The sequence below is a fragment of the Coregonus clupeaformis genome, unplaced genomic scaffold (genome assembly GCF_020615455.1).
Source record: "Coregonus clupeaformis isolate EN_2021a unplaced genomic scaffold, ASM2061545v1 scaf0846, whole genome shotgun sequence".
NCBI lineage: Eukaryota > Metazoa > Chordata > Actinopteri > Salmoniformes > Salmonidae > Coregonus > Coregonus clupeaformis.
The window spans coordinates 462-144,640 of record NW_025534301.1 but is presented as its reverse complement, the minus strand read 5'-3'; the positions used below and the strand labels follow the sequence as shown (position 1 = coordinate 144,640).

General features: G+C 45.0%; 1 protein-coding gene across 1 annotated transcript; it reads right to left on the bottom strand.

The window, feature by feature from the left end:
- Positions 1 to 29,933: 29,933 nt before the first annotated feature.
- On the bottom strand, positions 29,934 to 109,672 carry tmem45a (transmembrane protein 45a). The gene is made up of 6 exons (XM_041869904.2): positions 109,422 to 109,672; positions 64,737 to 64,956; positions 57,944 to 58,159; positions 57,560 to 57,744; positions 37,518 to 37,660; positions 29,934 to 31,172 (listed from the first exon to the last, which is right to left on the bottom strand). Exons 2-6 carry the CDS (start codon positions 64,936 to 64,938, stop codon positions 31,076 to 31,078), a joined length of 843 nt encoding a protein of 280 aa, XP_041725838.1. The 5' UTR covers positions 64,939 to 64,956; positions 109,422 to 109,672; the 3' UTR covers positions 29,934 to 31,075.
- Between the last annotated feature and the right edge of the window lie 34,507 nt (positions 109,673 to 144,179).

Genomic DNA, 144,179 nt, shown 5'->3' with positions numbered 1-144,179 from the left:
CTACTGTACTCTGGTCTACTGTACTATGGTCTGCTGTACTATGGTCTGCTGTACTCTGGTCTACTGTACTCTGGTCTACTGTACTATGGTCTACTGTACTCTGTTCTACTGTACTCTGGTCTACTGTACTCTGGTCTACTGTACTCTGGTCTACTGTACTCATGGTCTACTGTACTCTGGTCTACTGTACTATGTTCTACTGTACTCTGGTCTACTGTACTCTGTTCTACTGTACTCTGGTCTACTGTACTCTGGTCTACTGTACTATGGTCTACTGTACTCTGGTCTACTGTACTCTGTTCTACTGTACTCTAGTCTACTGTACTCTGGTCTACTGTACTATGGTCTACTGTACTCTGGTCTACTGTACTCTGTTCTACTGTACTCTAGTCTACTGTACTCTGGTCTACTGTACTATGGTCTACTGTACTCTGGTCTACTGTACTATGGTCTACTGTACTCTGGTCTACTGTACTATGGTCTACTGTACTCTGGTCTACTGTACACTGTTCTACTGTACTCTGGTCTACTGTACTCCGGTCTACTGTACTATGGTCTACTGTACTCTGGTCTACTGTACTCTGTTCTACTGTACTCTGGTCTACTGTACTCTGTTCTACTGTACTTTGGTCTACTGTACTCTGGTCTACTGTACTATGGTCTACTGTACTATGGTCTACTGTACTCTAGTCTACTGTACTCTGGTCTACTGTACTCTGGTCTACTGTACTATGGTCTACTGTACTCTGGTCTACTGTACTCTGTTCTACTGTACTCTGGTCTACTGTACTATGGTCTACTGTACTCTGGTCTACTGTACTCTGTTCTACTGTACTATGGTCTACTGTACTATGGTCTACTGTACTCTGGTATACTGTACTCTGGTCTACTGTACTATGGTCTACTGTACTCCGGTATACTGTACTCTGGTCTACTGTACTATGGTCTACTGTACTATGGTCTACTGTACTCTGGTCTACTGTACTCTGTTCTACTGTACTCTGGTCTACTGTACTATGGTCTACTGTACTCCGGTATACTGTACTCTGGTCTACTGTACTATGGTCTACTGTACTCTGGTCTACTGTACTCTGTTCTACTGTACTCTGGTCTACTGTACTATGGTCTACTGTACTCTGTTCTACTGTACTCTGGTCTACTGTACTATGGTCTACTGTACTATGGTCTACTGTACTCTGGTCTACTGTACTCTGTTCTACTGTACTATGGTCTACTGTACTCCGGTATACTGTACTCTGGTCTACTGTACTATGGTCTACTGTACTATGGTCTACTGTACTCTGGTCTACTGTACTCTGTTCTACTGTACTCTGGTCTACTGTGCTCTGGTCTACTGTACTCTGGTCTACTGTACTATGGTCTACTGTACTCTGGTCTACTGTACTCTGGTCTACTGTAACATGGTCTACTGTACTCTGTTCTACTGTACTCTGGTCTACTGTACTCTGGTCTACTGTACTCTGTTCTACTGTACTATGGTATACTGTACTCTGGTCTACTGTACTCCGGTCTACTGTACTCTGGTCTACTGTACTCTGGTCTGCTGTACTCTGGTCTACTGTACTATGGTCTACTGTACTCTGGTCTACTGTACTATGGTCTACTGTACTATGGTCTACTGTACTCTGTTCTACTGTACTCTGGTCTACTGTACTCTGGTCTACTGTACTATGGTCTACTGTACTCTGTTCTACTGTACTATGGTCTACTGTACTCTGGACAGAGAGAGGTAGGGGAAGTGTGTTTACAGTAGTGTGCATTTTGTCATTACTTTGTCTGTCTTAAATTAAGTCAGTTAACTTTGATTATTTAATGTCATACAACATTATTTAATTAGCTTCATCTACATCAACTGGGCTCATGTGAAAGGTGATGCTATTTGATCTGGTGTTTGGTTTGGCATTTCTGCATCGATGACAATCTCATCAGTATCCTTGGTAAGAAAGAAATGAACAATTCATTAAAAAACATGTAATTAATGTTATCATATCAAAGATTGACTCTGCTCTCACTCATGTTGTGAAAAACATACATTATATGTACAGTGCATTCGGAAAGTATTCAGACCCCTTGACTTTTTCCACATTTTGTTACGTTACAGCCTTATTCTAAAATTGATTAAATTGTTTTTTTTCCCCCTCATCAATCTGCACACAATACCCCATAGTGACAAAGCAAAAACAGGTTTTCAGAAATGTTTGCAAATGTATTAAAAATAAAACAAGGAAATATCACATTTATATAAGTATGCTGACCCTTTACTCAGTACTTTGTTATAGGACCTTTGGCAGCGATTACAGCCTCGAGTCTTCTTGGGTATGATGCTACAAGCTTGGCACACCTGTATTTGGGGAGTTTCTCCCATTCTTCTCTGTAGATCCTCTCAAGCTCTGTCAGGTTAGATGGGGAGCGTTGCTGCACAGCTATCTTTAGGTCTCTCCAGAGATGTTCGATCGGATTCAAGTCCGGGATCTGGCTGGGCCACTCAAGGACATTCAGAGACTTGTCCCGAAGCCACTCCTGCGTTGTCTTGGCTGTGTGCTTAGGGTCGTTGTCCTGTTGGAAGGTGAACCTTCGCCCCAGTCTGAGGTCCTGAGCGCTCTGGAGCAGGTTTTCATCAAGGATCTCTCTGTACTTTGCTCCATTCATCTTTACCTCGATCCTGACTAGTCTCCCTGTCCCTGCCGGTGAAAAACATCCCCACAGCATGATGCTGCCACCACCATGCTTCACCGTAGGGATGGTGCCAGGTTTCCTTCAGATGTGACGCTTGGCATTCAGGCCAAAGAGTTCAATCTTGGTTTCATCAGACCAGAGAATCTTGTTTCTCATAGTCTGAGAGTCTTTAGGTGCCTTTTGGCAAACTCCAAGCGGGCTGTCATGTGCCTTTTACTGAGGAGTGGCTTCCGTCTGGCCACTCTACCATAAAGGCCTGATTGTTGGAGTGCTGCAGAGATGGTTGTCCTTCTAGAAGGTTCTCCTATTTCCACAGAAGAACTCTAGAGCTCTGTCAGAGTGACCATTGGGTTCTTGGTCACCTCCCTGACCAAGGCCCTTCTCCCCCGATTGCTCAGTTTGGCTGGGCGGCCAGCTCTAGGAAGAGTCTTGGTGGTTCCAAACCTCTTCCATTTAAGAATAATGGAGGCCACTGTGTTCTTGGGGACCTTCAATGCTGAAGATATTTTTTTGTACCCTTCCCCAGATCTTTTTGCTCTGACATGCATTGTCAACTGTGGGACCTTATATAGACAGGTGTGCCTTTCCAAATCATGTCCAATCAATTGAATTTACCACAGGTGGTCTCCAATCAAGTTGTAGAAACATCTCAAGGATGACCAATGGAAACAGGATGCACCTGAGCTCAATTTCGAGTCTCCTAGCAAAGGGTCTGAACACTTATGTAAATAAGGTATTTCTGTTTTTTATTTTATATAAATCTGCAAAAATGTCAAAAAAACTGTTCTCTTTTTCAGTATGGGGTATTGTGTGTAGATTGCTGAGGATTTTAATGTTTTAGTCCATGTTAGAATACGTCTGTAACGTAACAAAATAATGGAAAAAGGGAAGGGGTCTGAATACTTTCCGAAGGCACTGTATATACTGTATATATATATATATATATATATATATATATATATATATATATATATATATGTATATATATATATATATATATAACGTGTATACTGTATATTATTATTATGTATTTATTTGTACTGTTTTGGGAGGGGAGTGCGAGAGAGAGAGAGAGAGAGAGAGAGAGAGAGAGAGAGAGAGAGAGAGAGGGGGAGAGAGAGAGGGAGAGAGAGAGAGAGAGAGAGGGGAGGGAGAGAGAGAGAGAGAGAGAGAGAGAGAGAGGGAGAGAGAGAGAGAGGGGAGGGAGAGAGAGGGGAGGGAGAGAGAGAGAGAGAGAGAGAGAGAGAGAGAGAGAGAGAGAGAGAGAGAGAGAGAGAGAGAGAGAGAGAGAGAGAGAGAGCGAGAGAGAGAGAGAGAGAGAGAGACACGGAGACAGACAGACTAGTTGATCCCGTGGTAATATCAACATATTTGACTGTTTTGGACAAGCTACAATAATGCCAACCTACCAAGGGGATACATCAGAGACCTTATGTTATCATATCAAGGATTTCCTCTGATATGCTGAGTGAGATGGGGGTGTAGAAAGAGAGAAGGGGCGGGGTGTATACCATTTAAAAGTTTGGGCTCACTTAGAATTTCCTTGTTTTCCATGAAAACATGCATGAAATTAGTTTGAATAGGAAATATAGCAAAATTAATAGGAAATGTAGTCATTGACAAGGTTAGAAATAATGATTTTTAATTAAAATAATAATTGTGTACTTCAAACTTTCGTCAAAAAAATCCTCCATTTGCAGCAATTACAGCCTTGCAGACCTTTGGTATTCTAGTTGTCAATTTGTTGACGTAATCTGAAGAGATTTCACCCCATGCTTCCTGAAGCACCTCCCACAAGTTGGATTGGCTTGATGGTCACTTCTTACGTATCATAATGTCAAGCTGCTCCCACAACAGCTCAATAGGGTTGAGATCCAGTGACTGTGCTGGCCACTCCATTATAGACAGAATACCAGCTGACTGCTTCTTCCCTAAATAGTTCTTGCATAGTTTGGAGCTGTGCTTTGGGTCATTGTCCTGTTGTAGGAGGAAATTGGCTCCAATCAAGCGCCCTCCACAGGGTATGGCATGGCATTGCAAAATAGAGTGATAGCCTTCCTTCTTCAAGATCCCTTTTACCCTGTACAAATCTCCCACTTTACCACCACCAAAGCACCCCCAGACCATCACATTGCCTCCACCATGCTTGACAGATGGCATCAAGCACTCCTCCAGCATCTTTTCATTTGGTCTGCGTCTCACAAATGTTCTTCTTTGTGATCCGAATACCTTAAACTTCGATTAATCTGTCCATAACACTTTCTTCCAATGTTCCTCTGTCCAGTGTCTGTGTTCTTTTGCCCATCTTAATCTTTTCTTTTTATTGGCCAGTCTGAGATATGGCTTTTTCTTTGTAACTCTGCCTAGAAGGTCAGCATCCCGGAGTCGCCTCTTCACTGTTGACGTTGAGACTGGTGTTTTGTGGGTACTATTTAATGAAGCTGCCAGTTGAGGACCTGTGAGGCGCTTGTTTCTCAAACTAGACACTCTAATGTATTTGTCCTCTTGCTCAGTTGTGCACCGGGTCCTCCCACTCCTCTTTCTATTCTGGTTAGAGACAGTTTGCACTGTTCTGTGAAGGGAGTAGTACACAGCATTGTACGAGATCTTCAGTTTCTTGGCAATTTCTCGCATGGAATAGCCTTCATTTCTCAGAACGAGAATAGACTGATGAGTTTCAGAAGAAAGTTATTTGTTTCTGGCCATTTTGAGCCTGTAATTGAACCCACAATTGCTGATGCTCCAGATACTCAACTAGTCTCAAGAAGGCCAGTTTTATGCTTCTTTAATCAGCACAACAGTTTTTAGCTGTGCTAACATAATTGCAAAAGTGTTTTCTAATGATCAATTAGCCTTTTAAAATGATCAACTTGGATTAGCAAACACAACGTGCCATTGGAACACAGGACTGATAGTTGCTGATAATGTGCCTCTGTATGCCTATGTAGATATTCCATTAAAAATCACCCGTTTCCAGCTACAATAGCCATTTACAACATTAACAATGTCTACACCGTATTTTTGATCAATTCAATGTTATTTTAATGGACAAAAAAATTGCTTTTCTTTCAAAAACAAGGACATTTCTAAGTGACCCCTAACTTTTTAATGGTAGTGTATGAAACAGTATAACAGGAGAAACCAGTATTATGGCAAATAAGCTGGGGAACGAAGGCCGATCTATCTGAGGGAAAGACATTAGAATTAGCAATAAAATTGCCAGTAGTCAAGCAAGGGGAAGAAATAAAAGAAGAGTTAAAGGTTGCCCAAAATCCTGAAAGGGTTAGTAGTAGAAGGAGGCAGGCAGCTAAGACAACGACAGTAAGGCTTGTAAAAGCTCCGCATTCGTGTCAGTCCTATACCAGGATTGTTAAGACAGTGAAAAAATCTGGGAAAACAGTTGTAGTATTAAACACGACTGCGGGAGAGTATATATGGAACAACTACATGGGGAGAGATGGGATAATAGTGGAAAGGTTAGATGACAGACGTTCTAGGTGGAAGCTACAATACGATGGATTGGAAAAGGAAATAAAGTAGGAATATGATATATAAAAAATACTGGGAGAAGAGTGAATAGATGGGCAGTATGGACAGAGATTGGGAGAAGAGCTGTCGGAAAAGCATGAACACAGTGGATTGCGAAAGTATTCACCCCCCTTATTTTGTTGCCTTACAACCTGGAATTAAAATGGATTTTTTGGGGGTTTGTATCATTTGATTTACACAACATGCCTACCACTTTGAAGATGCAAAATATTTTTAATATAAGTTTTAGATTCCGTCTCTCACAGTTGAAGTGTACCTATGATAAAAATTACAGACCTCTACATCAGGGGTGTCAAACGTCCGGCCCGCGGGCCGGATCAGGCCCGCAAACGGGTTTAATCCGGCCCGCGAGATGATTTTGTAAAGTATAAAAATGAGCTGCAATTTTTCAATAAAATAAACTGCTGTTCCAATTGTGTCCACTGGATGGCGCAATAGCAATTGTGTTAAGCAAGCAAACTGTTTATACCGGGGCAGAGCAAATAGATCAAGCAAGTGCAGCCAGTCCGGATGAGCTACTTTGTTTTGCCCGCGATATTTATTACGGCTTCTACTTTTAACATTATGTGCTTTGGCACCCTCATTGCCCCAATATGTCTCTGTCAAAAAAGAGAAAAGTGGACGCAGAGTGCAGAGTGTTCCAAGAAAAATTGTCATCCTTCTATTTATTCACGGAATTGAATGGGAAAGCTGTATGTTTGGTGTGTTCACAGCATGTTGCAGTGCTGAAAGAATATAACCTTCAGTCGCCACTATGTGAGTCTTCATGCCGACAAATATGACAACTTTCAAGGACAGCGGAGAAGAGAGAAGGTGAATGAACTGTTGGTGGGTCTGAAGAAACAGCAGTCTGTGTTTACTCACAGCCGAGACATCAGTGACACTGCAGTGAAAGCTAGCTACCTCATTGCTAATGAAATCGCAGTGGCTTCAAAACCATTTAGTGAGGGTGAATTTGTAAAAACATGCATGATGAAGGCAGCAGAGATTGTGTGCCCTGAAAAGCACCAGTCTTTTGCAAATATCAGCCTGACAAGAAACACAGTTGCAGACAGGATTTCCGATCTTTCAGTGGATTTGGACAGCCAGTTGAAGCAAAAAGTAAAGTCATTTATTGCGTTTTCGGTTGCAATTGATGAAAGCACGGACATTACAGATGTTGCACAACTGGCCATTTTCATCCGCGGAGTTGATGACACATTGACCGTCACCGAGGAGTTCGTGGAGTTGGTGCCGATGACAGATACAACGACAGCAGCTGATATTTTCACTGCACTCGTCGGCGCGCTGGACAGGGTCGGAGTGGACTGGTCCCGCTGTCAGCCTGGCTACAAATGGTGCGCCCTCAATTATCGGGAAAAAAAGCAGGCATTGTGACAAAGTTCAGAGAGAAAGTGCAATCTGCAAATGGAGGATGTGATTTTGGACTTTTCACTGTATTTTGCACCAGGAGGCTTTGTGTTGCAAGTCATTAAAGATGGATAACGTCATGAATAAAACAAAGCTGCGCTCAAGGCTCACGCACAAGCACTTGAATCACATCCTGAAGTTGGCTGCCACTCAGGATGTGACGCCTGATATTGATGCGCTGGTGAAAGCTAAAAGATGCCAGGTATCAGGAGTCAAGTAAACTATGCAACCCCACTTAAAGTGCTGCATGAGACACCCTGATATAGTTATGTGATCTGTGATATACTTCTGTGAATCACTGAGGCATTGTGTGTTTGTGTGTTGTTTGTCCTCAGAATTTCAAATAACGTGAGGTGTTTTATGATTAATAGTGATGTTGTGCTTTTGGACACACTGTCCTCAGAATCCAGCTTTATGTTTATATGTTTTTATGTTGATGTGCTATTGTTTTTAATTGATTTTATTTTATTTGTATATTTAACCTATTCTTGACTCTGTGGTTCTTGCACTTGTTTGGGGAACAGGATTTCATTATTTGTATCTACATTTCTGCCTGAGAAATGACACCCTGATATAGTTCTGTGATCTGTGAAACAGTTCTGTTAATCACTGAGGCATTGTGTGTTTGTGTGTTCTTTTTCTTTAGAATTTTCAAATAAACTTCAGGTGTTTTATGATTAATAGTGATGTTGTGCTTGTACTATTTTGGACACACTGTCCTCAGGCTCCAGCTTTATGTTTTATGTTGATAGTATTAAAACAAAGAAAACAATCTGAAGTTGTTGTTTTTAAGTTATATATACCATGATTTTACCGGTCCGGCCCTGAGCTAAAATGAGTTTGACACCCCTGCTCTACATGCTTTCTAAGTAGGAAAACCTGCAAAATCGGCAGTGTATCAAATACTTGTTCTCCCCACTGTATATATACTGAGATCATGTGACACTTAGATTGCACACAGGTGGACTTTATTTAACTAATTATGTGACTTCTGAAGGTAATTGGTTGCACCAGATCTTATTTAGGGGCTTTTTTAGAATTTTTTTAAACAAGTAATTTTTTTAATTTCACTTCACCAATTTGGACTATTTTGTGTATGTCCATTACATGGAATCCATTTCCATTAAGGTTAATGCAACTCCATTACAGGTTGTAACGCAACTGTAGTATCTGAGGAATGATGACTTTCAAATTGAACCTGAGAGGAGGTTTATTTAGTCCAGGGAGCAGTTTTAGAGGGACACCCTAAAGCAGAGGAAGTATGTTAGGTGTCCTCCTGGGATTGGTCTGTAGGGGAACACCCATATCAGATTACATAGCATATATACCACAGTTGGGACAAAGGACGACAGAATAATCATATTTGAGATGGGGCGATTATTCTCCAGATATCTGCAGGTATCTGTAAATCGACGCTGTAACCCTTTGATATGAATAAACCTTTATGATGAAAGTACAGCGTCAGCGGTTCTCCTTGGTCTCACAGCATAATTAGCAACGTTTACTCGACACAACACTACAAAATAGGAAAAATACCAAGGGGGATGAATACTTTTGCAAGGCACTGTATGTGGGGGAAAGGCCGGTGTCCTCATGGCAGTCAATACCAACAGCACGGGCCAAGGATGTTACCAAAGTGGAGAAATGTACAGTGAGAAAATAAAGGAGATTCAGCAAGAGGGAACTACGGTGTATGAAGCCTATAGAGCAATGAACCAGGAAGTGGTGAAGAAGGTCTCAGTAACATTTAAAGAGCCGTTTGAGAATTTGACAATAACCGACATTTTATGGGATGTGGCAGCAATAGAGGATATGGAGTGGAGGGCTTTAGGAAACATTAGACCCCCGATTTGGACATGAGGACTTTGACTAAAATGTGTGAGAAGCATGGAGAAGGATATACGGTAGCCGGTAATATATGGGAAAGAATTATGTGGGATTGGCTGGTCGACTGCTGTAAATTAAAAAGTCAAATCCAGGCCTTAAGCCGAAATTGTAACGATCCCGGCTGTCTGAGTCGGGTCCTGTCTGGTGACTAGTGTTCCGGTTCGTAATCTCCAGTTTCCCGAGGGTTCGGGAACGCTCCGGGGAGCGCTCTTGTTTTCCGCACCTGCATCCCATCAGCAATCGGCACACCTGGTCCTGATCATCACCCTTCTTAAGCTCTGGCCTAACATCCAGTTCCTGCCGGATCGTTAGCTATGAACAGTATGTTTGTCAGCGTATCAGCCTCTGAGCCATTAGTGTTAGTTTTGTTATTTTGCACCTTGTGACTTGCTGTGTACTGACCTCCGTTTTTGTTCTGTCTGCAGTCTCTCACCCGGAACCTTCACCCAACCTCTGCCTGATGGTCGGCGGCTGCCGAGCCAGTACCGGACCAACCACTGCACCCTCAACAACCCATCCACGCCACCCGCTCTGTTCCCTGGATTATTCAGCCTCACTCGGAATCTATTAAATAAACACTCACCTTTCTCTCAACGTACCTTGTCCTGGTCTGCTTCTGGGTTCTGGCATAGTAAACCGTGACAGAACGATCCGGCCAGTAATGAACCCAGCGGACCTGGACTCCGTTCGCCATGCTATTACCCAGCAGGAGAAGATGTTGGGCCATCATAGCACGGTACTACAGGAGATCGCGTTGTCAGTTCGGCACCTTTCTACCGGTCTGACGGAGGTCCAGAACCAACGTAAGTGTCCGGTGGAGGATCCACTACCGGTTTCACCCATCTCGCCTGCCGCTTCTGAAGCTGTGTCCATCCGTGAGCCCAAGGTTCCGGCGCCGGATAAATATGAGGGGGAGCTGGGAAGATGCCGTTCCTTCCTTATGCAGTGTGGATTAGTGTTCGATCTACAGCCCTACTCTTATGCCACAGACAAGGCTAGGATAGCCTTTGTGATTGAGTTGCTGCGTGGTCGAGCGCTGGAGTGGGCTTCAGCCGTTTGGGAACGACAGGATCCCTGCATGGCTTCATACCAGGGGGTTCACGGCCGAGATGAGGAAGCTCTTCGACCATTCCGTCCGAGGGAGGGACGCAGCTAGGCGCCTGTTTTCGCTTCGCCAAGGAACTCGCAGCGTGGCCGACTTCGTGATCGAGTTCAAGACGTTGGCTGTGGAGAGTGGGTGGAACGAGGAGTCTCTGCAAGCGGCCTTTTACCAGGGTCTGTCGGAGCAGCTCAAGGATGAGTTGATCTCCTATCCGGAGCCTAGTGACCTGGACAGCTTGGTAGCCTTGTCTATTCGGGTGGATAATCGAGTCCGAGAGCGAAGGAGGGAGAAGCAATGGGGTCCGTCCAATCGATCAGCTTCTCAGTTCCCAGTCGGGTCGGGTGGTGGACCAGAACACGTCGATCATTCTCCACCACAATGGATTAGTGGAGAGGTCCTCTCTCCCGATTCTGAACCCATGCAAGTGGGGGCGGCACGGGTTAACCAAGGAGGAGCGTCAACATAGACGTAAGACCAACTGCTGCCTCTACTGTGGTAGCTCGGGACATTACATCTCCACTTGTTCCCGGCGGTCGTCAAACTGCCCGGCTCGCTAAAGTTGGGAGGACTTTTAGCGAGCCAGTTTCAACCTCTCAGTACCTCTGTCAGACCCCGTTTCCCGGCTACCCTTGTGAACAGGAATCAGAGCTTAGCGCTTAACGCTTTATCGATTCAGGTGCCGATGGAAGCTTTCTTGATGCCGAGTTGGTGGAACAGCTGGGGCTTTCCAAGGAGCAATTGCCGGAAGCCATTAGGCGACCACTCTGAACGGCAGTAGTCTGGCACGTATCACGATGAGGACTGAACCGGTTAAGATGCGGTTGTCGGGGAATCATTCTGAGATGATTTCATTCTTCATTCTGCCGTCTTCCCATGTTCCTCTGGTCCTTGGATACCCCTGGCTGAAGGAACACAATCCCACGTTCGATTGGGTGACGGGCAAGGTAACGAGTTGGAGCCTTGATTGTCATGCTAACTGTCTCAAGACTGCCTGCCCCCATTCGGTTCCCAGTCAGGTGATTGAGGCTAAACCCCCCAGATTTGTCCCTGGTTCCCGAGACATATCACGATTTGGGGGAAGTTTTCAGTAAGCAGAAGGCTCTGTCACTCCCTCCCCACCGACCATATGATTGTGCCATCAACCTGGTCCCTGGAGCTGTCTACCCCAAGGGAAGGTTATACAGTATCTCCCGACCTGAACGTGAGGCGTTGGAGACCTACATCAAGGAGTCCCTAGCTGCTGGTCTCGTTCGTCCCTCGTCATCACCCCTGGGGGCAGGATTCTTCTTTGTGGGTAAGAAGGATGGCTCTCTTCGACCGTGTATTGATTATCGGGGGTTGAATGACATCACGGTCAAGAACAAGTATCCCCTGCCCTTGATGAGTTCTGCCTTCGACTCCTTACAGGGTGCTACGGTGTTCACCAAGCTAGACCTACGCAATGCGTATCACCTGGTCCGGATCAGAGAGGGGGACGAGTGGTTGACGGGTTTCAATACACCGATGGGTCGCTTCGAGTATCAGGTGATGCCGTTTGGACTGACCAATGCTCCAGCGGTATTCCAGAGTATGGTGAACGACGTCCTGAGAGATATGATCGGTCTCTTTGTGTTTGTTTACCTGGATGACATTCTGATCTTCTCGAAGGAACCTTCCGACCACGTCCAGCATGTCCGGCAGGTTCTGCAGCGATTGTTGGAGAATCGCCTGTTCGTGAAGGCCGAGAAGTGCGAGTTTCACGCCCACACGACATCCTTTCTCGGGTACATCATCTCCAGGGGAGAGATTAGGATGGACCAGGAGAAGGTTAGAGCGGTTCTGGAATGGGCCCAGCCCGGTACGAGATTGCAGCTCCAGAGATTTTTGGGGTTTGCGAATTTCTACCGCAGATTCATCCGGGATTACAGCCGTGTGGCCGCTCCGTTAACTGCCTTGACTTCCAGTATCAGGACCTTCAAGTGGAATCCGGAGGCGGATCGAGCGTTTCTGGATTTGAAGAGGCGATTCACCAACGCACCGATTCTCTCTCAACCGGACACGGCCCGTCAGTTCGTCGTTGAAGTGGACGCGTCTGATGTGGGAGTTGGCGCCATCCTGTCGCAGCGATGCTCCACGGACAGTAAACTCCATCCCTGCGCCTACTACTCCGTCGCCTTTCGCCTGCGGAGAGGAATTACGATGTGGGTAACCGGGAGCTTCTCGCGGTGAAACTTGCCTTGGAGGAGTGGCGCCACTGGTTGGAGGGGCGGAGCAACCGTTTATTGTCTGGACTGACCACAAGAATCTTGCTTACGTGCAATCGGCTAAACGTCTCAACTCCCGTCAGGCCAGGTGGGCGTTGTTTTTCGGACGATTCAAGTTTGCCCTGACGTTCCGACCTGGATCTAAGAACGGCAAGGCGGACGCCTTGTCCCGGATGTTCTCCAAGACGGAGGAGAGTGGGTCCAAGACCGAGACAATCCTCCCCCGGAACTGCGTCGTGGGAGCAGTTATGTGGAAGATTGAGGAGGAGGTGCTGGCGGCCCTTCGGACTCAGCCCGGTCCCGGTAACGGTCCACCCGGTCGGTTGTTTGTGCCTGAGTCGGTTCGTCCTGCTGTCCTCAAATGGTCCCACGCCAGCAAGATGGCTTGTCACCCTGGCGTGGCTCGGACAATGGCGTTTCTTCGCAGACGTTTTTGGTGGCCTGCCATGGCCGAGGATACTCGGGGTTTTGTTGCTGCCTGTCCAGTGTGTGCGCAGAATAAGAGTACCAATCGGCCCAGCTCTGGACTACTTCACCCCCTTCCTATTCCCCGGCGACCATGGTCGCATCTGGCCCTGGACTTCGTCACTGGGTTGCCCGCTTCTGAGGGGAACACGGTCGTTCTGACTATCGTGGACAGATTCAGCAAGTTCGCCCACTTTGTGCCTATTGCCAAGCTTCCCTCTGCCTCGGAGACGTCCGAGATCCTGGTTAGGGAGGTTTTCAGGGTCCACGGTTTGCCCAGTGATATCGTTTCCGACCGTGGCCCTCAGTTTACCTCTGCTGTCTGGAAGTCCTTCTGTTTGGCCATTGGAGCTACAGTCAGTCTCACATCTGGTTTTCACCCCCAATCCAATGGTCAGGCGGAGAGAGCCAACCAGAAGATGGAATCCACGCTACGCTGTCTGGTCTCTTCCAACCCCACCTCCTGGGTCTCTCAGTTGCCTTGGGTTGAGTATGCCCACAATACTCTTCCTACATCTGCCACTGGGATGTCTCCCTTCCAGTGCCTGTATGGCTACCAACCTCCCCTGTTTCCTTCTCAGGAGAAGGAGCTCTCAGTGCCTTCTGTTCAGGCCCATATTCGTCGTTGCCACCGGACCTGGCATCGGGCCAGAAAGGCACTCCTTAGAGTTTCGGACCGGTATCAGCTCCAGGCGAATCGTCGCCGGATCCCCGCTCCCACCTATACCATCGGAGATAGGGTTTGGTTGGCCACACGGGATCTTCCGTTACGGACTGAGTCTAGGAAGTTGTTACCGAAGTTCATTGGTCCGTTTGTGGTGGAGAAGGTGATCAATCCAGTGGCAGTTCGACTCAAACTACCGAGGACGCTCAGAGTCCATCCCACCTTTCATGTCTCCTGCCTCAAGCCTGTCTTCCTCAGTCCTCTGTTGCCTCCTCCGCCTCCTCCTCCTCCTCCTCGGATGATCGGAGGTGGTCCTGCCTACACGGTGCGTCGCATCATGGATTCCAGACGGCGGGGCCGGGGTTTCCAGTATCTCGTGGACTGGGAGGGTATGGCCCCGAAGAGAGGAGTTGGATTCCGCGGCGACAGGTCCTAGATGCGGACCTCATCAGTGACTTCTACCGCCTCCATCCTGGCGCTCCGGGAGTCCGCCCGGTGGCGTTCGTCGGAGGGGGGGTACTGTAACGATCCCGGCTGTCTGAGTCGGGTCCTGTCTGGTGACTAGTGTTCCGGTTCGTAATCTCCAGTTTCCCGAGGGTTCGGGAACGCTCCGGGGAGCGCTCTTGTTTTCCGCACCTGCATCCCATCAGCAATCGGCACACCTGGTCCTGATCATCACCCTTCTTAAGCTCTGGCCTAACATCCAGTTCCTGCCGGATCGTTAGCTATGAACAGTATGTTTGTCAGCGTATCAGCCTCTGAGCCATTAGTGTTAGTTTTGTTATTTTGCACCTTGTGACTTGCTGTGTACTGACCTCCGTTTTTGTTCTGTCTGCAGTCTCTCACCCGGAACCTTCACCCAACCTCTGCCTGATGGTCGGCGGCTGCCGAGCCAGTACCGGACCAACCACTGCACCCTCAACAACCCATCCACGCCACCCGCTCTGTTCCCTGGATTATTCAGCCTCACTCGGAATCTATTAAATAAACACTCACCTTTCTCTCAACGTACCTTGTCCTGGTCTGCTTCTGGGTTCTGGCATAGTAAACCGTGACAGAAATGTAGGTTAAACCCCTTGGAAAATTGAGGGAAAATGGGTAAAAGATACGGTTACCACCAGTATAGTGCCAAAGAGTGATACATGGATTTTATACATTTGGCAAAATTGAGCAAAGAGGAACATGACCAATCAGTATTGTTTGCAGTGGAATCAAAACGGGCCTATGGTTGGGTGAATGGCTACTGTGAGGATCATATAAGATTAGGCTGTGAGGCCTAATGGGGAGAAACTAAGGCGAAATATAGGAACAATACAACTTTGCCCCATATTGGATTTTACACATGGACTGGACTGGGGTATGTGAAATGGAAAAATAGATCCAAAACAGAGCGATCATTGATTATTTTCCAATAGTACCTCCAGTGGAAGACATAGAGAGGCAGTGGGACGTGATAGTTGCAGAATGTTTTGAGGAGAAACTAGATTTTGAAGGAGAAATAGGAAAGTGAGAAGGGTGCCCACCCGGAGACATACGTTTGGATTTGTATCCATGGCTGTGGCAGTAACATCCGGGGCACTGTAGTAAGGAAAACTATTGATGAGGAAGGAGGAATGAGGAAGTAACGAAGCCATTTTACTGGGCCTTGTATTTGTTAGTAGAATTGGGATGGAAAGTGTTCTATACTCTGATAGCGGTAGGAGGAATAGTATTGGCTGTTATGAAAGAATGGCACCCTATTCCCTGTATCATCCATGTGGACAATGGTGAAAGGTACAATTTATGCGAGTTGTCAGAGAAGGGGGCTCAGCCCGTGGGAGAGAAAATGGCAGGGTTATAAGGAAAAGTTGTATACAGAAACTGTGAAGAGGGCTGGGTAGAGAGGGTGCTTTCTAAGACCCGTCTGGGTAGAGAGGGTGCTTTCTAAGACCCGTCTGGGTAGAGAGGGTGCTTTCTAAGACCCGTCTGGGTAGAGAGGGTGCTTTCTAAGACCCGTCTGGGTAGAGAGGGTGCTTTCTAAGACCCGTCTGGGTAGAGAGGGTGCTTTCTAAGACCCGTCTGGGTAGAGAGGGTGCTTTCTAAGACCCGTCTGGGTAGAGAGGGTGCTTTCTAAGACCCGTCTGGGTAGAGAGGGTGCTTTCTAAGACCCGTCTGGGTAGAGAGGGTGCTTTCTAAGACCCGTCTGGGTAGAGAGGGTGCTTTCTAAGACCCGTCTGGGTAGAGAGGGTGCTTTCTAAGACCCGTCTGGGTAGAGAGGGTGCTTTCTAAGACCCGTCTGGGTAGAGAGGGTGCTTTCCAAGACCCGTCTGGGTAGAGAGGGTGCTTTCTAAGACCCGTCTGGGTAGATTGGTAATTTTGGAAGAGCAAGATGAAGATGAAGAAAGATTAATCGAGGGCTCTCTGGATGATTGAACTAAGGAGGCCTTTGTTAGCTAGTGATGGAGACTGGTTTGAGCTAGTCTCAAACCACGGGGGGGTTAGGTGTGATAAATTGTGCTTGTGAGTAGTTAGAAAAACAAGGGGTAAGCGAAAAAGATGGGCCAAAATGGCAGTTGTGGTTGACGCTTGAGCCAGGTGCACCCTATCTATGACATAGTATATGAAGACACCGGAGCAGGGCTCTGGTTCTGAGAAAAAGGACCTGCTTGTCACGTAGGATTAAAGAGAATAATGGTTATAAGAAAGGAAAGCAGACTATGCAGGCATGCATCACGTCTGGTAAGACAGAGTGGAGCAGTGTATCTTCCTTGCGGCAGAGACTAGAAACTAACCTGAAACTTAAGCCACGCCATGGCTCAAGCTCAGAATCGCGATGTGATTAAAGTTGAGGAGGTAGATGGTCCCTCGGCCACGGAGGTGATTGATCTCACGGATGGCGCCATGCTCCTGACCTCCAAAGCCTGGTGACGACACCCTTGGTCACGATTAATTCTTCCCAGCTGGAGACTGGAAATGGGCATGAGGCTGGAGCCAGAGACTGACGGGCAGTTTGACCCGTGGTGGCCTTGGTAGGAAGTTTAATATTTATTGGAATAGTTTTGATTATTATTACAGCTGAGCGAAATGTATTAACTAAAAGTTTACATTTTATTAATTGGATATTGTTGTTATGGTTAACTGCCGTTAGAAAGGAAACCCCGGAATGGGGAGTGCTCTTACCTGTCCTATCATATGTGTGTGAAATGCCATTTGTTAATTTTTAGATGCATTTAAGTAAAACAGTAATATTTTTGATTCTGCTAAGTGGAAATCTCGGCGGTTACGGTTGGGTGTACTTGGGGACAGTAGTTGCCAAAATTATAGCCATGATTGGTTATTACGCATAAGGGATAAACAATTATTTCAGGTTTGCAGGAAGGATTAATAAAGGAGAGGATTAAATCAGGAGCTTTTAGGAAAACAGTTGGAGTATTGGTACTGCTACCCATTGGAGAGGTGTTGGTGTATTTTAATTTACCAACCCATTTTTTGATGGAAAGTTGTGTAGTGATATTTTATAAGCTATTGAGTAGGAGAGGGTTTGATAGTCCGGTTATATACGCTGGTTATAAGTGGTGGCCTCTGGAGGGTACAAGCTGACCTTTAGGAAGTGGTGGCCTCTGGAAGGTACAAGCTGACCTTTAGGAAGTGGTGGCCTCTGGAGGGTACAAGCTGACCTTTAGGAAGTGGTGGCCTCTGGAGGGTACAAGCTGACCTTTAGGAAGTGGTGGCCTCTGGAGGGTACAAGCTGACCTTTAGGAAGTGGTGGCCTCTGGAGGGTACAAGCTGACCTTTAGGAAGTGGTGGCCTCTGGAGGGTACAAGCTGACCTTTAGGAAGTGGTGGCCTCTGGAGGGTACAAGCTGACCTTTAGGAAGTGGTGGCCTCTGGAAGGTACAAGCTGACCTTTAGGAAGTGGTGGCCTCTGGAGGGTACAAGCTGACCTTTAGGAAGTGGTGGCCTCTGGAGGGTACAAGCTGACCTTTAGGAAGTGGTGGCCTCTGGAGGGTACAAGCTGACCTTTAACATTGGAAAGAGGCAGTTTGTACCGAGGAATGCGTGCTTGTGTTGCTTGCAAATTAATACTGTAGTGTGGTGTGTGGTGTGGTGTGGTGTGGTGTGGTGCGGTGTGTGTGTGGTGTGGTGGTGTGGTGGTGTGGTGTGGTGTGGTGGTGTGGTGTGGTGTGGTGTGGTGTGGTGTGGTGTGGTGGTGTGGTGTGGTGGTGTGGTGGTGTGGTGGTGTGGTGGTGTGGTGTGGTGTGGTGGTGTGGTGGTGTGGTGTGGTGGTGTGGTGGTGTGGTGGTGTGTTGTGGTGTGGTGTGGTGTGGTGTGGTGTGGTGTGGTGGTGTGGTGTGGTGTGGTGTGGTGTGTTGTGGTGGTGTGGTGTGGTGTGGTGTGGTGGTGTGGTGTGGTGTGGTGTGGTGGTGTGGTGTGGTGTGGTGGTGTGGTGTGGTGTGGTGTGGTGTGGTGGTGTGGTGTGGTGTGGTGTGGTGTAGTGGTGTGGTGTGGTGTGGTGTGGTGGTGTGGTGTGGTGTGTGAAGCTGTGTGACGTAGAGGAGAGGACCCAGGTCAGACAGCACAGCTAGACCAGGTTGTCTCAGAGAAGGGGAATAGGTCAGGGGATACAGTTAATCAGTGGATCCCGATGTGGGATGATTTTGATAGGGAAGAGATGGTAGAAGGAGTGCCGATGTGGAGTTACTTTTCGTTCCTCAAGATTGAAGGGCAAGAGAAGGCGTATCCATTTAGTGACGGAACTCCTGCCTCACCAGAGGTGACACCAGACACCTCAGTGATAGGATATGGGGTGGATGATGAGAATGGGAAGCATTGGATGAGGAGGTTGGTTAGGGTTACGAATTATAAGGTGGTGAGGGTTAAAGACTCCAAAGTGCCCAAACTTGTTGATATATAAGGAGAGGAGTATAGGGACAACATCCTGCCGTCTGCTGTCTCAGCCCCCGCTTGTAGCCCTGAAGTCTGCTGTCTCAGCCCCCGTTTGTAGCCCTGAAGTCTGCTGTCTCAGCCCCCGCTTGTAGCCCTGAAGTCTGCCGTCTCAGCCCCCGGTGGTAGCCCTGAAGTTCTGCCCAGCTGAGGCACAGAGAGGCTTCCAGACCAGAGAGGTAAAATACCACTGTGTACCCTAGACCAAACCAGAACCACTAGGTTGGAGCTGCCAATCCAGTGGATCCGTGTGGAGAAGGGTGGTAAAGTCTTCAAAACCGAGGTGGGGCGGGTGATGGTGAGGAACAGACGGGTTCGAGAGGGCCTGTACTCAACTCTTCTAGAGCGTAGTGGAAAGCAACTGCGCAGTCGGTACCTGATTGCAAAGGATCCAGCCAGCCATGCAATGGTGCTAGAGGAAATAGGGGGGAAGAGATCACACAGAGATCCGAGAGAGTGACCTGCAGGGGGACCCCATGGCAGAGCTGGACACCTTTGAGCTTTTGGACCGTTCCAGGGCCAAAGGTCAAGAGAGACGTCGACTGGCGAACCTGATTGCAGTAGCCAAAGCCACTCTCCCCATTAACCTAGAGCGTCGGGCAGATGTCCTGGAGGGGGTTCACTGTCTGGAGATGGCTATATGTCCAGTGGTAGAGGGAAAAGAAGAGCCTATGGACCTCCCCTGTGACCTCTGCTCCCCAGGTCCGTGTCAAGAAGTACATATTGGTGACTATGAAAGAGCAAAGATGCACCAGGCCAATGCAAGGGAGGCTGCCAAGTTGGCTGCCGCACGGGCTAGAGATAACTATTGGCAAGGACTGAGGGATAGTGAGGTAGAAGGGAGAGATGCCTTGTCAAGTTGTGGCTGCTTGGCGTGATGTATTGTTGTCTCTACCTTCTTGCCCGTTGTGCTGTTGTCTGTGCCCATTAATGTTTGTACCATGTTTTGTGCTGCTACCATGTTGTGTTGCTACCATGTTGTGTTGCTACCATGTTGTGTTGCTACCATGTTGTGTTGCTACCATGTTGTGCTGCTGCCATGTTGTGTTGCTACCATGTTGTGCTGCTACCATGTTGTCATGTTGGGTTGCTACCATGCTGTGTTGTCGTGTGTTGCTGCCATGCTATGTTGTTGTCTTTGGTCTCTCTTTATGTAGTGTTGTGGTGTCTCTCTTTATGTAGTGTTGTGGTGTCTCTCTTTATGTAGTGTTGTGGTGTCTCTCTTTATGTAGTGTTGTGGTGTCTCTCTTTATGTAGTGTTGTGGTGTCTCTCTTTATGTAGTGTTGTGGCGTCTCTCTTTATGTAGTGTTGTGGTGTCTCTCTTTATGTAGTGTTGTGGTGTCTCTCTTTATGTAGTGTTGTGGCGTCTCTCTTTATGTAGTGTTGTGGCGTCTCTCTTTATGTAGTGTTGTGGTGTCTCTCTTTATGTAGTGTTGTGGCGTCTCTCTTTATGTAGTGTTGTGGTGTCTCTCTTTATGTAGTGTTGTGGTGTCTCTCTTTATGTAGTGTTGTGGTGTCTCTCTTTATGTAGTGTTGTGGTGTCTCTCTTTATGTAGTGTTGTGGTGTCTCTCTTTATGTAGTGTTGTGGCGTCTCTCTTTATGTAGTGTTGTGGTGTCTCTCTTTATGTAGTGTTGTGGTGTCTCTCTTTATGTAGTGTTATGGCGTCTCTCTTTATGTAGGGTTGTGGTGTCTCTCTTTATGTAGTGTTGTGGTGTCTCTCTTTATGTAGTGTTGTGGTGTCTCTCTTTATGTAGTGTTGTGGTGTCTCTCTTTATGTAGTGTTGTGGTGTCTCTATGTAGTGTTGTGGTGTCTCTCTTTATGTAGTATTGTGGCGTCTCTCTTTATGTAGTGTTGTGGTGTCTCTATGTAGTGTTGTGGTGTCTCTCTTTATGTAGTGTTGTCTTAGGTCTCTCTTTACGTAGTGTTGTGGTGTCTCTCTTTATGTAGTGTTGTGGTGTCTCTCTTTATGTAGTGTTGTGGTGTCTCTCTTTATGTAGTGTTGTGGTGTCTCTCTTTATGTAGTGTTGTGGTGTCTCTCTTTATGTAGTATTGTGGCGTCTCTGTAGACCGGTGCAGCCTCTGGACTGACGGTTAGAGACCGGTGCAGCCTCTGGACTGACGGTTAGAGACCGGTGCAGCCTCTGATCAGGCCTCTGGACTGACGGTTAGAGACCGGTGCAGCCTCTGGACTGACGGTTAGAGACCGGTGCAGCCTCTGGACTGACGGTTAGAGACCGGTGCAGCCTCTGGACTGACGGTTAGAGACCGGTGCAGCCTCTGATCAGGCCTCTGGACTGGACGGTTAGAGACCGGTGCAGCCTCTGGACTGACGGTTAGAGACCGGTGCAGCCTCTGGACTGACGGTTAGAGACCGGTGCAGCCTCTGGACTGACGGTTAGAGACCGGTGCAGCCTCTGGACTGACGGTTAGAGACCGGTGCAGCCTCTGGACTGACGGTTAGAGACCGGTGCAGCCTCTGATCAGGCCTCTGGACTGACGGTTAGAGACCGGTGCAGCCTCTGATCAGGCCTCTGGACTGACGGTTAGAGACCGGTGCAGCCTCTGATCAGGCCTCTGGACTGACGGTTAGAGACCGGTGCAGCCTCTGATCAGGCCTCTGGACTGACGGTTAGAGACCGGTGCAGCCTCTGATCAGGCCTCTGGACTGACGGTTAGAGACCGGTGCAGCCTCTGATCAGGCCTCTGGACTGACGGTTAGGAGACCGGTGCAGCCTCTGGACTGACGGTTAGAGACCGGTGCAGCCTCTGGACTGACGGTTAGAGACCGGTGCAGCCTCTGATCAGGCCTCTGGACTGACGGTTAGAGACCGGTGCAGCCTCTGATCAGGCCTCTGGACTGACGGTTAGAGACCGGTGCAGCCTCTGGACTGACGGTTAGAGACCGGTGCAGCCTCTGGACTGACGGTTAGAGACCGGTGCAGCCTCTGGACTGACGGTTAGAGACCGGTGCAGCCGCTGATCAGGCCTCTGGACTGACGGTTAGAGACCGGTGCAGCCGCTGATCAGGCCTCTGGACTGACGGTTAGAGACCGGTGCAGCCTCTGATCAGGCCTCTGGACTGACGGTTAGAGACCGGTGCAGCCTCTGATCAGGCCTCTGGACTGACGGTTAGAGACCGGTGCAGCCTCTGATCAGGCCTCTGGACTGACGGTTAGAGACCGGTGCAGACTCTCAGCCTCTGGACTGACGGTTAGAGACCCGGTGCAGCCGCTGATCAGGCCTCTGGACTGACGGTTAGAGACCGGTGCAGCCTCTGGACTGACGGTTAGAGACCGGTGCAGCCTCTGATCAGGCCTCTGGACTGACGGTTAGAGACCGGTGCAGCCTCTGGACTGACGGTTAGAGACCGGTGCAGCCTCTGGACTGACGGTTAGAGACCGGTGCAGCCTCTGGACTGACGGTTAGAGACCGGTGCAGCCTCTGGACTGACGGTTAGAGACCGGTGCAGCCTCTGATCAGGCCTCTTGACCGACGGTTAGAGACCGGTGCAGCCTCTGGACTGACGGTTAGAGACCGGTGCAGCCTCTGATCAGGCCTCTGGACTGACGGTTAGAGACCGGTGCAGCCGCTGATCAGGCCTCTGGACTGACGGTTAGAGACCGGTGCAGCCTCTGATCAGGCCTCTGGACTGACGGTTAGAGACCGGTGCAGCCTCTGATCAGGCCTCTGGACTGACGGTTAGAGACCGGTGCAGCCTCTGGACTGACGGTTAGAGACCGGTGCAGCCTCTGGACTGACGGTTAGAGACCGGTGCAGCCGCTGATCAGGCCTCTGGACTGACGGTTAGAGACCGGTGCAGCCGCTGATCAGGCCTCTGGACTGACGGTTAGAGACCGGTGCAGCCTCTGGACTGACGGTTAGAGACCGGTGCAGCCACTGATCAGGCCTCTGGACTGACGGTTAGAGACCGGTGCAGCCTCTGATCAGGCCTCTGGACTGACGGTTAGAGACCGGTGCAGCCTCTGATCAGGCCTCTGGACTGACGGTTAGAGACCGGTGCAGCCTCTGGACTGACGGTTAGAGACCGGTGCAGACTCTGATCAGGCCTCTGGACTGACGGTTAGAGACCCGGTGCAGCCGCTGATCAGGCCTCTGGACTGACGGTTAGAGACCGGTGCAGCCTCTGGACTGACGGTTAGAGACCGGTGCAGCCTCTGATCAGGCCTCTGGACTGACGGTTAGAGACCGGTGCAGACGCTGATCAGGCCTCTGGACTGACGGTTAGAGACCGGTGCAGCCGCTGATCAGGCCTCTGGACTGACGGTTAGAGACCGGTGCAGCCTCTGATCAGGCCTCTGGACTGACGGTTAGAGACCGGTGCAGACGCTGATCAGGCCTCTGGACTGACGGTTAGAGACCGGTGCAGCCTCTGATCAGGCCTCTGGACTGACGGTTAGAGACCGGTGCAGCCACTGATCAGGCCTCTGGACTGACGGTTAGAGACCGGTGCAGCCACTGATCAGGCCTCTGGACTGACGGTTAGAGACCGGTGCAGCCGCTGATCAGGCCTCTGGACTGACGGTTAGAGACCGGTGCAGCCACTGATCAGGCCTCTGGACTGACGGTTAGAGACCGGTGCAGCCTCTGGACTGACGGTTAGAGACCGGTGCAGCCTCTGATCAGGCCTCTGGACTGACGGTTAGAGACCGGTGCAGCCGCTGATCAGGCCTCTGGACTGACGGTTAGAGACCGGTGCAGCCGCTGATCAGGCCTCTGGATTGACGGTTAGAGACCAGTGCAGCCACTGATCAGGCCTCTGGACTGACGGTTAGAGACCGGTGCAGCCTCTGGACTGACGGTTAGAGACCGGTGCAGCCGCTGATCAGGCCTCTGGACTGACGGTTAGAGACCGGTGCAGCCGCTGATCAGGCCTCTGGACTGACGGTTAGAGACCGGTGCAGCCTCTGGACTGACGGTTAGAGACCGGTGCAGCCGCTGATCAGGCCTCTGGACTGAGGGTTAGAGACCGGTGCAGCCACTGATCAGGCCTCTGGACTGACGGTTAGAGACCGGTGCAGCCTCTGGACTGACGGTTAGAGACCGGTGCAGCCGCTGATCAGGCCTCTGGACTGAGGGTTAGAGACCGGTGCAGCCACTGATCAGGCCTCTGGACTGACGGTTAGAGACCGGTGCAGCCTCTGGACTGACGGTTAGAGACCGGTGCAGCCGCTGATCAGGCCTCTGGACTGAGGGTTAGAGACCGGTGCAGCCACTGATCAGGCCTCTGGACTGACGGTTAGAGACCGGTGCAGCCACTGATCAGGCCTCTGGACTGACGGTTAGAGACCGGTGCAGACGCTGATCAGGCCTCTGGACTGACGGTTAGAGACCGGTGCAGCCACTGATCAGGCCTCTGGACTGACGGTTAGAGACCGGTGCAGCCTCTGATCAGGCCTCTGGACTGACGGTTAGAGTGAAGACAGAGTGAAGTGGGAAAGGACTTGTGAGTATATGGGTAGACTGGGGATCAAGAGGGAGTCTGGAGAAGCTAAAGGTGCTCTGACCTACGTTCAGGCTCTCAGGGCTCACGCACCAGCACACCTTATATTTCCAAGACCACAGCCACGTAAGCCATAACAACTGGTTAAAGAGACTGAGTAAAATGTGTCCTTATGTGGCAATACTATATATTGCCATGAGGGGGGTGTCATGAGTAGTAGGCCAAGGCCCAGTTCTCTGTGACATTTTAGAGAACATTTGCAGACACCCACACACACACTCATGAAGAAGTTCCACTTTCACACACACACGGAGCACAAAGAAGAATGAACATGGAGCGAGAACTGACACTGATTAAAGAAAATAAGAAAAATATGGAAAATGAATGAAATGTTATAATGTTGTTTGCTTTAAGGTATGATGCATATAGAATATGTTTGTTAAGCTTAGGGGAAGGTTGATAATGGAAGGTTATAATGTTGAAATGTTGTAATGATGAAATGTTTAAGTTGGTGGATGTAATGGGAGTGATACATTAAGTTGGAGTAAGATTGTAATTGAGTGGGGTAAGGAAGATTAATGTTTAAGAATTAATGTTTAAAAGTGAAGGTTAAGGCCTCCCAAGTACATCGCGCTCTAGCGACTCCTTGTGGTGGGCCGGGTGCCTGCAGGCTGACTTCGGTCGTCAGTTGAACGATGTTTCCTCTGACACATTGGTGCAGCTGGCTTCTGGGTTAAGCGGGCGGGTGTTAAGAAGAGCGGTTCGGCAGGTCATGTTTTGGAGGACACATGACTCGACCATCGCCTCTCCCGAGCCTATTGGGGAGTTGCAGTGATTAGACAAGATCGTAATCACGAAATTGGGGTGAAAAAGGGGGTAGAAATAAATAATATTAGAATAAAAAATGATTCATTCCCTTCGGGAACCCGAGTAGTTGGGAGGGAACCTAACCTGAGACCCAACTATAGTTACTGAGTACATTGGTAGGAGTCGTAGGGAGGGGTGTCTCTGGTTACTGAGTACATTGGTAGGAGTCGTAGGGAGGGGTGTCTCTGGTTACTGAATACATTGGTAGGAGTCGTAGGGAGGGGTGTCTCTAGTTACTGAGTACATTGGTAGGAGTCGTAGGGAGGGGTGTCTCTAGTTACTGAGTACATTGGTAGGAGTCGTAGGGAGGGGTGTCTCTGGTTACTGAGTACATTGGTAGGAGTCGTAGGGAGGGGTGTCTCTGGTTACTGAATACATTGGTAGGAGTCGTAGGGAGGGGTGTCTCTAGTTACTGAGTACATTGGTAGGAGTCGTAGGGAGGGGTGTCTCTGGTTACTGAGTACATTGGTAGGAGTCGTAGGGAGGGGTGTCTCTGGTTACTGAGTACATTAGTAGGAGTCGTAGGGAGGGGTGTCTCTGGTTACTGAATACATTGGTAGGAGTCGTAGGGAGGGGTGTCTCTGGTTACTGAGTACATTGGTAGGAGTCGTAGGGAGGGGTGTCTCTGGTTACTGAGTACATTGGTAGGAGTCGTAGGGAGGGGTGTCACTAGTTACTGAGTACATTGGTAGGAGTCGTAGGGAGGGGTGTCTCTGGTTACTGAGTACATTGGTAGGAGTCGTAGGGAGGGGTGTCTCTAGTTACTGAATACATTGGTAGGAGTCGTAGGGAGGGGTGTCTCTGGTTACTGAGTACATTGGTAGGAGTCGTAGGGAGGGGTGTCTCTGGTTACTGAGTACATTGGTAGGAGTCGTAGGGAGGGGTGTCTCTAGTTACTGAGTACATTGGTAGGAGTCGTAGGGAGGGGTGTCTCTGGGCTAAAGCCAACCCAGAGAAGGGCGTCCCACTCATGATGTGCCGAGGTTGAAACTCTGGCCCGGACGATCCAGAGAAGATGCTGGGTTTATAAGGTTCAGGATGAGGGAGCGTAGGCACTTGACTTCGGGGATAGCCCACTTTACTGTAAGGCCCTTACTGTTGAGCTTGAGGAACAGTCCCTAGCTGTAGACTAGCTCAGTGGTAAGGCAGAGCAGCATCTATCAGATCTGTAGGGATTAATGAGGACTGATAACTGACCAACTATTGGGTAGGCAGGGGTGAGCTGAATTGTTAATCCTGCTGAGGTGGTATTTTAGCTTTGACAAAGTGTTTAGGCAAATTATTAGTTAGCTAGCAACCTATCACATGAATTGTGCAAAAATATGATAGCTAACGTTAGCTAGCTAAGCGCTAGCCAGTCAGTGAGTGGCACTGACAGATTGAAACTGGTATCAACTAAATGTGTTTCACTCTATCCCATAAAACATGACATTTAGCTAATAAAATGTAAAAGTTTATTAGGAAGTTTAATTAATAAGTTAGACACCGGATAACTGTGGTAGGTACTGTAGTTAGCTTGGTTTCCATTCTCCAACAGTTGTTTCTAATCCCTTTGATTGGTCATCAATCGTTACTGGTCTTGTGCCATGTTACAAACATCTGGGAGCTCGGAACTCGGAAATTTCCGACTTCTGACTTCAGTGTGTTCAAAACAACTGGGAACTCGGAAGAAAAAGAGCTCAGACTGGTTGGATGAACGGTGATCCAACTCGGAATTCCAACTAGGGAACTCTGGCCTCTTTCTAGAGCTCCGACTGTCAGACATGAAAATCACTGACGTCATGATTTGTCCTCGTATTCTTCTGAGTTCCCAGTTGTTTTATACGCGGCATTCGAACTCAGGTGTTCACCAGAAATGGCTTCTGGTAAACTGTTGCCAAAGGTTTGCCACAGATTCACCACTAGTGCCAAATGTTTGCAAACTTCTGGCAACATTTTGTAGCACACTATTTAGTTTGCAGCAAATTTGCCACAAACCTGCAGGAAATTTGCAGCAACAAATTCATTTTTGTAAGGGTGGCCCCTACTACCATACCCCGTTCAAAGGCACTTACATATTTTGTCCTGCCCATTCACCCTCTGAATGGCACACACACAATCCATGTCTCCATTGTACATGTCCTTTGTAGCGCAGATGGTAGCGCATGGCGCTTATGGTGCCAGGGTTGTGGGTTCGATTCCCACGAGGGACCAGTATGAAGAAAGTATTAAAATATATGCACTCGATACTGTAAGTCGCTCTGGATAGGAGCATCTGCTAATTGGCTTAAAAGTAGATTTTTAACCTGTCTCCTCCCCTTCATCTACACTGATTGAAGTGGATTTAACAGGTGACATCAATAAGGGCTCCTGGATTCACCTGGTCAGTCTGCCATGGAAAGAGCAGGTGTTCCTAATGTTTTGTATATACAGTATAAGAAACATATACTACTAACAAAGTATGCTCTCCGGGAGCGCTATCCTGCTTCCCATGTGCCCGTGAAAGGCTCAACGAATTGTATGAGGGGTGGGAATGGGCAGATTTCTCAATTCCCTTCTCCGGCCGTTATATTGGACAGTTCAATGGTGAGAAATGTCTCAGTCCCTGGAGCAAAAACGTTGTGCTATCCAGGAGCACGAGTACAGGACATCAATAAGCTGCTCCCAAACATTTTAAACCAGCATCAGGAAATTGAGTCTATCATAGTTCATGTGGGATTCAATGACATTATGAAGGGCAGCTCAGAACAGCTGAAGATGGATTTTAAAGAACTGATTGGGTCACTACTTGACACCAACAAACGCCCCATAATATCTGGCCCTCTGCCCTCCCTAAATCGTGGCATTGAACGGTTCAGCAGACTTTTAGCCCTCCATAACTGGCTACGAGACTATTGCAGCTCTGTGGATGTAACATTTATTGACAATTTTGATACCTCCTGGAAACAAAGCTCATATTATAAGGAGGATGTGACCCACCCAAATAATTTGGGTTCCTGGATCCTTTCACAGCATTATAAGACTGCATTGACACAATGACTTATCAATGACCCAAGCCCAGCTCATTTAATCTCTACCATTGTGTTGCTGAGTTGTCATAATGCTTCAGCAAATGTACATTATCCCAGGGGCGTTGGAAGACACAATGTAAGTAACCTAATTTATGTCCCTCACTGCCCTGAATGCCTCTGCTGATCCGACAGCTATTGTATGCAGCAATCATGTGCCTATGAACCAGAGATATACTGTTAACACTTAGGTGGTGTGCCCTAGTAGGAAGTCCACTGGGTGCAGCTCACCCTGCACTAACATAAATAACCTGAGTATGTCTACCTCTGCTAAGCTTCCCAGTAAAGTAATAAAAACATGAATGAAAATGTATGCACTCACTAACTGTAAGTCGCTCTGGATAAGAGCGTCTGCTAAATGACTAAAAATGTAAAAAAATGTAAATGTAAAAACGAAGCATCGCAGAAAAGTGCTAAAAATAGCCCACGTTAACATATGTAGCTTAAGAAACAAGGTTCATGAAATCAATAATTTTCTAGTAACAGATGGCATTCATATTCTGACTATCTCTGAAACTCACTTAGATAATACATTTGATGATACAGTGGTAGTAATACATGGTTATAAGATCTACAGAAAATACAGAAATGCCAATGGTGGAGGTGTGGCTGTTTATATTCAGAACCACATTCCTGTAAAGCTTAGAGAGGATCTCAAGTTAAATACTGTTGAGGTAATATGGCTACAGGTTCACCTGCCTCACCTAAAGCCCATTCTGGTGGGAAGCTGCTATAGACCACCAAGTGCTAACAGTCAGTATCTGGAAAATGTGTGAAATGCTTGATAATGTATGTGATATCAATAGAGAGGTATACTTTCTGGGTGATATAAATATTGACTGGCTTTCATCAAGCTGCCCACTCAAGAGAAAGCTTCAAACTGTAACTAGTGCCTGGGATACGACTGATATTTACATTTTAGTCATTTAGCAGACGCTCTTATCCAGAGCGACTTACAGTTAGTGAGTGCATACATTTTCATACTGGCTCCCAGTGGGAATCGAACCCACAACCCGGGCGTTGCAAACGCCATGCTCTACCAACTGAGCTACACGGGACTACGTGGTTGTCTCGCCTGGCTATCTTAAGATGAATTCACAAGCTCTGGATGGGAGCGTATGCTGAATGACTACATTTTAATATAAATGTAGTGCTGTGTATTTATGTGTATTATGTATTTATGTGTATTATGTATTTATGTGTATTATGTATTTATGTGTATTATGTATTTTATTCGTTGCGTTGTTTCTTGTTTGGACCCCAGGAAGAGTAGCCTCGGCAGCAGCTAATTGGGGATCCTAATAAATACTACTAAATACTACCAAACAAATTTGGCAATTTCCGTCAATCTGTGAGGACAACGTCAGCAGGATTCCTATAGACGCGCTTGATCACTTGATTTAAGTGGAGATTATATGTATGACCAATAGAATGACACCTAAAGAGAAATCACCGCCTACCCCAACTGAGCGCAATTAGGCTGATATGCCATGCGGTACACCTGTCACCTGGCTGTGGACCGGTATAGACACGACGCTCACCATAGTGACACCTACTGGACTCAAGTGTGTGACCATTGGAAACAAGACAGACAAGAACACAGACAATAAGACAGGTGTTTTAAAAATGCTTCTTTAATGTAAATATGAATTTAAAGACATGCATATGCAACATTCTGTGTTTCACAAAACATTACTTGATTCAACTGCAAATCAAAATCTCTCTAAGTAATATACAGTATATTTCATAAATACATTGAATTTGATACTACTAAAAATCCTAATTAAATCACACAGAGCAGTCTTCAACAGATGACAGACAATGATAAATTCAGAAATCACTGATTCCACATTTGCTACAGATTTCCCTTTCCTATTTTCTCAGTGACAATTTGGTTTATTGTGTTCACACTAGAGCCTAGAACGAAGGTGAAGGTACAGAATGATCAGAGGAAACACTATGTGGGATCATCTGATGGGATGTTGGCTTGTGCTGTCTGATGCATTCCTATCAACAGCTCCTGACAGCCTGATGCTACGATCATCACCATGAAGTTTCTATTACACCTGAATCAAGGCAAAAATATTGTCAAAACATTCCTTAACCTGAACTTTTGTTTCAAGTATGTTTCATAAACTAATCTATAATGTATTCATGATTATTCAGTACAATGCATGTTGTTGCACAACCTGGCCACAGGACGGCGCCGCTACACAGAGAATCACAGATTGTTTAGCAAAAGCTCCTTGTATGGCTGGGCCTGGCCACATGGGTTGGACATATCATTTAACTCTTCAGATAACAGGCCATATTACACTCAAACACTCATCTTCTTATAGTAGTGTGTTCCATTAAACAAATACAATATCTGAATGTTAAGACGTCCAGAGTTGATCCATTAGCAAGGTATAATAAATAGGGACATAAACAAAGCTAGCTACGTGATAAAAGGCTGGCATGGAAAAATATGCTAATAATGATTTCATGCTAATATTGGGCAGAGGTAGAGAGATGACGTCTCATAAAGTAGGGAGAGACACTGTCCTATAGCTACCTGCTGTGTGACATCTAACATATTAAAACAATGTCAGCATCTCTTCCTCTGGAGTGTGTGGAGAGGGAGAGAGACTGGGCCCTTGCAGAACTGGGTTGATAGGCTTCCTGAAGTCAAACCCTGGTCTAGGGTCAGCATGGGACGTTAATGGGTGAAGCAAGGGTTGGGTGGACTGCTAAACAAACGGGAAGTTGTTGTTGTCGTTATAGGATCTCGTCCTCTGACTCCTGCTCTCTCTCTCTGGGTTTCAGCAGTCCCATCTCCATTGGAGGGGTTCTCTTCAATCTGGATCGTACCACACTGCAGAGGGGATAGGGGGGTGAGGCAAGATGAACATACTGAAGGATTTACCAGATTACAAACTCAATTGAGAATCTCTTTATTGAAAGTTATTTTTAGTCCATAACTAGGCTTAAAAAAGGTCCTGAACAGTCATTCTGATTCCCATGTAAAATAGCCTTTTGAGTGACTAAAATATTATCCATAATATATTTGTGGGTTAAAAATGCTCAAAAGAACTTTCTCTCTCACTACTAGGAAGTTTGAAAAGACAGGCTGAGTGGGCAGGGAGCTTACTGTATATTCATTAGCTCGCATTGACTGACAGCTCTTTGAAACTTGGATGCAATGAGCAGTGTTTCCGTCAAATCATCTGAAGAACATTTGGTGATACACAAAGCAACTCAAACAACATTGAAATTGCATCAATTATATCTACACTGCTCAGAAACATAAAGGGAACACTAAAATAACACATCCTAGATCTGAAGGAATGAAATAATCTTATTAAATACTTTTTTCTTTACATAGTTGAATGTGCTGACAACAAAATCACACAAAAATTATCAATGGAAATCAAATTTATCAACCCATGGAGGTCTGGATTTGGAGTCACACTCAAAATTAAAGTGGAAAACCACACTACAGGCTGATCCAACTTTGATGCAATGTCCTTAAAACAAGTCAAAATGAGGCTCAGTAGTGTGTGTGGCCTCCACGTGCCTGTATGACCTCCCTACAACGCCTGGGCATGCTCCTGATGAGGTGGCGGATGGTCTCCTGAGGGATCTCCTCCCAGACCTGGACTAAAGCATCCGCCAACTCCTGGACAGTCTGTGGTGCAACGTGGCGTTGGTGGATGGAGCGAGACATGATGTCCCAGATGTGCTCAATTGGATTCAGGTCTAGGGAACGGGCGGGCCAGTCCATAGCATCAATGCCTTCCTCTTGCAGGAACTGCTGACACACTCCAGCCACATGAGGTCTAGCATTGTCTTGCATTAGGAGGAACCCAGGGCCAACCGCACCAGCATATGGTCTCACAAGGGGTCTGAGGATCTCATCTTGGTACCTAATGGCAGTCAGGCTACCTCTGGCGAGCACATGGAGGGCTGTGCGGCCCCCCAAAGAAATGCCACCCCACACCATGACTGACCCACCGCCAAATCGGTTATGCTGGAGGATGTTTTAGGCAGCAGAACGTTCTCCACGGCGTCTCCAGACTCTGTCACGTCTGTCACATGTGCTCAGTGTGAACCTGCTTTCATCTGTGAAGGGCACAAGGCGCCAGTGGCGAATTTGCCAATCTTGGTGTTCTCTGGCAAATGCCAAACGTGCTGCACGGTGTTGGGCTGTAAGCACAACCCCCACCTGTGGACGTCGGGCCCTCATACCACCCTCATGGAGTCTGTTTCTGACCGTTTGAGCAGACACATGCACATTTGTGGCCTATGGAGGTCATTTTGCAGGGCTCTGGCAGTGCTCCTCCTGCTCCTCCTTGCACAAAGGCGGAGGTAGCAGTCCTGCTGCTGGGTTGTTGCCCTCCTACGGCCTCCTCCACGTCTCCTGATGTACTGGCCTGTCTCCTGGTAGCGCCTCCATGCTCTGGACACTACGCTGACAGACACAGCAAACCTTCTTGCCACAGCTCGCATTGATGTGCCATCCTGGATGAGCTGCACTACCTGAGCCACTTGTGTGGGTAGTAGACTCCGTTCATGCTACCACTAGAGTGAAAGCACCGCCAGCATTCAAAAGTGACCAAAACATCAGCCAGGAAGCAGAGGAACTGAGAAGTGGTCTGTGGTCACCACCTGCAAAACCAGTCCTTTATTGGGGGTGTCTTGCTAATTGCCTATAATTTCCACCTGTTGTCTATTCCATTTGCACAACAGCATGTGAAATTTATTGTCAATCAGTGTTGCTTCCTAAGTGGACAGTTTGATTTCACAGAAGTGTGATTGACTTGGAGTTACATTGTGTTGTTTAAGTGTTCCCTTTATTTTTTTGAGCAGTGTATATATACACACCTACTCATTCAAGGCTTTTTCTTTACTTGTACTATTTTCTACATTGTAGAATAATAGTGAAGAATAACACATATGGAATCATGTAGTAACCAAAAAAGTTTTAAACAAATCAAAATATAATTTATATTTGAGATTCTTCAAAGTAGCCACCCTTTGCCTTGATGACAGCTTTGCACACTCTTGGCATTCTCTCAACCAGCTTCATGAGGTAGTCACCTGGAATGCATTTTAATTAGCAGGTGTGCCTTAAGTTCATTAGAGTTACCAGCCTCGGAAATTGCAGCCCAAATAAATGCTTCACAGAGTTCAAGTAACAGACATCTCAACATCAACTGTTCAGAGGAGACTGAGTGAATCAGGCCTTCATGGTCAAATTGCTGCAAAGAAACCACTACTTAAGGACACCAATAAGAAGAAGAGACTTGCTTGGGCCAAGAAACACGAGCAATGGACATTAGACCGGTGGAAATCTGTCCTTTGGTCTGATGAGTCCATATTTGAGATTTTTGGTTCCAACCGCCGTGTCTTTGTGAGACGCAAAGTAGGTGAACGGATGATCTCCGCATGTGTGGTTCCCACTGTGAAGCATGGAGGAGGAGGTGTGATGGTGTGGGGGTGCTTTGCTATTGACACTGTCAGTTATTTATTTAGAATTTAAGGCACACTTAACCAGCATGGCTACCACAGCATTCTGCAGCGATACGCCATCCCATCTGGTTTGCGCTTATTGGGACTATAATTTGTTTTTCAACAGGACAATGACCCAACAAACCTCCAGTCTGTGTAAGGGCTATTTGACCAAGAAGGAGAGTGATGGAGTGCTGCATCAGATGACCTGGCCTCCACAATCACCCGACCTCAACTCAAATGAGATGGTTTGGGATGAGTTGGACCGCAGAGTGAAGGAAAAGCAGCCAACAAGTTCTCAGCATATGTGGGAACTCCTTCAAGACTGTTGGAAAAGCATTCCAGGTGAAGCTGGTTGAGAGAATGCCAAGAGTGTGCAAAGCTGTCATCAAGGCAAAGGGTGGATACTTTGAAGAATCTAAAATGTAACATATATTTTGACTTGTTTAACACTGTTTTGGTTACTACATGATTCCATATGTGTTATTTCATAGTTTTGATGTCTTCACTATTATTCTACAATGTAGAAAATAGTAAAAATAAAGAAAAACCCTGGAATGAGTAGGTGTGTCCAAACTTTTGACTGGTACTGTATATTATTTTTATACATCCCCATGTCTCTTGTGATGCGGCACGGACAGATGTGTTGACTTGACAACTGCGTAAGAGTTTTAAACGACCCTTCCTCCCTTTTGTCCATGCTGGCTGAAGACCTAGCTAGCCAGTAACTAGCTAACACCAGACATAGATGAAGACCTAGCTAGCCAGTAACTAGCTAACTCCAGACAGATGAAGACCTAGCTAGCCAGTAACTAGCTAACACCAGACATAGATGAAGACCTAGCTAGCCAGTAACTAGCTAACACCAGACACAGATGAAGACCTAGCTAGCCAGTAACTAGCTAACACCAGACACAGATGAAGACCTAGCTAGCCAGTAACTAGCTAACACCAGACCCAGATGAAGACCTAGCTAGCCAGTAACTAGCTAACACCAGACAGATGAAGACCTAGCTACCCACTAACTAGCTAACACCAGACATCTCTGTAGCTCAGCTGGTAGAGCACGGCACTTGTAACGCCAAGGTAGTGGGTTCGATCCCTGGGACCACCCATACACAAAAAAACAAAAATGCACGCAAGACTGTAAGTCGCTTTGGATAAAAGCGTCTGCTAAATGGATTATTATTACATAGATGAAAGGGGAAACATATACAGTGGGGAGAACAAGTATTTGATACACTGCCAATTTTGCAGGTTTTCCTACTTACAAAGCATGTAGAGGTCTGTAATTGTTATCATAGGTACACTTCAACTGTGAGAGACGGAATCTAAAACAAAAATCCAGAAAATCACATTGTATGATTTTTAAGTAATTAATTTGCATTTTATTGCGTGACATAAGTATTTGATCACCTACCAACCAGCAAGAATTCCGGCTCTCACAGACCTGTTAGTTTTTCTTTAAGAAGCCCTCCTGTTCTCCACTCATTACCTGTATTAACTACACCTGTTTGAACTCGTTACCTGTATAAAAGACACCTGTCCACACACTCAATCAAACAGACTCCAACCTCTCCACAATGGCCAAGACCAGAGAGCTGTGTAAGGACATCAGGGATAAAATTGTAGATCTGCACAAGGCTGGGATGGGCTACAGGACAATAGGCAAGCAGCTTGGTGAGAAGGCAACAACTGTTGGCGCAATTATTAGAAAATGGAAGTAGTTCAAGATGACGGTCAATCACCCTGGGTCTGGGGCTCCATGCAAGATCTCACCTCGTGGGGCATCAATGATCATGAGGAAGTTGAGGGATCAGCCCAGAACTACACGGCAGGACCTGGTCAATGACCTGAAGAGAGCTGGGACCACAGTCTCAAAGAAAACCATTAGTGACACACTACGCCGTCATGGATTAAAATCCTGCAGCGCACGCAAGGTCCCCCTGCTCAAGCCAGCGCATGTCCAGGCTCGTCTGAAGTTTGCCAATGACCATCTGGATGATCCAGAGGAGGAATGGGAGAAGGTCATGTGGTCTGATGAGACAAAAATAGATATTTTTGGTCTAAACTCCAGGTGGAAACATCATTCTTTGGGGATGCTTTTCTGCAAAGGGGACATGACGACTGCACCGTATTGAGGGGAGGATGGATGGGGCCATGTATCGCAAGATCTTGGCCAACAACCTCCTTCCCTCAGTAAGAGCATTGAAGATGGGTTGTGGCTGGGTCTTCCAGCATGACAACCCGAAGCCAGAGCAACTAAGGAGTGGCTCCGTAAGAAGCATCTCAAGGTCTTGGAGTGGCCTAGCCAGTCTCCAGACCTGAACCCAATAGAAAATCTTTGGAGGGAGCTGAAAGTCCGTATTGCCCAGCAACAGCCCCGAAACCTGAAGGATCTGGAGAAGGTCTGTATGGAGGAGTGGGCCAAAATCCCTGCTGCAGTGTGTGCAAACCTGGTCAAGACCTACAGGAAACGTATGATCTCTGTAATTGCAAACAAAGGTTTCTGTACCAAATATTAAGTTCTGCTTTTCTGATGTATCAAATACTAATGTCATGCAATAAAATACTTAAAAATCATACATTTTAGTAGACGCTCTTATCCAGAGCGACTTACAGTTAGTGAGTGCATACATTTTTTTTCATACTGGCCCCCCGTGGGAATCGAACCCACAACCCTTGCGTTGCAAACGCCATGCTCTACCAACTGAGCTACATCCCTGCTGGCCATTCCCTACCCAACGCTGGGCCAATTGTGCGCCACCCCATGGGTCTCCCGGTAACGGCCAGCTACGACAGAGCCTGGATTCGAACCAGGATCTCTAGTGGCACAGCTTGCACTGCGATGCAGTGCCTTAGACCACTGCGCCACTCGGGAGACAATGTGATTTTCTGGATTTTTGTTTTAGATTCCGTCTCTCACAGTTGAAGTGTACCTATGATCAAAATTACAGACCTCTACATGCTTTCTAAGTAGGAAAACCTGCAAAATCGGCAGTGTATCAAATACTTGTTCTCCCCACTGTAAGTGTCTTTGCCATAGATGAATAGGGTCAACTTTTAATTATATTTGCTGACACCCTACAGTCAGATTTTGGCACCAGTAGAGTAGATATCTAGCTATATAAACCACACCTCTCTGCAAACACGCCTTCTCCGATGTTGGTTACAAGGCGGTACTTCTTTAAATTAGGTAAGAGAATATCATGTTACCATTGGTGTATTAAAATGAGTTAGGGTGATGTCACCCTATCCCCTTAATAATCCTGCCTCCTGAATCCAAGTGTTGGACATGGGATCAAACTTGATCAATGTAGAAGCAACAGTCATTTTCATACTTTGATCTGGTTTAATCCAAATATCATCAAATGTCATGAAAAACATGGTTTTGACTGTTCATGACCTTTAACCTGTGTCTGGGAAACCGCCCCCAAATCAACTAGACTCTGGTGATGATGAAGGAATGGAATGCTGATGTAATTATATCATCGTGACTGTAAATATGTAGGAGGTGTTAACCCATAAAACTGCAGGGAAAATGTCTCACTGGCTGATGGTGTACAGCACCAATGGTGAGCTAGGTGCCGGCATGAACATGCTAAATTAACCAATAAGAACACAGGACATGTTACATTAACCAATAAGAACACAGGACATGTTACATTAACCAATAAGAACACAGGACAGAAGTGGAAGGGTGTCTCACCAACTGATGGTGCAGTACAGCGCCGCCACCATCAGCAGGCTGAAGACCAGATGCCAGCAGTAACACATCGTGATAAACATCATGTTGTTATGGTCCTTCTGGTCCCACTCTGCACCGCTGGGGGAGTACAGGACAAAACCAATCTGGAGGGAGGCAGAGATAAGAGAGGGTTAGAGGATGGAGACTGTTCACAGGATTTATTGTACTGTAATAGTCTCAACTAGTTGGATACAAGCCCCTGCTATAGACGATGACTGAAAATCAGGCTCGAAAGTATGTATATGTTGGAGGTAATGCGTTGAGAGTACTCAGTACTACTTTTTTGTGGTAATTGTGGTTATTTTTCAATTTATGTAATCAGTTACTGAGTTACTTTTTCAAATAAGCAAGTCATTATATTTACAATATTATTTCCCTTTTTCTTTGTTGGTGCAAATAAAAAAATTTAATCTCCCTCTCTACATTCACCGCGGTTCGCGCTCTTCCGGTTTCTGCACGAACAAGTATTATTTTCCTGGAGGTACAGTGGGGAAAAAAAATATTTAGTCAGCCACCAAGTGTGCAAGTTCTCCCACTTAAAAAGATGAGAGAGGCCTGTAATTTTCATCATAGGTACACGTCAACTATGACAGACAAAATGAGGAAAAAAAATCCAGAAAATCACATTGTAGGATTTTTAATGAATTTATTTGCAAATTATGGTGGAAAATAAGTATTTGGTCAATAACTAAAGTTTCTCAATACTTTGTTATATACCCTTTGTTGGCAATGACACAGGTCAAACGTCTTCACAAGGTTTTCACACACTGTTGCTGGTATTTTGGCCCATTCCTCCATGCAGATCTCCTCTAGAGCAGTGATGTTTTGGGGCTGTCGCTGGGCAACACGGACTTTCAACTCCCTCCAAAGATTTTCTATGGGGTTGAGATCTGGAGACTGGCTAGGCCACTCCAGGACCTTGAAATGCTTCTTACGAAGCCACTCCTTCGTTGCCGGGTGGTGTGTTTGGGATCATTGTCATGCTGAAAGACCCAGCCACATTTCATCTTTAATGCCCTTGCTGATGGAAGGAGGTTTTCACTCAAAATCTCACGATACATGGCCCCATTCATTCTTTCCTTTACACGGACCAGTCGTCCTGGTCCCTTTGCAGAAAAACAGCCCCAAAGCATGATGTTTCCACCCCCATGCTTCACAGTAGGTATGGCGTTCTTTGGATGCAACTCAGCATTCTTTGTCCTCCAAACACGACGAGTTGAGTTTTTACCAAAAAGTTCTATTTTGGTTTCATCTGACCATATGACATTCTCCCAATCCTCTTCTGGATCATCCAAATGCACTCTAGCAAACTTCAGATGGGCCTGGACATGTACTGGCTTAAGCAGGGGGGACACATCTGGCACTGCAGGATTTGAGTCCCTGGCGGCGTAGTGTGTTACTGATGGTAGGCTTTGTTACTTTGGTCCCAGCTCTCTGCAGGTCATTCACTAGGTCCCCCGTGTGGTTCTGGGATTTTTGCTCACCGTTCTTGTGATCATTTTGACCCCACGGGGTGAGATCTTGCGTGGAGCCCCAGATCGAGGGAGATTATCAGTGGTCTTGTATGTCTTCCATTTCCTAATAATTGCTCCCACACTTGATTTCTTTAAACCAAGCTGCTTACCTATTGCAGATTCAGTCTTCCCAGCCTGGTGCAGGTCTACAATTTTGTTTCTGGTGTCCTTTGACAGCTCTTTGGTCTTGGCCATAGTGGAGTTTGGAGTGTGACTGTTTGAGGTTGTGGACAGGTGTCTTTTATACTGATAACAAGTTCAAACAGGTGCCATTAATACAGGTAACGAGTGGAGGACAGAGGAGCCTCTTAAAGAAGAAGTTACAGGTCTGTGAGAGCCAGAAATCTTGCTTGTTTGTAGGTGACCAAATACTTATTTTCCACCATAATTTGCAAATTAATTAATTAAAAATCCTACAATGTGATTTTCTGGATTTTTTTCTTCTCAATTTGTCTGTCATAGTTGACGTGTACCTGTGATGAAAATTACAGGCCTCTCTCATCTTTTTAAGTGGGAGAACTTGCACAATTGGTGGCTGACTAAATACTTTTTTCCCCCACTGTATATGCCCTTAGATTGCAATATCTACTAAGCTAACATATGGAATTGTTTTAAGATGGTCATAAAATGTATCATTTAGCCAGTTGATTTTTAATTTTTTTATTTGATGAAACATTGAATTTGGCCTTTAATGCAATAGCCCACAGAAACCAGTTGAATTTGGCCTTTAATGCTATAGTCCACAGAAACCCATTGAATTTGGCCTTTAATGCTATAGCCCACAGAAACCCATTGAATTTAGCCTTAAATGCTATAGCCCACAGACACCCGTTGAATTTGGCCTTTAATTCTATAGCCCACAGAAACCCGTTGAATTTGGCCTTCACTGCTATATATATTTTTTTTTATATTGGATAAAAGTACATTTACATTTTAGTCATGTAGTCTTATCCAGAGTGACTTACAGCAGCAATTAGGGTTAAGTGCCTTGCTCAAAGGAACATCAACTGATTGGAACCAGCAACTTTTCGGCTACTGGCCCAAAGCTCTTGAACGCTAGGCAACCTGCCAGCCCCGTACACACTCAGAGCTTCAAAATGACCGTTGGAGGAAACATGGGAAAGCGCAGTGGTCTAAGGCACTGCATCGCAGTGCTAGCTGTGTCACTAGAGATCCTGGTTCGAATCCAGGCTCTGTCGTAGCCGGCCGCGACCGGGAGACCCATGGGGTGGCGCACAATTGGCCCAGCGTTGTCCAGGGTAGGGGAGAGAATAGCCGGCAGGGATGTAGCTCAGTTGGTAGAGCATGGCGTTTGCAACGCCAGGGTTGTGGGTTCGATTCCCACGGGGGGTATAAAAAATAATGTATGCACTAACTGTAAGTCGCTCTGGATAAGAGCGTCTGCTAAATGACTAAAATGTAAATGTAATGCTGCTTTAAAAGGTGACACAGAATCCCATTAAGGAGAAAAAGACAATGAAACATTCTGCTGTGATTTTCAAACTTGCTCTGCATGAAACATTGGGAAAGATATTTAGAAAAGGAATACTTTAACCAAATTGCCAAAATGGATTCTCTGAACATTATCTCACCAGGTTCCCCCATTAGGCAAACAATGCCTATTGTTTTATATGAAAGAGAAACTTTCACATTGACCAGCTACAGCCTTAGCCCCACCCATTTAGCATGGTTCACACCCTCTAAAGCCTTAGCCCCACCCATTTAGCATGGTTCACACCCTCTAAAGCCTTAACCCCACCCATTTAGCATGGTTCACACCCTCTAAAGCCTTAGCCCCACCCATTTAGCATGGTTCACACCCTCTAACGCCTTAGCCCCACCCATTTAGCATGGTTCACACCCTCTAAAGCCTTAGCCCCACCCATTTAGCATGGTTTACACCCTCTAAAGCCCCACCCATTTAGCATGGTTCACACCCTCTAAAGCCCCACCCATTTAGCATGGTTCACACCCTCTAAAGCCCCACCCATTTAGCATGGTTCACACCCTCTAAAGCCCCACCCATTTAGCATGGTTCACACCATGTAAAGCCCTAGACCCACCCATTTAGCATGGTTCACACCCTCTAAAGCCCTAGCCCCTCTCATTTAGCATGGTTCACACCCTCTAAAGCCCCACCCATTTAGCATGGTTCACACCCTGTAAAGCCCCACCCATTTAGCATGGTTCACACCATGTAAAGCCCTAGACCCACCCATTTAGCATGGTTCACACCCTCTAAAGCCCTAGCCCCACCCATTTAGCATGGTTCACACCCTCTAAAGCCCCACCCATTTAGCATGGTTCACACCCTCTAAAGCCCCACCCATTTAGCATGGTTCACACCCTCTAAAGCCCCACCCATTTAGCATGGTTCACACCCTCTAAAGCCCCACCCATTTAGCATGGTTCACACCCTCTAAAGCCCCACCCATTCAGCATGGTTCACACCCTCTAAAGCCCCACCCATTTAGCATGGTTCACACCCTCTAAAGCCCCACCCATTTAGCATGGTTCACACCCTCTAAAGCCCCACCCATTTAGCATGGTTCACACCCTCTAAAGCCCCACCCATTTAGCATGGTTCACACCCTCTAAAGCCCCACCCATTTAGCATGGTTCACACCCTCTAAAGCCCTAGACCCACCCATTTAGCATGGTTCACACCCTCTAAAGCCCCACCCATTTAGCATGGTTCACACCCTCTAAAGCCCCACCCATTTAGCATGGTTCACACCCTCTAAAGCCCCACCCATTTAGCATGGTTCACACCCTCTAAAGCCCCACCCATTTAGCATGGTTCACACCCTCTAAAGCCCTAGACCCACCCATCTCTTAAAGAATTCACCTGTGAACACGTGACTGTGGCCATGTGCTAAAGCAGTGAGGTAGTGCTTAAAAAACAAATACAATATTTCAAGATTAAACTACTTTATTAATTTCAAGTGCTAAAGGTAGTAGCCTACATTTAGGAAAAACTTCAAACACATAAAGGCTTAGGTAAAAACACTATCTAGACCTAGGCCTGTGTCATAAGATCCTTTGAGTGACTTTGGTTCAGGTCATGTTATGATATGAACAAAGGAATATAGCCTGAGAGCATATTTCTGTCCTGCCCTTTGGAGAAGGACATGTAATGTCCATGGCCTTTTTATTACAAAAGTCCTGATCTTCTCAAAAATATATGTTTGCCAGGTTGTGTCTTGCACATCTCTAGGAGGAAGGAGGTCAGTATTGCACAGCAGCTGAAACCTGGTTCCATCTGAGTGAAAGCTCCTTGGCCACAACAACACCAGGCTCCAGACCATTCAAGCTGTAAAGGACGAAAGCAGACTAAAATAGACAAGACATTATAACCTGCATACCAGCAATAACATTCATTGACCCCCCAAGTCCAAGCAATAAGCTCAAAGTACAAAGACAAAACACCTGAAGTGTTACTTGTTCACTCTCATTCATCTCCTTGTACTGGCGGTGGAGAGCAGGTTTATGCTGAAAGACAAATTCCAGAAAAACTGGTTAAAACATGAATTAATTAATGTCCTATAGCTTGTTATTGCCTGTTGACTGCTACAGCTATACTCCCTGTTCACCCATGACTGCGTGGCCAAGCACGCCTCCAACTCAATCATCAAGTCTGTAGACGACAGTAGGCTTGATTACCAACAATGACGAGACCGCCTACAGGGAGGAGGTGAGGGCCCTGGCAGTGTGGTGCCAGGAAAATAACCTCTCACTCAACGTCAACAAAACGAAGGAGATGATCGTGGACTTCAGGAAACAGCGGAGGGAGCACGTCCCTTTCCATATCGATGGGACCGCAGTGGAGAAGGTGAAAAGCTTGAAGTTCTTTGGCGTACACATCACTGACAATCTGAAATGGTCCACCCACACAGACAGTGTGGTGAAGAAGGCGCAACAGAGCCTCTTCAACCTCAGGAGGCAGAAGAAATTTGGCTTGGCACCTAAAACCCTCACAAACTTTTACAGATGCACAATTGAGAGCATCCTGTCGGGCTGTATCACCACCTGGTACGGCTACTGCACCGCCCGCAACCGCAGGGCTCTCCAGAGGGTAGTGCGGTCTGCCGAACGCATTATCGGGGGCACACGGCCTGCCCTCCAGGACACCTACAGCACCCGATGTCACAGGAAGGCCAAAAAGATCATCAAGGACATCAGCCACCCGAGCCACGAACTGTTCACCCCGCTATCATCCAGAAGGCGTGGTCAGTACAGGTGCATCAAAGCTGGGACAGAGAGACTGAAAAACAGCATCTATCTCAAGGCCATCAGACTGTTAAATAGCCATCACTAGCCGGCAACCACCCGGTTACTCAACCCTGCACCTTAGCGGCTCCTGCCCTATGTACATAGACATGGAATCACTGGTCACTTTAATAATGGAACACTGGTCACATACACGTTTACATACTGCTTTACTCATTTCATATGTACAGTGCCTTCGGAAAGTATTCAGACCCCTTGACTTTTTCCACATTTTGTTACGCTACAGCCTTATTCTAAAATGGATTACATTGTTTTTTCCCCCTCATCAATCTACACACAATACCCCATAATGACAAAGCAAAAACAGGTCTTTATAAATTTTTGCTAATTTATTACAAATAAAAAACATAAATATTACATATACATAGGTATTCAGACCCTTTACTGAGTACTTTGTTGAAGCACCTTTGGCAGCATTTACAGCCTCCAGTCTTCTTGGGTATGACGCTACAAGCTTGGCACACCTGTATTTGGGGAGTTTCTCCCATTCTTCTCTGCAGATCCTCTCAAGCTCTGTCAGGTTGAATGAGGAGCGTTGCTCCACAGCTATTTCCAGGTCTCTCCAGAGATGTTCGATTGGGTTCAAGTCCGGACTCTGGCTGGGCCACTCAAGGACATTCAGAGACTTGTCTCAAAGCCACTCCTGCATTGTCTTGGCTGTGTGCTTAGGGTTGTTGTCCTGTTGGAAGGTGGACCTTCGCCCCAGTCTGAGGTCCTGAGCACTCTGGATCAGGTTTTCATCAAGGATCTCTCTGTACTTTGCTCCATTCATCTTTGCCTCGATCCTGACTAGTCTCCCAGTCCCTGCCGCTGAAAAACATCCCCACAGCCTGATTCTGACACCACCATGCTTCACCGTAGGGATGGTGCCAGGTTTCCTCCAGATGTGATGCTTGGCGTTCAGGCCAGAGAGTTCAACCTCCAGAGAATCTTCTTTCTCATGGTCTCAGAGTCTTTAGGTGCCTTTTGGCAAACTCCAAGCAGGCTGTCATGTGCCTTTTACTGAGGAGTGGCTTCCGTCTGACCACTCTACCATAAAGGCCTGATTTGTGGAGTGCTGCAGAGATGGTTGTCCTGGAAGGTACTCCCATCTCCACAGAGGAACTCTGGAGGTCTGTCAGAGTGACCATCGGGTTCTTGGTCACTTCCCTGACCAAGGCCCTTCTCCCCCGATTGCTCAGTTTGGCCGGGCGGCCAGCTCTAGGAAGAGTCTTGGTGGTTCCAAACGTCTTCCATTTAAGAATGATGGATGCCAGTGTGTTCTTGGGGACCTTCAATGCTGCAGAATTTTTTTGGTACCCTTCCCCAGATCTGTGCCTCGACACAATCCTGTCTCGGCGCTCTACGGACAATTCCTTCGACCTCATGGCTTGGTTTTTGCTCTGACATGCACTGTCAACTGTGGGACCTTATATAGACATGTGTGTGCCTTTCCAAATCATGTCCAATCAATTCTATTTACCACAGGTGGACTCCAATCAAGTTGTAGAAACATCCCAAGGATGATCAATGGAAACAAGATGAACCTGAGCTCAATTTCGACTCTCATAGGAAAGGGTCTGAATACTTATGTAAATAAGGTATTTCTGTTTTAAAAATTTATACATTTGCAAAAATTTATAAATACCTGTTTTCACTTTGACATTATGGGGTATTGGGTCATTATGGGGTATTGGGTCATTATGGGGTATTGGTTCATTATGGGGTATTGGGTCATTATGGGGTATTGGGTCATTATGGGGTATTGGGTCATTTAGGGGTATTGGGTCATTGTGGGGTATTGGGTCATTGTGGGGTATTGGGTCATTGTGGGGTATTGGGTCATTGTGGGGTATTGGGTCATTGTGGGGTATTGGGTCATTGTGGGGTATTGGGTCATTATGGGGTATTGGGTCATTATGGGGTATTGGGTCATTATGGGGTATTGGGTCATTATGGGGTATTGGGTCATTATGGGGTATTGGGTCATTGTGGGGTATTGGGTCATTGTGGGGTATTGGGTCATTGTGGGGTATTGGGTCATTGTGGGGTATTGGGTCATTGTGGAGTATTGGGTCATTGTGGGGTATTGGGTCATTGTGGGGTATTGGGTCATTATGGGGTATTGGGTCATTATGGGGTATTGGGTCATTATGGGTATTGGGTCATTATGGGGTATTGGGTCATTATGGGGTATTGGGTCATTATGGGGTATTGGGTCATTATGGGGTATTGGGTCATTATGGGGTATTGGGTCATTATGGGGTATTGGGTCATTATGGGGTATTGGGTCATTATGGGGTATTGGGTCATTATGGGGTATTGGGTCATTATGGGGTATTGGGTCATTATGGGGTATTGGGTCATTATGGGGTATTGGGTCATTATGGGGTATTGGGTCATTATGGGGTATTGGGTCATTATGGGGTATTGGGTCATTATGGGGTGTTGGGTCATTATGGGGTATTGGGTCATTATGGGGTATTGGGTCATTATGGGGTATTGGGTCATTATGGGGTATTGGGTCATTATGGGGTATTGGGTCATTATGGGGTATTGGGTCATTATGGGGTATTGGGTCATTATGGGGTATTGGGTCATTATGGGGTGTTGGGTCATTATGGGGTATTGGGTCATTATGGGGTATTGGGTCATTATGGGGTATTGGGTCATTATGGGGTATTGGGTCATTATGGGGTATTGGGTGTAGATTGATGAGGATTTTTATTTATTTAATCCATTTTAGAATAAGGCTGTAACGTAACAAAATGTGGAAAAAGTAAAGGGTCTGAATACTTTCCGAAGGCACTGTATATACTATATTCTAGTCAATGCCATCCTATTCAAGTATTGCTGTATATATACACTATTCTATCCTATGTATTTTACAGATATACGATATATTCTATACACATACCGTCCATAATGTCTATACATCCCATTACACACAGATATATATATATATTTATACTCCGGACTCCGACATTGCTCGTCCTAATATTTATATATTTCTTAATTCCATTATTTTACTTTTAGATCTGTGTGTATTGTTGTGAATTGTTAGATACTACTGCACTGTTGGAGCTAGGAACACAAGCATTTCGCTACACCCGCAATAACATCTGCTAAATATGTGTTGCGACCAATACATTTTTATTTGAATTTGATTTGAAATGCCCTGTACACACTCAACCTGCTTCCAGCCAAACAATGGCAATGCAAGATAACTAGCTAGATTTAGCAAACATTTAACGTCATAATTACCAGCTGGCTAAATTAGATGTAAATGGCATCATATAGCTAGCCAGCTAGTTGAACAGCTGGCTAAATTAGATGTAAATGGCATCATCTAGCTAGCCAGCTAGTTGAACAGCTGGCTAAATTAGATGTAAATGGCATCATCTAGCTAGCCAGCAAGTTGAACAGCTGGCTAAATTAGATGTAAATGGCATCATCTAGCTAGCCAGCTAGTTGAACAGCTGTCTAAATTAGATGTAAATTGCATCATATAGCTAGCCAGCTAGTTGAAAAGCTTGTTGCTACCTGGATAGCTACTAAACAATAGCTGGAACGACCTAGCTAACAGACGCGAACTGGCCAAATCGATTCAGTGGCTAGCTTTGCACTTGGCTAGCTAACAGTAGCTGCTAGGGGTAAGTTATAACCTACATTTGTGTTTTGTTTTGACATACTGGTAGCCAGAGTCGTTCAAGGGAATTCGGGACATGGGTGACTAGTTAACGTTAGCTTGGCTCTCTCTGTGTGTTCGTGCCGTGGGAGGACGGGTTTCTTCGTTGGCAGAAAGCAATGGCTAGCTAGTATGCTAACTATTCTAGCTAACTAACTGGCTGAATAAGTTGACGACGGACTCGCTCAAGCTGTCGGGACTAACCCACAACGTTAGATACGGACACGAATGATCTGCTTGGCGTGTTGACACACTGGTGGTTTGTTGTGGCCGAGTATTGCTGCTAAACCGTGTTGTTGGAGGCCGGCATGCTAGCTGGCTGTGACGTCATATGACTAGGTGCCCTGGACGGTTTTCACGGAAGAATACTGTACCAAGTTAGCTAGCTGAATAAACTAAGTTAGTCTATTCCTAGAAAACATTGAACCACTGTAGTTCACAACAATTATAGTTTCTGAGGTGGAAGTTGGGAGAGTTATATTTGGGTGTTTCAGTGAAACGTAAGTGAGGGAGGTCCTGCTCTCTCGCTTTCCCAGATGTTTAGTTCATTTCATTCCGATCTCCTTTGCATTATTGTAGCCATTTTCTGTAGCCTGTCAACTATGCCTCTGTCTATCCCTGTTCTCTCCTTTCTGCACAGGCCATACAAACACTTCACACCACGTGGCTGCTGCCTCTCTAACCTGGTGGTCCCTGCGCGCACGACCCACGTGGAGTTCCAGGTCTCTGGGAGCCTCTGGAACTGCCGTTCTGCAGCCAACAAGGCAGAGTTCATCTCAGCCTATGCTACCCTCCAGTCCCTCGACTTCTTGGCGCTGACGGAAACATGGATTACCACAGAAAACACTGCTACTCCTATTGCTCTTTCCTCGTCTGATCATGTGTTCTCGCATACCCCGAGAGCATCTGGTCAGCGCGGCGGTGGCACAGGAATCCTCATCTCTCCCAAGTGGACATTCTCTCTTTTTCGCCTGACCCATCTGTCTATCTCCTCATTTGAATTCCATGCTGTCACAGTCACTAGCCCATTCAAGCTTAACATCCTTGTTATTTATCGCCCTCCAGGTAAATCTCCTCCCTTTCTGCATCTTTTGACTCTCTATGTCCCCTATCCTCCCGGCCGGCTCGGTCCTCCCCTCCTGCTCCGTGGCTTGACGACTCATTGCGAGCTCACAGAAGAGGGCTCCGGGCAGCCGAGCAGAAATGGAGGAAAACTAGACTCCCTGCGGACCTGTCATCTTTTCACTCCCTCCTCTCTACATTCTCTTCCTCTGTTTCCTCTGCCAAAGCCACTTTCTACCACTCTGAATTTCAAGCCTCTGCCTCTAACCCTAGGAAGCTCTTTGCCACCTTCTCCTCCCTGCTGAATCCTCCTCCTCCCTCCTCCCTCTCTGTGGATGACTTCGTCAACCATTTTGAAAAGAAGGTTGACGACATCCGATCCTCATTTATTAAGTCAAATGACACCGCTGGTCCTGCTCACACTGCCCTACCCTATGCTTTGACTTCTTTCTCCCCTCTCTCTCCAGATGAAATCTTGGGACTTGTGACGGCCGGCCGCCCAACAACCTGCCGCTTGACCTTATCCCCTCCTCTCTTCTCCAGACCATTTCCGGAGACCTTCTCCCTTACCTCACCTCGCTCATCAACTCATCCTTGACCGCTGGCCATGTCCCTTCCGTCTTCAAGAGAGCAAGAGTTGCACCCCTCCTCAAAAAACCTACACTCGATCCCTCCGATGTCAACAACTACAGACCAGTATCCCTTCTTTCTTTTCTCTCCAAAACTCTTGAGCGTGCCGTCTCTAGCCAACTCTCCTGCTATCTCTCTCAGAATTACCTTCTTGATCCAAACCAGTCAGGTTTCAAGACTGGTCATTCAACTGAGACTGCTCTTCTCTGTGTCACGGAGGCTCTCCGCACTGCTAAAGCTAACTCTCTCTCCTCTTCTCTTATCCTTCTAGACCTTTCCGCTGCCTTTGATACTGTGAACCATCAGATCCTCCTCTCCACCCTCTCCGAGTTGGGCATCTCCGGCGCTGCTCACTCTTGGATTGCGTCCTACCTGACAGGTCGCTCCTACCAGGTGGCGTGGCGAGAATCTGTCTCTGCACCACGTGCTCTCACCACTGCTGTCCCCCAGGGCTCAGTTCTAGGCCCTCTCCTATTCTCTCTATACACCAAGTCACTTGGCTCTGTCATATCCTCACATGGGCTCTCCTATCATTGCTACGCAGACGACACACAATTCATTTTCTCCTTTCTCCATGCTCTACAACATTCGCAGAGTACGACCCTACCTTACACAGAAAGCGGCACAGGTCCTAATCCAGGCACTTGTCATCTCCCATCTGGATTAATGCAACTCGCTGTTGGCTGGGCTCCCTGCCTGTGCCATTAAACCCCTACAACTCATCCAGAACGCTGCAGCCCGTCTGGTGTTTAACCTTCCCAAGTTCTCTCATGTCACCCCGCTCCTCCGCACACTACACTGGCTTCCAGTTGAGGCTCGCATCTACTACAAGACCATGGTGCTTGCCTACGGAGCTGTGAGGGGAACGGCACTTCCTTACCTTCAGGCTCTGATCAGACCCTACACCCAAACAAGGGCACTACGTTCATCCACCTCTGGCCTGCTAGCTCCCCTACCTCTACGGAAACACAGTTCCCGCTCATCCCAGTCAAAGCTATTCGCTGCTCTGGCACCCCAATGGTGGAACAAGCTCCCCCATGACGCCAGGACAGCGGAGTCTCTGACCACCTTCCGGAGACACTTGAAACCCTACCTCTTTAAGGAATACCTGGAATAGTATAAAGTAATCCTTCTACCCCCCTACCCCATAAAAAAAAGAAGAAAAGTGATTCTCCAACTTGCTATCATAAGTTGAATGCACCAATGTGTAAGTCGCTCTGGATAAGAGCGTCTGCTAAATGATGTAAATGTAAATGTACTCAGAGATCAGGGCACCAATTTAACTGACTGGGTTCTAAATCAGGCTTACTGCATAACAACAACAATTTCTGTGGCAATCAGAAGCAGAAGGATCCACGCATGTGATGAGCCTGAGACCTGAAGACCTGAAGACCTGAAAATTTGACTGATGGGGTTCTAACCAATGTTCCTTCTAAGCTCTCAGAAGAAATATCAGCCTGTGCAGAGAAACACAAGATTGAACTTCACTCAACTCTCTAGAGTTTTCTCCCTTAGTTAACACTATCAACGTTTCCCTTTACTGTGGGAATTGTGACCAAATCAACGCAATATTAGCCACTTTCAATGACATACCGAAACAAAACGAACTATGCAAGACTCAGTATGCAAAACTAACTATGCAAGAGATTTTGTTGCAGGCAGAACGCATCGGAGTAGGATTCTATTGCATTGACACGCATGACTCAGGCCCGTACTCTACACAGACCGGTGCGGCACAACCGACCAGAGCTGTAATAGGCCTATATGCAAATCGACTATTACCATATATGACTCTGTGCCATTCACTGTGAACTGGACCGTGTTTACAGCATGAGCGGTCGTGAGTAGATGAGCTTGTTTTGAGATCAAAGCGAGAGCTGCATGTAGCCACGTGTGCACATTTGTTCATATCCTTTGCTAGTTAGTGAGTTATTTGACCAGTTATAGATACTTTGAAGTCAGCAATGGGGGAGTGATTACTTCCTTCAAGAGCACAAAACGTGTACATTTCTAGCCATCTTTGAAAAGCTAGTCGGGCAAAAACCTTTTTGTCTTAAAGGGGCAGTGTTGTATTTTGAGACAGGGTTGAATAAACTAAGTAGCCAATAGGCAGAGGTTAGCATAATTTGTCTGATTCTCTAATATTGGTATGGGAATAATAATGTATTTTATTTTGTAAAGTGGTTTCTTGCATCAAACAACACAACCTTTTCAGTCACCTCCTTGTCTGAAGGACAAGTGGATAAACAGGTTAATGTCAAGCCCTGCATGTTTTTTTCAAAAGTCTCATGGAATGTAGGCCTACATTGAACACCACACATTGGCTGCTACTGTAGGCTGAATGATAGAACAGCTATTTCCATGTAAAAATGTTATGGGATGCATTTTCTCCATTGTTTTTGATGGTAAGCCACCCTGGTAGGCCTACATTATAATCAAATAGCCACAAATAAAATAAAATAAAATGTTCTCACATGCGCCGAATACAACAGTGAAATGCTTACTTACAGGTCCTTAACCAACAATGCATTTTAAGAAAGAATACCCCCAAAAAATAAAAAAATTACAATATAAAATAATACGAAATAAAAGTAACAAATAATTAAAGAGCAGAAGTAAAAATAACAATAGCGTAGGGGGTAATTGAGGTAATATGTACATGTAGGTAGAGTTATTACAGTGACTATGCATAGATAATAAACAGAGAGTAGCAGCAGCGTAAAAGAGGAGGGGGGGGGCAATGCAAATAGTCTGGGTAGCAATTTGATTAGATGTTCAGGAGTCTTATGGCTTGGGGGTAGAAGCTGTTTAAAAGCCTCTTGGACCTAGACTTGGCGCTCCGGTACCGCTTGCCGTGCGGTAACAGACAGAACAGTCTATGACTAGGGTGGCTGGAGTCTTTGACAATTTATAGGGCCTTCCTCTGACACCGCCTGGTATAGAGGTCCTGGATGGCAGGAAGCTTGGCCCCAGTGATGTACTGGCCCGTACACACTACCCTCTGTAGCGCCTTGCGGTCGGAGGTCGAGCAGTTGCCATACCAGGCAGTGATGCAACCAGTCAGCATGCTCTCGATGGTGCAGCTGTAGAACCTGTTGAGGATCTGAAGACCCATGCCAAATCTTTTCAGTATCCTTAGGGGGAATAGGTTTTGTCGTGTCCTCTTCACGGCTGTCTTGGTGTGCTTGGACAATGTTAGTTTGTTGGTGATGTGGACACCAAGGAACTTGAAGCTCTCAACCGTCTCCACTACAGCCTCGGCGATGAGAATGGGGGCGTGCTCAGTCCTCTTTTTTTCCTTGTAGTCCACAATCATCTCCTTTGCCTTGAGCACGTTGAGGGAGAGGTTGGCAGATGTGTTGTTACCTACCCTTACCACCTGGGGGCGGCCCGTCAGGAAGTCCATGATCCAGTTGCAGAGGGAGATGTTTAGTCCCAGGGTCCTTAGCTTAGTGGTGAGCTTTGAGGGCACTATGGTGTTGAACGCTGAGCTGGAGTCAATGAATAGCATTCTCACATAGCCCCGTCGATGAGAATGGGGGCGTGCTCGGTCCTCTTCTTTTTCCTGTAGTCCACAATCATCTCGTTTGTCTTGATCATGTTAAGGGAGAGGTTGTTGTCCTGGCACCACACGGCCAGGTCTCTGACCTCCTCCCTATAGGCTGTCTCGTCATTGTTGGTGATCAGGCCTACCACTGTTGTGTCATCGGCAAACTTAATGATTTTGTTGGAGTCGTGCCTGGCCATGCAGTCATGAGTGAACAGGAAGTACAGGAGGGGACTGAGCATGCACCCCTGAGGTGCCCAAGTGTTGAGGATCAGCGTGGCGGATGTGTTGTTATCTACCCTTACCACCTGGGGGCGGCCCGTCAGGAAGTCCAGGATCCAGTTGCAGAGGGAGGTGTTTAGCCCCATGGTCCTTAGCTTAGTGATGAGCTTTGAGGGCACTATGGTGTTGAACGCTGAGCTGTAGTCAATGAATAGCATTCTTACATAGGTGTTCCTTTTGTCCAGGTCTGAAAGGGCAGTGTGGAGCGCAATAGAGATTGCATCATCTGTGGATCTGTTGGGGCGGTATGCAAATTGGAGTGGGTCTAGGATTTCTGGGATAATGGTGTTGATGTGAGCCATGACCAGCCTTTCAAAGCACTTCATGGCTACAGGTGTGAGTGCTACAGGTCAGTAGTCATTTAGGCAGGTTACCTTAGTGTTCTTGGGCACAGGGACTATGGTGGTCTGCTGGAAACATGTTGGTAAAACAGACTCAGACAGGGAGAGGTTGAAAATGTCAGTGAAAACACTTGCCAGTTGGTCAGCGCATGCTCAGAGTACATGTCCTGGTAATCCGTCTGTGAATGTTGACCTGTTTAAAGGTCTTACTCACATCGACTACGGAGAGCGTGATCACACAGTCGTCCAGAACAGCTGATAATCTCATGCATGTTTCAGTGTTACTTGCCTTGAAGCGAGCATAGAAGTAATTTAGCTCATCTGGTAGGCTCGTCTCACTGGGCAGTACCCCTCTCCTTCTCTCTCTCTGTCACTGGGCAGCTCACGGCTATGCTTCCCTTTGTAGTCTGTAATAGTTTTCAAGCCCTGCCACATCCGACGCACATCGGAGCCGGTGTAGTACGATTCAATCTTAGTCCTGTATTTACGCTTTGCCTGTTTGATGGTTCGTCTGAGGGCATAGCGGGATTTCTTATAAGTGTCCGGGTTAGAGTCCCGCTCCTTGAAAGAGGCAGCTCTACCCTTTAGCTCAGTGTGGATGTTTCCTGTAATCCATGGCTTCTGGTTGGGGTATGTACGTAGGGGTCACTGTGGGGACGACATCATCGATGCACTTATTGATGAAGCCAGTGACTGATGTGGTGTACTCCTCAATGCCATCGGAAGAATCCCGGAACATATTCCAGTCTGTGCCAGCAAAACAGTCCTGTAGCTTAGCATCTGCGTCATCTGACCGCTTTTTTTATTAACCGAGTCACTGGTGCTTCCTGCTTTAGTTTTTGCTTATAAGCAGGAATCAGGAGGATAGAGTTATGGTCAGATTTGCCAAATGGAGGGCGAGGGAGAGCCTCTGTGTGTGGAGTAAAGGTGGTCTGGAGTTTTTTTTCCCTCTGGTTGCACATTTAATATGCTGGTAGAAATTAGGAAGAACGGATTTAAGTTTCCCTGCATTAAAGTCCCCGGCCACTAGGAGCGCTGCCTCTGGATGAGCGTTTTCCTGTTGACTTATGGCCTTATACAGCTCATTGAGTGCAATCTTAATGCCAGCATTGGTTTGTGGTGGTAAATAGACAGCTATGAAAAATATAGATGAAAACTCTCTTGGTAAATAGTGTGGTCTACAGCTTATCATGAGATACTCTACCTCAGGCGAGCAAAACTTCGAGACTTCCTTAGTATTTGATTTTGTGCACCAGCTGTTGTTTCCAAATATACACAGACCGCCACCCCTTGTCTTACCGGAGTCAGCCGTTCTATCCTGCCGATGTAGCGTATAGCCCGCTAGCTGTATGTTGTCCATGTCTTCGTTCAGCCACGACTCGGTGAAACATAAGATATTACAGTTTTTAATGTCCCGTTAGTAGGATAACGGATGAGGTTATAGCGGGATTTCTTATAAGCGTCTGGATTAGTGTCCCGCTCCTTGAAAGCGGCAGCTCTACCCTTTAGCTTAGTGCGGATGTTGCCTGTAATCCATGGCTTCTGGTTGGGGTATGTACGTACAGTCACTGTGGGGATGACGTCATCGATGCACTTATTGACGAAGCCAGTGACTTATGTGGTGTACTCCTCAATGCTATCTGAAGAATCCCAGAACTTATTCCAGTCTGTGCTAGCAAAACAGTCCTGTAGCTTAGCATCTGCTTCATCTGATCACTTTTTTATTGACCGTGTCACTGGTGCTTCCTGCTTTAATTTGATTGTAAGCAGGAATCAGTAGATTAGAAATATGGTCAGATTTGCCAAATGGAGGGCGAGGGAGAGCTTTGTATGCGTCTCTGTGTGTGGAGTAAAGGTGGTCTAGAGTTTTTTCCCTCTGGTTGCACATTTAACATGCTGGTAGAAATTAGGTAGAACGGATTTAAGTTTCCCTGCATTAAAGTCTCCGGCCACTAGGAGCGCCGCCTCTGGATGAGCGTTTTCCTGTTTGCTTATGACCGTATACAGTTCATTGAGTGCAGTCTTAGTGCCAACATCGGTTTGTGGTGCTTAATAGACAGCTACGAAGAATATAGATGAAAACTCTCTTGGTAAATAGTGTGGTCTACAGCTTATCATGAGATACTCTACCTCAGGCGAGCAAAACATCGAGACTTCCTTAGATATCGTGCACCAGCTGGTGTTTACAAATATACATAGACCGCCACCCCTTGTCTTAACAGAGGCTGCTGTTCTATTCTGCCAATACAGTGTATAACCCTCCAGCTGTATGTTATTCATGTCTTTGTTCAGCCACGACTCTGTGAAACATAAGATATTACAGTTTTTAATGTCCCGTTGGTAGGATATTCGTGGCTGTATTTTGTCCACTTTATTATCAAGGGATTGTAAATTGGCCGATGGTATCAATGGCAAAGGCAGATTAGCCACTCGTCGCCGGCTCCTTACCAAGCACCCCGATCTCCTTCCGCGATATCTCCTTTTCTTTCTACTGCGTATGACGGGCCCTGTCGGGTGTCTGGAGCAACTCCCTCTTGTCCGACTCATTAAAGAAAAATGTTTTGTCCAGTTCAAGGTGAGTAATCGCTGTTCTGATGTCCAGAAGCTCTTTTCGGTCATAAAAGACGATAGCAGCAACATTATGTACAAAAGAAGTTACAAACAATGCGGAAAAAAAACACACAAAATAGCACGTTGGTTAAGAGTCCATAAAACAGCAGCCATCCCCTCCGGCGCCAGCACTGAAGCCTACTTGACCACAGTAGCCTACTTGACCACAGTAGTCTACTTGACCACAGTAGCCTACTTGACCACTGACTGAAACTGTTACTTAAAGCTGTGACAAACACAATGACTTTGGGACTTTAACATTAGAATGCTGTTATAGAGTGTTTGATTAGAGCTTATGGTCCCTTAGTCCTCTACTTCAACTCTACATCAAACACATACTGTGGGGAGAACAAGTATTCGATACACTGCCAATTTTGCAGGTTTTCCTACTTACAGAGCATGTAGAGGTCTGTAATTTATCATAGGTACACTTCAACTGTGAGAGACGGAATCTAAAACAAAAATCCTGAAAATCACATTGTATGATTTTTAAGTAATTCATTTGCATTTTATTGCATGACATAAGTATTTGATACATCAGAAAAGCAGAACTTAATATTTGGTACAGAAACCTTTGTTTGCAATTACAGAGATCATACGTTTCCTGTAGGTCTTGACCAGGTTTGCACACACTGCAGCAGGGATTTTGGCCCACTCCTCCATACAGACCTTCTCCAGATCCTTCAGGTTTCAGGGCTGTCGCTGGGTGATACGGACTTTCAGCTCCCTCCAAAGATTTTCTATTGGGTTCAGGTCTGGAGACTGGCTAGGCCACTCCAGGACCTTGAGATGCTTCTTACGGAGCCACTCCTTAGTTGCCCTGGCTGTGTGTTTCGGGTTGTTGTCATGCTGGAAGACCCAGACACGACCCATCTTCAATGCTCTTACTGAGGGAAGGAGGTTGTTGGCCAAGATCTCGCGATACATGGCCCCATCCATCCTCCCCTCAATACGGTGCAGTCGTCCTGTCCCCTTTGCAGAAAAGCATCCCCAAAGAATGATGTTTCCACCTCTATGCTTCACGGTTGGGATGGTGTTCTTGGGGTTGTACGCATCCTTCTTCTTCCTCCAAACACGCCGAGTGGAGTTTAGACCAAAAAGCTATATTTTTGTCTCATTAGACCACATGACCTTCTCCCATTCCTCCTCTGGAGTTGACAAACTTCAGACGGGCCTGGACATGCGCTGGCTTGAGCAGGGGGACCTTGTGTGCGCTGCAGGATTTTAATCTATGACGGCGTAGTGTGTTACTAATGGTTTTCTTTGAGACTGTGGTCCCAGCTTTCTTCAGGTCATTGACCAGGTCCTGCCGTGTAGTTCTGGGCTGATCCCTCACCTTCCTCATGATCATTGATGCCCCACGAGGTGAGATCTTGCATGGAGCCCCAGACCGAGGGTGATTGACCGTCATCTTGAACTTCTTCCATTTCTTTATAATTGCGCCAACAGTTGTTGCCTTCTCACCAAGCTGCTTGCCTATTGTCCTGTAGCCCATCCCAGGCTTGTGCAGGTCTACAATTGTATCCCTGATGTCCTTACACAGCTCTCTGGTCTTGGCCATTGTGGAGAGGTTGGAGTCTGTTTGATTGAGTGTGTGGACAGGTGTCTTTTATACAGGTAACGAGTTCAAACAGGTGCAGTTAATACAGGTAATGAGTGGAGAACAGGAGGGCTTCTTAAAGAAAAACTAACTGGTCTGTGAGAGCCGGAATTCTTACTGGTTGGTAGGTGATTATGCAATAAAATGCAAATGAATTACTTAAAAATCATACAATGTGATTTTCTTGATTTTTGTTTTAGATTCCATCTCTCACAGTTTAATTGTACGTATGATACAAATTACAGACCTCTACATGCTTTGTAAGTAGGAAAACCTGCAAAATCGGCAGTGTAACAAATACTTGTTCTCCCCACTGTACATGAACACACAAGAGAGAAATAGTCTGTGCATCCCCACTGGCACCCTATTCCTTATATAGCATCATATTATGATATATTATATATGGCACCTCTATTCCCTATACACCCTACCCCCCTGGTCTGTAAAGGGAATGACTGACCTGCCAGAACCAGCTCCCCTGCAGGATGGTGAGTGATGCTCTCAGCAGCTCCAGCAGAAAGTTTCCTCTGTGGAACACCTCCAGAAAGGACACCATGGCCTCTCCAAACACACAGAACAGCAGCAGCTGGTGAACATGGACATCTAGCATAGCTCTGCCGTGGAGGTGGTAAAGGAACAAGAACCCTGGGAAACACAGAACAAACATCAGTAACGTGATGGAGCGCCAGTCCATGCATTACAGCCCCATTGACTTGAATAGGGATGTCCATTCTAGTGGTGATTCTATTTCTATGGCTGTAACACTGCATGTGGCTAGCTAATGACCAAAGCATTCTACCTCAGGACAACATCTCCATCTCCTCTGTCTCACCAGTCGTCTTACCTTCTATGAAGAAGGCGATGGCCAGCATTAGTCTGTCGAGGGCCAGCGGAGCGGCGTCGGTGGTGGTGTGTACAATGAGAGACATGGCTCCAGCCAGGCCAAAGAAGAGATACATGGTGGAGTGCTGCCAGTTATGGAGTCTGTCCCAGTGATGCTCACTGTAGTCATACAGGTGAAGCCGCGGCCCGTCTGCTACAAACTGCTCCGCCAGCATCCCTGGAACACAGAACATCACCATTCTCTTAAACAGAGAAAAGATCCTTGGTCTCTTAGAAACTTCTAGTCTCCCTCTGCCATAAATTACCATCAACAGTCCAGAAACAGCAACAATGTCTCATCCTAAAATGATAATTTCTTAAGATAATTTCATAATTGACATCCTAACACTCCCAGTTTGTCTGATCATCACCAGTCTGTTGTTTAACTACAGACAGCACCAGCTAGTATATGGTGAATGTTCTAAATGGATGGAACGAACCGGTGCTCTGCACCCTATTCCGTAGAGAACTGCGCGAGGAGGTCCAGACGGATTTGGCGTGCCGGGACGACAACCTTTCCTTGGACACACTCATCGCAATGGCCATCCGTCTGGGCAACCTCCTTCAGGAGCGCCGGCACCTCCTTCGCCCCTCGCTCTCCTTCTTTGGCCGTCCTGAGGCAGAGCCTGAACCAATGGAGATAGGGGTCACACACCTCTCCGCGGCAGAGCGGTGTCGCCGGAGCAGCTGGGGCTGTGTTCCTATTGATGCCAGATGGGGCACCGGCTCCAGCGGTGTCCGGTATGACCCAACCAGAGGTCCACTGGGGCAGGGGGACGGCCCCGTGATCATCCGTCTCCCAGGGTAGGCGTGAGTATTCCTTCTTCATCGTTTTCCGCCAAACCCTTCCTGGTTTCCATTTCACTGGCTGGCTGTCCCTCAGGTGTTGTCTCTACTGCTCTAGTGGACTCCGGTGCCGCAGGGAATTTCATCGACCAGACCCTTGTCTCCTCCTTGAACATCACCTCATACCCGCTCTCCTTTTCCGGTCCAAGCCCTGGATAATCAACCATTGGGATCCGGCACTATCACGCACATCACAGTACCACTGACCCTCACCGTGGGACCCCACCACCAAGAAAGGAAAGCCTTCCCTTCCTCATCACCACTGCACGGGTTCACAAAGTCATCCTCGGCCTCCCGTGGCTCCAACGTCATAACCCCACCAATATCCTGGTCGAGGATGGAAATCACAGCCTGGGCACCAGGATGAAGGAAGACCTGCTTTCCCTTACCTTGTGGTTCCACGTCAGTTGAGAGTCCTGTGAGTGCCCTCCAGCTCATCATTCTGTCCTACCGTATCATTGGCCCCGTGTTTTAGGACGTAGATGTGGACATCCGCCAGGCTCTGGAGAGGGAACCCGCTCCTGCTACCTGTCCTCCTGAGCGCCTCTACGTCCCCACGGGGGTGAAGGATTGGCTGCTGACCTGGGCGCACACATCCCTCGCCGCTGAACACCCAGGTTTCACCCGCACCATTCAATCCATCTCCACAAAGTACTGGTGGCCCACCTTGGCAGAGGACGTCGCCCGCTATGTCACAAACAAAATCTACCCGGCATGCTCCGGCAGAGAAACTCCTTCACCTTCCCGTGCCTCAGCGGCCTTGGTCCCATATGTCCATAAATTTCGTTACTGATCTCTCTCCGTCTGATGGTTTCACCACCATTATGGTTGTTGGAGACAGATTCTCTAAATCCTGCCGTTTTATCCCTCTCTCTGGTCTCCCTACCGCTCTCCAGGTTGCTGAGGCACTGTTCCAGGTCTTCCGGCACTATGGCCTTCCGGAGGACATCGTCTCCGACCGTGGCCCTCAATTCACTTCGTGGGAATGGAAAGCCTTCATGGAGAAGCTGGGGGCCATGGTCAGCCTCACATCCGGGTCCCGGCCTCAGTCCAACGGGCCAGTGGAGAGGACCAACCAGGAGCTGGGGAGGTTCCTGAGGAGTCACTCTTGGGCCCGGTTCCTTCCCTGGGCAGAGTACGCCCAGAACTCACTTCATCACTCCTCCACCGGGCTGACTCCCTTCCAGTGCGTCCTGGGGTATCAGCCGGCCCTGGGCCCATGGACCCCGAGCCAGACCGAAGCCCCTGCGGTGGACGAGTGGTTTCGAAGGAGCAGGTGGATCGCTACCGCAGTGAGGCTCCTGTGTTCCATCCTGGTGATCGCGTCTGGCTCTTCAACAGGAACCTCCTGCTCCGTCTGCCTTGCCGGAAGCTGAGCCCCCAGTTTGTGGGGCCCTTCAAGGTCCTCCGGAGGGTCAACGAGGTAACGTACCGTTTACAACTCCCCACCAACTACATGTTTCCCTCCTCATGGTTCCTGGTCCTCTGGCTGATGCCGTCCCCTGCGACACCCCTACTCCTCCCCTGGATATCAATGGGATCCCTGCCTATGCCGTCAGGTCCCTGCTGGACTCCCGACGTCGTGGGGGTCGGCTTCAGTACCTGGTGAACTGGGAGGGGTAAGGTCCAGAGGAGCGCTGTTGAGTCCCGGTGGCCGACATCCTGGACCGCAACATCGTCCGGGATTTCCATCTCCGCTGACAGGCCCGCTCCTCGCCCTCGCGGCCGTCCTCCTGACCAGGTAATGTCATGCCTACTCCCACTCCCCCTCCCCCTCTCCAGCGCTCGACGTCGCCGGTCCTGGCAACCATCATTATGCACACCTGGACTTCATCATTACCTTGATGACCTTCCCTTTATTTAGCCCTCAGTAGCTTCAGTCATAAAGCAGTATTGGTTTGTTTTCATTCACGTTCTGTAGTCTTCGCAAGTTTAAAAAAAATCTGCATTCTTCATTATTAAACTCTCCTTCTGCTTCCTGACTCCCGGTGAATACGTGACAGATACATGCTTAAAAATAGCCCTTTGAACGTAGTATGCTACAGTACTGTAAATTACAGCACATTACACTGTTTTCACATTTCACACTTGCACTATCTATTAAAATTGACTGAACATCACATTTCCATAATTTCTATACCAATAATAGAAATCAATATTTACTGAACAAAAATATAAACGCAACATGCAACAATTTCAGAGATTTTACTGAGTTACAGTTCATATAAGGAAATCAGTCAATTGAAATACATTCATTAGGCCCTAATCTATGAACTTCACATGACTGGGAATACAGATATACATCTGTTGGTCACAGATACCTTAAACAAAATGGGCCTCACAATGGGCCTCAGGATCTCGTCACGGTATCTCTGTGCATTCAAATTGCCATCGATAAAATGTGATTGTGTTCATTGTCCGAAGCTTATGCCTTCCCATACCATAACCCCACCGCCAACATGGGGCACTCTGTTCACAACGTTGACATCCGCAATAACATCTGATAAATATGTGTATGCGACCAATACCATTTTATTTGACGCCATACACGTGGTCTGCAGGTGAAGAAGCCGGAGGTCCTGGGCTGGCGTGGTTAACGTGGTCTGCAGTTGTGAGTGAACATTCAATTCTCTGGCAACAGCTCTGGTGGACATTCCTGCAGTCAGCATGCCAATTGCGCGCTCCCTCAAAACCTGAGACATCTGTGGCATTGTGTTGTGTGACAAAACTGCACATTTTTGAGTGGCCTTTTATTGTCCCCAGCACAAGGAACACCTGTGTAATGATCATGCTGTTTAATCAGTTTCTTGATTTGCCACACCTGTCAGGTGGATGCCTGTGCCATTAAACCCCTACAACTCATCCAGAATGCCGCATTCCGTCTGGTGTTCAACCTTCCCAAGTTCTCTCACGTCACCCCGTTCCGCCGCACACTCCACTGGCTTCCAGTTGAAGCTCGCATCTGCTACAAGACCATGGTGCTTGCCTACGGAGCTGTGAGGGGAACGGCACCTCCGTACCTTCAGGCTCTGATCAGTCCCTACACCCAAACGAGGGCATTGCGTTCATCCACCTCTGGCCTGCTGGCCCCACCTACCTCTGCGGAAGCACAGTTCCCGCTCAGCCCAGTCAAAACTGTTCGCTGCTCTGGCACCCCAATGGTGGAACAAGCTCCCTCACGACGCCAGGACAGCGGAGTCACTCACCACCTTCCGGAGACACTTGAAACCCCACCTCTTTAAGGAATAGCTGGGATAGGATAAAGTAATCCTTCTACCCCCCCTTACCCCACCCCAAAGAAAGAAAGAAAAAAAAAAAACATATTGTAAAGTGGTTATCCCACTGGCTATAAGGTGAATGCACCAATTTGTAAGTCGCTCTGGATAAGAGCGTCTGCTAAATGACGTAAATGTAATTATCTTGGCAAAGGAGAAATGCTCACTAACAGGGATGTAAAAGGAATTGTGCACAAACTTTGAGAGAAACAAGTGTTTTGTGCGTATAGAACATTTCTGGGATCTTTTATTTCCGCTCATGAAACATCGGACCAACACTTTACATGTTAAGTTTATATTTTTGTTCAGTGCATTCGGAAAGTATTCAGACCCCTTGACTTTTTCCACATTGTTACGTTACAGAATTATTCTAAAATCGATTAAATAAAAAAAATGTCCTCAGCAATCTACACACAATACCCCATAATGACAAAGCAAAAACAGGTTTGTAGACATTTTAGCAAATGTATTACAAATAAAAAACGGAAACACCTTATTTACATAAGTATTCAGACCCTTTGCTATGAGACTCGAAATTGAGCTCAGGTGCATCCTGTTTCCATTGATCATCCTTGAGATGTTTCTACAACTTGATTGGAGTCCACCTGTGGTAAATTAAATTGATTGGACATGATTTGGAAAGGCACACACATGTCTATATAAGGTCCCACAGTTGACAGTGCATGTCAGAGCAAAAACCAAGCCATGGGGTCGAGAGCCATGAGCGCTGAGACAGGATTGTGTCAAGGCACAGATCTGGGGAAGGGTACCAAAAAATGTCTGCACCATTGAAGGTCCCCAATAACACAGTGGCCTCCATCATTCTTAAATGGAAGAAGTTTGGAACCACCAAGACTCTTCCTAGAGCTGGCCGCCCGGCCAAACTGAGCAATCGGGGGAGAAGGGCCTTGGTCAGGGAGGTGACCAAGAACCCGATGGTCACTCTGATAGACATCCAGAGTTCCTCTGTGGAGATGGGAGTACCTTCCAGGACAACCATCTCTGCAGCACTCCACCAATCAGGCCTTTATGGTAGAGTGGCAAGACAGAAGCCGCTCCTCAGTAAAAGGCACATGACAGCCCACTTGGAGTTTCCCAAAAGGCACCTAAAGGACTCAGACCATGAGAAACAAGATTCCCTGGTCTGATGAAACCAAGATTGAACTCTTTGACCTGAATGCAAAGCGTCACATCTGGAGGAAACCTGGCACCATCCCTACGGTGAAGCATGGTGGTGGCAGCATCATGCTGTGGGGATGTTTTTCAGCGGCATGGACTGGGAGACTATTCAGGATCGAGGCAAAGATGAAAGGAGCAAAGTACAGAGAGATCCTTGATGAAAACCTGCTCCAGAGCGCTCAGGACCTCAGACTGGGGCGAAGGTTCACCTTCCAACAGGACAACAACCCTAAGCACACAGCCAAGACAATGCAGGAGTGGCTTCGAGACAAGTCTCTGAATGTCCTTGAGTGGCCCAGCCAGAGTCCGGACTTGAACCCAATCGAACATCTCTGGAGAGACCTGAAAATAGCTGTGCAGCAACGCTCCCCATCCAACCTGACAGAGCTTGAGAGGATCTGCAGAGAAGAATGGGAGAAACTCCCCAAATACAGGTGTGCCAAGCTTGTAGCATCATACCCAAGAAGACTCGAGGCTGTAATCGTTGCCAAAAGGTTCTTCAACAAAGTACTGAGTAAAAGGTCTGAATACTTATGTAAATGTGATATTTACGTTTTTCATTTTTAATAAATTTGCACAAATGTCTAAAAACCTGTTTTTGCTTTGTGATTCTGGAGTATTGTGTGCAGATTGATGAGAGAAAAATAACAATTTAATAAATTTTAGAATAAGGCTTAAACGTAACAAAATGTGGGAAAAGTCAAGGGGTCTGAATACTTTCCGAATGCGCTGTATATATAAAGAAATATGTATATTTTTTAAATGCATTTCTTTCTTCACAAAAGTAGTGCACTGGGCCTTTACTACTCCTGTATGAGCAAAATAGCCGTCAGCAGCGCCGGGAGAACCCCCCTCCCCTCCTTGGGGTCACATACCAAAATGTGTGGACTGTTGTCATTTTGGATAAAGTTTCTGCTATGTAAATGGCATATATTACAGTTTCACAGTACTGTATTGCCCAATGCAATTTTAGTAAAGTGATTTGATTTGTTACATAGAGATTTATTTTTGTAACTTATTCTGAAGTAAAATCATAATAGCCATCATTATAGTAGTACATTGGAGTATACAGTTGAAGTCGGAAGTTTACATACACCTTAGCCAAATACATTTAAACTCAGTTTTTCATAATTCCTGACATTTAATCCTAGTAAAACTTCCCTGTCTTAGGTCAGATAGGATCACCACTTTATTTTAAGAATGTGAAATGTCAAAATAATAGTAGAGAGAATGATTTATTTCAGCTTTTAATTCTTTCATCACATTCCCAGTGGGTCAGAAGTTTACATACACTCAATTAGTATTTGGTAGCATTGCCTTTAAATGTGCTTTGAGTTTTGAAACAACTGCCTTTTTGATGATCTGTTTTGAGTTTTGTACTAAGAGTTGTGAAAATTGAACCAAAGCGATAAAAAAAACATCTATCATGTGGATGCTCAGGGTGTTGATGCTCACCAACCACAGAGAAGAAAAGGGTGACGGATCCCTCGATGACTTCCAGGCGGCGCTGTGTGGATCGGCTGGCCAGGCGGGTGGAGGTGGAGCCCAGACTCTTGTTCCTGCGGGTGGCGTACCATAGAGAGTACTTTCCCGCCCACCACAGGCCCGCGATCAGGAAGAAACTACCCGGCAACGCATGGCCCTTAAAACTACCCATAATCCTTCACTGGAATACCTGGAACACAGAGAGAGGGGACGGATGATGTCACAACTCAGATACTGTCAGAAGAGTCTGATATCTGGTGAAGAGAAAAATATCTTATTCTTAAATTGAGCAACAAGAAATGTGGTGACAGACATTGGTATTACCAGTACGACCACTCATTCAGTTACTGTTGAGAATCGTTTGTGTGGTAGAAGAAAGACATCCAAGCATGCTTCTCCTTCTCCTGAGCATCCAAGCATGTCCATAATGGGAAATACCGAACAGTCAGGAGACCAGAACCAAACAGCTCTCTGTTAAAGGAGACCAGAACCAAACAGCTCTCTGTTAAGCCCCCAAATCTCTCATCTGCACCTGGGCAGGTGAGAAAACAGAGAAGCTTCGAAGCTGGCTCACTTCTGGTTGGGTGGAGGCTCAATCTGGGTAGGTAGGGTGGAGGCTACTTGGTGGCTAAGCTTGGGGTTGGGTGGAGTCTACTGGGTAGAGGCTACTGGGTAGAGGCTACTGGGTGAAGACTACTGGGTAGAGGCTACTGGGTAGAGCCTACTGGGTAGAGGCTACTGGGTAGAGGCTACTGGGTGGAGGCTACTGGGTAGAGGCTACTGGGTAGAGGCTACTGGGTAGAGGCTACTGGGTGGAGGCTACTGGGTAGAGGCTACTGGGTGGAGGCTACTGGGTGGAGGCTACTGGGTAGAGGCTACTGGGTGGAGGCTACTGGGTAGAGACTACTGGGTGGAGGCTACTGGGTAGAGGCTACTGGGTAGAGGCTACTGGGTGGAGACTACTGGGTAGAGGCTACTGGGTAGAGGCTACTGGGTAGAGCCTACTGGGTGGAGGCTACTGGGTGGAGGCTACTGGGTAGAGGCTACTGGGTAGAGGCTACTGGGTGGAGGCTACTGGGTAGAGGCTACTGGGTAGAGGCTACTGGGTAGAGGCTACTGGGTAGAGGCTACTGAGTGGAGTCTACTGGGTAGAGGCTACTGAGTGGAGCCCACAGGGTAGAGGCTACTTGGTTGCTAAGCTTGGGGTTGGGTGGAGTCTACTGGGTGGAGGCTACTGGGTAGAGGCTACTGGGTGAAGACTACTGGGTAGAGGCTACTGAGTGGAGGCTACTGGGTAGAGGCTACTGGGTGGAGGCTACTGGGTAGAGGCTACTGGGTGGAGGCTACTGGGTGAAGGCTACTGGGTAGAGGCTACTGGGTAGAGGCTACTGGGTAGAGGCTACTGGATAGAGGCTACTGGGTAGAGAATACTGGGTAGAGGCTACTGGATAGAGGCTACTGGGTAGAGGCTACTGGGTAGAGGCTACTGGATAGAGGCTACTGGGTAGAGGCTACTGGGTGGAGGCTACTGGGTAGAGGCTACTGAGTGGAGGCTACTGGGTAGAGGCTCCTGGGTGGAGGCCACTGGGTGGAGGCTACTGGGTAGAGACTACTGGGTGGAGGCTACTGGATAGAGGCTAATGGGTGGAGTCTACTGGGTAGAGGCTACTGGGTAGAGGCTACTGGGTAGAGGCTACTGGGTAGAGGCTACTGGGTAGAGGCTACTGGATAGAGGCTACTGGGTAGAGACTACTGGGTGGAGGCTACTGGGTAGAGGCTACTGGGTAGAGGCTACTGGGTGGAGGCTACTGGGTAGAGACTACTGGGTGGAGGCTACTGGGTAGAGGCTACTGGGTAGAGGCTACTGGGTGGAGGCTACTGGGTAGAGGCTACTGGGTAGAGGCTACTGGGTAGAGCCTACTGGGTGGAGGCTACTGGGTAGAGGCTACTGGGTAGAGGCTACGGTGCAGAGCCTACTGGGTGGAGGCTACTGGGTAGAGGCTACTGGGTGCAGAGGCTACTGGGTGGAGGCTACTGGGTAGAGGCTACTGGTAGAGACTACTGGGTAGAGGCTACTGAGTGGAGCCCACAGGGTAGAGGCTACTTGGTTGCTAAGCTTGGGGTTGGGTGGAGTCTACTGGGTGGAGGCTACTGGGTAGAGGCTACTGGGTGAAGACTACTGGGTAGAGGCTACTGAGTGGAGGCTACTGGGTAGAGGCTACTGGGTGGAGGCTACTAGGTAGAGGCTACTGGGTGGAGGCTACTGGGTGAAGGCTACTGGGTAGAGGCTACTGGGTAGAGGCTACTGGGTAGAGACTACTGGGTAGAGGCTAATGAATAGAGGCTACTGGGAAGAGACTACTGGGTAGAGGCTACTGGATAGAGGCTACTGGGTAGAGGCTACTGGGTAGAGGCTACTGGATAGAGGCTACTGGGTAGAGGCTACTGGGTAGAGGCTACTGGGTAGAGGCTACTGGGTAGAGACTACTGGGTAGAGGCTACTGGATAGAGGCTACTGGGTAGAGGCTACTGGGTAGAGGCTACTGGGTAGAGGCTACTGGGTAGAAGCTACTGGGTAGAGGCTACTGGATAGAGGCTACTGGGTAGAGACTACTGGGTGGAGGCTACTGGGTAGAGGCTACTGGGTAGAGGCTACTGGGTGGAGGCTACTGGGTAGAGACTACTGGGTGGAGGCTACTGGGTAGAGGCTACTGGGTAGAGGCTACTGGGTGGAGGCTACTGGGTAGAGGCTACTGGGTAGAGGCTACTGGGTAGAGCCTACTGGGTGGAGGCTACTGGGTAGAGGCTACTGGGTAGAGACTACTGGGTAGAGGCTACTGGGTAGAGCCTACTGGGTGGAGGCTACTGGGTAGAGGCTACTGGGTAGAGGCTACTGGGTGGAGGCTACTGGGTAGAGGCTACTGGGTAGAGGCTACTGGGTAGAGGCTACTGAGTGGAGCCCACAGGGTAGAGGCTACTTGGTTGCTAAGCTTGGGGTTGGGTGGAGTCTACTGGGTGGAGGCTACTGGGTAGAGGCTACTGGGTGAAGACTACTGGGTAGAGGCTACTGAGTGGAGGCTACTGGGTAGAGGCTACTGGGTGGAGGCTACTGGGTAGAGGCTACTGGGTGGAGGCTACTGGGTGAAGGCTACTGGGTAGAGGCTACTGGGTAGAGGCTACTGGGTAGAGACTACTGGGTAGAGGCTACTGGATAGAGGCTACTGGGTAGAGACTACTGGGTAGAGGCTACTGGGTAGAGGCTACTGGGTAGAGGCTACTGGGTAGAGGCTACTGGGTAGAGGCTACTGGGTAGAGGCTACTGGGTGGAGGCTACTGGGTAGAGGCTACTGGGTAGAGGCTACTGGGTAGAGGCTACTGGATAGAGGCTACTGGGTAGAGGCTACTGGGTAGAGGCTACTGGGTAGAGGCTACTGGGTGGAGGCTACTGGGTAGAGGCTACTGGGTAGAGGCTACTGGGTAGAGCCTACTGGGTGGAGGCTACTGGGTAGAGACTACTGGGTGGAGGCTACTGGGTAGAGGCTACTGGGTAGAGGCTACTGGGTGGAGGCTACTGGGTGAAGACTACTGGGTAGAGGCTACTGGGTAGAGGCTACTGGGTAGAGGCTACTGGGTAGAGGCTACTGGGTAGAGGCTACTGGGTAGAGGCTACTGGGTGAAGACTACTGGGTAGAGGCTACTGGGTAGAGGCTACTGGGTAGAGCCTACTGGGTGGAGGCTACTGGGTAGAGGCTACTGGGTGAGGCTACTGGGGAGAGGCTACTGGGTAGAGGCTACTGGGTAGAGGCTACTGAGAGGCTACTGGGTAGAGACTACTGGGTGGAGGCTACTGGGTAGAGGCTACTGGGTGAGGCTACTGGGTGGAGGCACTACTGGGTGGAGGCTACTGGGTAGAGGCTACTGGGTAGAGGCTACTGGGTGGAGGCTACTGGGTAGAGGCTACTGGGTAGAGGCTACTGGGTAGAGCCTACTGGGTGGAGGCTACTGGGTAGAGGCTACTGGGTAGAGGCTACTGGGTAGAGCCTACTGGGTGGAGGCTACTGGGTAGAGGCTACTGGGTAGAGGCTACTGGGTGGAGGCTACTGGGTAGAGGCTACTGGGTAGAGACTACTGGGTAGAGGCTACTGAGTGGAGCCCACAGGGTAGAGGCTACTTGGTTGCTAAGCTTGGGGTTGGGTGGAGTCTACTGGGTGGAGGCTACTGGGTAGAGGCTACTGGGTGAAGACTACTGGGTAGAGGCTACTGAGTGGAGGCTACTGGGTAGAGGCTACTGGGTGGAGGCTACTAGGTAGAGGCTACTGGGTGGAGGCTACTGGGTGAAGGCTACTGGGTAGAGGCTACTGGGTGGAGGCTACTGGGTAGAGACTACTGGGTAGAGGCTATCTGGTAGAGGCTACTGGGAAGAGACTACTGGGTAGAGGCTACTGGGTAGAGGCTACTGGGTGGAGGCTACTGGGTAGAGGCTACTGGGTAGAGGCTACTGGGTAGAGGCTACTGGGTAGAGGCTACTGGGTAGAGGCTACTGGGTAGAGGCTACTGGGATAGAGGCTACTGGGTAGAGACTATGGAGGCTACTGGGTAGAGGCTACTGGGTAGAGGCTACTGGGTGGAGGCTACTGGGTAGAGACTACTGGGTGGAGGCTACTGGGTAGAGGCTACTGGGTAGAGGCTACTGGGTGGAGGCTACTGGGTAGAGGCTACTGGGTAGAGGCTACTGGGTAGAGCCTACTGGGTGGAGGCTACTGGGTAGAGGCTACTGGGTAGAGGCTACTGGGTAGAGCCTACTGGGTGGAGGCTACTGGGTAGAGGCTACTGGGTAGAGGCTACTGGGTGGAGCCTCGGTAGAGGCTACTGGGTAGAGACTACTGGGTGAGGCTACTGAGTGGAGCCCACAGGGTAGAGGCTACTTGGTTGCTAAGCTTGGGGTTGGGTGGAGTCTACTGGGTGGAGGCTACTGGTAGAGGCTACTGGGTGAAGACTACTGGGTAGAGGCTACTGAGTGGAGGCTACTGGGTAGAGGCTACTGGGTGGAGGCTACTGGGTAGAGGCTACTGGGTGGAGGCTACTGGGTGAAGGCTACTGGGTAGAGGCTACTGGGTAGAGGCTACTGGGTAGAGGCTACTGGGTAGAGGCTACTGGATAGAGGCTACTGGGTAGAGACTACTGGGTAGAGGCTACTGGATAGAGGCTACTGGGTAGAGGCTACTGGGTAGGAGGCTACTGGATAGAGGCTACTGGGTAGAGGCTACTGGGTGGAGGCTACTGGGTAGAGGCTACTGCTAGAGACTACTGGGTGAGGCTACTGGGTAGAGGCTACTGGGTAGAGGCTACTGGGTGGAGGCTACTGGGTAGAGGCTACTGGGTAGAGGCTACTGGATAGAGGCTACTGGGTAGAGGCTACTGGGTGGAGGCTACTGGGTAGAGGCTACTGGGTAGAGGCTACTGGGTGGAGGCTACTGGGTAGAGACTACTGGGTGGAGGCTACTGGGTAGAGGCTACTGGGCGGAGGCTACTGGGTGGAGGCTACTGGTGGAGGCTACTGGGTAGAGGCTACTGGGTAGAGCCTACTGGGTGGAGGCTACTGGGTAGAGGCTACTGGGAGAGACTACTGGGTGAGGCTACTGGGTAGAGCCTACTGGGTGGAGGCTACTGGGTAGAGGCTACTGGGTGGAGGCTACTGGGTAGAGGCTACTGGGTGGCTAGCTGGGTGAGGCTACTGAGTGGAGGCCACTGGATAGAGGCTACTTGGTTGCAGGCTACTGAGTGGAGTCTACTGGGTAGAGGCTACTGGGTGGAGGCTACTGGGTGAAGGCTACTGGGTAGAGGCTACTGAGTAGAGGCTACTGGATAGAGGCTACTGGGTGGAGTCTACTGGGTAGAGGCTACTGGGTAGAGGCTACTGGGTAGAGGCTACTGGGTAGAGGCTACTGGGTAGAGGCTACTGGATAGAGGCTACTGGGTAGAGACTACTGGGTGGAGGCTACTGGGTAGAGGCTACTGGGTAGAGGCTACTGGGTGGAGGCTACTGGGTAGAGACTACTGGGTGGAGGCTACTGGGTAGAGGCTACTGGGTAGAGGCTACTGGGTGGAGGCTACTGGGTAGAGGCTACTGGGTAGAGGCTACTGGGTAGAGCCTACTGGGTGGAGGCTACTGGGTAGAGGCTACTGGGTAGAGGCTACTGGGTAGAGGCTACTGGGTAGAGCCTACTGGGTGGAGGCTACTGGGTAGAGGCTACTGGGTAGAGGCTACTGGGTGGAGGCTACTGGGTAGAGGCTACTGGGTAGAGGCTACTGGGTAGAGGCTACTGGGTAGAGGCTACTGGGTAGAGCCTACTGGGTGGAGGCTACTGGATAGAGGCTACTGGGTAGAGGCTACTGGGTAGAGGCTACTGGATAGAGGCTACTGGATAGAGGCTACTGGGTAGAGGCTACTGGGTGGAGGCTACTGGGTAGAGGCTACTGGGTAGAGGCTACTGAGTGGAGGCTACTGGGTAGAGGCTACAGGGTAGAGGCTACTGGGTGGAGGCTACTGGGTAGAGCCTACTGGGTGGAGGCTACTGGGTAGAGGCTACTGGGTGGAGGCTACTGGGTGGAGGCTACTGGGTAGAGGCTACTGGATAGAGGCTACTGGGTAGAGGCTACTGGGTAGAGGCTACTGGGTGGAGGCTACTGGGTGGAGGCTACTGGGTAGAGGCTACAGGGTGGAGGCTACTGGGTAGAGACTACTGGGTGGAGGCTACTGGGTGGAGGCTACTGGGTAGAGGCTACTGGGTAGAGGCTATTGGGTAGAGGCTACTGGGTGGAGGCTACTGGGGGCACTGGGTGAGGCTACTGGGTAGAGGCTACTGGGTAGAGGCTACTGAGTGGAGTCTACTGGGTAGAGGCTACTGAGTGGAGCCCACAGGGTAGAGGCTACTTGGTTGCTAAGCTTGGGGTTGGGTGGAGTCTACTGGGTGGAGGCTACTGGGTAGAGGCTACTGGGTGAAGACTACTGGGTAGAGGCTACTGAGTGGAGGCTACTGGGTAGAGGCTACTGGGTGGAGGCTACTGGGTAGAGGCTACTGGGTGGAGGCTACTGGGTGGAGTCTACTGGGTAGAGGCTACTGGGTAGAGGCTACTGGATAGAGGCTACTGGGTAGAGACTACTGGGTGGAGGCTACTGGGTAGAGGCTACTGGGTAGAGGCTACTGGGTGGAGGCTACTGGGTAGAGACTACTGGGTGGAGGCTACTGGGTAGAGGCTACTGGGTAGAGGCTACTGGGTGGAGGCTACTGGGTAGAGGCTACTGGGTAGAGGCTACTGGGTAGAGCCTACTGGGTGGAGGCTACTGGGTAGAGGCTACTGGGTGGAGTCTACTGGGTAGAGGCTACTTGGTTGCTAAGCTTGGGGTTGGGTGAAGGCTACTGAGTGGAGGCTACTGGATAGAGGCTACTGGGTAGAGGCTACTGAGTGGAGGCTACTGGGTAGAGGCTCCTGGGTGGAGGCCACTGGGTAGAGACTACTGGGTGGAGGCTACTTGATAGAGGCTACTGGGTGGAGTCTACTGGGTAGAGGCTACTGGGTAGAGACTACTGGGTAGAGGCTACTGGGTAGAGGCTACTGGGTAGAGGCTACTGGGTAGACGCTACTGGATAGAGGCTACTGGGTAGAGACTACTGGGTGGAGGCTACTGGGTAGAGGCTACTGGGTAGAGGCTACTGGGTGGAGGCTACTGGGTAGAGACTACTGGGTGGAGGCTACTGGGTAGAGGCTACTGGGTAGAGGCTACTGGGTGGAGGCTACTTCGTAGAGGCTACTGGGTAGAGGCTACTGGGTAGAGCCTACTGGGTGGAGGCTACTGGGTAGAGGCTACTGGGTAGAGGCTACTGGGTAGAGGCCAGAGCCCTACTGGGTGGAGGCTACTGGGTAGATGCTACTGGGTAGAGGCTACTGGGTGGAGGCTACTGGGTAGAGGCTACTGGGTAGAGACTACTGGGTAGAGGCTACTGAGTGGAGCCCACAGGGTAGAGGCTACTTGGTTGCTAAGCTTGGGGTTGGGTGGAGTCTACTGGGTGGAGGCTACTGGGTAGAGGCTACTGGGTGAAGACTACTGGGTAGAGGCTACTGAGTGGAGGCTACTGGGTAGAGGCTACTGGGTGGAGGCTACTGGGTAGAGGCTACTGGGTGGAGGCTACTGGGTGAAGGCTACTGGGTAGAGGCTACTGGGTAGAGGCTACTGGGTAGAGGCTACTGGGTAGAGGCTACTGGATAGAGGCTACTGGGTAGAGACTACTGGGTAGAGGCTACTGGATAGAGGCTACTGGGTAGAGGCTACTGGGTGGAGGCTACTGGGTAGAGGCTACTGGGTAGAGGCTACTGAGTGGAGGCTACTGGGTAGAGGCTACTGGGTAGAGGCTACTGGGTGGAGGCTACTGGGTAGAGGCTACTGGATAGAGGCTACTGGGTGGAGTCTACTGGGTAGAGGCTACTTGGTTGCTAAGCTTGGGGTTGGGTGAAGGCTACTGAGTGGAGGCTACTGGGTAGAGGCTACTGAGTGGAGGCTACTGGGTAGAGGCTACTGGGTAGAGGCTACTGAGTGGAGGCTACTGGGTAGAGGCTACTGGGTAGAGGCTACTGGGTGGAGGCTACTGGGTAGAGGCTACTGGATAGAGGCTACTGGGTGGAGTCTACTGGGTAGAGGCTACTTGGTTGCTAAGCTTGGGGTTGGGTGAAGGCTACTGAGTGGAGGCTACTGGATAGAGGCTACTGGGTAGAGGCTACTGAGTGGAGGCTACTGGGTAGAGGCTCCTGGGTGGAGGCCACTGGGTGGAGGCTACTGGGTAGAGGCTACTGGGTGGAGGCTACTGGATAGAGGCTACTGGGTGGAGTCTACTGGGTAGAGGCTACTGGGTAGAGGCTACTGGGTAGAGGCTACTGGGTAGAGGCTACTGGATAGAGGCTACTGGGTAGAGACTACTGGGTGGAGGCTACTGGGTAGAGGCTACTGGGTAGAGGCTACTGGGTGGAGGCTACTGGGTAGAGGCTACTGGGTGGAGGCTACTGGGTAGAGGCTACTGGGTAGAGGCTACTGGGTGGAGGCTACTGGGTAGAGGATACTGGGTAGAGGCTACTGGGTAGAGCCTACTGGGTGGAGGCTACTGGGTAGAGGCTACTGGGTAGAGGCTACTGGGTAGAGGCTACTGGGTAGAGCCTACTGGGTGGATGCTACTGGGTAGAGGCTACTGGGTAGAGGCTACTGGGTGGAGGCTACTGGGTAGAGGCTACTGGGTAGAGGCTACTGGGTAGAGGCTACTGGGTAGAGGCTACTGGGTAGAGGCTACTGGGTAGAGGCTACTGGGTAGAGCCTACTGGGTGGAGGCTACTGGATAGAGGCTACTGGGTAGAGGCTACTGGGTAGAGGCTACTGGATAGAGGCTACTGGGTAGAGGCTACTGGGTGGAGGCTACTGGGTAGAGGCTACTTGGTTGCTAAGCTTGGGGTTGGGTGAAGGCTACTGAGTGGAGGCTACTGGGTAGAGGCTACTGGTGGAGGCTACTGGGTAGAGGCTACTGGGTAGAGGCTACTGAGTGGAGGCTACTGGGTAGAGGCTACTGGGTAGAGGCTACTGGGTGGAGGCTACTGGGTAGAGGCTACTGGATAGAGGCTACTGGGTGGAGTCTACTGGGTAGAGGCTACTTGGTTGCTAAGCTTGGGGTTGGGTGAAGGCTACTGAGTGGAGGCTACTGGATAGAGGCTACTGGGTAGAGGCTACTGAGTGGAGGCTACTGGGTAGAGGCTCCTGGGTGGAGGCCACTGGGTGGAGGCTACTGGGTAGAGACTACTGGGTGGAGGCTACTGGATAGAGGCTACTGGGTGGAGTCTACTGGGTAGAGGCTACTGGGTAGAGACTACTGGGTAGAGGCTACTGGGTAGAGGCTACTGGGTAGAGGCTACTGGATAGAGGCTACTGGGTAGAGACTACTGGGTGGAGGCTACTGGGTTTAGGCTACTGGGTAGAGGCTACTGGGTGGAGGCTACTGGGTAGAGACTACTGGGTGGAGGCTACTGGGTAGAGGCTACTGGGTAGAGGCTACTGGGTAGAGCCTACTGGGTGGAGGCTACTGGATAGAGGCTACTGGGTAGAGGCTACTGGGTAGAGGCTACTGGATAGAGGCTACTGGGTAGAGGCTACTGGGTGGAGGCTACTGGGTAGAGGCTACTGGGTAGAGGCTACTGGGTGGAGGCTACTGGGTAGAGGCTACTGGGTAGAGGCTACTGGGTAGAGCCTACTGGGTGGAGGCTACTGGATAGAGGCTACTGGGTAGAGGCTACTGGGTGGAGGCTACTGGGTAGAGACTACTGGGTAGAGGCTACTGGGAGGAGACTACTGGGTAGAGGCTACTGGGTGGAGTCTACTGGGTAGAGGCTACTGGGTAGAGGCTACTGGGTAGAGGCTACTGGGTAGAGGCTACTGGGTAGAGGCTACTGGGTGGAGGCTACTGGGTAGAGACTACTGGGTGGAGGCTACTGGGTAGAGGCTACTGGGTAGAGGCTACTGGGTGGAGGCTACTGGGTGAAGACTACTGGGTAGAGGCTACTGGGTAGAGGCTACTGGGTAGAGGCTACTGGGTAGAGGCTACTGGGTGGAGGCTACTGGGTAGAGGCTACTGGGTAGAGGCTACTGGGTAGAGTCTACTGGGTGAAGACTACTGGGTAGAGGCTACTGGGTAGAGGCTACTGGGTAGAGGCTACTGGGTAGAGGCTACTGGGTGGAGGCTACTGGGTAGAGGCTACTGGGTAGAGGCTACTGGGTAGAGCCTACTGGGTGGAGGCTACTGGGTAGAGGCTACTGGGTAGAGGCTACTGGGTAGAGGCTACTGGGTGGAGGCTACTGGGTAGAGGCTACTGGGTAGAGACTACTGGGTGGAGGCTACTGGGTAGAGGCTACTGGGTAGAGGCTACTGGGTGGAGGCTACTGGGTAGAGACTACTGGATAGAGGCTACTGGGTAGAGGCTACTGAGTGGAGCCCACATGGTAGAGGCTACTTGGTTGCTAAGCTTGGGGTTGGGTGGAGTCTACTGGGTGGAGGCTACTGGGTAGAGGCTTCTGGGTGAAGGCTACTGGGTAGAGGCTACTGAGTGGAGGCTACTGGATAGAGGCTACTGGGTAGAGGCTACTGAGTGGAGGCTACTGGGTAGAGGCTACTGGGTGGAGGCCACTGGGTGGAGGCTACTGGGTAGAGACTACTGGGTGGAGGCTACTGGATAGAGGCTACTGGGTAGAGGCTACTGGGTGGAGGCTACTGGGTGGAGGCTACTGGGTAGAGGCTACTGGGTAGAGGCTACTGGGTGGAGGCTACTGTGTAGAGGCTACTGGGTGGAGGCTACTGGGTAGAGACTACTGGGTGGAGGCTCAGTTTGAGCTGGGACATTGGGTAGAGGGTAGTGGGTGGAGGCTCAGTTTGAGCTGGGACATTGGGTAGAGGCTACTGGGTGGAGGCTCAGTTTGAGCTGGGACATTGGGTAGAGGGTAGTGGGTAGAGGCTACTGGGTAGAGGCTACTGGGTAGAGGCTACTGGGTAGAGGATACTGGGTGGAGGCCACTGGGTGGAGGCTCAGTTTGAGCTGGGACATTGGGTAGAGGGTAGTGTCACATAGGTAGCTAGCTCCTGTGTGGCTCAGTTGGTAGAGCATGGCGCTGTGGGTTTGATTCCCACGGGGGACCAGTACGGCTAGAACACTGGATTATAGTGTCTACATTGGGGACCAGTACGGCTAGAACACTGGATTATAGTGTCTACATTGGGGACCAGTACGGCTAGAACACTGGATTATAGTGTCTACATTGGGGACCAGTACGGCTAGAACACTGGATTATAGTGTCTACATTGGGGACCAGTACGGCTAGAACACTGGATTATAGTGTCGACATTGGGGACCAGTACAGCTAGAACACTGGATTATAGTGTCTACATTGGGCACCAGTACGGCTAGAACACTGGATTATAGTGTCTACATTGGGGACCAGTACGGCTAGAATACTGGATTATAGTGTCTACATTGGGCACCAGTACGGCTAGAACACTGGATTATAGTGTCTACATTGGGGACCAGTACGGCTAGAACACTAGATTATAGTGTCTACATTGGGGACCAGTACAGCTAGAACACTGGATTATAGTGTCTACATTGGGGACCAGTACGGCTAGAACACTGGATTATAGTGTCTACATTGGGGACCCGTACGGCTAGAACACTGGATTATAGTGTCTACATTGGGGACCAGTACAGCTAGAACACTGGATTATAGTGTCTACATTGGGGACCAGTACGGCTAGAACACTGGATTATAGTGTCTACATTGGGGACCAGTACGGCTAGAACACTGGATTATAGTGTCTACATTGGGGACCAGTACGGCTAGAACACTGGATTATAGTGTCTACATTGGGCACCAGTACGGCTAGAACACTGGATTATAGTGTCTACATTGGGGACCAGTACGGCTAGAACACTGGATTATAGTGTCTACATTGGGGACCCGTACGGCTAGAACACTGGATTATAGTGTCTACATTGGGGACCAGTACGGCTAGAACACTGGATTATAGTGTCTACATTGGGGACCAGTACGGCTAGAACACTGGATTATAGTGTCTACATTGGGCACCAGTACGGCTAGAACACTGGATTATAGTGTCTACATTGGGGACCAGTACGGCTAGAACACTGGATTATAGTGTCTACATTGGGGACCAGTACAGCTAGAACACTGGATTATAGTGTCTACATTGGGGACCAGTACGGCTAGAACACTGGATTATAGTGTCTACATTGGGGACCAGTACGGCTAGAACACTGGATTATAGTGTCTACATTGGGGACCAGTACAGCTAGAACACTGGATTATAGTGTCTACATTGGGGACCAGTACGGCTAGAACACTGGATTATAGTGTCTACATTGGGGACCCGTACGGCTAGAACACTGGATTATAGTGTCTACATTGGGGACCAGTACAGCTAGAACACTGGATTATAGTGTCTACATTGGGGACCAGTACGGCTAGAACACTGGATTATAGTGTCTACATTGGGGACCAGTACGGCTAGAACACTGGATTATAGTGTCTACATTGGGGACCAGTACGGCTAGAACACTGGATTATAGTGTCTACATTGGGCACCAGTACGGCTAGAACACTGGATTATAGTGTCTACATTGGGGACCAGTACGGCTAGAACACTGGATTATAGTGTCTACATTGGGGACCCGTACGGCTAGAACACTGGATTATAGTGTCTACATTGGGGACCAGTACGGCTAGAACACTGGATTATAGTGTCTACATTGGGGACCAGTACGGCTAGAACACTGGATTATAGTGTCTACATTGGGCACCAGTACGGCTAGAACACTGGATTATAGTGTCTACATTGGGGACCAGTACGGCTAGAACACTGGATTATAGTGTCTACATTGGGGACCAGTACAGCTAGAACACTGGATTATAGTGTCTACATTGGGGACCAGTACGGCTAGAACACTGGATTATAGTGTCTACATTGGGGACCAGTACGGCTAGAACACTGGATTATAGTGTCTACATTGGGGACCCGTACGGCTAGAACACTGGATTATAGTGTCTACATTGGGGACCAGTACAGCTAGAACACTGGATTATAGTGTCTACATTGGGGACCAGTACGGCTAGAACACTGGATTATAGTGTCTACATTGGGGACCAGTACGGCTAGAACACTGGATTATAGTGTCTACATTGGGGACCAGTACGGCTAGAACACTGGATTATAGTGTCTACATTGGGCGACCAGTACGGCTAGAACACTGGATTATAGTGTCTACATTGGGGACCAGTACGGCTAGAACACTGGATTATAGTGTCTACATTGGGGACCCGTACGGCTAGAACACTGGATTATAGTGTCTACATTGGGGACCAGTACGGCTAGAACACTGGATTATAGTGTCTACATTGGGGACCAGTACGGCTAGAACACTGGATTATAGTGTCTACATTGGGCACCAGTACGGCTAGAACACTGGATTATAGTGTCTACATTGGGGACCAGTACGGCTAGAACACTGGATTATAGTGTCTACATTGGGGACCAGTACAGCTAGAACACTGGATTATAGTGTCTACATTGGGGACCAGTACGGCTAGAACACTGGATTATAGTGTCTACATTGGGGACCAGTACGGCTAGAACACTGGATTATAGTGTCTACATTGGGCACCAGTACGGCTAGAACACTGGATTATAGTGTCTACATTGGGGACCAGTACGGCTAGAACACTGGATTATAGTGTCTACATTGGGGACCAGTACAGCTAGAACACTGGATTATAGTGTCTACATTGGGGAACAGTACGGCTAGAACACTGGATTATAGTGTCTACATTGGGGACCAGTACGGCTAGAACACTGGATTATAGTGTCTACATTGGGGAACAGTACGGCTAGAACACTGGATTATAGTGTCTACATTGGGGACCCGTACGGCTAGAACACTGGATTATAGTGTCTACATTGGGGACCAGTACGGCTAGAACACTGGATTATAGTGTCTACATTGGGCACCAGTACGGCTAGAACACTGGATTATAGTGTCTACATTGGGGACCAGTACGGCTAGAACACTGGATTATAGTGTCTACATTGGGGACCAGTACGGCTAGAACACTGGATTATAGTGTCTACATTGGGGACCAGTACGGCTAGAACACTGGATTATAGTGTCTACATTGGGCACCAGTACGGCTAGAACACTGGATTATAGTGTCTACATTGGGGACCCGTACGGCTAGAACACTGGATTATAGTGTCTACATTGGGGACCAGTACGGCTAGAACACTGGATTATAGTGTCTACATTGGGCACCAGTACGGCTAGAACACTGGATTATAGTGTAGTATGAAAATATATGCAATCACTACTGTAAGTCGTTCTGGATAAGAGTATCTGCTTAATGAAAAAATGAAATAATAAAATGATATACCTCCAAAATCACATTGCTGTCACGCCTCTTTTGGGTGTCTGGAGAATTTTGTATAACCCGAAACGGCTAGAATATTGGCCGCTGGATTATAGTGTCTACATTGTCATTGGATGTTACATTTCAAAAACCTTCCCTCCATATGCCCGTAGAAGGGCACTTGTGTTTGTTATGTTCGTCACTGTTTTCCGACCAGGTAGGACACATTTTGCAGAGTTCTTCCGTATGCTAGTTCACAACATTTCAGAACACAGAAGAAAACATGGAGGAAAAACTGAATTCTGTCGATGAAAGCATTCCAACTGTAGTCGATGACAGCGTTCCAACTGTAGTCGATGACAGCGTTCCAACTGTAGTCGATGACAGCGTTCCAACTGTAGTCGATGACAGCGTTCCAACTGTAGTCGATGACAGCGTTCCAACTGTAGTCGATGACAGCGTTCCAACTGTAGTCGATGACAGCGTTCCAACTGTAGTCGATGACAGCGTTCCAACTGTAGTCGATGACAGCGTTACAACTGTAGTCGATGACAGCGTTACAACTGTAGTCGATGACAGCGTTACAACTGTAGTCGATGACAGCGTTACAACTGTAGTCGATGACAGCGTTCCAACTGTAGTCGATGACAGCGTTCCAACTGTAGTCGATGACAGCGTTCCAACTGTAGTCGATGACAGCGTTCCAACTGTAGTCGATGACAGCGTTCCAACTGTAGTCGATGAAAGCGTTACAACTGTAGTCGATGACAGCGTTACAACTGTAGTCGATGAAAGCGTTACAACTGTAGTCGATGACAGCGTTCCAACTGTAGTCGATGACAGCGTTCCAACTGTAGTCGATGACAGCGTTCCAACTGTAGTCGATGAAAGCGTTACAACTGTAGTCGATGACAGCGTTCCAACTGTAGTCGATGACAGCGTTCCAACTGTAGTCGATGAAAGCGTTACAACTGTAGTCGATGACAGCGTTACAACTGTAGTCGATGACAGCGTTACAACTGTAGTCGATGACAGCGTTCCAACTGTAGTCGATGAAAGCGTTCCAACTGTAGTCGATGACAGCGTTCCAACTGTAGTCGATGACAGCGTTCCAACTGTAGTCGATGACAGCGTTCCAACTGTAGTCGATGAAAGCGTTACAACTGTAGTCGATGACAGCGTTCCAACTGTAGTCGATGACAGCGTTACAACTGTAGTCGATGAAAGCGTTCCAACTGTAGTCGATGACAGCGTTCCAACTGTAGTCGATGACAGCGTTACAACTGTAGTCGATGAAAGCGTTCCAACTGTAGTCGATGACAGCGTTACAACTGTAGTCGATGACAGCGTTCCAACTGTAGTCGATGACAGCGTTACAACTGTAGTCGATGACAGCGTTTCAACTGTAGTCGATGACAGCGTTACAACTGTAGTCGATGACAGCGTTACAACTGTAGTCGATGACAGCGTTACAACTGTAGTCGATGACAGCGTTACAACTGCCGATGACAGCGTTCCAACTGTAGTCGATGACAGCGTTCCAACTGTAGTCGATGACAGCGTTACAACTGCCGATGACAGCGTTCCAACTGTAGTCGATGACAGCGTTACAACTGTAGTCGATGACAGCGTTCCAACTGTAGTCGATGACAGCGTTACAACTGCCGATGACAGCGTTCCAACTGTAGTCGATGACAGCGTTACAACTGTAGTCGATGACAGCGTTCCAACTGTAGTCGATGACAGCGTTCCAACTGTAGTCGTTGACAGCGTTCCAACTGTAGTCGATGACAGCGTTACAACTGTAGTCGATGACAGCGTTACAACTGTAGTCGATGACAGCGTTACAACTGTAGTCGATGACAGCGTTCCAACTGTAGTCGATGACAGCGTTACAACTGTAGTCGATGACAGCGTTACAACTGTAGTCGATGACAGCGTTACAACTGTAGTCGATGACAGCGTTCCAACTGTAGTCGATGACAGCGTTACAACTGTAGTCGATGACAGCGTTCCAACTGTAGTCGATGAAACCGTTCCAACTGTATTCGATGACAGCGTTCCAACTGTAGTCGATGACAGCGTTCCAACTGTAGTCGATGACAGCGTTCCAACTGTAGTCGATGACAGCGTTACAACTGTAGTCGATGACAGCGTTCCAACTGTAGTCGATGACAGCGTTCCAACTGTAGTCGATGACAGCGTTCCAACTGTAGTCGATGAAAGCGTTCCAACTGTAGTCGATGACAGCGTTACAACTGTAGTCGATGACAGCGTTACAACTGTAGTCGATGACAGCGTTACAACTCGTGTCGATGAAAGTATTACAACTCGTCTTACTGATATTGAATATTATGTTTTTATCTTGAGGTGATTTGTACCGCTGTGTTTTCAATACGACTGGCCAAACTGAGCAATCGGGGGAGAATGGCCTTGGTCAGGGAGGTGACCAAAAACACGATGGTCACTCTGAAAGAGCTCCAGAGTTCCTCTGTGGAGATGGGAGAACCTTTTTCAGCGGCAGGGACAGGGAGACTAGTCAGGATCGAGGGAAAGATGAACGGAGCAAAGTACAGAGAAATTATTGATGGAAACCAGCTCCAGAGCGCCCAGGACCAAGACAATGCAGGAGTGGCTTCCGGACAAGTCTCTGAATGTCCTTGAGTGGCCCAGCCAGAGCCCGGACTTGAACCCGATCTAACATCTCTGGAGAGACCTGAAAATAGCTGTGCAGCGACGCTCCCCATCCAACCTGACAGAGCTGCAAAGAAGAATGGGAGAAACTCCCCAAATACAGGTGTGCCAAGCTTGTAGCGTCATACCCAAGAAGACTCAAGGCTGTAATCGCTGCCAAAGGTGCTTCAACAAAGTACTGAGTAAAGGGTCTGAATACTTATGTATATGTGAATTTCCGTTAAAAAAATACATATATTTTGCTAAAATGTCTAAAAATCTGTTTTACCTTTGTCATTATAGGGTATTGTGTGTAGATTAATGAGGGGAAAAAACGATTTAATCCATTTTAGAATAAGGCTGTAATGTAACAAAATTAAAGGGGTCTGAATACTTTCCGAATGCACTGTATGTATCTAGATGGAGAATCGTTCAACCACAGCATATCTATTAATTGGTCTATTTACATCTCAACAGCTGAGTCTCATTGTTTGTTCCCTTGAATAAATGAAATTAATTGACAGAGAGACAGACTTAGCTGAAGCTGGTAAACCAGAGGAAAATAAACTCATGGACTAGACTCTCCACACAGTAAAACTACTGATAGACTAGTTACTAGACTCTCTACACAGTATAACTACTGATAGACTAGTTACTAGACTCTCTACACAGTATAACTACTGATAGACTAGTTACTAGACTCTCCACACAGTATAACTACTGATAGACTAGTTACTAGACTCTCCACACAGTATAACTACTGATAGACTAGTTACTAGACTCTCCACACAGTAAAACTACTCATGAACTAGACTCTCTACACAGTAAAACTACTAGGAAGCCAGAGAGTAGAGCATTGCAGTAGTCTAATCTAGAAGCGGCAAAAGCATGGATTAGCTTTTCTGCATCATTTTTGGACAAAACGTTTCTGATTTTTACAATGTTACGAAGATGAAAAAAAAGCTTCCCTTGAAATATTCTTGATATGTTGATATGTTGATATGTTGATATGTTGATAGGGTCCAGAGTAACGCCGAGGTCCTCCACAGTTTTATTTGAGACGACTGTTCAACCATCAAGATTAATTGTCAGATCCAACAGCAGATCTCTTTGTTTCTTGGGAACTAGAACTAGAATCTCTGTTTTGTCCGAGTTTAAAAGTAAAATATTTGCGGCCATCCACTTCCTTATGTCTGAAACACAGGCTTCCAGGGAAGGACATTTTGGGGCTTCTCCATGTTTCATCGAAATGTCCAGCTGTGTGTCGTCCGCATAGCAGTGAAAGTTGACATTGTGTTTTCGAATGACATCACCAAGAGGTAGAATATAAGATCTAAACCAGGCAAGAACTTGTCCTTGTAGACCAATTAGGGTTTCCAATCTCTCCAAAAGAATGTTGCGATCGATGGTGTCAAAAGTAGCACTAAGGTCTAGGAGCACGAGGACAGATGCAGAGCCTTGGTCTGACGCCATTAAAAGGTCATTTACCACCTTCACGAGTGCAGTCTCAGTACTATGATTGGGTCTAAAACCAGACTGAAGTGTTTCGTATACATGATTTGTCTTCAAAAAGGCAGTGAGTTGCTGCGCAACAGTTTGTTTGTTTTTTATTAGAGGAATGCGAGATTCGATATAGGCCTGTCATTTTAAAAAACATTTTCCAGGTCAAGGTTTGGCTTTTTCAAGAGAGGCTTTATTACTGCCACTTTTAGTGAGTTTGGTTCACATCCAGTGGATAGGGAGCCATTTATTATGTTCAACATAGGAGGGCCAAGCACAGGAAGTAGCTCTTTCAGTAGTTTAGTTGGAATAGGGTCCAGTAGGCAGCTGGAAGGTTTAGAGGCCATGACTATTTTCGTGAATGTGTCGAGAAATACAGGATTAAAAAAACTTGAGTGTCTCCATTGATCCTAGGTCCTGGCAGTTCTGTGCAGACTCAGGACAACTGAGCTTTGGAGAAATACGCAGATTCAAAGAGGAGTCGTAATTTGCTTTCTAATGATCATGATCTTTTCGTCAAAGAAGTTCATGAGTTCAACATTTTGGATTGTTCTTATTCTCCTCAATTAGGTTGGAAAAGTAGGCTGATCGAGCAGCCGTGAGAGCTCTTCGATTTTGCACGGTACTTTCTTTCCAAGCTAGTCGGAAGACTTTTGGTGGATGCCATTTCCGTTCCAAGTTTCTGGAAGCTTGCTTCAGGGCTCTGGTATTTTCTGTATATCAGGGAGCTAATTTCTTGTGACAAATGATTTCGTTTTAAGGGGTGTGACTGCATCTAGGGTATTACGCAAGGTTAAATTTAGATCCTCAATTAGGTGGTTAACAAATGTTTGTACTCCGACGTCCTTGGGTAGGTGTAGGGAGTCTGGAAGGGCATCTAGAAATCTTTGGGTTGTCCGAGAATATATAGCACTGCTTTTGATAATCCTTGGTTGGGTCTGAGCAGATTATTTGTTGCTATTGCAAACGTTATAAAATGGTGGTCCGATAGTCCAGGATTATGGGTAAAAACATTTAGATCCACAATATTTATTCCACGGGACAAAACAGGGTATGACTGTGGCAACGTGTAGGTCCGGAGACATATTGGACAAAACCCACTGAGTCGATGATGGCTCCGAAAGCCTTTTGGAGTGGGTCTGTGGACTTTTCCATGTGACTATTGAAGTCACCAAACATTATAAATACTATCTGCCATGACTACAAGGTCCGATAGGAATTCAGGGAACTCAGTGAGGAACGCTGTATACGGCCCAGGAGGCCTGTTAACAGTAGCTATAGAAAGTTATTGAGTAGGCTGCATAGATTTCATGACAAGAAGCTCAAAAAACGACATTTTTGGGGGGGATAAATATAAATTTTCTGTCGTAAATGTTAGCAACACCTCCGCCTTTGCTGGATGCATGGAGGATATGGTCACTAGTGTAACCAGGAGGAGAGGCCTCATTTAACACAGTCAATTATTCAGGCTTGAGCCATGTTTCAGTCAGGCCAATCACATCAAGGTTATGATCATGATTAGTTAATTGACAATGACTGCCTTGGAAGTGAAGGATCTAACATTAGTAGTCCTATTTTCAGATGTGAGATATTATCACAATCTCTTTCAATAATGACAGGAACGGAGGTCTTTATTCCAGTGAGATTGCTAAAGCGAACACCGCCATGTTTAGTTTTGCTCAACCTAGATCGAGGCACAAACACTGTCTCAATGGGGAAAGCTGAGCTGACTACACTGACTGTGCTAGTGGCAGACTCTACTAAGCTGGAAGGCTGGCTAACAGCCTGCTGCCTGGCCTGCACCCTGTCTCATTGTGGAGCTAGAGGAGTTAGATTCCTGTCTATGGTGGTAGATAAGATGAGAGCACCCCTCCAGCTAGGATGGAGTCCATCACTCCTCAGCAGGCCAGGCTTGGTCCTGTAACACCCCTCCAGCTAGGATGGAGTCCATCACTCCTCAGCAGGCCAGGCTTGGTCCTGTAGCACCCCTCCAGCTAGGATGGAGTCCATCACTCCTCAGCAGGCCAGGCTTGGTCCTGTAGCACCCCTCCAGCTAGGATGGAGTCCATCACTCCTCAGCAGGCCAGGCTTGGTCCTGTAGCACCCCTCCAGCTAGGATGGAGTCCATCACTCCTCAGCAGGCCAGGCTTGGTCCTGTAGCACCCCTCCAGCTAGGATGGAGTCCATCACTCCTCAGCAGGCCAGGCTTGGTCCTGTAACACCCCTCCAGCTAGGATGGAGTCCATCACTCCTCAGCAAGCCAGGCTTGGTCCTGTAGCACCCCTCCAGGGTCCGTCACTCCTCAGCAGGCCAGGCTTGGTCCTGTAGCACCCCTCCAGCTAGGATGGAGTCCATCACTCCTCAGCAGGCCAGGCTTGGTCCTGTAGCACCCCTCCAGCTAGGATGGAGTCGTCACTCCTCAGCAGGCCAGGCTTGGTCCTGTAGCACCCCTCCAGCTAGGATGGAGTCCATCACTCCTCAGCAGGCCAGGCTTGGTCCTGTAGCACCCCTCCAGGGTCCGTCACTCCTCAGCAGGCCAGGCTTGGTCCTGTAGCACCCCTCCAGCTAGGATGGAGTCCATCACTCCTCAGCAGGCCAGGCTTGGTCCTGTAGCACCCCTCCAGCTAGGATGGAGTCCGTCACTCCTCAGCAGGCCAGGCTTGGTCCTGTAGCACCCCTCCAGCTAGGATGGAGTCCGTCACTCCTCAGCAGGCCAGGCTTGGTCCTGTAGCACCCCTCCAGCTAGGATGGAGTCCGTCACTCCTCAGCAGGCCAGGCTTGGTCCTGTTTGTGGGTGAGTCCCAGAAAGAGTAACAGTTATCTACAAATTATATATTTTGGGAGGGGCAGAAAACAGATTTCAACCAGCGATTGAGTTGTGAGACTCTGCTGTAGAGCTCATCACTCCCCCTAACTGGGAGGGGGCCAGAGACAATTAATAGATGCCGACACATCTTTCTAGCTAATTTACACTCTGAAGCTATGTTGCGCTTGGTGACCTCTGACTGTTTCATCCTAACATTGTTGTTGGCGACGTGGATAACACCAGTTTTAGTCTCAGCCAGCACCATCTTCAGATTAGCCTTTACGTCGGTAGCCCTGCCCCCTGGTAAACAGTGTATGATCGCTGGATGATTCTTTTTAAGTCTAATATTGCGGGTAATGGAGTCGCCAATGACTGGGGTTTTCAATTTGTCCGAGCTAATGGTGGGCGGCTTCGGCGGCTCAGACCCCGTAATGGGTGGAGGAGAGACCTGAGAATGCTCGGCCTCTGACTCCGACTCGTTGCTTAATGGGGAGAACCGGCTGAAAGTTTGTCGACTGAATGAGCGACACCGGTTGAGCATGCAGACAGCATTTCTTTACAGAAGCCTTGAAATAAAGAGTCCTGTAGAACCATGTCCAGATAAAGGGTCCTGTAGAACCATGTCCAGTTAAAGGGTCCTGTAGAACCATGTCCAGATAAAGAGTCCTGTAGAACCATGTCCAGATAAAGAGTCCTGTAGAACCATGTCCAGATAAAGGGTCCTGTAGAACCATGTCCAGATAAAGGGTCCTGTAGAACCATGTCCAGATAAAGGGTCCGGGGTGAAAAAGTTGAATGAAAAAAGTCGAGCGAGGACTAAACGAAGACGTTGGTAAATGTGTTAAATGCAGAGTTTTGATTAAATGGTTATTAAAAGTAAAAAATGAAAGGTTTGGCAGGTAGCCAAGTATCAACAAACACTACAGCAGCATAGAGACAAGCCAGGAACCCCTTATTCATTTAGGCTAACCCCTGACTTAGTCAGCCAGATGTGGTGATAAACAGCTGTTACTCTCAGCTGTTCTGTTGGAGCCTGTGATATCTGTTCCTGTTGGAGCCTGTGATATCTGTTCCTGTTGGAGCCTGTGATATCTGTTCCTGTTGGACCCTGTGATATCTGTTCCTGTTGGAGCCTGTGATATCTGTTCCTGTTGGAGCCTGTGATATCTGTTCCCGTTGGACCCTGTGATATCTGTTCCTGTTGGACCCTGTGATATATGTTCCTGTTGGAGCCTGTGATATCTGTTCCTGTTGGAGCCTGTGATATCTGGTCCTGTTGGAGCCTGTGATATCTGTTCCTATTGGACCCTGTGATATCTGTTCCTGTTGGACCCTGTGATATATGTTCCTGTTGGAGCCTGTGATATCTGTTCCTGTTGGAGCCTGTGATATCTGGTCCTGTTGGAGCCTGTAATATCTGTTCCTATTGGAGCCTGTGATATCTGTTCCTGTTGGAGCCTGTGATATCTGTTCCCGTTGGACCCTGTGATATCTGTTCCTGTTGGACCCTGTGATATCTGTTCCTGTTGGAGCCTGTGATATCTGTTCCTGTTGGAGCCTGTGATATCTGGTCCTGTTGGAGCCTGTGATATCTGTTCCTATTGGACCCTGTGATATCTGTTCCTGTTGGACCCTGTGATATATGTTCCTGTTGGAGCCTGTGATATCTGTTCCTGTTGGAGCCTGTGATATCTGGTCCTGTTGGAGCCTGTGATATCTGTTCCTATTGGAGCCTGTGATATCTGTTCCTGTTGGAGCCTGTGATATCTGGTCCTGTTGGAGCCTGTGATATCTGTTCCTGTTGGACCCTGTGATATCTGTTCCTGTTGGACCCTGTGATATCTGTTCCTGTTGGACCCTGTGATATCTGTTCCTGTTGGACCCTGTGATATCTGTTCCTGTTGCACCCTGTGATATCTGTTCCTGTTAGTCTGTGATATCTGTTCCTGTTGGAGCCTGTGATATCTGTTCCTGTTGGAGCCTGTGATATCTGTTCCTGTTGGAGCCTGTGATATCTGTTCCTATTGGAGCCTGTGATATCTGTTCCTGTTGGAGCCTGTGATATCTGTTCCTGTTGGAGCCTGTGATATCTGTTCCTGTTGGACCCTGTGATATCTGTTCCTGTTGGACCCTGTGATATCTGTTCCTGTTGGAGCCTGTGATATCTGTTCCTGTTGGAGCCTGTGATATCTGTTCCCGTTGGACCCTGTGATATCTGTTCCTGTTGGACCCTGTGATATATGTTCCTGTTGGAGCCTGTGATATCTGTTCCTGTTGGAGCCTGTGATATCTGGTCCTGTTGGAGCCTGTGATATCTGTTCCTATTGGACCCTGTGATATCTGTTCCTGTTGGACCCTGTGATATATGTTCCTGTTGGAGCCTGTGATATCTGTTCCTGTTGGAGCCTGTGATATCTGGTCCTGTTGGAGCCTGTGATATCTGTTCCTATTGGAGCCTGTGATATCTGTTCCTGTTGGAGCCTGTGATATCTGTTCCCGTTGGACCCTGTGATATCTGTTCCTGTTGGACCCTGTGATATCTGTTCCTGTTGGAGCCTGTGATATCTGTTCCTGTTGGAGCCTGTGATATCTGGTCCTGTTGGAGCCTGTGATATCTGTTCCTATTGGACCCTGTGATATCTGTTCCTGTTGGACCCTGTGATATATGTTCCTGTTGGAGCCTGTGATATCTGTTCCTGTTGGAGCCTGTGATATCTGGTCCTGTTGGAGCCTGTGATATCTGTTCCTATTGGAGCCTGTGATATCTGTTCCTGTTGGAGCCTGTGATATCTGGTCCTGTTGGAGCCTGTAATATCTGTTCCTGTTGGACCCTGTGATATCTGTTCCTGTTGGACCCTGTGATATCTGTTCCTGTTGGACCCTGTGATATCTGTTCCTGTTGGACCCTGTGATATCTGTTCCTGTTGCACCCTGTGATATCTGTTCCTGTTAGTCTGTGATATCTGTTCCTGTTGGAGCCTGTGATATCTGTTCCTGTTGGAGCCTGTGATATCTGTTCCTGTTGGAGCCTGTGATATCTGTTCCTATTGGAGCCTGTGATATCTGTTCCTGTTGGACCCTGTGATATCTGTTCCTGTTGGAGCCTGTGATATCTGTTCCTGTTGGAGCCTGTGATATCTGTTCCTGTTGGAGCCTGTGATATCTGTTCCTGTTGGAGCCTGTGATATCTGTTCCTGTTAGTCTGTGATATCTGTTCCTGTTGGACCCTGTGATATCTGTTCCTATTGGAGCCTGTGATATATGTTCCTGTTGGTCCAAAAAGGTAACTTTATAAACAAGCTAGTGAAAAGGAGAGAGCCAAGATCCAGTGCCACTCAGGGGAATGGAAACAATAACATGACTGCATACATATACAGAGGCTGCAGACAGCGGGCTGTGTCACTCCAACTATAAGAATCAATCCATCCTTGACCGGCAAATTCATTCCAACAGACTTTCAATGTCCTTATTAGTCCTTAAATCCTTCCATAAAGTGTAAGGGTTGGGGTGAGGTGTGACCCAGGTGCGGTGCAGGATAGACAGTAGGCAAGGATGGTGAAACAAGGATCTTTACTGGTGGTCCCAAAGCCAGGATACAAAACAACAGACTATACACGAAAACAAATGAGGAGCACATAGGTCTCCAAAAAACAGGCTGACAACAAACAATACAAAATACTAACTCTGACTGGAAAAACACAATGACACAGGGAGAACACTTCTCGGGTACCTGTAACTCCGTCACGTGATCCGACACTGATACGTACTGCTTGACATCAAGGAACTAGCAAAAAAAACTGAGCAAGGGAACACAGGGAAGTGAGGGCATAAATACACAGGTGAATCAGATAGCCACAGGTGACACCAATAGGCAGATAATTATTCCCGACTGTGAGTGAGGAGGTGCCTATGGTTGTCGGAGGATGACACCTAGTGGGTCGCTCCGGAACTGCGACCCACTCCTGTAACAATAAAGTGTATATCATCAAACTTAAAAAGCTGCCTTTGATTTATCCTAAGAAAAGAAAAGTGTAAAAACAACATACAATTGTTCCAAAAGTTACACCGCACACAAGCCAAAGATCACCATGCGCAATGCCAAGTGTCGGCTAGAGTGGGGTAAAGCTCGCCACCATTGGACCCAGTGACACAAGCCTACCAGACGAGCTAAATCACTTCTGTCCTCGCTTCGAGGCAAGCAACACTGAAGCATGCATGAGAGCCTCAGCTGTTCCGGATGACTATGTGATCACGCTCTCTGTAGCCGTTGTGAGTAAGACCTTTAAACAGGTCAACATTCACAAGGCCGCAGGGCCAGACGGATTACCAGGACGTGTACTCCGAGCATGCGCTGACCAACTGGCAAGTGTCTTCACTGACATCCTTGTTCCCAAGAACACTAAGATAACCTGCCTAAATGACTACCAACCCGTAGCACTCACGTCTGTAGCCATGAAGTGCTTTGAAAGGCTGGTCATGGCTCACATCAACAACATTATCCCAGAAACCCTAGACCCACTCCAATTTGCATAGCGCCCCAACAGATCCACAGATGATGCAATCTCTATTGCACTCCACACTGCCCTTTCCCACCTGGACAAGAGGAACACCTATGTGAGAATGCTATTCATTGACTCCAGCTCAGCGTTCAACACCATAGTGCCCTCAAAGCTCATCACTAAGCTAAGGACCCTGGGACTAAACACCTCCCTCTGCAACTGGATCCTGGACTTCCTGACGGGCCGCCCCCAGGTGGTAAGGGTAGGTAACAACACATCTGCCAACCTCTCCCTCAACATGCTCAAGGCAAAGGAGATGATTGTGGACTACAAGGGACTACACGCCCCCATTCTCATCGCCGGGGCTGTAGTGGAGCAGGTTGAGAGCTTCAACTTCCTTGGTGTCCACATCACCAACAAACTGTCATGGTCCTAACACAGCAAGACAGTTGTGAAGAGGGCACGACAAAGCTTATTCCCCCTCAGGAGACTGAAAAGATTTGGCATGGGTCCTCAGATCCTCAAAAGGTTCTACAGCTGCACCATCGAGAGCATCCTGACTGGTTGCATCACCGCCTGGTATGGCAACTGCTCGGCCTCCGACCGCAAGGCGCTACAGAGGGTAGTGCGTACGGCCCAGTACATCACTGGGGCCAAGCTTCCTGCCATCCAGGACCTCTATACCAGGCGGTGTCAGAGGAAGGCCATAAAAATTGTCAAAGACTCCAGCCACCCTAGTCATAGAATGTTCCCTCTGCAGCTCACAGCAAGCGGTACCGGAGCGCCAAGTCTAGGTCCAAAAGGCTTCTTAACAGCTTCTACCCCCAAGCCATAAGACTCCTGAACAGCTAATCATGGCTACCCGGACAATTTGCATTGCACCATTAAAACCCAACCGGGATACTGTTTCTATTGAGTTCTGTCGGTTTAAAACCCAACCGGGAACTGTTTCTATTGAGTTCTGTCGGTTTAAAACCCAACCGGGATACTGTTTCTTTTGAGTTCTGTTGGTTTAAAACCCAACCGGGGACTGTTTCTATTGAGTTCTGTTGGTTTAAAACCCAACCGGGATACTGTTTCTATTGAGTTCTGTTGGTTTAAAACCCAACCGGGATGCTGTTTCTATTGAGTTCTGTTGGTTTAAAACCCAACCGGGATGCTGTTTCTATTGAGTTCTGTCGGTTTAAAACCCAACCGGGATGCTGTTTCTATTGAGTTCTGTCGGTTTAAAACCCAACCGGGATGCTGTTTCTATTGAGTTCTGTTCTTTGAGGTAGGTATATAGTGTTTTGCCACAAAACATGATTATTTGTCTCTCTAAAATAAAGTTAGCTTGCAATATATTTCAAACAAAATCATGTTTTTTCACTAGCCCATGTCATGGTAAGACTAATCCTGTCAGTCTTTTCACTAGCCCATGTCATGGTAAGATTAATAATGTCAGTCTTTTCACTAGCCCATGTTATGGTAAGATTAATCCTGTCAGTCTTTTCACTAGCCCATGTTATGGTAAGATTAATCCTGTCAGTCTTTTCACTAGCCCATGTCATGGTAAGATTAATCATGTCAGTCTATTCACTAGCCCATGTTATGGTAAGATTAATCCTGTCAGTCTATTCACTAGCCCATGTCATGGTAAGATTAATCCTGTCAGTCTTTTCACTAGCCCATGTCATGGTAAGATTAATCCTGTCAGTCTTTTCACTAGCCCATGTCATGGTAAGATTAATCCTGTCAGTCTTTTCACTAGCCCATGTCATGGTAAGATTAATCCTGTCAGTCTTTTCACTAGCCCATGTCATGGTAAGATTAATCCTGTCAGTCTATTCACTAGCCCATGTCATGGTAAGACTAATCCTGTCAGTCTTTTCACTAGCCCATGTCATGGTAAAATTAATCCTGTCAGTCTTTTCACTAGCCCATGTCATGGTAAGATTAATCCTGTCAGTCTTTTCACTAGCCCATGTCATGGTAAGATTAATAATGTCAGTCTTTTCACTAGCCCATGTCATGGTAAGATTAATCCTGTCAGTCTTTTCACTAGCCCATGTCATGCTAAGATTAATCCTGTCAGTCTATTCACTAGCCCATATCATGGTAAGATTAATCCTGTCTCTTTTCACTAGCCCATGTCATGGTAAGATTAATCCTGTCAGTCTTTTCACTAGCCCATGTCATGGTAAGATTAATCCTGTCAGTCTTTTCACTAGCCCATGTCATGGTAAGATTAATCCTGTCAGTCTTTTCACTAGCCCATGTCATGGTAAGATTAATCCTGTCAGTCTTTTCACTAGCCCATGTCATGGTAAGACTAATCCTGTCAGTCTTTTCACTAGCCCATGTCATGGTAAGATTAATAATGTCAGTCTTTTTCACTAGCCCATGTCATGGTAAGACTAATCCTGTCAGTCTTTTCACTAGCCCATGTCATGGTAAGATTAATAATGTCAGTCTTTTCACTAGCCCATGTCATGGTAAGATTAATCCTGTCAGTCTTTTCACTAGCCCATGTCATGCTAAGATTAATCCTGTCAGTCTATTCACTAGCCCATGTCATGGTAAGATTAATAATGTCTCTTTTCACTAGCCCATGTCATGGTAAGATTAATCCTGTCAGTCTTTTCACTAGCCCATGTCATGGTAAGATTAATCCTGTCAGTCTTTTCACTAGCCCATGTCATGGTAAGATTAATCCTGTCAGTCTTTTCACTAGCCCATGTCATGGTAAGATTAATCCTGTCAGTCTTTTCACTAGCCCATGTCATGGTAAGACTAATCCTGTCAGTCTTTTCACTAGCCCATGTCATGGTAAGATTAATAATGTCAGTCTTTTTCACTAGCCCATGTCATGGTAAGACTAATCCTGTCAGTCTTTTCACTAGCCCATGTCATGGTAAGATTAATAATGTCAGTCTTTTCACTAGCCCATGTCATGGTAAGACTAATCCTGTCAGTCTTTTCACTAGCCCATGTCATGGTAAGACTAATCCTGTCAGTCTTTTCACTAGCCCATGTCATGGTAAGACTAATCCTGTCAGTCTTTTCACTAGCCCGTGTCATGGTAAGATTAATTCTGTCAGTCTATTCACTAGCCCATGTCATGGTAAGACTAATCCTGTCAGTCTTTTCACTAGCCCATGTCATGGTAAGATTAATCCTGTCAGTCTTTTCACTAGCCCATGTCATGGTAAAACTAATCCTGTCAGTCTTTTCACTAGCCCATGTCATGGTAAGATTAATCCTGTCAGTCTTTTCACTAGCCCATGTCATGGTAAGATTAATCCTGTCAGTCTTTTCACTAGCCCATGTCATGGTAAGATTAATCCTGTCAGTCTTTTCACTAGCCCATGTCATGGTAAAATTAATCATGTCTCTTTTCACTAGCCCATGTCATGGTAAGATTAATCCTGTCAGTCTTTTCACTAGCCCATGTCATGGTAAGACTAATCCTGTCAGTCTTTTCACTAGCCCATGTCATGGTAAGATTAATCATGTCTCTTTTCACTAGCCCATGTCATGGTAAGATTAATCCTGTCAGTCTTTTCACTAGCCCATGTCATGGTAAGATTAATCCTGTCAGTCTTTTCACTAGCCCATGTCATGGTAAGATTAATCCTGTCAGTCTTTTCACTAGCCCATGTCATGGTAAGATTAATCCTGTCAGTCTTTCACTAGCCCATGTCATGGTAAGATTAATCCTGTCAGTCTTTTCACTAGCCCATGTCATGGTAAGATTAATCCTGTCAGTCTTTTCACTAGCCCATGTCATGGTAAGATTAATAATGTCTCTTTTCACTAGCCCATGTCATGGTAAAATTAATCCTGTCAGTCTATTCACTAGCCCATGTCATGGTAAGATTAATCCTGTCAGTCTTTTTCACTAGCCCATGTCATGGTAAGATTAATCCTGTCAGTCTTTTTCACTAGCCCATGTCATGGTAAGATTAATAATGTCTCTTTTCACTAGCCCATGTCATGGTAAGATTAATCCTGTCAGTCTTTTCACTAGCCCATGGCATGGTAAGATTAATCCTGTCAGTCTTTTCACTAGCCCATGTCATGGTAAGATTAATCCTGTCAGTCTATTCACTAGCCCATGTCATGGTAAGATTAATCCTGTCAGTCTTTTCACTAGGCCATGTCATGGTAAAACTAATCCTGTCAGTCTTTTCACTAGCCCATGTCATGGTAAGACTAATCCTGTCAGTCTTTTCACTAGCCCATGTCATGGTAAGATTAATCATGTCTCTTTTCACTAGCCCATGTCATGGTAAGATTAATAATGTCAGTCTATTCACTAGCCCATGTCATGGTAAGATTAATCCTGTCAGTCTTTTCACTAGCCCATGTCATGGTAAAATTAATCCTGTCAGTCTATTCATTAGCCCATGTCATGGTAAGATTAATCCTGTCAGTCTTTTCACTAGCCCATGTCATGGTAAGATTAATAATGTCTCTTTTCACTAGCCCATGTCATGGTAAGATTAATCCTGTCAGTCTATTCACTAGCCCATATCATGGTAAGATTAATCCTGTCTCTTTTCACTAGCCCATGTCATGGTAAGATTAATCCTGTCAGTCTTTTCACTAGCCCATGTCATGGTAAGATTAATCCTGTCAGTCTTTTCACTAGCCCATGTCATGGTAAGATTAATCCTGTCAGTCTTTTCACTAGCCCATGTCATGGTAAGATTAATCCTGTCAGTCTTTTCACTAGCCCATGTCATGGTAAGACTAATCCTGTCAGTCTTTTCACTAGCCCATGTCATGGTAAGATTAATCCTGTCAGTCTTTTCACTAGCCCATGTCATGGTAAGACTAATCCTGTCAGTCTTTTCACTAGCCCATGTCATGGTAAGATTAATCATGTCTCTTTTCACTAGCCCATGTCATGGTAAGATTAATCCTGTCAGTCTTTTTCACTAGCCCATGTCATGGTAAGATTAATCCTGTCAGTCTTTTTCACTAGCCCATGTCATGGTAAGATTAATCCTGTCAGTCTTTTCACTAGCCCATGTCATGGTAAGATTAATCCTGTCAGTCTTTTCACTAGCCCATGTCATGGTAAGATTAATCCTGTCAGTCTTTTCACTAGCCCATGTCATGGTAAGATTAATCCTGTCAGTCTTTTCACTAGCCCATGTCATGGTAAGATTAATAATGTCTCTTTTCACTAGCCCATGTCATGGTAAAATTAATCCTGTCAGTCTATTCACTAGCCCATGTCATGGTAAGATTAATCCTGTCAGTCTTTTCACTAGCCCATGTCATGGTAAGATTAATCCTGTCAGTCTTTTCACTAGCCCATGTCATGGTAAGATTAATAATGTCTCTTTTCACTAGCCCATGTCATGGTAAGATTAATCCTGTCAGTCTTTTCACTAGCCCATGGCATGGCAAGATTAATCCTGTCAGTCTTTTCACTAGCCCATGTCATGGTAAGATTAATCCTGTCAGTCTATTCACTAGCCCATGTCATGGTAAGATTAATCCTGTCAGTCTTTTCACTAGGCCATGTCATGGTAAAACTAATCCTGTCAGTCTTTTCACTAGCCCATGTCATGGTAAGACTAATCCTGTCAGTCTTTTCACTAGCCCATGTCATGGTAAGATTAATCATGTCTCTTTTCACTAGCCCATGTCATGGTAAGATTAATAATGTCAGTCTATTCACTAGCCCATGTCATGGTAAGATTAATCCTGTCAGTCTTTTCACTAGCCCATGTCATGGTAAAATTAATCCTGTCAGTCTATTCATTAGCCCATGTCATGGTAAGATTAATCCTGTCAGTCTTTTCACTAGCCCATGTCATGGTAAGATTAATAATGTCTCTTTTCACTAGCCCATGTCATGGTAAGATTAATCCTGTCAGTCTATTCACTAGCCCATATCATGGTAAGATTAATCCTGTCTCTTTTCACTAGCCCATGTCATGGTAAGATTAATCCTGTCAGTCTTTTCACTAGCCCATGTCATGGTAAGATTAATCCTGTCAGTCTTTTCACTAGCCCATGTCATGGTAAGATTAATCCTGTCAGTCTTTTCACTAGCCCATGTCATGGTAAGATTAATCCTGTCAGTCTTTTCACTAGCCCATGTCATGGTAAGACTAATCCTGTCAGTCTTTTCACTAGCCCATGTCATGGTAAGATTAATAATGTCAGTCTTTTCACTAGCCCATGTCATGGTAAGACTAATCCTGTCAGTCTTTTCACTAGCCCATGTCATGGTAAGATTAATAATGTCAGTCTTTTCACTAGCCCATGTCATGGTAAGATTAATCCTGTCAGTCTTTTCACTAGCCCATGTCATGCTAAGATTAATCCTGTCAGTCTATTCACTAGCCCATGTCATGGTAAGATTAATAATGTCTCTTTTCACTAGCCCATGTCATGGTAAGATTAATCCTGTCAGTCTTTTCACTAGCCCATGTCATGGTAAGATTAATAATGTCTCTTTTCACTAGCCCATGTCATGGTAAGATTAATCCTGTCAGTCTTTTCACTAGCCCATGGCATGGTAAGATTAATCCTGTCAGTCTTTTCACTAGCCCATGTCATGGTAAGATTAATCCTGTCAGTCTTTTCACTAGCCCATGTCATGGTAAGATTAATCCTGTCAGTCTATTCACTAGCCCATGTCATGGTAAGATTAATCCTGTCAGTCTTTTCACTAGCCCATGTCATGGTAAAACTAATCCTGTCAGTCTTTTCACTAGCCCATGTCATGGTAAGACTAATCCTGTCAGTCTTTTCACTAGCCCATGTCATGGTAAGATTAATCATGTCTCTTTTCACTAGCCCATGTCATGGTAAGATTAATAATGTCAGTCTATTCACTAGCCCATGTCATGGTAAGATTAATCCTGTCAGTCTTTTCACTAGCCCATGTCATGGTAAAATTAATCCTGTCAGTCTATTCACTAGCCCATGTCATGGTAAGATTAATCCTGTCAGTCTTTTCACTAGCCCATGTCATGGTAAGATTAATAATGTCTCTTTTCACTAGCCCATGTCATGGTAAGATTAATCCTGTCAGTCTATTCACTAGCCCATATCATGGTAAGATTAATCCTGTCTCTTTTCACTAGCCCATGTCATGGTAAGATTAATCCTGTCAGTCTTTTCACTAGCCCATGTCATGGTAAGACTAATCCTGTCAGTCTTTTTCACTAGCCCATGTCATGGTAAGATTAATCCTGTCAGTCTTTTCACTAGCCCATGTCATGGTAAGATTAATCCTGTCAGTCTTTTCACTAGCCCATGTCATGGTAAGACTAATCCTGTCAGTCTTTTCACTAGCCCATGTCATGGTAAGATTAATAATGTCAGTCTTTTTCACTAGCCCATGTCATGGTAAGACTAATCCTGTCAGTCTTTTCACTAGCCCATGTCATGGTAAGATTAATCCTGTCAGTCTTTTCACTAGCCCATGTCATGGTAAGATTAATCCTGTCAGTCTTTTTCACTAGCCCATGTCATGGTAAGATTAATCCTGTCAGTCTTTTCACTAGCCCATGTCATGGTAAGACTAATCCTGTCAGTCTTTTCACTAGCCCATGTCATGGTAAGATTAATAATGTCAGTCTTTTCACTAGCCCATGTCATGGTAAGACTAATCCTGTCAGTCTTTTCACTAGCCCATGTCATGGTAAGATTAATAATGTCAGTCTTTTCACTAGCCCATGTCATGGTAAAACTAATCCTGTCATTCTTTTCACTAGCCCATGTCATGGTAAGACTAATCCTGTCAGTCTTTTCACTAGCCCATGTCATGGTAAGACTAATCCTGTCAGTCTTTTCACTAGCCCGTGTCATGGTAAGATTAATCCTGTCAGTCTATTCACTAGCCCATGTCATGGTAAGACTAATCCTGTCAGTCTTTTCACTAGCCCATGTCATGGTAAGATTAATCCTGTCAGTCTTTTTCACTAGCCCATGTCATGGTAAGACTAATCCTGTCAGTCTTTTCACTAGCCCATGTCATGGTAAGATTAATCCTGTCAGTCTTTTCACTAGCCCATGCCATGGTAAGATTAATCCTGTCAGTCTTTTCACTAGCCCATGTCATGGTAAGATTAATCCTGTCAGTCTTTTCACTAGCCCATGTCATGGTAAAATTAATCATGTCTCTTTTCACTAGCCCATGTCATGGTAAGATTAATCCTGTCAGTCTATTCACTAGCCCATGTCATGGTAAGATTAATCCTGTCAGTCTTTTCACTAGCCCATGTCATGGTAAGACTAATCCTGTCAGTCTTTTCACTAGCCCATGTCATGGTAAGATTAATCATGTCTCTTTTCACTAGCCCATGTCATGGTAAGATTAATCCTGTCAGTCTTTTCACTAGCCCATGTCATGGTAAGATTAATCCTGTCAGTCTTTTCACTAGCCCATGTCATGGTAAGATTAATCCTGTCAGTCTTTTCACTAGCCCATGTCATGGTAAAATTAATCCTGTCAGTCTTTTCACTAGCCCATGTCATGGTAAGATTAATCCTGTCAGTCTTTTCACTAGCCCATGTCATGGTAAGATTAATCCTGTCAGTCTTTTCACTAGCCCATGTCATGGTAAGATTAATAATGTCTCTTTTCACTAGCCCATGTCATGGTAAAATTAATCCTGTCAGTCTATTCACTAGCCCATGTCATGGTAAGATTAATCCTGTCAGTCTTTTCACTAGCCCATGTCATGGTAAGATTAATCCTGTCAGTCTTTTCACTAGCCCATGTCATGGTAAGATTAATCCTGTCAGTCTTTTCACTAGCCCATGTCATGGTAAGATTAATAATGTCTCTTTTCACTAGCCCATGTCATGGTAAGATTAATCCTGTCAGTCTATTCACTAGCCCATATCATGGTAAGATTAATCATGTCTCTTTTCACTAGCCCATGTCATGGTAAGATTAATCCTGTCAGTCTTTTCACTAGCCCATGTCATGGTAAGATTAATCCTGTCAGTCTATTCACTAGCCCATGTCATGGTAAGATTAATCCTGTCAGTCTTTTCACTAGCCCATGTCATGGTAAGATTAATAATGTCTCTTTTCACTAGCCCATGTCATGGTAAGATTAATCCTGTCAGTCTATTCACTAGCCCATGTCATGGTAAGTTTAATCCTGTCAGTCTTTTTCACTAGCCCATGTCATGGTAAGATTAATCCTGTCAGTCTATTCACTAGCCCATGTCATGGTAAGATTAATCCTGTCAGTCTATTCACTAGCCCATGTCATGGTAAGATTCATCATGTCTCTTTTCACTAGCCCATGTCATGGTAAGATTAATCATGTCAGTCTTTTCACTAGCCCGTGTCATGGTAAGATTAATCCTGTCAGTCTTTTCACTAGCCCATGTCATGGTAAGATTAATCCTGTCAGTCTATTCACTAGCCCATGTCATGGTAAGATTCATCATGTCTCTTTTCACTAGCCCATGTCATGGTAAGATTAATCCTGTCAGTCTTTTCACTAGCCCATGTCATGGTAAGATTAATCCTGTCAGTCTTTTCACTAGCCCATGTCATGGTAAGATTAATCATGTCTCTTTTCACTAGCCCATGTCATGGTAAGACTAATCCTGTCAGTCTTTTCACTAGCCCATGTCATGGTAAGATTAATCCTGTCAGTCTTTTCACTAGCCCATGTCATGGTAAGACTAATCCTGTCAGTCTTTTCACTAGCCCATGTCATGGTAAGATTAATCCTGTCAGTCTTTTCACTAGCCCATGTCATGGTAAGATTAATCCTGTCAGTCTTTTCACTAGCCCATGTCATGGTAAGATTAATCCTGTCAGTCTTTTCACTAGCCCATGTCATGGTAAAATTAATCATGTCTCTTTTCACTAGCCCATGTCATGGTAAGATTAATCCTGTCAGTCTATTCACTAGCCCATGTCATGGTAAGATTAATCCTGTCAGTCTTTTCACTAGCCCATGTCATGGTAAGACTAATCCTGTCAGTCTTTTCACTAGCCCATGTCATGGTAAGATTAATCATGTCTCTTTTCACTAGCCCATGTCATGGTAAGATTAATCCTGTCAGTCTTTTCACTAGCCCATGTCATGGTAAGATTAATCATGTCAGTCTTTTCACTAGCCCATGTCATGGTAAGATTAATCCTGTCAGTCTTTTCACTAGCCCATGTCATGGTAAGATTAATCCTGTCAGTCTTTTCACTAGCCCATGTCATGGTAAGATTAATCCTGTCAGTCTTTTCACTAGCCCATGTCATGGTAAGATTAATCCTGTCAGTCTTTTTCACTAGCCCATGTCATGGTAAGATTAATAATGTCTCTTTTTCACTAGCCCATGTCATGGTAAAATTAATCCTGTCAGTCTATTCACTAGCCCATGTCATGGTAAGATTAATCCTGTCAGTCTTTTCACTAGCCCATGTCATGGTAAGATTAATCCTGTCAGTCTTTTCACTAGCCCATGTCATGGTAAGATTAATAATGTCAGTCTTTTCACTAGCCCATGTCATGGTAAGATTAATCCTGTCAGTCTTTTCACTAGCCCATGGCATGGTAAGATTAATCCTGTCAGTCTTTTCACTAGCCCATGTCATGGTAAGATTAATCCTGTCAGTCTTTTCACTAGCCCATGTCATGGTAAGATTAATCCTGTCAGTCTATTCACTAGCCCATGTCATGGTAAGATTAATCCTGTCAGTCTTTTCACTAGCCCATGTCATGGTAAGATTAATCATGTCTCTTTTCACTAGCCCATGTCATGGTAAGATTAATAATGTCTCTTTTCACTAGCCCATGTCATGGTAAGATTAATCCTGTCAGTCTATTCACTAGCCCATGTCATGGTAAGATTAATCCTGTCAGTCTTTTCACTAGCCCATGTCATGGTAAAATTAATCCTGTCAGTCTATTCACTAGCCCATGTCATGGTAAGATTAATCCTGTCAGTCTTTTCACTAGCCCATGTCATGGTAAGATTAATAATGTCTCTTTTCACTAGCCCATGTCATGGTAAGATTAATCCTGTCAGTCTATTCACTAGCCCATGTCATGGTAAGATTAATCCTGTCAGTCTTTTCACTAGCCCATGTCATGGTAAAATTAATCCTGTCAGTCTTTTCACTAGCCCATGTCATGGTAAGATTAATCCTGTCAGTCTTTTTCACTAGCCCATGTCATGGTAAGATTAATCCTGTCAGTCTTTTCACTAGCCCATGTCATGGTAAGACTAATCCTGTCAGTCTTTTCACTAGCCCATGTCATGGTAAGATTAATCCTGTCAGTCTTTTCACTAGCCCATGTCATGGTAAGATTAATCATGTCTCTTTTCACTAGCCCATGTCATGGTAAGATTAATCCTGTCAGTCTTTTTCACTAGCCCATGTCATGGTAAGATTAATCCTGTCAGTCTTTTCACTAGCCCATGTCATGGTAAGATTAATCATGTCTCTTTTCACTAGCCCATGTCATGGTAAGATTAATCCTGTCAGTCTTTTTCACTAGCCCATGTCATGGTAAGATTAATCCTGTCAGTCTTTTTCACTAGCCCATGTCATGGTAAGACTAATCCTGTCAGTCTTTTCACTAGCCCATGTCATGGTAAGATTAATCATGTCTCTTTTCACTAGCCCATGTCATGGTAAGATTAATCCTGTCAGTCTTTTCACTAGCCCATGTCATGGTAAGATTAATCCTGTCAGTCTATTCACTAGCCCATGTCATGGTAAGATTAATCCTGTCAGTCTTTTCACTAGCCCATGTCATGGTAAGATTAATCCTGTCAGTCTTTTCACTAGCCCATGTCATGGTAAGATTAATCCTGTCAGTCTTTTCACTAGCCCATGTCATGGTAAGATTAATCCTGTCAGTCTTTTCACTAGGCCATGTCATGGTAAGATTAATAATGTCTCTTTTTCACTAGCCCATGTCAAGGTAAGATTAATCCTGTCAGTCTTTTTCACTAGCCCATGTCATGGTAAGATTAATCCTGTCAGTCTTTTCACTAGCCCATGTCATGGTAAGATTAATCCTGTCAGTCTTTTTCACTAGCCCATGTCATGGTAAGATTAATCCTGTCAGTCTTTTCACTAGCCCATGTCATGGTAAAAATTAATCCTGTCAGTCTTTTCACTAGCCCATGTCATGGTAAGATTAATCCTGTCAGTCTTTTTCACTAGCCCATGTCATGGTAAGATTAATCCTGTCAGTCTTTTCACTAGGCCATGTCATGGTAAGATTAATAATGTCTCTTTTTTCACTAGCCCATGTCATGGTAAGATTAATCCTGTCAGTCTTTTCACTAGCCCATGTCATGGTAAGATTAATCCTGTCAGTCTTTTCACTAGCCCATGTCATGGTAAAATTAATCCTGTCAGTCTTTTCACTAGCCCATGTCATGGTAAGATTAATCCTGTCAGTCTTTTCACTAGCCCATGTCATGGTAAGATTAATCCTGTCAGTCTTTTCACTAGCCCATGTCATGGTAAGATTAATCTGTCAGTCTTTTTCACTAGCCCATGTCATGGTAAGATTAATCCTGTCAGTCTTTTCACTAGCCCATGTCATGGTAAGATTAATAATGTCTCTTTTCACTAGCCCATGTCATGGTAAGATTAATCCTGTCAGTCTTTTTCACTAGCCCATGGCATGGTAAGATTAATCCTGTCAGTCTTTTTCACTAGCCCATGTCATGGTAAGATTAATCCTGTCAGTCTTTTTCACTAGCCCATGTCATGGTAAGATTAATCCTGTCAGTCTATTCACTAGCCCATATCATGGTAAGATTAATCATGTCTCTTTTCACTAGCCCATGTCATGGTAAGATTAATCCTGTCAGTCTTTTCACTAGCCCATGTCATGGTAAGATTAATCCTGTCAGTCTATTCACTAGCCCATGTCATGGTAAGATTAATCCTGTCAGTCTTTTTCACTAGCCCATGTCATGGTAAGATTAATAATGTCTCTTTTCACTAGCCCATGTCATGGTAAGATTAATCCTGTCAGTCTATTCACTAGCCCATGTCATGGTAAGATTAATCTGTCAGTCTTTTTCACTAGCCCATGTCATGGTAAGATTAATCCTGTCAGTCTATTCACTCAGCCCACGTCATGGTAAGATTAATCCTGTCAGTCTATTCACTAGCCCATGTCATGGTAAGATTCATCATGTCTCTTTTCACTAGCCCATGTCATGGTAAGATTAATCATGTCAGTCTTTTCACTAGGCCCGTGTCATGGTAAGATTAATCCTGTCAGTCTTTTCACTAGCCCATGTCATGGTAAGATTAATCCTGTCAGTCTATTCACTAGCCCATGTCATGGTAAGATTCATCATGTCTCTTTTCACTAGCCCATGTCATGGTAAGATTAATCCTGTCAGTCTTTTTCACTAGCCCATGTCATGGTAAGATTAATCCTGTCAGTCTTTTCACTAGCCCATGTCATGGTAAGATTAATCATGTCTCTTTTCACTAGCCCATGTCATGGTAAGATTAATCCTGTCAGTCTTTTCACTAGCCCATGTCATGGTAAGATTAATCCTGTCAGTCTTTTCACTAGCCCATGTCATGCTAAGATTAATCCTGTCAGTCTTTTCACTAGCCCATGTCATGGTAAGATTAATCCTGTCAGTCTTTTCACTAGCCCATGTCATGGTAAGACTAATCCTGTCAGTCTATTCACTAGCCCATGTCATGGTAAGATTAATCCTGTCAGTCTTTTCACTAGCCCATGTCATGGTAAGATTAATCCTGTCAGTCTTTTCACTAGCCCATGTCATGGTAAGACTAATCCTGTCAGTCTTTTCACTAGCCCATGTCATGGTAAGATTAATCCCGTCAGTCTTTTCACTCAGCCCATGTCATGGTAAGATGAATCATGTCAGTCTTTTTCACTAGCCCATGTCATGGTAAGATTAATCATGTCTCTTTTCACTAGCCCATGTCATGGTAAGATTAATCATGTCTCTTTTCACTAGCCATGTCATGGTAAGATTAATCCTGTCAGTCTTTTCACTAGCCCATGTCATGCTAAGATGAAATAATACTAGCTCTATCTCTTTCACAATATGTTTTTTTAATTTATGTAAACTTACCATCATTTCTTAAAATTGATATACATGAAGTTTTGAAATGAAACTCTTCACTTGTTGCTGGCAGACTGTCACATTTACATCTCAATAGACTACAGCACAATGTCTGTCCACCATTATCCGTGTTGTTTCTCCCTGTTCAGATGATTCCCTGTAGTCTGTCTGGTGCTTGGTACCATCGTCATTCAGCTCTGCTGTCGCGACGTTTTCCAGCCTTCAAACATCCATCATTGCTCTCTGCTAAAAATGTCCTATTGTAACAATATCATAAACATGAGCATGGTTTTATAGATCGACTGTCAGGATGACACGACATGGTGAGGGATAAGGATTTATGAACCTGTTGAATTATTACCTGAGCCGCCTTTATTCGTGCCAGCAGCTTTGTTTGGTTTGTTTTCAATATGTTTTCAATACATTCAGACAGGCTTCGCTCCAAACACGTCAGAATATGAGCTGAGCGTCTGTGAGCACAGCTGTGTTCTCACTGATCCTCTCCTAATCATCCTCTAACACACCGTCTCCATGGTGATGATGAGCCCAATCACTCCTCCACACCACTTTAGAGTAGTGCCTGTGATTGGTTGCCAAGGTACAGGGAGGGAAAAAGTATTTGATCCCCTGCTGATTTTGTACGCTTGCCCACTGACAAAGAAATGATCAGTCTATAATTTTAAAGGTAGGTTTATTGAACAGTGAGAGACAGAATAACAACAAAAAAATACAGAAAAACGCATGTCAAGAATGTTATAAATTGATTTGCATTTTAATGAGAGAAATAAGTATTTGACCCCTCTGCAAAACATGAATTAGTACTTGGTGGCAAAACCCTTGTTGGCAATCACAGAGGTCAGACGTTTGTAGTTGGCCACCAGGTTTGCACACATCTCAGGAGGGATTTTGTTCCACTCCTCTTTGCAGATCTTCTCCAAGTCATTAAGGTTTCGAGGCTGACGTTTGGCAACTCGAACCTTCAGCTCCCCTCCACAGATTTTCTATGGGATTAAGGTCTGGAGACTGGCTAGGCCACTCCAGGACCTTCATGTGCTTCTTCTTGAGCCACTTCTTTGATGCCTTGGCCGTGTGTTTTGGGTCATTGTCATGCTGGAATACCCATCCACGACCCATTTTCAATGCCCTGGCTGAGGGAAGGAGGTTCGCACTCCAAGATTTGACGGTACATGGCCCCGTCCATCGTCCCTTTGATGCGGTGAAGTTGTCCTGTCCCCTTAGCAGAAAAACACCCCCAAAGCATAATGTTTCCACCTCCATGTTTGACGGTGGGGATGGTGTTCTTGGGGTCATAGGCAGCATTCCTCCTCCTCCAAACACGGCGAGTTGAGTTGATGCCAAAGAGCTCCATTTTGGTCTCATCTGACCACAACACTTTCACCCAGTTCTCCTCTGAATCATTCAGATGTTCATTGGCAAACTTCAGACGGCCCTGTATATGTGCTTTCTTGAGCAAGGGGACCTTGCGGGCGCTGCAGGATTTCAGTCCTTCACGGCATAGTGTGTTACCAATTGTTTTCTTGATGACTATGGTCCCAGCTGCCCTTGAGATCATTGACAAGATCCTCCCTGTAGTTCTGGGCTGATTCCTCACCATTCTCATGATCATTGCAACTCCACGAGGTGAGGTCTTGCATGGAGCCCCAGGCCGAGGGAGATTGACAGTTCTTTTGTGTTTAATCGCACCAATTGTTGTCACCTTCTCAACAAGCTGCTTGGCGATGGTCTTGTAGCCCATTCCAGCCTTGTGTAGGTCTACAATCTTGTCCCTGACATCCTTGGAGAGCTATTTGGTCTTGGCCATGGTGGAGAGTTTGGAATTTGATTGATTGATTGCTTCTGTGGAACAGGTGTCTTTTATACAGGTAACAAGCTGAGATTAGGAGCACTCCCTTTAAGAGTGTGCTCCTAATCTCAGCTCGTTACCTGTATAAAAGACACCTGGGAGCCAGAAATCTTTCTGATTGAGAGGGGGTCAAATACTTATTTCCCTCATTAAAATGCAAATCAATTTATAACATTTTTGACATGCTTTTTTCTGGATTTTTTTGTTGTTATTCTGTCTCTCACTGTTCAAATAAACCTACCATTCATATTATAGACTGATCATTTCTTTGTCAGTAGGCAAATGTACAAAATCAGTAGGGGATCAAATACTTTTTTCCCCTCACTGTATATGGTGTTTGTGTCACACCCACACAACAACAACAGGATGCTCATTCTGACAAGGGTGTGTCTATACCTACAGTATATCATTAGGATAATGAACTCGTAAACTGGGTTAGATGAAATAACCTCAGGACCATACCAGAATCCTGAACTAGACTGATATAACATCACCTATGATTTATGTGATGATTGGTTGGTTGATTGATTGACCTACCAGTAGGTTAGAGAGAGAGATCCCCACCAATAGAGCCTGTACCAGAGTCTGAATCTGTTTAAAAGCAGGAGTCATGCAGAGCCAGTCTGCCAGGCTGCTGGGCATCAAGGATGATCCACTATACACTGATGTTACTGACAGCAGGAGGTCCAATGATGAGTTCTAGTGTCATATTGTGTGGTAGTAACCTAAATACCATTCATATTGTGTGGTAGTAACCTAAATACCATTCATATTGTGTGGTAGTAACCTAAATACCATTCATATTGGGTGGTGGTAACCTATAGTGCATTCGGAAAGTATTCAGACCCCTTGACTTTTTCCACATTTTCAGGGTAAACCTCTGCTTTCATAAAGCATATAATTTTACTAGTCAGGGTAAACCTCATCATTGACCACGTTTACATGCGCACCAATATCCCATTTACAATAGTATTGGGATATTGGTGTATTCTGTAGTATTCTGTTTTTCAGTTTACACATATAAACATAATATCTGTTAAAAGCTTGTATCCCGGTTATGAGAAACCCTGAAAAGATACCTGGGATATGCTGATTTTAGACAGGATACTGTGGCATGTCAACATCTTATCCCCTTTACTGTCTGCGCAGGCTCAGTTTCGCATATCATGTTGTGTGATGAAGTTTTCATCTGATTGTCAAACAAATCACTTCAAATAGTAGGCTACCTGCACAGTTCGATCCACCATAATAATTCCATAATAATGTATTTTGATGATACTCCATGCTGGACCGTATAGTCTACTGGATCCTTTCACCTCTAATTTAGACAAGTTTCTGTTTATAATTTCGGACATTTGGTAGGCCATTTGTTTGTCAACTATATAGTTAGATACATGCAGCTTCTCTTCTGTCATAAATTGTTGCCCTATGAGACTAAATAAAGTATAGTGCTCACCAGAATAATGTCTTACATCGATAGAATTAATGCATCAGTAATCTAGTTAAGACCGGTAAAATTGTCTGTTTCGTTTAGGGACCCGGTAGAAAACGCAATAACTCCAAAACAGTGGAAAGATAGGTCCTGTTCAAAATGTCAGTTTGACTGGTTTTAAGGAATTGAAAAGCTGAGAAAACGATGAAACACCTTTCTGATAGGCCAGTTGGTCTTCGGTGCATATTTGATTTGGTTGAAATACTGTCGGCTTGCATAACAGCGTCAAAAACAACACATTACAGCTCATTCGCATTTTCTCAAGAGATGCTGAAATAATTAAATATGTCTCCACTCCTGTTCCCGAGACAAAATAACATTTGTTCTATAATTTTACTGCAAGAAATGCAGAATTCTGCAGGGAGTTAATATTATATTACGCTACATTTGAGAGGTTATAGTCCTACTGTCAGTGTCCATATTTCAAGTTACTGTTCCATTTAACAGATGTGAACTTAAATTAGGAATATTCTGTTTATTCATGGCTACAGGGATACTCTTGAGCAGGATACCAAAGGTCAATGTAAACAGTTTATCCCGAATAAGACCTTAAGCAGGATATGAGCTACTATCCAGAATACTGTGCGCATGTAAACGTGGTCATTGCTAGAGGGTACATGGTGGTTTAGCACATCATTGTATACACCAAAGATGTATTGAGAATAAACTAAAAGTATAACTGTCGATGTACTACTATAATATAGCCTGTAGACATCTGTTTCTGAAATGTCATTTAAGAAAGTGACGTCACTGATCTTGTCTTACCGTAGTTAGATTGTTTCCACACAAAAAAATCCGTGCGCCAAAGTTCCTAAGTGTTCCCGTATGTCGAAACATTCACATTTTATTCAAATCCAATGAATACAGTTTAAACATCTTCCAAAAAGAAAAATATCCTACATACAGTATCATCCAAAAAGGTAGGTAGGTTATTATTATACCAGCCGTCCCATCTTCCAACTGGGTACTTTCACAACCACTTTTTCAGATCGTCAAATATTTTTTTTTTTTTTTGGGAAACATCCCCAACTGTATACCATTGGCTGAGCATTGTAAAACTACGTCACTCTTACTGACATTGATTGGTTGAACACCTTGTCAGTCTGCACTGAGCGAGAATCCACGTGTGCACTTTTACCCCGCCTGCTTGGAGTCCCTCTGGCCAGACAGACAGAATCCGCTACTTGTTGAGTGAGTCAATTGATGGACGTTTGAAGTGCGCCATACATATTCTATTCACAATGATACAGTAGCCTACTAGGATATATATTTTTTAATCCAGTTTTTATTTGGCTTAATGGTGTATTCAAATATTATATTCCTTACATTTTCCATTCTTTTTAAAATTAATTAATTCATTACTTTGTGACAGATTCTCCGCACGTTATGGAACCTGTTGATTTTAGACTAGGGTGTGGAAATGAACAGAAAGGGCTTATATAAAATCTAACTTTAGGTCACATGAAGAAAGTTGTGTCTGCGCATCGCCCTGGATGCGGTTAGGAGACGAACACGGCCAGGCGGGACACAAGAGTTCTCTGAAGGCTACGTGCAGAAAGTCACGCTGCGCTTACTCGTTTTTGCAATTATCTTTATACCATATTTTTTTATATGACAGGAGAAAAAACGAACTATCTCAAATAACTCCTGACACACCGTCAATTAGCAGACGCTCTTATCCAGACTTACAGTTAGGGAGTACATACATTCATCATACTAGCCCCCAGTGGGAATCGAACCCACAACCCCTGGCGTTGCAAAACGCCATGCTCTACCAACTGAGCTACATCCCTGCTGGCCATTACCTCCCCTTACCCTGGAGCCAATTGTGTGCCACAGAGCCTGGATTCGAACCAGGATCTCTAGTGGCACAGCTAGCACTACGATGCAGTGCCTTAGAGCACTGCGCCACTCGGGAGTATAGAACATGCAGTTAAAAAGGTAATATTCATTGGAAACAATACAAACTTGTCAAAAACAATATTAACATGCTCACCTATCATAATGTTGCCTAGGTTACTTTAATGATAGAAAACTCTGTCATAATGTAAAGCTTTTTACAATAACAAATCACTTAATATACTTTTGCATTATGTACAATATAATGTTTGACAGCAGGTTAAATTCAGAGAAGAATGCAGGTGAATAGAAGAATAAAGGAACAGAAGGATGAGGGGAGTGAGAGAGGAATGGAGGGAGGGGTACAGGTATGTGGCTCTGGAGTTTAGTTTACTAAATGATCTAGAGATACTTATTCAAAAGGAGCACAGCAGCAGCTCTGTACAGATCTGAATAGACTAGCAGAACATAGTGATATACAGTATGGAATTCTAGAACTCTAAATGGACTAGTAGAACATAGTGATATACAGTATGGAATTCTATAACTCTAAATGGACTAGTAGAACATAGTGATATACAGTATGGAATTCTAGAACTCTAATTGGACTAGTAGAACATAGTGATATACAGTATGGAATTCTAGAACTCTAAATGGACTAGTAGAACATAGTGATATACAGTATGGAATTCTAGAACTCTAAATGGACTAGTAGAACATAGTGATATACAGTATGGAATTCTAGAACTCTAAATGGACTAGTAGAACATAGTGATATACAGTATGGAATTCTAGAACTCTAAATGGACTAGTAGAACATAGTGATATACAGTATGGAATTCTAGAACTCTAAATGGACTAGTAGAACATAGTGATATACAGTATGGAATTCTAGAACTCTAAATGGACTAGTAGAACATAGTGATATACAGTATGGAATTCTAGAACTCTAAATGGACTAGTAGAACATAGTGATATACAGTATGGAATTCTAGAACTCTAAATGGACTAGTAGAACATAGTGATATACAGTATGGAATTCTAGAACTCTAAATGGACTAGTAGAACATAGTGATATACAGTATGGAATTCTAGAACTCTAAATGGACTAGTAGAACATAGTGATATACAGTATGGAATTCTAGAACTCTAAATGGACTAGTAGAACATAGTGATATACAGTATGGAATTCTAGAACTCTAAATGGACTAGTAGAACATAGTGATATACAGTATGGAATTCTAGAACTCTAAATGGACTAGTAGAACATAGTGATATACAGTATGGAATTCTAGAACTCTAAAATGGACTAGTAGAACATAGTGATATACAGTATGGAATTCTAGAACTCTAAATGGACTAGTAGAACATAGTGATATACAGTATGGAATTCTAGAACTCTAAATGGACTAGTAGAACATAGTGATATACAGTATGGAATTCTAGAACTCTAAATGGACTAGCAGAACATAGTGATATACAGTATGGAATTCTAGAACTCTAATTGGACTAGTAGAACATAGTGATATACAGTATGGAATTCTAGAACTCTGAATAGACTAGCAGAACATAGTGATATACAGTATGGAATTCTAGAACTCTAAATGGACTAGTAGAACATAGTGATATACAGTATGGAATTCTAGAACTCTAAATGGACTAGTAGAACATAGTGATATACAGTATGGAATTCTAGAACTCTAAATGGACTAGTAGAACATAGTGATATACAGTATGGAATTCTAGAACTCTAAATGGACTAGTAGAACATAGTGATATACAGTATGGAATTCTAGAACTCTAAATGGACTAGTAGAACATAGTGATATACAGTATGGAATTCTAGAACTCTAAATGGACTAGTAGAACATAGTGATATACAGTATGGAATTCTAGAACTCTAAATGGACTAGTAGAACATAGTGATATACAGTATGGAATTCTAGAACTCTAAATGGACTAGTAGAACATAGTGATATACAGTATGGAATTCTAGAACTCTAAATGGACTAGTAGAACATAGTGATATACAGTATGGAATTCTAGAACTCTAAATGGACTAGTAGAACATAGTGATATACAGTATGGAATTCTAGAACTCTAAATGGACTAGTAGAACATAGTGATATACAGTATGGAATTCTAGAACTCTAAATGGACTAGTAGAACATAGTGATATACAGTATGGAATTCTAGAACTCTAAATGGACTAGTAGAACATAGTGATATACAGTATGGAATTCTAGAACTCTAAATGGACTAGTAGAACATAGTGATATACAGTATGGAATTCTAGAACTCTAAATGGACTAGCAGAACATAGTGATAACAGTATGGAATTCTAGAACTCTAAATGGACTAGTAGAACATAGTGATATACAGTATGGAATTCTAGAACTCTAAATGGACTAGTAGAACATAGTGATATACAGTATGGAATTCTAGAACTCTAAATGGACTAGTAGAACATAGTGATATACAGTATGGAATTCTAGAACTCTAAATGGACTAGTAGAACATAGTGATATACAGTATGGAATTGTAGAACTCTAAATGGACTAGTAGAACATAGTGATATACAGTATGGAATTCTAGAACTCTAAATGGACTAGTAGAACATAGTGATATACAGTATGGAATTCTAGAACTCTAAATGGACTAGTAGAACATAGTGATATACAGTATGGAATTCTAGAACTCTAAATGGACTAGTAGAACATAGTGATATACAGTATGGAATTCTAGAACTCTAAATGGACTAGTAGAACATAGTGATATACAGTATGGAATTCTAGAACTCTAAATGGACTAGTAGAACATAGTGATATACAGTATGGAATTCTAGAACTCTAAATGGACTAGTAGAACATAGTGATATACAGTATGGAATTCTAGAACTCTAAATGGACTAGTAGAACATAGTGATATACAGTATGGAATTCTAGAACTCTAAATGGACTAGTAGAACATAGTGATATACAGTATGGATTTCTAGAACTCTAAATGGACTAGTAGAACATAGTGATATACAGTATGGAATTCTAGAACTCTAAATGGACTAGTAGAACATAGTGATATACAGTATGGAATTCTAGAACTCTAAATGGACTAGTAGAACATAGTGATATACAGTATGGAATTCTAGAACTCTAAATGGACTAGTAGAACATAGTGATATACAGTATGGAATTCTAGAACTCTAAATGGACTAGTAGAACATAGTGATATACAGTATGGAATTCTAGAACTCTAAATGGACTAGTAGAACATAGTGATATACAGTATGGAATTCTAGAACTCTAAATGGACTAGTAGAACATAGTGATATACAGTATGGAATTCTAGAACTCTAAATGGACTAGTAGAACATAGTGATATACAGTATGGAATTCTAGAACTCTAAATGGACTAGTAGAACATAGTGATATACAGTATGGAATTCTAGAACTCTAAATGGACTAGTAGAACATAGTGATATACAGTATGGAAATTCTAGAACTCTAAATGGACTAGTAGAACATAGTGATATACAGTATGGAATTCTAGAACTCTAAATGGACTAGTAGAACATAGTGATATACAGTATGGAATTCTAGAACTCTAAATGGACTAGTAGAACATAGTGATATACAGTATGGAATTCTAGAACTCTAAATGGACTAGTAGAACATAGTGATATACAGTATGGAATTCTAGAACTCTAAATGGACTAGTAGAACATAGTGATATACAGTATGGAATTCTAGAACTCTAAATGGACTAGTAGAACATAGTGATATACAGTATGGAATTCTAGAACTCTAAATGGACTAGTAGAACATAGTGATATACAGTATGGAATTCTAGAACTCTAAATGGACTAGTAGAACATAGTGATATACAGTATGGAATTCTAGAACTCTAAATGGACTAGTAGAACATAGTGATATACAGTATGGAATTCTAGAACTCTAAATGGACTAGTAGAACATAGTGATATACAGTATGCGAATTCTAGAACTCTAAATGGACTAGTAGAACATAGTGATATACAGTATGGAATTCTAGAACTCTAAATGGACTAGTAGAACATAGTGATATACAGTATGGAATTCTAGAACTCTAAATGGACTAGTAGAACATAGTGATATACAGTATGGAATTCTAGAACTCTAAATGGACTAGTAGAACATAGTGATATACAGTATGGAATTCTAGAACTCTAAATGGACTAGTAGAACATAGTGATATACAGTATGGAATTCTAGAACTCTAAATGGACTAGTAGAACATAGTGATATACAGTATGGAATTCTAGAACTCTAAATGGACTAGTAGAACATAGTGATATACAGTATGGAATTCTAGAACTCTAAATGGACTAGTAGAACATAGTGATATACAGTATGGAATTCTAGAACTCTAAATGGACTAGTAGAACATATTGATATACAGTATGGAATTCTAGAACTCTAAATGGACTAGTAGAACATAGTGATATACAGTATGGAATTCTAGAACTCTAAATGGACTAGTAGAACATATGATATACAGTATGGAATTCCTAGAACTCTAAATGGACTAGTAGAACATAGTGATATACAGTATGGAATTCTAGAACTCTAAATGGACTAGTAGAACATATTGATATACAGTATGGAATTCTAGAACTCTAAATGGACTAGTAGAACATAGTGATATACAGTATGGAATTCTAGAACTCTAAATGGACTAGTAGAACATAGTGATATACAGTATGGAATTCTAGAACTCTAAATGGACTAGTAGAACATAGTGATATACAGTATGGAATTCTAGAACTCTAAATGGACTAGTAGAACATAGTGATATACAGTATGGAATTCTAGAACTCTAAATGGACTAGTAGAACATATTGATATACAGTATGGAATTGTAGAACTCTAAATGGACTAGTAGAACATAGTGATATACAGTATGGAATTCTAGAACTCTAAATGGACTAGTAGAACATAGTGATTACAGTCATAACAAATGACTGTAACTGTAATGCTGATATACAGTATGGAATTCTAGAACTCTAAATGGACTAGTAGAACATAGTGATATACAGTATGGAATTCTAGAACTCTAAATGGACTAGTAGAACATAGTGATATACAGTATGGAATTCTAGAACTCTAAATGGACTAGTAGAACATAGTGATATACAGTATGGAATTCTAGAACTCTAAATGGACTAGTAGAACATAGTGATATACAGTATGGAATTCTAGAACTCTAAATGGACTAGTAGAACATAGTGATATACAGTATGGAATTCTAGAACTCTAAATGGACTAGTAGAACATAGTGATATACAGTATGGAATTCTAGAACTCTAAATGGACTAGTAGAACATAGTGATATACAGTATGGAATTCTAGAACTCTAAATGGACTAGTAGAACATAGTGATATACAGTATGGAATTCTAGAACTCTAAATGGACTAGTAGAACATAGTGATATACAGTATGGAATTCTAGAACTCTAAATGGACTAGTAGAACATAGTGATATACAGTATGGAATTCTAGAACTCCTAAATGGACTAGTAGAACATAGTGATATACAGTATGGAATTCTAGAACTCTAAATGGACTAGTAGAACATAGTGATATACAGTATGGAATTCTAGAACTCTAAATGGACTAGTAGAACATAGTGATATACAGTATGGAATTCTAGAACTCTAAATGGACTAGTAGAACATAGTGATATACAGTATGGAATTCTAGAACTCTAAATGGACTAGTAGAACATAGTGATATACAGTATGGAATTCTAGAACTCTAAATGGACTAGCAGAACATAGTGATATACAGTATGGAATTCTAGAACTCTAAATGGACTAGTAGAACATAGTGATATACAGTATGGAATTCTAGAACTCTAAATGGACTAGTAGAACATAGTGATATACAGTATGGAATTCTAGAACTCTAAATGGACTAGTAGAACATAGTGATATACAGTATGGAATTCTAGAACTCTAAATGGACTAGTAGAACATAGTGATATACAGTATGGAATTCTAGAACTCTAAATGGACTAGTAGAACATAGTGATATACAGTATGGGAATTCTAGAACTCTAAATGGACTAGTAGAACATAGTGATATACAGTATGGAATTCTAGAACTCTAAATGGACTAGTAGAACATAGTGATATACAGTATGGAATTCTAGAACTCTAAATGGACTAGTAGAACATAGTGATATACAGTATGGAATTCTAGAACTCTAAATGGACTAGTAGAACATAGTGATATACAGTATGGAATTCTAGAACTCTAAATGGACTAGCAGAACATAGTGATATACAGTATGGAATTCTAGAACTCTAAATGGACTAGTAGAACATAGTGATATACAGTATGGAATTCTAGAACTCTAAATGGACTAGTAGAACATAGTGATATACAGTATGGAATTCTAGAACTCTAAATGGACTAGTAGAACATAGTGATATACAGTATGGAATTCTAGAACTCTAAATGGACTAGTAGAACATAGTGATATACAGTATGGAATTCTAGAACTCTAAATGGACTAGTAGAACATAGTGATATACAGTATGGAATTCTAGAACTCTAAATGCGACTAGTAGAACATATTGATATACAGTATGGAATTCTAGAACTCTTAAATGGACTAGTAGAACATAGTGATATACAGTATGGAATTCTAGAACTCTAAATGGACTAGTAGAACATAGTGATATACAGTATGGAATTCTAGAACTCTAAATGGACTAGTAGAACATAGTGATATACAGTATGGAATTCTAGAACTCTAAATGGACTAGTAGAACATAGTGATATACAGTATGGAATTCTAGAACTCTAAATGGACTAGTAGAACATAGTGATATACAGTATGGAATTCTAGAACTCTAAATGGACTAGTAGAACATAGTGATATACAGTATGGAATTCTAGAACTCTAAATGGACTAGTAGAACATAGTGATATACAGTATGGAATTCTAGAACTCTAAATGGACTAGTAGAACATAGTGATATACAGTATGGAATTCTAGAACTCTAAATGGACTAGTAGAACATAGTGATATACAGTATGGAATTCTAGAACTCTAAATGGACTAGTAGAACATAGTGATATACAGTATGGAATTCTAGAACTCTAAATGGACTAGTAGAACATAGTGATATACAGTATGGAATTCTAGAACTCTAAATGGACTAGTAGAACATAGTGATATACAGTATGGAATTCTAGAACTCTAAATGGACTAGTAGAACATAGTGATATACAGTATGGAATTCTAGAACTCTAAATGGACTAGTAGAACATAGTGATATACAGTATGGAATTCTAGAACTCTAAATGGACTAGTAGAACATAGTGATATACAGTATGGAATTCTAGAACTCTAAATGGACTAGTAGAACATAGTGATATACAGTATGGAATTCTAGAACTCTAAATGGACTAGTAGAACATAGTGATATACAGTATGGAATTCTAGAACTCTAAATGGACTAGTAGAACATAGTGGATATACAGTATGGAATTCTAGAACTCTAAATGGACTAGCAGAACATAGTGATATACAGTATGGAATTCTAGAACTCTAAATGGACTAGTAGAACATAGTGATATACAGTATGGAATTCTAGAACTCTAAATGGACTAGTAGAACATAGTGATATACAGTATGGAATTCTAGAACTCTAAATGGACTAGTAGAACATAGTGATATACAGTATGGAATTCTAGAACTCTAAATGGACTAGTAGAACATAGTGATATACAGTATGGAATTCTAGAACTCTAAATGGACTAGTAGAACATAGTGATATACAGTATGGAATTCTAGAACTCTAAAATGGACTAGTAGAACATAGTGATATACAGTATGGAATTCTAGAACTCTAAATGGACTAGTAGAACATAGTGATATACAGTATGGAATTCTAGAACTCTAAATGGACTAGTAGAACATAGTGATATACAGAATGAATTCTAGAACTCTAAATGGACTAGCAGCAGAAGACTATGTGACTCTATAACCAGCATGGAATTAGAACCTCTAAAATGGACTCAAGCAGTACATGCTGATTGACTCTGAACTTACCCAGAACTCAATAATTACAGTAGAACACTCAGTGATATGCTGCTATGTAGAATTCTAGAACTCTAAATAAAATTTGATTAGAACATAGTGATATACAGTATGGAATTCTAGAACTCTAAATGGACTAGTAGAACATGGTGATATACAGTTGGTATTCTAGAACTTAAATGGACTAGTAGAACATAGTGATATACAGTATGGAATTCTAGAACTCTAAATGGACTAGCAGAACATAGTGATATACAGTATGGAATTCTAGAACTCCTAAATGGACTAGTAGAACATAGTGATATACAGTATGGAATTCTAGAACTCTAAATGGACTAGTAGAACATAGTGATATACAGTATGGAATTCTAGAACTCTAAATGGACTAGTAGAACATAGTGATATACAGTATGGAATTCTAGAACTCTAAATGGACTAGTAGAACATAGTGATATACAGTATGGAATTCTAGAACTCTAAATGGACTAGTAGAACATAGTGATATACAGTATGGAATTCTAGAACTCTAAATGGACTAGTAGAACATAGTGATATACAGTATGGAATTCAGAACTCTAAATGGACTAGTAGAACATAGTGATATACAGTATGGAATTCTAGAACTCTAAATGGACTAGTAGAACATAGTCATATATGAAATTACTCTGAACCAGTAGAATATTCAGTATATCTAGAACTCTAAATGGACTAGTAGAACATAGTGATTACTCTGCATGTATGGAACTAGTTGGAACTCTAAACATGGACTGGAACATAGTGATATACAGTATGGAATTCTAGAACTCTAAATGGACTAGTAGAACATAGTGATATACAGTATGGAATTCTAGAACTCTAAATGGACTAGTAGAACATAGTGATATACAGTATGGAATTCTAGAACTCTAAATGGACTAGTAGAACATAGTGATATACAGTATGGAATTCTAGAACTCTAAAATGGACTAGTAGAACATAGTGATATACAGTATGGAATTCTAGAACTCTAAATGGACTAGTAGAACATAGTGATATACAGTATGGAATTCTAGAACTCTAAATGGACTAGTAGAACACAGTGATATACAGTATGGAATTCTAGAACTCTAAATGGACTAGTAGAACATAGTGATATACAGTATGGAATTCTAGAACTCTAAATGGACTAGTAGAACATAGTGATATACAGTATGGAATTCTAGAACTCTAAATGGACTAGTAGAACATAGTGATATACAGTATGGAATTCTAGAACTCTAAATGGACTAGTAGAACATAGTGATATACAGTATGGAATTCTAGAACTCTAAATGGACTAGTAGAACATAGTGATATACAGTATGGAATTCTAGAACTCTAAATGGACTAGTAGAACATAGTGATATACAGTATGGAATTCTAGAACTCTAAATGGACTAGTAGAACATAGTGATATACAGTATGGAATTCTAGAACTCTAAATGGACTAGTAGAACATAGTGATATACAGTATGGAATTCTAGAACTCTAAATGGACTAGTAGAACATAGTGATATACAGTATGGAATTCTAGAACTCTAAATGGACTAGTAGAACATAGTGATATACAGTATGGAATTCTAGAACTCTAAATGGACTAGCAGAACATATTGATATACAGTATGGAATTGTAGAACTCTAAATGGACTAGTAGAACATAGTGATATACAGTATGGAATTCTAGAACTCTAAATGGACTAGCAGAACATAGTGATATACAGTATGGAATTCTAGAACTCTAAATGGACTAGCAGAACATAGTGATATACAGTATGGAATTCTAGAACTCTAAATGGACTAGTAGAACATAGTGATATACAGTATGGAATTCTAGAACTCTAAATGGACTAGTAGAACATAGTGATATACAGTATGGAATTCTAGAACTCTAAATGGACTAGTAGAACATAGTGATATACAGTATGGAATTCTAGAACTCTAAATGGACTAGTAGAACATAGTGATATACAGTATGGAATTCTAGAACTCTAAATGGACTAGTAGAACATAGTGATATACAGTATGGAATTCTAGAACTCTAAAATGGACTAGTAGAACATAGTGATATACAGTATGGAATTCTAGAACTCTAAATGGACTAGTAGAACATAGTGATATACAGTATGGAATTCTAGAACTCTAAATGGACTAGTAGAACATAGTGATATACAGTATGGAATTCTAGAACTCTAAAATGGACTAGTAGAACATAGTGATATACAGTATGGAATTCTAGAACTCTAAATGGACTAGTAGAACATAGTGATATACAGTATGGAATTCTGGAACTCTAAATGGACTAGCAGAACATAGTGATATACAGTATGGAATTCTAGAACTCTAAATGGACTAGTAGAACATAGTGATATACAGTATGGAATTCTAGAACTCTAAATGGACTAGTAGAACATAGTGATATACAGTATGGAATTCTAGAACTCTAAATGGACTAGTAGAACATAGTGATATACAGTATGGAATTCTAGAACTCTAAATGGACTAGTAGAACATAGTGATATACAGTATGGAATTCTAGAACTCTAAATGGACTAGTAGAACATAGTGATATACAGTATGGAATTCTAGAACTCTAAATGGACTAGTAGAACATAGTGACTATACAGTATGGAATTCTAGAACTCTAAATGGACTAGTAGAACATAGTGATATACAGTATGGAATTCTAGAACTCTAAATGGACTAGTAGAACATAGTGATATACAGTATGGAATTCTAGAACTCTAAATGGACTAGCAGAACATAGTGATATACAGTATGGAATTCTAGAACTCTAAATGGACTAGTAGAACATAGTGATATACAGTATGGAATTCTAGAACTCTAAATGGACTAGTAGAACATAGTGATATACAGTATGGAATTCTAGAACTCTAAATGGACTAGTAGAACATAGTGATATACAGTATGGAATTCTAGAACTCTAAAATGGACTAGTAGAACATAGTGATATACAGTATGGAATTCTAGAACTCTAAATGGACTAGCAGAACATATTGATATACAGTATGGAATTGTAGAACTCTAAATGGACTAGTAGAACATAGTGATATACAGTATGGAATTCTAGAACTCTAAATGGACTAGCAGAACATAGTGATATACAGTATGGAATTCTAGAACTCTAAATGGACTAGCAGAACATAGTGATATACAGTATGGAATTCTAGAACTCTAATTGGACTAGTAGAACATAGTGATATACAGTATGGAATTCTAGAACTCTAAATGGACTAGTAGAACATAGTGATATACAGTATGGAATTCTAGAACTCTAAATGGACTAGCAGAACATAGTGATATACAGTATGGAATTCTAGAACTCTAAATGGACTAGTAGAACATAGTGATATACAGTATGGAATTCTAGAACTCTAAATGGACTAGCAGAACATAGTGATATACAGTATGGAATTCTAGAACTCTAAATGGACTAGTAGAACATAGTGATATACAGTATGGAATTCTAGAACTCTAAATGGACTAGCAGAACATAGTGATATACAGTATGAAATTCTAGAACTCTAAATGGACTAGTAGAACATAGTGATATACAGTAATGAAATTCTAGAACTCTAAATGGACTAGCAGAACATAGTGATATACAGTATGGAATTCTAGAACTCTAAATGGACTAGTAGAACATAGTGATATACAGTATGGAATTCTAGAACTCTAAATGGACTAGTAGAACATAGTGATATACAGTATGGAATTCTAGAACTCTAAATGGACTAGTAGAACATAGTGATATACAGTATGGAATTCTAGAACTCTAAATGGACTAGTAGAACATAGTGATATACAGTATGGAATTTTAGAACTCTAAATGGACTAGTAGAACATAGTGATATACAGTATGGAATTCTAGAACTCTAAATGGACTAGTAGAACATAGTGATATACAGTATGGAATTCTAGAACTCTAAATGGACTAGTAGAACATAGTGATATACAGTATGGAATTCTAGAACTCTAAATGGACTAGTAGAACATAGTGATATACAGTATGGAATTCTAGAACTCTAAATGGACTAGTAGAACATAGTGATATACAGTATGGAATTCTAGAACTCTAAATGGACTAGCAGAACATAGTGATATACAGTATGGAATTCTAGAACTCTAAATGGACTAGTAGAACATAGTGATATACAGTATGGAATTCTAGAACTCTAAATGGACTAGTAGAACATAGTGATATACAGTATGGAATTCTAGAACTCTAAATGGACTAGTAGAACATAGTGATATACAGTATGGAATTCTAGAACTCTAAATGGACTAGTAGAACATAGTGATATACAGTATGGAATCCTAGAACTCTAAATGGACTAGTAGAACATAGTGATATACAGTATGGAATTCTAGAACTCTAAAATGGACTAGTAGAACATAGTGATATACAGTATGGAATTCTAGAACTCTAAATGGACTAGTAGAACATAGTGATATAAAAAAACAGTATGGAATTCTAGAACTCTAAATGGACTAGTAGAACATAGTGACTTTAACTCTACCCACATGTACATATTACCTCAACTACCTCAACTAGCCGGTGCCCCACTATTGACTCTACAGCGGTACCCCCTGTATATATAGCCTCCCTACTGTCACTTTATTTTACTTCTGCTCTTTTTTTCTCAACACTTTTTTGTTTTGTTTTATTCTTACTTTTTTTGTTTAAAATAAATGCACTGTTGGTTAAGGGCTGTAAGTAAGTAATTTCACTGTAATGTCTGCACCTGTTGTATTCGCGCATGTGACCAATAAAATTTGATTTGATTTGATTTTGATATACAGTATGGAATTCTAGAACTCTAAATGGACTAGTAGAACATAGTGATATACAGTATGGAATTCTAGAACTCTAAATGGACTAGTAGAACATAGTGATATACAGTATGGGAATTCTAGAACTCTAAATGGACTAGTAGAACATAGTGATATACAGTATGGAATTCTAGAACTCTAAAAATGGACTAGTAGAACATAGTGATATACAGTATGGAATTCTAGAACTCTAAATGGACTAGTAGAACATAGTGATATACAGTATGGAATTCTAGAACTCTAAATGGACTAGTAGAACATAGTGATATACAGTATGGAATTCTAGAACTCTAAATGGACTAGTAGAACATAGTGATATACAGTATGGAATTCTAGAACTCTAAATGGACTAGTAGAACATAGTGATATACAGTATGGAATTCTAGAACTCTAAATGGACTAGTAGAACATAGTGATATACAGTATGGAATTCTAGAACTCTAAATGGACTAGTAGAACATAGTGATATACAGTATGGAATTCTAGAACTCTAAATGGACTAGTAGAACATAGTGATATACAGTATGGAATTCTAGAACTCCTAAATGGACTAGTAGAACATAGTGATATACAGTATGGAATTCTAGAACTCTAAATGGACTAGTAGAACATAGTGATATACAGTATGGAATTCTAGAACTCTAAATGGACTAGTAGAACATAGTGATATACAGTATGGAATTCTAGAACTCTAAATGGACTAGTAGAACATAGTGATATACAGTATGGAATTCTAGAACTCTAATTGGACTAGTAGAACATAGTGATATACAGTATGGAATTCTAGAACTCTAAATGGACTAGTAGAACATAGTGATATACAGTATGGAATTCTAGAACTCTAAATGGACTAGTAGAACATAGTGATATACAGTATGGAATTCTAGAACTCTAAATGGACTAGTAGAACATAGTGATATACAGTATGGAATTCTAGAACTCTAAATGGACTAGTAGAACATAGTGATATACAGTATGGAATTCTAGAACTCTAAATGGACTAGTAGAACATAGTGATATACAGTATGGAATTCTAGAACTCTAAATGGACTAGTAGAACATAGTGATATACAGTATGGAATTCTAGAACTCTGAAATGGACTAGTAGAACATAGTGATATACAGTATGGAATTCTAGAACTCTAAATGGACTAGTAGAACATAGTGATATACAGTATGGAATTCTAGAACTCTAAATGGACTAGTAGAACATAGTGATATACAGTATGGAATTCTAGAACTCTAAATGGACTAGTAGAACATAGTGATATACAGTATGGAAATTCTAGAACTCTAAATGGACTAGTAGAACATAGTGATATACAGTATGGAATTCTAGAACTCTAAATGGACTAGTAGAACATAGTGATATACAGTATGGAATTCTAGAACTCTAAATGGACTAGCAGAACATAGTGATATACAGTATGGAATTCTAGAACTCTAAATAGGACTAGTAGAACATAGTGATACCCATATGGAATTACTAGAACTCTAAATGAACTAGTAGAACATCTCAAATGATAACTGAACATTTCTAGAACTCTAGAATTAAGGGAACTGAACATAGTGATATACAGTGCATGGATTATAGAACTCTAAATGGACTAGTAGAACATAGTGATATACAGTATGGAATTCTAGAACTCTAAATGGACTAGTAGAACATAGTGATATACAGTATGGAATTCTAGAACTCCTAAATGGACTAGTAGAACATAGTGATATACAGTATGGAATTCTAGAACTCTAAATGGACTAGTAGAACATAGTGATATACAGTATGGAATTCTAGAACTCTAAATGGACTAGTAGAACATAGTGATATACAGTATGGAATTCTAGAACTCTAAAATGGACTAGTAGAACACAGTGATATACAGTATGGAATCCTAGAACTCTAAATGGACTAGTAGAACATAGTGATATACGATAATTCTAGAACTCTAAATGGACTAGCAGAACATAGTGATATACAGTATGGAATTCTAGAACTCTAAATGGACTAGTAGAACATAGTGATATACAGTATGGAATTCTAGAACTCTAAATGGACTAGCAGAACATAGTGATATACAGTATGGAATTCTATGAACTCCTAAATGGACTAGTAGAACATAGTGATATACAGTATGGAATTCCTAGAACTCTAAATGGACTAGTAGAACATAGTGATATACAGTATGGAATTCTAGAACTCTAAATGGACTAGCAGAACATAGTGATATACAGTATGGAATTCTAGAACTCTAAATGGACTAGTAGAACATAGTGATATACAGTATGGAATTCTAGAACTCTAAATGGACTAGTAGAACATGTGAATTATAGACTCTAGTAAGAATATACAGTATGGAAATTCTAGAACTCTAAATGGACTAGTAGAACATAGTGATATACAGTATGGAATTCTAGAACTCTAAATGGACTAGCAGAACATATTGATATACAGTATGGAATTCTAGAACTCTAAATGGACTAGTAGAACATAGTGATATACAGTATGGAATTCCAGAACTCTAAATTGGACTAGTAGAACATAGTGATATGACATATGGAATTCTAGAACTCTAAATGGACTAGTAGAGCATAGTGATATACAGTATGGAATTCTAGAACTCTAAATGGACTAGTAGAACATAGTGATATACAGTATGGAATTCTAGAACTCTAAATGGACTAGTAGAACATAGTGATATACAGTATGGAATTCTAGAACTCTAAATGGACTAGTAGAACATAGTGATATACAGTATGGAATTCTAGAACTCTAAATGGACTAGTAGAACATAGTGATATACAGTATGGAATTCTAGAACTCTAAATGGACTAGTAGAACATAGTGATATACAGTATGGAATTCTAGAACTCTAAATGGACTAGTAGAACATAGTGATATACAGTATGGAATTCTAGAACTCTAAATGGACTAGCAGAACATATTGATATACAGTATGGAATTCTAGAACTCTAAATGGACTAGTAGAACATAGTGATATACAGTATGGAATTTAGAACTCTAAATGGACTAGTAGAACATAGTGATATACAGTATGGAATTCTAGAACTCTAAATGGACTAGTAGAACATAGTGATATACAGTATGGAATTCCTAGAACTCTAAAATGGACTAATAGAACATGGTGATATGCAGTATGGAATTCTAGAACTCTAAATGGACTAGTAGAACATAGTGATATACAGTATGGAATTCTAGAACTCTAAATGGACTAGTAGAACATAGTGATATACAGTATGGAATTCTAGACTCTAAATGACTAGTGAACATAGTGATATACAGTAGAACTGGAATTCTAGAACTCTAAATGGACTAGTAGAACATAGTGATATACAGTATGGAATTCTAGAACTCTAAATGGACTAGTAAGACATAGTGACTTTCTCTACAGCATTTAGATTACCTCAACTACCTCGACTAGCAGTACCCTGTACATTACTCTACGTGTCCCCTATATATATACCTCCTACTGTCACTTCTTTTACTTCTCCTTTTTCTCAACTTTTTGTGTTGTTTTTTCTCCTTTACTTTTTGTTTAAAAATAAATCCTCTGTTGTTCTGTCGTAAGTAATTTCCTTATTCTTAGACCATAGTTTGATTATTTGGTCTCAGTACTTGAATTCTAGAACTCTAAAATGACTAGTAGAGCATAGTGATATACAGTGGAATTCTAGAACTCTAAATGGACCTAGCAGACATAGTGACGTATACCAGTATGAAATTCTAAGAACTCTAAATGGACTAGTAGAACATAGTGTGATATACAGTAATGGAATTCTAGAACTCTAAATGGACTAGTAGAACATTGATATACAGTATGGAATTCTCTAGAACTCTAAATGGACTAGTAGAACATAGTGATATACAGTATGGAATTCTAGAACTCTAAATGGACTACCTAGAACTAAATTAATTAGTAGAACATAGTATATACAGTATGGAATTCTAGAACTCTAAATGGACTAGTAGAACATAGTGATATACAGTATGGAATTCTAGAACTCTAAATGGACTAGTAGAACATAGTGATGATACAGTATGGAATTCTAGAACTCTAAATGGACTAGTAGAGACATAGTGATATACAGTATGGAATTCTAGAACTCTAAATGGACTAGTAGAACATAGTGATATACAGTATGGAATTCTAGAACTCTAAATGGACTAGTAGAACATAGTGATATACAGGTTGGGAATTCCTAGAACTCTAAATGGACTAGTAGAACATAGGAGATGAGTTACAGTATGGGAATTCTAGAACTCTAATGGACTAGTGAGAACATAGTGTACTGCGTTCTAGACTCTAAATGAATATAATTCTAGAACTCTAAATGGACTAAGTAAGAACATAGTGATATACAGTATGGAATTCTAGAACTCTAAATGGACTAGTAGAACATAGTGATATACAGTATAGAATTCTAGAACTCTAAATGGACCCCAGCAGAACATAATGATATACAGGTATGGAATTCTGAACTCTAAATGGACTAGTAGAACATGAAGACAGTTACGTATGGAATTCTAGAACTCCAAATGGACTAGTTAGAACATAGTGATATGCAGTATGGAATTCTAGAACTCTAATGGACCCTAGAACACTTAGTGATATACAGTATGGAATTCTAGAACTCTAAAATGGGACTAGTAGAACATAGTATTCCACAGTCACTGGAATTCTAGAACTCTAAAATGACTACAGAACATATGGATATACAGTATGGAATTGTAGAACTCCCTAAATGGACCCCTACAGAACATAGTGATATACAGTATAGGAATTCTAGAACTCTAAATGGACTAGCAGACTATATGATGCATACAGTATGAATTCCCAGAACTCTAAATGAGTGCTTAGCAGAACATAGTGATATACAGTATGGAATTCTAGAACTCCTGATTGACTAGTAGAACACAGTGATATACATGTGGAATTCTAGAACCTCTCATAGGACTATAGAACAGTGAGTTATACAGTATGGAATTCTGAGAACTCTAAAATGGACTAGCCAGAACATAGTGATATACAGTATGGAAATTTCTAGAACTCTAAATGGACTAGTAGAACATAGTGATATGCATGGAATTCTAGAACTCTAAATGGACTAAGTAGAACATGGCCAGATACTACAGTATGGAATTCTCAGAACTCTAAATGGACCTAGTAGACACAAAGTGATACACCCAGTGCGGAATTCTAGAACTCTAAATGAATAGCAGAGACATATTGATATACAGTGTAGGAATTTAGAACTCTAAATGGACTAGTGAAAACATATTGATATACATATGAATTCTAGAACTGTAAATGGACTAGCAGAACATAAAAGTGTTACTTGATGGAATCTATAAAGAACTCCAAATGGACTAGCAGAACCATATGTACAGTGTGGAATTCTAGAACTCTAAATGGACTAGTAGAACATAGTGATACCACAGTATGGAATTCTAGAACTCTAAATGGACTAGTAGAACATAGTGATATAAGTGTATGGAAATTCTAGAAACTCTAAATGGACTAGCAGAACATAATGATATACAGTATGGAATTGCCTAGAATAAACTTGGACTAGCAGAACATGAGCCAGATATACAGTAGCGAATTCTAGAACTCTAAATGGACTAGCAGAACATAGTGATATACAGTTGCGAAATTCTAGAACTCTAAATGGACCTAGTAGAACATAGATATACAGTCATAAGAATTCTAGAACTCTAAATGGACTCAGTGAGAACACTTATTGATACAGTATGAATTCTAGAACTCTAAATGGACTAGTAGAACATAGTGATATACAGTATCGGAATTCTAGAACTCTAAATGGACTAGAACATAGTGATATACGGTATGGAATTCTAGAACTCTGAAATGGACTAGTAGAACACTTAGTGATATACAGTATGGAATTCTGGAACTCTAAATGGACTAGCAGAACATAATGATATACATATAGGTTATTAGAACTTCTAAGAATGGACTAATAGAACACATGATATACAGTATGGAATTTAGGAACTCTAAATGGACTAGCAGAACATGATATACATACGGAAATTCTAGAACTCTAAATGGACTAGCAGGACATATGATATACGCGTATGGAATTCTAGAACTCTAATTGGACTAGTAGAACAGAAAGTGATATACAGTATGGGAATTCTAGAACTCCCCAAATGGACTAAAAAGAACATAGTGATATACAGTATGGAATTCTAGAACTCTAAATGGACTAGCAGGAACATAGTGAATACAGTATAGAATTGAACTCTAAATGGACTTAGCAGAACATAGGTGATATACAGTGGGAATTCTGCAGAACTCTAAATGGACTAGAACACAGAACATAGTAGAACTCTAAAAACACAGTGAATACAGCAAGCTCTCGTCTTGGACCAAGTAGAACATAGTGATACCCGTATGGAATTCTAGAACTCTAAATGGACTAGTAGAACATAGTGATATACAGTGAAATTCTAGAACTCTAAATGGACTAGTAGAACATATTGAGTACCACAGTAGGAATTCTAGAAACTCTAAATGGACTAGTAGAACATAGGCAGTATACAGTATGGAATTCTAGAACTCTAAAATGGATTACCAGAACAGTAGTGATATACAGTATGGAATTCTAGAACTCTAAATGGACTAGCAGAACATAGTGATATACCCAGTATGGAATTCTAGAACTCTAAAATGGACTAGTAGAACATAGTGATATACAAAGTATGGAATTCTAGAACTCCTAAATGAACTAGTAGGAACATAGTGATGAGCACAGTGCATGGGAATTAGAACTCTAAATGGATAGTAGAAATACATGTATTATACAGTATGGAATTATAACTCTAAATGGACTATTAGAACACCAAGTGATATACAAGTACCTGGAATCTAGAAGCTCAATGGACTAATAGAACATAGTGATATGCTGTGAAGGGAAATTCTGAGAACTCCCAAATGGACTATAGAACATAGTATACAGCATGCGAAATTCTAGAACTCCTAAATGGACTGCAAACGAACATAGTGACCATACAGTATGGAATTCTAGAACTCTAAATGGACTAGCAAGAACACTTGATATACAGTATACGTTAGAACTCATGAAATGAGCTAGTAGAACATAGTATATACAGTATGGAATTCTAAACTCTAAATGACTAATAGAACATAGTGATATACAGTATAAATTCCTAGACTCTAAATGACTAAATGAAGGCATGTAATTACCAAGTGTGAATTCCCTAGAACTCCTAAATGGACTAGTAGAACACTTAGTATTGATATACAGTATGGTTCCCTAAACTCTAAATAATTCAGTGAACATAGTGACATACAGTATGAATTCCAACTCTAATGACTATAAACATAGTATTATACAGTATGGAATTCTAAACTCTATAATGGGCTATAGAACATAGTAAGCCATGTGCTAAATTCCCTAGAACTCAGTGGATACAAGTAGAACATAGTGATATACAGTATGGGGAATTCTAGAACTCTAAATGGACTAGTAGAACATTTTACATTTTAGTCATTTGTGAGCGCTCTGTAGGCGGCTTACAGTTAGTGAGTGCATACATTGCTTTATGGCAATCCAGCGATCTGGGTAAGGTCCTGTCTGTGAGACTAGTTTTCCAACTGTGGTCTCAGTTCCCGAGGGTTCTGAACCTCAGGGCTCTCTTAATTCCGCACCTGCATCCCTCACAATCCACTGGTCCTGATCATCCCACCCATGTAGGCTCTGGCCTAACATCCATTCCCCTGCCGGATGCATTGCCTTAAGACAGTATGACATCGTTATATCAGTCACCCATAGTTTCCCAAGCATTAGTTTTGTTATTTTGCCACCTTGTTGGCCTGCCGTGTCTGCCTCCGTTTGTTTCTCTGCAGTCAATCTCCCCAGGTAACCACCCAACCCCTGCCTGGTTGCTTGGCGGCTGCCCAGCCATTCTGATCTCTGCGCCTGCACCTCCGCAACTCACATCTCGCCGTCCACTCTGCTCCATGGTTATTCTTCGCCGTTTTGGAATCCTTCAAATGAAGTATCACCCATTTCAACTCACCCTTTATGAATGCCTTTAGGTTTAAAGCCCGTGTAAACGGCGGCAGGGCAGTCCGATAGTAATGGGCCAGCGGACCTGGGCTCTTTGTGCATAATATGCATTACCCATCAGGGAGAGAGATGTTTGAAGCCATCGCATACCCGGAGCTGGGAGATGGCGATGGCAGGTCCGAACCTTTCTACCGGTCATGAGGTCAGAACCAGCGCAAATTTCCGGTGGAGGATCCCTACCAGTTTCACCCGTCTGCCCTGCCCGGCGTCTGAAGCGGTGTCCCTTCCGTGGGCCCAAAGTTTCGGCCTTGGATAAATATGAGAGGAGCTGGAAGATGCATTCTTTCCCCTTATGCAGTGACAAGTTAGTGTTGATCCTGGCCTACTCTTATACCACAGACAAGGCTAAGATGGCCTTTGTGATTGAAGTTGCTACCGTGGTGGTAACTGCGATAGGCTTCAGCCGTTTGGGAAGCGACAAGACCCACCGCGCTTCGCCACCAGGGTTTCCACGGCGAGATAGAAGCTCTTGACCATTCCGTCGAGAGGGCGCGGCTAAGTGCCTGTTTCGCTCCGCAAGGGCTGCCGTGTGGCACGGCTTACCCGTGATAAGGTTCAAGGCGTTGGCTGTGGAAATCAAGGTGCAGATAAGGAATCTCTGCAAGGCGGCCTTTTTGGGAGTCTGCCGGGCAGCTCAAGGATGAGCTGATCTCTATCCAGGCCTAGTGGCCTGGACAGCTTGGTGGCCTTATCTATTCGGGTGGATGTGAGTCCCGAGGGCGGGAGGGGGGAGAGCAGTAAGTCAAATCGATGCGATCAGCTTCTCAGTTCCCGGTAGGTCCGGGTGGTAGACAAACACGTCGATCATTCTCACCACCAAGATTGTCGGAAGTCCTCTCTCCCGATTCTAACCATGCAGAGTGAAGCGTGGGTGCCAAGGAAGGCGTCAGCATAGGCGTAAACCACTGCTCCTCTGCTGTATTGTTCGAACATTACATCACTTAACAAAGCGTACGTCAAACTGCCCGCTACTTTAAATTCAAGGACTTTTAGCGGCCAATTTCTTTCTCTCAATGCCTCTATCAGACCCATTTCCAGCTACCGCCCATGAGCAAGGAATCAAACTTAGCGATTAACGCTTTATCGATTCAGGTGGTGAAGCTTTCATCAGTACCGAGTTGGTGGAGACCTAGGAGGCTTTCCAAAAGGAGCAATTGGGAAGCCATTGGGCGACCACTCTAGGCAGTAGTCCCCAGCACGTATCACGTGAGGACTAACCGTTAAGATGCTGTTGTCGGGAATCATTCGGAGATGAAGTTCATTCTTCATTCTGCCGTCTTCCATGTTCCTCTGGTCATGATACACAACAGAGAAACACAATCCCATGGTCGATTGGGTGGCCAGGCAAAGATAACTTGAGTTAGACCTTGGTGTCATGCCTAGCTGTCTCAGAACTGCCTGTCCCCATTCAGTTTCCCAGTCAGGTGATTGAGAGCTAAACCCCCAATTGTCCTGGTTCCCGAGATATATCAGAATTTGCAGGGGAGAGTGTTCAGTAAGCAGAAGAGCTCTGTCCTCCCTCCCCACAAACCATATGAATTGTACATCCTTCTTCCTGAAGCTGTCACAAGGAAGGTGCTGCAGTATCTCCACGCCTGAGCATGAGCTTTGGGAGACCTACATCAAAGAGTCCCTAGCTGCTGGTCGTTAAATCCTAAATCATCACCTAGAAGTGGAGTTTCTTCTTTGTAGGTAAGAAGGATGGCTCTACAAACCGTGTATTGATTACTCAGAGGTTGGAGCCAGCATCACGGTCAAGAGCAAGTATCCCTGCCCTTGATGATTCCTTCGACTCCTTACAGGTGCTACGGTGTTCACCAACTAGACCTCGCAATCACGTATGCATGGGTCCGGATCAGAGGAGGCGAGTGGTTGGCCAGAGTTTCATTTGATGGTCACTTAGAGTATCAGTGATACCGTTTTGGACATTATTTGCTCAAGCGGTATTCCAAGTATAGTGAGCAGCGTCCTGGGAATATAATCGAGTCTCTTTGTATTTTGTTTACCTGGATACATTTCAAGTCTTCTAGAGAACCTTCCCGACCACGTCAGCATGTCCGGCCCAGGTTCTGCAGCGATTGTTGAAATCGCCTGTGGTGAAGGCGAGAAGTCTGGGTTCCTTGCGACATCCTTTCAGTTTTATCATCTCAGGAGGGTGGGATGACCAGGAAAGTTGAAGCAGTTCTGGAATACAAATGTTCGTGGTCGAGATTGCAGCTCCAGATTTTAGGTTGCAATTTCCGCGGAATTCATCCAGTTACAGCCGTGTGGCATCCGTTCGCTGCGGCTTCAGTATCAAGGCTTCATTGGAATCCGGAGGCGGATCGGCGTTCCCCCGTTTGAAAAGGCGGTCTGCGCACTGATTCTCTCTCAGCAACCCGCCCGTCAGTTCGTAGGTTGAAGTGACCCACGTCTGATGTAGGAGTTGGCGCCATCCTGTGTGATACTCCTGACATAAACTCATCCTCCCTACTACTCCTGTGCTTCTTTGCCTGCGGAGAGGAATTCTGATATGAAGCGCTTGGAGCCTCGCAGTAAACTTGCCTTGGAGGGTAGGCGCCCACTGAATTTGGCGGAGGCAACGTTTATTATCTGACATTTCAGGAAATCACGCCACGTGCAATGGCTGAGCGTCTCAACTCCCGTCAAATAAAGTGGTAAGTTGTTGCAGGCCGATTCAATTTTTTAATGAACCACCTGAATCTAAAACGACAAGGCGGGCCTTGTGTCTCGGATATTCTCCAAGGCAGGAGGAAGGTGAGTCCAAACCAGACAATTCTCCCCCAACTGCGTCGTAGGAGCTGTTAGGTGGAGGATTGGGAGGAAGTGGCTGGCTCTTAGGGTGGCCAGTCCCAATGTAGTCCACGGTCGGTTATTTGTACCTGGAAGTCGGGTGCGTCCCTGCGGTCCTCAAATGATCCCACCCAGCAGGTGCTTGTCGCCTGGCGTGGCGCTCGGGCGATAGCGTTTTCTTTCCGCTAACATTTTGGTAACACCATGGCAAAGATACTCGGGGTTATGTTGCTGCCTGTCAGTGTATGCATAGAATAAAGTACCAATCGGCCCAGCTCTGACTCCTTGCCCCTTCCTATTCCCAGCGTCCATGGTATGGCCTAACTGTCACTGAGTTACCCCTTCACAAAGAACACTGATGCATTCAACTATCTAGACCAGATTCAGCAAGTTACTTACTTTGTGCCAGTTACCGCTTCCCTCTGCCTGGAGGCATCCAAGAGATCCTGGGTCAGGAGAGATTTCCAGGAGTCACAGGTTTGCCCAGTGATCTAGTTTCAAACCGTGGCCTCAGTTACCTCTGTCTGGAGTACTTCATTTGGCCATTGGAGGCTACGATGATCTCATCGTTTTCACCCCCAATCAATGGTAGTGAAGAGCCAGCCAGAAGATGGAATCACCTACGCTGCCTGGCCTCTTCAGCCCCACCTCCTGGGTCTCTCAGTTGCCTTGGGTTGAGTATACACAATACTCTCCCTACGCCACCACTGGGATGTCTCCCTTCCAGTGCCTGTAGCTGCAACCTCCATGTTCCCTTCTCAGGAGAAGGCTCTCAAGTCTTCCTTCTATTTCCACCCATATTAAATACAGTGCCCCGGACCTGGCGCCGGGCCAGAAGGCACTCCTTAGAGTTTCGGACGAGTATCAGCTCAGTAGATAAGCTGCTTGGATCCAGCTCACCACACCCATGAGGAATGGGGTCACTGATTGCTTCACGGGGATCTTCCTTTACGGACTGAAGTCTAGGAAGACATTACCGAGGGTCATTGGTCCCGTTTACAGGTGAAGGTAGTCAATCCGGTGGCAGTTAGAAGCTCAAACTCCTGAGGGCTCAAATTGCATCCCACCTTTCATGTCCTCCTGCACCTCAAGCCTGGCACCTCAGTCCTCTATTGCCTCCTCCGCCTCCCTCCCTCCTCCTCCTCAGATGGTAAAGGGTGATCTGCCTACAGTGCGCGCATGCCATCGTTCAGGCAGGCGGGGCAGGGTTTAGTATCTAAGCCAGACTGGGAAGGCTGGTCTAGAAGGAAGTTGAATTCAGCGGCAGACCTGGCCTGCTACCATCATCAGCGCTTCTACGCCTCCATCCTGGCTCGGGAGTCGGCCGGTGGCGTTAAGTCGGAGGGTACTGCCAGCGATCCCGGCAGTCACAGGTGATTCACTATCTGGACTAGTTTTTCCGCTCGCGATCTCAGTTTCCCGAGGTTTCTGGGCAACTCAGGGGAGCTCTCTGAATTCCCGCACCTGCATCCATCAGCAATCTGCACACCTGGTCGTCATCACCCTTCATAAACTCCAAGCTGCATCCATTCCCTGCGGATACATTAGCCATGAACATTATGTTTGTCAGTATCAGTCTTGGAATTTTAGCATTGAATTGTTGTTTTACCGCAATGGCTTTCAAATGTCACCCACCTCCATTTATTTCTACGATGTCTCCCAGAGCCATCCATTAACCCCTGCCTGGTGCCACGCTGCAAGCCATTCTTAGATCTACCACACTGCACCTCCACCAACTCATCTCCATCCGCTCTGTCCCTACCGTTGCTTCACCATGGTTTAAGATCCCATACAATAATGCTCACCTTGGCATTTAGCTCATACATCTGGTAGCCACAGGTTCCCAGCAGTAAACATGGCATTGTATGGCTCATAAAACTCTACTCTCCAGCTCATCCAGATTCAGGAGAGTCTGTCTCATCTACGCTGTCCAAACCGGAGGAGAGTCCCTCCCACCCCAGCTGCTCCAGAACCAGGAGAGTCTACTCCCACCCAGCTGCTCCAGAACCAGGAGAGGTCTTCCTCTCCACCCAGCTGTCAGAACAGGAGAGTCTACTCTCCACCCCAGCTGCTCCAGAACCAGGTCTGCTCTCCACCCCAGCTGTCCAGAACCAGGAAGTCTACTCTCCACCCACTGTCCCAGATCAGGAGGTATATACCACCCGGCTGTCAGAACCAGGAGAGGTCTACTCTCTCCACCCCAGCTGTCAGTATAGTCTAACTCCACAGTATAGTCTATCTACAGAGAATGTAGTGTAGTCATACAGTTAGCTTGTGAAATATTAAGCATGACATTTTCTACTTAACATTTGCCTTACAGCACAAATTAAAATGATTTTAGAGGTTTATATCATTGAATTTACAACATCTACCACTTTCAAGATGCAAAATATTTTCTTGTAAGAACAGAGCAAAAATAAGACAAAAAAGGCAGCTTCCAGCGTGCATAACTATTCCACCCCAAAGTCAAGACTTTGTAGGCCAACTTTTACCTTAATTACAGCTACAGTCTACTAAGTATATCTCCTATAAACATACATCTAGCCATGGGATTTTTGCATTCTTCAAGGCAACTGCTCCAGCTCCTTCAAGTTGGATAGGTTCCGCTGGTGTACAGCAATCTTTAAGTCATACAGATTCTCAATTATAGATTGAAGTTATAGATGCAGCTAGAGCCCATTCCAGATATTTAAGTATTTCCATAACACACAAGTATTTGCTTTAGCAAATATACTTGAGTCATTGTTCTGCTGGAAGTGACCTCATCCCAGTCTCAAATCTCTGGAGATAGAGCAAGGTTTCCTCAAAGTTTTCCCTGTGTTAGTGCCATCCATCATTCCTTCAATTCTGACCCAGTTTCCCATACCTGCATTAAAAACATCCCACAGCATGGTCACCACCGCCCATACTTCACTGTAGGGATGGTGTTCTCAAGAGGTGATGAGAAGGTGTTAGGTTTGTATTATAAACCTCAGCATTCTTGATATGGCAAAAGCTCAATTTGAAGTCTCATCTGACCAGTACCTTCTTCCATGTATTTGAGAGTCTCCCACATGCCTTTTAACACCAAGCGTGTTTGCTCATTAGATTTCTTTAAGCAGTACTTTTTAGACCTCCGTAAGCGCAGCTCACCAGGTACTCACACAGTTTAAGTGAGTCTATGAATGAATCTCAATCTCTGCTGTACAGAGCTTACACACCAGCTCCTTAGGGTTATCTTTAGTCTCTTTGTGCCTCTCAAATTAATGCCCTCCTTACCTGGTCACCGAGTTTTGGTGGCGGCCCCTGCCAGCAGGTTTATTGATGCCATATTCTTTCAATTTTACTCCATGGATTTAATGGTACTCAATAGGATGTTCAGTTTAGGATCATTTTTATAGCCTTTAACCTGATCTGTGTTTCTCACAACTGGCTACCTGTTTGGAGGCTCCTTGAGTCTTCCTTGGTGCCGCAATGGGTTAGGGTCAGGAGCATCCCAGCCCAGGGACCGGCTCCCTCCTCCTCCAGGACCCCCTCCCAGTCCACCCAGAGTAGCTGAGCCGTCCCCCTTAGCCTGCCGTCAGCGTCCCTCACACATGTCGCCGGACTCACGTCAATGTCCAGAGCGGAGGCGTACCCCGGGCGCATCAGCGAGACAAAACCACCTGACTGAGAGAGACACATGAAAGTAGAGTGAGACAACGGTAGTAGGGGAAGGAGTAGCCAGTATGATACATATTTATCCGCTGGACCTCCTGGCAGCCCCCAGGCTGGGGCTCAGTTTCTTCACAGAAGTAGGCGGGGAGGAGGTTTTTGTGGACAGACAGACACGATCTCAGGCTGGGGCCACAGGGCTGCTGCTGGCGGTGGCTTGGTCATTCCTCTATGCTTGGCCTCTGGGAGGATGACATGTAGCGTCCCACCTGTCCGCCCTGTGAAACAGGCGCATCGGTCTGGTTAGGTGTCCAGAGGCAGAACCATTTAGCTGAGATGCACTGGAAGGGGCTAGGCCCATGGAGGTGAGCGGGGAGTTCTGGGCATATTCTGCAGGAAGAAGGCTTTCGCCTCACCTGCGGTCTGGCAGTGGCAGAAGGGAGCCTCCCCAGCTCCTGGATTTCTGTATCCACCTGCCCCATTCGGCTAATTTCTCCGGGTAAGGGCTGGCCATGCCCGATCTTCTCCAGGAAAGCCTTCACACTCGGGAAGTGGTGGGGCCAGTCAGACAATGCTCCTCTAGAGTCCATAATGCCGAAGACCTGTTGGGAACAGACCTCAGCACCTGGAGAGCAGAAGGAGAGAGACCAGTTAGTGGCAACAAATTGCATGATTTGGAGAACCGATCTGCAGCCACCATGACTGTAGAGTGGAAGCCGTCAGAGCGTAGGAGGTCGAGTGGCAGGTGCTGACCAAAGTCAGCACTGAAGCACTGGGAGGAACTAGTTTGCCTGCGAGTGTTCAAGAGTGTCTTCGTTTTGAGGCACATCTGGAGACAGGAGTTGATATAGCAGGAGACATCAGAAGCCAGGTGGGCCACCAGTATTTTGGGCTAGAGGAGATACAGGGTGTGTGCCAGTGCCCCCTGCCGCAAAGATAGTATGCTTGGAAGTCACGACACTGGGTAGGTACATACACCGCCCCGGAGGGGCAGTGGCAGTAACTGGGTCCTCTAGCTGCCAAGGCGGAGGATGCCCGTCCACCATCCCAAGCGGCAGAGTGCCCACCGGTAGGAGGCGGGCAGGTTACAGATCCTTCCTTCTCGGTGCCATTTTGTCCTGGAAGTCACATCAGCTTTCATATTCTAATCCTGTAGTGAACGAATGAATTGAAGGCAGAGTAGAGGAAGTGGGCCCACCTAGCATTCCTGCATCCTGTACTCCAAATTCTCGGTGGTAAGTAAGAATTCAGGAATGGATGACTACGCCTTTGACCAGTGTCTCCACTTTCTCCAGAGCTGAGGACCACCGCAGCAGCTCCCTGTCTCAACTCCATAGTTCCTTTCTGAAGGTGCTTTTTAGAAAAGAAATGCAGGTATACATTTTCTCGGCTTACCGGCAGCTGGAGACACCTCCTACAGGATGAAAGAGGCTGATATGGATCTGGTGTTTTAGGATGGGCGCTGCTGAACCTCTCCTTCAGCTGCGGCAGAGTCAGCTACTCAGATTCCAGGCCCAGCTTAGGCCCACCCTGAAGGAGAGAGAGCATTGGGCGCTATGGAGCTGAGGGCTGATGAAGCATGTGTAGAAATTGCATGGCCCAGGAAGCTCTGTAGGCCCCGCCAGTGAGTGAGTAGGACCCAGTAATAGTAGACCGGCGAATCAGAGCACCGGAAGACATGAGAAGATGTAATAATTGACTTAGGTCATTAGTAAATTGTTTCAACATGTAGAAGGATCCAGGAGCCTAATTATTTGGGTGAATTATCTGCTCCTTATAATCCAACTATTTCCAGAAGGTATCAAAATTGTCAATAAATGTACCCACAGGCTGCAATAGTCATAGCCAGTTGTGGAGGCTAAAAAGTCTGCTAACACGTTCAATGCCACATGATTAGGAGGCAGAGGCCAGATATTATGGGCGTTTATTGGTGTTAAGTAGAGTACCCCAAATCAATTCACAAATCCATCTTCAGCTATTTCTGGCTGCCCTTCATAATATCATTTGATGCCCACATAGAACCACTGACAGTGCATCCACCCAGTGGCATTCCCACCTCAGGAAACAACCTGGTTATATCCTACTTTTTGCTCCAAAACACAATCTTTGCCCCAGAGTATATGCATACCTCACCATGTGACTCCCTTATCCAATCGCTGGGGCTAGTCAGCCTCTGCCATGTCTAAAACCAGGTGAGACCAAACTAACCTGAAGAGGCTGCTGGGGCGCAGCTGCATGCAGGCCACAGCCCAGCCAAAGGACAAACTCTGATCCAGAAGGCACCGGCCCAGCGGAGAAGGCCACGGTGGTCAGAAGCTGCTTCACCAGGCGGTCATTCAGCTATCACATAGAGTAGCTGGGAGAGCATCCCACAGCCGCCCGTTCAAACACCTACAAGCCCCGGCAGAACACAGCATGTTCCACAGAGGCTCAGCGGTTTGAGAGTCTGGGCCCAGGAAAGTGTTGCTCTCAGACCCGGTGTCCAATGGGCCAGCGGAGTGCGGCGCGAGAGAACTAACAGGGGGAGTGCTGACAGTACAGTCACCTGGCCCCAGCCGCCTGGGCGTCGCCCGGCCAAGAGGACCGGGGACAGCGGGCCGGTCAGGGCGCGGCCAGTGGAAGTCGAAATAGGTTGGGTCCAAACATCCCCGCCGGGCCAGGCTCCTCTCCTCAGACCCATACCCTCCCCGTCACAGTGTCAGGGCGTCCCCCATGGAGACCCAGTCAGCCGTCCCCTCACCCCATGTCTGTGTGGACTCCGTCCCACGTCCAGGAGGCGGAGAGGCGTACCGAGGCCCAGCATCAGCCCGAGACCAGAACCACCGCCTGAGAGACACATAAAAGTAGGTAGAGAGAAAGAAGGCCGTCTTGCGATAATTATTATTCCTCCTTCTTTCCACAGTTCTAACCGCATACATTTGTGGCACGCAATGGATGCTGACAATCAGAAGCTGAGCTGCCAACTGGTGGCTATATTAATTTAGGCGAATGCACAGCCGTGCTTTAGGTTTATCAGGAAGTATATAGGTGATATTATGCCCACTGTGACTATCAGCCTACCTAACTTAGAAACTGGGAATAGATGGCAGCGTTAGCATGAATCACAGAAGCGAAACATTAACATGTTTCTTAGCACTTAGATTGACTAGGAATGGCCAATACAAACAATGTAATTGCTTATTCACTCCATGAGCAATCAAACAAGCAAAGCGTCATTATAGAACCAAAGTGGATTACATAATTCCAATGGAGTCAGACAAGGCGTATGCATAAAGTCTGAAAATCCACACTACAAAGAATACAGCCACGTATGTGTATCTGCTTAGACAAGCTAAACACCTTTTTCACCCACTTTCAGATAACACAGTACCACTGGCCAGCCCTTCTACAAGAGACATGCGGCTCTCGCCTCCATGTGACGTAAGTAAACATTTAAGCGTGTTAACCCCCTACTTAAGAGCTTTTGGTCCCTAGCGCGTCCTCAGAGCATGCGCAGACCAGCTGGCTAGTGTGTTTGTTCTGTATATTCAATTTCTCCCTATGATCTGCTGTCCCCATGCTCATTTACATGAGAGTGATTCTATCCATGTCCACAAACTGTGCCAGGGTACTTTCAAAACCAGCCACTAAGGCAACAGTAATCAACCCATCAGGTAGGCTTCGTTTGCTGCTTCTGGGCTGAGGTAGTGTATCGGCATTATCCCCAGCTCTGGCTCAGAAGGCTCGTGTTCCATCCCAGTTATGGGCAACAGATTTATATTTTGTTCTCCCAGACATAACACTTACATAACCATTTCAGAACCAAATTGCCCAAGCGTAATGTTTGCTTATTCCAAACCTTAACCCTTACATAACCATTCAGAATGCCATTTCAAGCATGTCTTTAGCAATCCCAAACCTGCCCTTACATAACCATTTCAGAATGAGTACAAAGCGTAATGCTTTTATGCAATCCAAACCTGTATTCATAACCATTCAAATGTACAAAACTTAATGCTGCTTATCCCCCTTAACCATTACTTAGCAACCTAAATTAAATTGCAAAACTTACTTTGCTTCCTAGTACGTTTGGATAAATGGAGCAGCGATACAGGCAACAAAAACATTCATTTAGAAACGGACGGGAAGGCATCTAATTGCAGAGAGACTGCGGAGCTTATTTTATGTTAGATACGGGAAACAGACAGGAGAAAGTTACACTGGAAACAGGCAAGGAGAGAGGGTCACATACGAAACAGATGAGGAGAGAAGTTACATACTAAACAGACAGGAGAGAGTGTTTTCGAAACAGACAGGAGAGAATTTATACACAAGCAGATAGGAGAAATTGCACTGGGCAGACCCAGGAGAGAAGTTACATACAGAGCAGACAGGAAGTTGCCACTGGGGCAGACAGGGGAAAGGGGGTGTTAGATACTAAAAGACAGGAGAAGTGTGGGAATACAGAACGACAGGGAGAGAAATTTGCACTAGAGCAGACAGGAGAAGAAGTTGCATACTAACAGACAGGAGGAGTTTACTCACTCAGAGCAGACAGGAGAGGGGTTGCATACTGAGAGCAGACAGGAGAAAGTTACACTGGAACAGGCAGGAAGTGGTAGATACTGAAACAGACAGGGAGGGGGGGAGTTACATGCACAGAGCAGACAGGAGAGAAGGTACAAGCTAGAGCAGGCAGGAGAGAGGAAGTTGTGCACAGAGCAGACGAGAAGAAATTCCCTGGGAGAGCAGACAGGAGAGAAATTACACGCAAACAGACAGGGAGAAAGTGCAGAGCAGACAGGGAAGAGAGTTACATAGAGCAGACAGGAGAGAGGAATTTACACTAGAACAGACAGGAAGTGGCCCAATACTAAGCAACAGAAATTTACTTTGAAACAGACAGGGAGAAATTTGCACAAACGGGCAAGGAGAAATTTTACACCACAGACAGGAGAAGATTACACTGAGCAGGCAGAGAGAAATTTACACCAGAGCAGACAGGGAGAGGGGAGTTACACACAAACAGACAGGGAGAAAATTTACACCTGAAACAGACAGGGGGGAGTTACACTGAAACAGATGAGAGAGAGAGAGAATTACATGCTAGAGCAGACAGAGAGAGAGAATTGCATACTGAAACGACAGGAGAGAAGTATTAGATACTAAACACTAAAATTTACACCTGAAACAGACAGGGAAATTACACACTGAAACGGGCAAGGAGAGAGTGTTAGATACTGAAACAGACAGGGGAGAAAGTTACATGCACAAACAGACCCAGGGAGAGGTACATGCTGGAAGCAGACAGGGAGAAATTTACATACAGAGCAGACAGGAGGGAGTTGCATGCATGAAACAGACAGGGAAGAAATTACACTGGAAACAGACAGGGAAGAGGGGATTACACGAGCAGGCAGGGAGGGTGCATGCACAGAGGCAGACGGAGGGAGGTTACCTGCAAAACAGCAGGAAAGTTACATCACTAGAGCAGACAGGAGAAATTGCCTGAAACAGACAAGGAGAGAAATTTACACTGAAACAGACAGGGAGAAAGTACATACACAAGAGCAGACAGGAGAAGAGAAATTGCACACTGAAACAGGTGAGGAGAAATTTACACACTGAAACGACGGGAGAGAGGTACACTAAACACGGAGAGAAATTTTTTCTGAAACAGACAAGAGAAGAGTTACATACTAGAGCAGACGGAGAGAATTTTACCAAAGAGCAGACAGGAGAGAGTCTTACACTGAAACAGACAAGGAGAAATTAGCCCCTGAAACAGACAAAGGAGAAATTTACACTGAAACAGACAGAAAGTGTGGAGTACTGAAACAGACAGGAGAAATTTACACAGAAACAGACAGGAAAATTACACAGCAGACAGAGGGGGGGTTACACAGAGGCAGACAGGGAAATTACATACACAAACGACAGGGAGAAAGTACATGCACATGGAGAGCAGACAGGAAGTGTTTTGCTAGAGCAGACAGGGGGGGAGTTACACTGCGACAGACGAGGGGGAGGTACACACTAAACGGCAGGAGAGAATTCCACCACAACAGAGAAATTTACACACTAAAACAGACAAGGAAGAAATTACACTGGAAACAGACAGGGAGAAAATTACACACTGAAACAACGAGAGAAATTTACACTGAAACAGACAGGAGAGAATTTACACAC

Excerpts from the sequence above, each read along its gene's own strand:
- tmem45a (XM_041869904.2), bottom strand. The coding sequence starts at position 64,938 with ATGGGTAGTTTTAAGGGCCATGCGTTGCCGGGTAGTTTCTTCCTGATC. Across the intron at positions 57,745-57,943 it reads CATCGCCTTCTTCATAGAAG|GGTTCTTGTTCCTTTACCAC; the intron begins GTAAGACGACTG and ends TGTGTTTCCCAG. Across the intron at positions 37,661-57,559 it reads AGGGGAGCTGGTTCTGGCAG|ATTGGTTTTGTCCTGTACTC; the intron begins GTCAGTCATTCC and ends GCCTCCCTCCAG.